Consider the following 144,179-nt stretch of genomic DNA (forward strand, 5'->3'; position numbering starts at 1 on the left):
TCTGCACTATCAGCAGTAGCAGCCTTCTCCCATGCTTCAAATTTATCACAGAAAGAGCTGTAATACAGTTTTATGTTTTATTTTTTGATCAATAAACAGTTTTTAAAAAAAATGTATCATAGAAAGAAGTCCAAATCTGAGTGATGTGGCACATTTTTAGGTTTCCCTTTGATGGTGCGATCCCTACAGCAGAACCATGGTATTTTGGACAGGAACACCCTTTCTTTTCAGAGACGGAAGTGTATTCCGAATACTTTTAGTTTTCTACTAGAAAAAGGTTAACATGATGCTGAAATTAGGTAAAAATGTCAGTGTAAACGTAAGGTTTTCAACTAACAAAACACTAAAATTCACCATTTATAGTTATCTCAGATAACTATTACTCATGCCCAAAACTAATTATAACTCGTACCCCTACCATGCACAATGTTGTCATCAATGATGTGATTTCAGATGTTGCAGTGATGTTAACAATGATATCATTGAACATGTCATGAGTAATGTAATATGTGAGGTAATTAGTAGTGCATGGTGAGGTTGTGCGTTATAGTTACTTCAGGGCACAAGGTATAGTTATTTGATATCACTACAACTAGTTAATTTCAGTATGTTTGTTTGGTTAAAACCATATCATTTAACTGACATTTTCAGCTAGCTATAACATTCTTTTAACCTTCATTTTTTTACTCATTTAAAAAATATATATAAATAAAGGAAAATGATGTTAAAATTCCTAACTATAACGTCACTTTAACCTTTGTTTTTTTCAGTGCATTTCAATGTTGTTTTAAAAGTAAAGTGCATCTTTGTGTGCTGCGTCAGGTTAGGCTTGCACAGCTATGTCATGTAACAATATAAACTGTGTACTTTGAAGACAAGACAGACCTACCACCTTTTCCAAAGAGTAAAACACTAAATAATAGAAAGGAGGTGGAGTATTGGCTTTATCAAGCGGTTAACACATCAATGTACATCGAGCAGACCTATTGGCTTTGTCAGAAAGTCACAAATAACTATAATTAGATGTTAATTTTATAATTCACACATTGCAATGTTTAATATTAGTGATTGTCACAACATGTTTTCAATAAGGCATTATTTAAAGAAAAACATTAACAATGTATTTTATTTTTTTCTAACATTTTACAAGCAACACAATGTAGCTATGGAAGCAACTTCAAGTAGTGCAAATAAAGATCATACAGCTCCAACTCAAAGTGCTTTAAAAATATTATAGGCTCTCCTGTGGTGCCTAAATGGGAATACTTTGAACTTTATTAATTATTATGGTCCAATTTTTGATGAACCTATATCTATGACCGAGATCAATTAGATACTTAGAGGGGCCACAGGACAAATTATTTTCAGAGGGGATTTGAATTATATTCAGGACTTGACTCAGTATACTACGAATAAAAATAAAAAACATCTGAAGCCAAAGACTAAAAAAGTAGATTATCAGTTGATTGATCCATGGCGTAGAGTCCATTGAGGAGAAAGGGAATATACTTGCTATTCCCGACAATTTCAGTCAGCTTCCCGTATTGACTTTTTTTAAATCTCTCACTCTTTGAAATATTATGGATCAGAAATGGGGGCTAATTCATTTTCAGACCACTCTTTGGTCAAATTAGATATAGAGATAGACAAGACTAGGAGGACGAGGTCCAGGTGGCAGGTGAATCAACGCCTTCTTTCAAATCAACGAAGGGTAGACGATTCAAGAAAATAGATTTTGGATATTTTTAAGATAAATAAGGGTACAGCAGAATTCTTTATAGTATGGGGGCCTTTAAGACCGCAGTTCAGGAGCAGCTGATTGCCTTTATGGCTGCACAATCGAAAACTTGGAAGACTCATATAGATGAACTCTAGTCAGGTGTGGATTCTGCCTTGCTCCAGAAAAATGACTCCTTAAGAGGAAGGGAGCCAGTGGGAGGGCAGCTTGAAAAACCTAAGCAGGTGTTAAAGGAATTGTTTCTATTAAAATAAATTAATAATTCCTGGACATTCCAGCAGCGAGTCTATGAAGAGAGCAAAATGGCAGGCATGCTGCTGTCCTGGTCTACTAAGGTTAAACAGGAAACGAAATACCAGACCCCAACTCAAGAACCCTGGTGACTGATAAGGAAAATATTCCTCAAGTTTTTCTGCAGCATTATGAGCAGCTGTATGCGAATAAATATATGGTAGGGCAAGAGGCAAATCAACAATACTTTGGGGATATCAATCTCCCGCAGCTATCGAATAGCCAGGCAGAGGAGATTCAAGTTGACATTTAGGCATCTGAAATTCAGCTAGCCCTTGCCTCAGTATTGGGAGGAAAAGCGTGCCATAACGATGGGTTACCAAGAGAATTTTATAAAGTCTTTGCCAAGGAATTAACACCTTTTTTGGAGGATATTTTTAATTAAGTAAAAATGGGTGGCCCGGTTCCTATAGCCTTTAAGGAGCCTATTATTGTTAGTTTTGTAAAGAAGGGGAAAAACCCCAGAGATGTTAATTTGTATAGACCAATTAGTTTACTAAATCCGAACTATAAAATTTTAATGAAAATCTGGGCACAGGGTTTTACACCTTTGGCACAAAAAGTGATCCACAAAGACCAGACAGGGTTCATTGCAGGGAGATTGATGTCCACAAATACAGGGTTTTTAGTATAGGCACTCGTCTTTTTTAACTGTAACCAAACTCCAGCTCTCATTATGATGGTCGATGCAGAAAAAGCGTTTGACTTAGTGAACTGGAATGCCCTTTTTTTTGGCCTGGGTGGGTATGGGATTCCCTCCCAGGTCATAAAAATGTTTTGTAATATCTCTCAAGGGGCACAGGAAAAAGTGTTTATTAACTCTAATCTAGCTGGGATAGTCAATGTAAATCTGGAGACTAGGCAAGGGTGCCCACTTTCCCCCCTGCTTTTTACCTTTTTCTTGAAGCTTTAGACACTAGGATTTGCAACAACATGGAGATAAAAGCAGCAATACCAGGAATGGCCATACTGAAGTTGTTTGCGGATGACATTGTCCTATATCTTAGTCTGATACCAAAGGGGATGATGGACAGAGCACTTGAGCAAATCAAACACTCACCCCCAGTCAATTGATCTGGGTTTAATCCATCATCATTCGTTAGCTCACTCCACCACCCCAGTTCAGACATGGCCATATGCAAATCAGTCTGACCCTGTGCCTCATGGGAACAGTCCAGCCCGAACTGCCAAGCCATGTCTTCCCTGGACCGGAAACAAGCATCCTGGGACCAGTTTCGGGTTCATAACCCTCATCAGCCAGGCTATCTTGAATCCAGTGGCAAAGTGAGCAAGGGACCCACGTCTGGGCATACCCTGCCAACTTAGGGCAAACAAAGCGATACCAAAGGGGATGATGGACGGAGCATTTGAGCAAATCAAACACTCACCCCCAGTCAACTGATCTGGGTTTAATCCATCATCATTCTTTAGCTCACTCCACCACCCCAGTTCAGACATGGCCATATGCAAATCAGTCTGACCCTGTGCCTCATGGGAACAGTCCGGCCCGAACTGCCAATCCATGTCTTCCCTGGACCGAAAACAAGCATCCTGGGACCGGTTTCGGGTTCATAACCCTCATTGGCCAGGCTAACTTGAATCCAGTGGCAAAGTGAGCAAGGGACCCACGTCTGGGTATACCCTGCCAACTTAGGGCGAACAAAGCGATACCAAAGTGGATGATGGATGGAGCACTTGAGCAAATCAAACACTCACCCCCAGTCAACTGATCTGGGTTTAATCCATCATCATTCTTTAGCTCACTCCACCACCCCAGTTCAGACATGGCCATATGGAAATATGTCTGACCCTGTGCCTCATGGGAACAGTCCAACCCGAACTGCCAAGCCATTTCTTCCCTGGACCGGAAACAAGCATCCTGGGACCGGTTTCGGGTTCATAACCCTCATCAGCCAGGCTATCTTGAATCCAGTGGCAAAGTGAGCAAGGGACCCACATCTGGGCATATCTTAGTCCGGCAAGACAGAATATTGATATAATATTAGCCGAATTTACACAATTTGAATTAATTGGAGGTTACAAAATTAATTGAAACAGGACTGAGATTTTAACAATGAATACTTCAAATGATTTTCTTCCCAACAATTTTAAACAAAAAGCCCTTATTCCCAATCCAATCGGATATTTAGGGATTTATGCCACTAGTCAATATTCTGAAACTTACACATTAAATTATGAAGCTACGCTGAAAAAAATTATAAAGCTGTTAGAAGAATGGTCATTACTACAGCTTACATTGATAGGCTGTGTAGCTCTTATAAAAATGTCCATTTTACCTTTACTTGTTTTGTTGTTCACAAATGTCCCTATAAAAATTAATAAGACCTATTTTAAAGACATAAATGATTTTTAGAAGGTTTGTTTGGAATAAGGAGGCTTTGAGAGTAAAACTCTCAGGGCTCCAACTTGACATGCCTCAGGCTCCTACATACTATGAAGCAGCTTTTTTAGACTAACAGCCCGTTTACTTGACCATAAGGGATCCGTCGATGATTTTTTTTTAGAGAAGATGGTGCAAGAAGCTGTTTCACAGATTCTGGTATTTTTGAAAACAGCTAAACTCCCCCAAAAAATTAGGTATAAGCCCTTGCAGGAGTACACTTATAAACTCCAGACTTTTTATTCAAAGCAGGCTTGCTCCACAGGACTTTTTTCTTAAAATTATCCTAATGTAAGTGTTTGGGCCTTCAAATTCAGAGCAGCCATTCAAGGTCCTGGCACAACTTGGGATTTAAAGAGCTAGGGCATTTTTTATTAGGGGGTAGAGGCATTACTTGGCAAGACGTCCAAGCGAGGTGTAGCGACCAGAGTAAGCCTCTTTTTTTTAATACATTCAGATTTTGCAACTACTAAAAAAGTCAAGTCTCTCACCTTGTTCTGGCCCAACTCCACTTGTGATTGCTCTATTTAGACCAAAGCTAGGAGGGCTGGGCAATTGGTATCACTGTATACGGTCTCAAGGGGAGTCAATCATGGTTAATATATGCTTAGAAAAAGTGACCCAGGAGACACAATTCATGCCCGCAAATCAGGATTGGCAAGTAATTGCACATCTAGACAGCAAGGCCCTAAGAGCGGCTAATTTTAAAAGAATGGCATCTTTGTCCCCCTGGATGGCATAATATACTCTCCAAGCTCTTCACAAGATACACCCGGAATTAGAGAATAAATGTTTTCGCTGTCAGAGGCTAGGCAAGGGAGGTTGGCTCCATATTTATTTCTCCTGCACAAAGCTAGGACATTTCTGGGAGAGGATCTTTTCAGCCTTAAGCTGTGGAGTTCAGAAAAGTTTGAATCCTGATGCTGAGAGGACACTTTTTGGTCTTGCAAGCCAGAGACATAACCTTGAAATGTCAAGAGGGGAGGAGACATATGTAGTAATTGCCTCCCTTGTGGCATGCTCTCTGGTACTTCAGAATCGGAGGTCTCAGAAAAGAACTACTTATTTGGGATGGTTGAATAAATTGTTTAGTACGAGGAAATTTGAGGAAACATATGCCAAGAGAGTAGGTACCAATAAAAGGTGTATGGAAATATATGGGGAGGCTAGAGATCTTTCCGGAGAATTATCCCCGAATCTTTACAAAAGAACTTTAGAACAGCACTTGCGCTTTTAGAGGGAAATCTTTCCATAAGAAACCAATGTTAATTGGATGTGAATAGTATATAATTGTTAAATAGTGTATCCGGCACTTTATAGTTCTATGTTATTTCAGAATTGCACCTTGTCAAATCTTCTTCAAGATTAATTTTCATCTCTATGTTCAGATGGTAAATTGGCATATTGTACTTTTTATTGGTAGGATCTACCGATGATAGCCAATGTTCATTTTATTGGAAGGACATATAGTGGTTAATTATGGCTGGTTGCACTTTATGTATGATGGTCTTTAAATTTTATGTACATAAGGATGAATCTTTATCACATCGTTTGCAGCAATTCTCTGTGTTTCTGCTCAAAAAAATAAAAATAAAAATGTTCTCCTGGGGTCATGTATTCAATGACCTAGGAGACTTACTGTGTGTTTAAGGCTGATGGGGGCTGCTGCACTCTAAGCAGATCTCCACAACACCAAGGGCCCGATTCACAGAACTAACTTAAGACAAAATCCTAAACTTACTACCATTTTGGTATTCACAGAAGGCACTTACTCATTTTGGTATTCAAGAAGGCACTTACTCATTTCGGTATTCACAGAAGTTAGGAGTCCTAACTTTAGGACTCCTACATGCCTTCTGTGAATACCGACAGCCTTAAAATTAGGATTTTTCTCAGTTTAGTAGTAGTATAGTTAGGACTCCTAACTTTAGGACTCCTAAATGCCTTCTGTGAATACCAAAAGTCTTCAAATTAGTATTTTTCTCAATTTAGTAGTAGTAAAGTTAGGACTCCTAACTTTAGGACTCCTAAATGCCTTCTGTGAATACCGAAAGCCTTAAAATTAGGATTTTTCTCAGTTTAGTAGTAGTAAAGTTAGGAGTCATAACTTTAGGACTCCTAAACTGAGAAAAATCCTAATTTTAAGACTTTCAGTATTCACAGAAGGCATTTAGGAGTCCTAAAGTTAGGAGTCCTAACTTTCGGTATTCACAGAAGGCATTTAGGAGTCCTAAAGTTAGGACTCCTAACTTCTGTGAATACCGAAATGAGTAAGTGCCTTCTGTGAATACCAAAATGAGTAAGTGCCTTCTGTGAATACCAAAATGGTAGTAAGTTTAGGATTTTGTCTTAAGTTAGTTCTGTGAATCGGGCCCTACGAATATGCTTTGTGGTGCCCATTCTAGTGCACCACCAGGATCCTGAAAACTAGGAGTAAAAATCATTGCTGGGCATTATGGGGTGCTTTATGCTGGTGAAGTGAATAATGATTGATTGATGCTCAGTTATGATTCTTTTTTTCACTTTTTAAATATTCTTTGTGGTGTCCCGGTGCCCACACTTTGTTACATTTGATTGTATATGGTGGGGACTGTGAGGGTAGCTCCAAGGCCCCCGCTGCCTCAGCAGGCCCCAGGGCCCCCACTGCCCCTGCTAGGTACCCACTTATCACCCATATTGGGTGCCAGGGGGAGACAGGATTTTTTTTATAGGGGAGTGCCCCCCGGGGCAAATCATTAGAGGCGAAATGGAAGCCCCAATGTCCTTGTAGCCCTTGCCAGCTTTACAGCCAGCACTCATCTTGGTGCTGGAGGGAGTCATCTCTTTCACTTTGCACCTTCCAGGTGGGAACAGCATTTTTCTCTGCTACAACCTGGGTGAGAGCAAAGTTGTTTTTCGCGCCCGGAGTATGTGGTCCCTGGGACACTGTGCTCATTAAGCTCTGGAAGATGGGGTCTCTGGGGCTGGTGACCGACTCGGGGAAGAGCACCAAGCCCCTTCCTTAAATTATTAAAGCTGCACCATGCCCAGTGGAGGGGGGCTGAATGCACCTTCCCTAATTATGTAGCTACAACTCATTCCCTAAGGTAACTAACTCGCAGCCCCACCATGCACAGTTTTCTCATCATTAATAATTTAATTGCAAATGTCGCAGTGATATTATCAATATTGTCTGTGATATTGTCATAGAAGATGTCATCAGTGATGTACTATGAGGGGTAATTAGCAGTGCATAGCAAGGGTGCAGTTACTTTAGGGCACAAGCTATGGTTACTTGAGATAACTGTAACTATAATTGGTGAATGTCCGTGTTTTTTTACTTTAAAATGATATGTTGTTACTGAACATTTCACCTAACTATAGCGTTACTTTAACCTCTGTTTTTCTCAGCAAATTTCTAGGGTTTTTTAAAACATTTTAAATATTTTGTTTCCATACATAAAGCCAACACCCCGCTGTGCATGGTCTTTGGCAACGGGATTGTGGTAAAAATGGCCACTTTAAAAAATATTTTGGTCCCCCACAGGGCCTAGGTTGGCTGATTAACCCTACCCTACCCCTTATATTATTTTTCTTTTAATCTTCAGGACAGGGGACTAAGTCGCCATGTTCTGTAATGGCTGCCTTCAGCCAGCCCTGTGCCCAACCCCCTGCAGGCAGCCAAACCCACGTTGCAGGTCCCCCTACCCAAAACTCATTATGCCCCTGGATCACCATTCGCCTGAGCAAAATTCAATAAAAAATGGGAGGACGGCCATGTGACCCCCCTTCCCGAGCCTCATTAGGCCCCAGGAACACCATCCCCGGGGCCAAATTCTGCAAAAATGGGGAGGGTGCATCTTTGGCCTGGGACCCCATCCACTGGGCTGTATCTTATTCACAAGGCGAGGGGGCCATGGGGCCCCCCTCCCCAAGCCTTCTTAGGTGCAGGGATCCTATCCCCTGGGATGTATGGTATTTAAAAGGGGTGGGGTGCCATGAAGTCCTTCCCTCCCTGAGCCTCATTAGGGCTCAGGGACCACATCCCCATGCCCATGGGGATAAATTCAATAAAAAAAGAGAAAGGGGAGGAACAGGGGCCCCCTTCCCGAGCTTCATTCCACCCAGGCGGCCCCATCCCCTGGCCAAATTCAACAAAAATGTGAAAGGGGCTTCTCTGGCCCTGGGACCCCATCCACCAGCACTGTATCTTATTTAAAAGGGGAGGGTGGCCACGTGGCCCTCCTCCCTGAACCTTCATAGGCTAATAGGGGACCCTATCTCAGGGGCACAGGTGGGCGCCCCGATGTCCACCCCGGGCACCCACAACCAATATGTTGGGTTCTGCATGGGCAGCCACAGGGTCCCAGTGGGCTCCGGCCAGCTTCCCTCATGGTGTGGGAGCTGGCATTGCTCCCACCCAGAAGGAGGAGCTATCTATGCTTGCTCCCTCTATGTGAGAGCAATGTGTGTTCTATTTCCCTTCCCACATGAGTGCTGGCAGGAAAAGAAGAACCCAAGTCTGCTCCCAGCCGGCGGGAGAATTTTTAAATCTCCCTCCTGGTGGGAGTAGACTTGCATGTTTGCTCCCATCTGGAGGGAGATTTAAAAATGCTTCTACTAAACCGGAGGCAAACATATGTTTCTCTGCCTGAGCTGCTGCGTACAGGGACAGAGAAAATGCTTTGTCCTGGAGGTCGCCTCCCCTGGACACAGTAACTCAGCTGACCCACGGAGGTGGGCCCCAGGACCTAATTAGACTTGGGTGGGGGGGCCACATGCTCCCTGCCTTTTTATGCTCAGAGAGGAGTGCCATGTGGGGAGTGTTTATTTTTATTTTTACCGCCTATTCGTAGATCCTCTGTGAACAAAATACAGCAATTTCTTTTATTTTTCAAAAGCATTTTTGGCTTCAGGCGGGGTTCCTATGTCCCTCTGGGACCCCACCACCAGACCTACGGGATTCGGGGATCCCTACCCTGCTCCCTATGTCTTGTTTCCATTTTTAATGACTCTGGACTGAGTTTCAAGTCCTAAGATGGCTGCCACTACTTTCTGATTGATATGGTGAGAGCCAATCAGATCTCAGCAGGCGATCAGTTAGCTCCTTAGATCCTCCACGGCATAAAATAATCAAAGTTTTTGAGCAATAATTGCTCAAATACTACTCACTGGGTTTACACCAAATCACAATAAGCTCTCTTTCTGGACCAAGATTGAGTTTTCTGCCAAATTTGATGTAAATCCATTCAGCGTTGACTGTAGTTGTGTCTAAAGTTCCTATGGAAAAACCACTTATAATGAAAAGATTTGCTAAAAGAGGATGGGGTGCATTGATCAAAAGTTTGACAGCTAATGAGTTTGAGGAGTTTTCCCGCCTTCTTGAGCTGGGGAGTGTCAGGCCAGCTCTCTGGGTCCTGTGGTACACAAGGTAAACTAGGAAATCCCTGGTGACAACTATGGTCTCTGAAACCACTGTCAGCTCTCTAAACTTTTAAGGCTTTGATTGTCGGGGTACAGCGTGGTTGGATAGTCAAGACTTACTTTTGGACAACAATGTGGGGCAGATCATCGAACTGCAGCCAGCACATTTAACGCCTACAATGATTCTAATGTCCTGGATAGTGAAATGTATTTAACAAAATAGATAATGCTTTATATATAATAAGAGAGGCACCTAGTAACTTATGCAAGCCACCTGCACTAAACATTGCTCTGCTAAGGTGTCATCTTTCGTATCAAGAGACAGTTAGGTGTGCGTTCTGCAGAGATTCATTCTTATGTGGGAAGTTTTCAGCAGTTCCAATATCTGGTTTCTAAATTAGCATAAGGCAGTCAGTACAGGCTTGCAGAGGTTGGAGAAAACAAACAGATTATTTTGTTTGCTGTAGACAGTCGGCTATGCGGTTCGGGCGCCAATTACTCTGGATGGAAGTTCCTTCACCTTCACTGCAATTGCAGCCCTGAGTGGCTGTGGTCGAAGTGTACATGCTAGAGAGGCACTGATTCTCGTCGGTGGCACAGAGTGTAGAATCAGCGGCTCACAAGATATTGACATTCTGGAGGATGGCTTAGGTGTGGAAGCCTGGACAGATGATCACGGGGGCCAGTTACACTGCTCAGCGCTAAATAAGAGGATTGGGGCCTCATGTAGGTAGCTAAATACCGGTCGGTAACGGCTGAAATTCGGTAAATATCCCGTTACCGACCGGTATTTAGCTATTTGAGATGTAGGAGGCATAATTTCAGGATTCGGTAAATTACCGAATCGGTAAAATACCGATTCGGTAAATACCGAATCCAGAAATCATATGTAGGGAGCACTCTAGAGAGTGAAAATTTGTATTAAGAATTCGTTATTTACCACCAAATACAGGTTGGTGATAAATAACCAATACCTTGCAAAAAGTAATATTTTGCAGATTTAAGAGTGCCATGTGGCAGACATACATGCCCTTAGGGCATGTATGTGCGCCACATGTGCACACATGCAAGATTCAGGGGTGCCTCCAGGCTCATAGGAATCAATGGGAAGGTATGCCTCATTACCGAATCGGTAAATACCGATTCATAATTACCGAATTTTTCCGATTCGGTAAAATTCACCGAATTATTACCTACATCACATTTGCCGATTCATAAATACCGAATCGGTAAAATTCGGTATTTATGAATCGGTAAATGTGATGCTACCTACATATGGCCCTTGGTGTGGTGCTGAACTACTGTGTACAGTCAAATAGTCAAGAGCCTTCACGCACAGATGCACAATACAAATGGAGGCAATGGTGTCTGGCAGCACTTTGTAATGTTGAACAGACATGAGTGACAACAAAGAGCAAAGGGAGAAAGACAATGTGCATGACACTATCACAAGTGATCGACCTAGCAGCTTGTTCACTCTTTCTGCACACACCGCAGATCACTTAAAGTTATTCTCTTGATCAAACTGGGCAGATGTAGAAAGTCTCCAGTCTTGGAATTCTCTGTTGGATGCCGGTCCTTTGCATCAGCACAATAGAGATCTGGACTTGTCTGGCAGTGGCCCGGATCTCCTGGTCTTACCAATTGCTGGCAAGGAGACAAGATGGTTAGACATGCACTCTTTCGTGTCTGCTGCTCATTTTCAACAGAGGCTGCATGTTCAGCTGGATGATATGGTGGTAGGGAGGCCCCTGGCACAGCATAATTTTGTGCGTTCTGAAATAAAGAGAGGTAGAGGGTGTCCAGATGCTCACTTTGGGCAGGAGCGGCTCCTGCAGATAGGAGCAGTGGGGCCGGGTTGGGGGGTGGATTCGACAAACCACCACGATGGAAAATTAATTAAATAATTCCTTTTCCCTCATTGTCGGCTGTCGAAAACCCCACACCGCTCTTACCTGCATGTGCCGCGGCTAACTTTGGGTAATCCTATTCTAAGTGCGGTTTGCTGCCCGCTCCCTTGAGCCAACAACCTCTCTTTAGGAAGGCTGTTTAGGTATTGTCATATTATGAAACCCCTCTTTCTCCTACCTTGCTTAGGCTTGTTGTCGAAATCAGTTGTTAAGGTTTTTCTACACTTAGCAGAGTTTTATTGGACACATGCTCTTTTTTTCTTATTCTACTGTCTTTGCTGAATTGTCATGTGGTTAAACAGGCAGTCTTGTTGGTGTGTGGATTCATCACACCAGAGGGGTGCCTGTTTCTGAATGTAGTAGACAGTTTTTGGTTCCTGTTTACTTAGAACTGCACTTCCCGTGCTCCAGGATGTATTTTGCTGAGCATGAGTGGGAATTATGCTGACGTCCTGGTCTGTACCTAGTAATGTGGTCTGCTGGTATTGTACATCCAGTCGCTAGATCTCAGATTGGGACTATCTTGATGTTGAATGCCTTTTCCCGTGCTCGCTGAGGTTTGCAACCAGGTACCATTAAAGAGCCTACTGGAAGTCAGAAATTGTTGGTTTATCATCTGTAGGTCAGTATGGTTTTTCGATTTTATATTACCATGATCCCTAACCAAGCAGGAATAATTTGGGATCTGCTTACAACTGCTGCTTAGAGGCGGGTGACATCTGCCAATCTTCATTGCCAAGCATTTCAGGTACTTGTCCACAACCTGAAATAAATCATTTATTTGCTTAGGGTCTGACTGTGTTTTGTAAGTAAGGCTCCTTTCAATTGTTTGCCCTATTTAGCATGCATAATTCACAGACTATTCTGATTATTCTCACTGCCCGTTTTCATGATCATACTGGAATCAAAAAATCTACTACAACAGTAACATGCGGCTGTAGGTGACAGTTTAATTACTCTTGGTTTTTTCATCAATGTTGAAAAGAGGCTTTTGAATGTTTTATTTCATCTTCTAATATTGTTGTATGGTATAGAAAGATAATATGTAGATGTCATGTTCCCCCACAGTAGCCATTGTGAATTTCTGGGTTTTATCAGCGAAAAATATTTTCAAACTTTCTCCTTATGTTCTTGAAGTTCTGGAGGACTATATTCTCATGAGTAGGTCCTCTGGACAAATTCCATTCTTCAAGCATCAGCCAGGTCCCTATGTAAGGGCTGACATAAAGTACTCCTTGCAGTTCTGATCTTCATGATCTGTAGTTAGCTGCTGCTGAGGTCAAAAAGCAGTGGACTGTTTGAGAAGTAGTGTCACCTGCCTCTGGTAAAATGGGCTTATCTGAATGCTGGGTACATCTCAAGTGTACTTGTTGGCACTGGAGCACACTTGAAGGAATTTAGAAGCAGGTCTCTGATGAGAGCCTTGGTGCACAAAAGTGGCGTTCGAAGAACGCCACACGAAGCTGTGAGCAGTGCCGGATCCTTAGCCCAATGGCCTAATTGATGAAGGGCATTTTATGAAAATTCTGAAACTCTTTGAAATATAAACTACAGTCAACTTTATTCGAGAGATAGAAGATCTTCTATAATAAGAGCTTCTACTATTATGAGCGCTGCAGGCCCTCTGCATCAAATTCCAGCAAATAAATAAAAAAGAAATATTATCGAACATACCGGCATTTTCTCTAGATCAATATCTATAAGATTTATCTATCCAAAGTAGTTCGTGAAAGATCCAGAAGAGACTTTCAATTCCTAGAACAATCATTCGTCCCAGTGTTTTTACGGGCAACAGTGTATAACTTGAAAAGAGTACTACAATGACTGGCTTCATGTATAGGTTATGAGAGTTTAATCTCGGTATTGATAAAGATGGTATAATCTGGACAACACCATCGAAACAGGTTGACGCCTTTATACACAATCCATGTTGGTGGCTAGTACCATAAATATTCAACAATTGCCAATATATCGGGTTCCAGTGCTAACGTTTTACATACACAAATGTGTCTTTCTTGATGACAAAGTGTATTGTCTTGTTTTACTCTCATCTTTTCATTGCTATTTGTTTGACTCGTTGATTTTGTATATGGTGGCAAGCTTTCTTGCTACATGCTGCTATACCATTAGTGCTTCAGGATATGTACATGAAGGTTATGTGATTTAATACCCTGTTATTCCTATTTTCAATTTTTACAAATGTTTTTAATAAAAAGACGTGTATAATTTCTACTACTGACGTATCTCTGGTTGCTGGTTTTGAGTTGACAACTAGACTCCCTTGTGTATGTTAGATTTTGCAATGAGTGGCTTGGTGGATGATTGAGAGTGGTGTTTAGCATTAGGCATACCAAAGGGTGATTTTTTAAAAATTTATTTGCACAAAGGTGGCTGCCATGTACAGGCTTCTGAAATTCTCAAAGGACGTTATGATGTCGTTGTAGCCTTTGTTTATCGCTTTGCTGAAAAGGTAGAAGTTGTTAGTCAATCTTTTGTCACTGATGACTATGGAAGTCACATTCAGAACTTAGACTCGGGGGTTATCCTGGAATCTAGCCAAGCATCAGTCGCATGAATGAAAATGCTTCGCCTGAATCCCTTGCAATGGTGGGGGTCAGTAATGGGGAAGACTCTGGCAACATGTTGTTTCTCTGATGTTTTTAAATCTTTTCCTTACTCTCAGGCCATAGTTTTAAATTGCCAAGTATTGATGCTGGGCTATATTGGAGGGCCTAGACTCTATGATTTTGGCTAGAATCCATGCACCTACATCCAGGCATTATGAGTGTTTACCCCAGGAAGGGGTAAAAACAAAACAGAAACAGGAATAATGGGTGAATATCCTTTCACTGAATTTTTATCTGAGGAGGTGGTAACTAGTGGGGGTGGTGGTAGGGTGCCCATGGTCAAGCCAGGCTGTTGACTAAAGTAGGTGCGCATTGACTGCTTTCCAGTGGTGTTAGAGAGGTTGGTTCAGGGGCCGGTGTCTGCCTGTGCCCACCGGCATGACAACTTGTAGTGTGGTGGAGGGGTATCGTGACCTGAGATCCTGCTATGCTACTGCAGTAAATCCAGATATAAGTAGGATTTATTGTAGGATTAATACTCCAGCAACAGCAGCAGTAGCATCCACCAACCAGTCAGAGCAACAGCTTATTTCAAGATGAAGCTGTCACTACATTCTACAACACATCATATAATTCCAATTCTATTTTAGTTAGCTAAGGAATCCCTAACATGTCAAACTAAGGACACATAAAGATATGACAACCCCAATACACAATACAACAGCTACACTCCTAATGAGGGCCTTAATGCTCGTTCTGCTGGGTAGAGGATGGCCTGGCCTTCCTTATCTATTGGGCTGCAGCATTGTGACCATCTGCAGCCTTTGTTCAAAGGCGTTCAAGTCAGTCACTGCTGTGCCGCTTCTGGGCTCTATGGCGAAACGTCTTTATCAGGCCATGCAAACTGGGCACCACTGACACTTTAGATGGCAAATATCATATTTTTCCTTTGCTGTATGGACAATAGCAGACCGCAGAAAGCACACACTGAATTAAACTCCATGTTCATGGTTGTAGTTTCACGACTAATACAGTTCAGTCACCCGACCTCCTGTCTAATACAGCCACAAGCACACGAAAGAATTACAACTTTAGAAATGCACAGCCGGGAACCTGCAAAGCCCAGCGAAGCACTCAAAGAGATTGCTTTTATGAAAAAGTCGTACGCCGTGCCCGCCTCCAAAAATAAATCTTCAGACTGGAAGCACAATATACCCTTTGATGTCTCTTCATTATAAATCGTGCAGACTTGGGTAGCATTAAGCCAGTGTCACTGTAATGCAAAAATCCCTGTAGGTCATAGTTTTGTGTTGAGGTTTGGGAAGTTCATCGTAGTTTTGTTTTCTAATGCAATAAGAAAGCGCTGTTAGGTGGGAAATTCATAGCCCGATATATTCTAGTAGGTGCTTTAAATCATAAAGTCACTCCAGAGATGCAATTGCAATTTTTTGTGTTTGATGAAGTGCTATTGTTTGGGGATTAAAATAAGAAATATATATTGCAACCTAGCCCGGTTTGAAATATATCTGTACAGGTTTGAGAAAAAGTCAACACCAAGTCCTGGGGCTATTTTTAGACTATTCTTAAAACTTTTTAACATTATTAATTCTTCATAACGTGGAAATGTAGATCTTGCACCCACGAAAATAGAGGATGAACAGGCCTTTATTAGAAGCACAGCCAGCTCGTCGCAGGGTACTACATTTCAAGTGAGCGACCTGATAAGAAATCAACTGCAGCGCGTCACATAGCTCCAGACACACTGGTTTTATTCTCTCAAATAAAATGCGCAAATGGGAATACACTTTAATTTAGGGAAACACAAAAATGTACAAGGAAAATATATACTTTTTTATTTGAAGCACTGCGGAGGTTGAGGCAGTTTTTGAAGTACACACGAGCCAGACACAGAATAAAAAACTCACTGTACTCGATTCACAAATATGTTGCAAGGGATAGGTGCTACTCACTCTTGCAGAACCCTAGCCTCACTTCTCAATTCTAGAAGCAAGCCAGAAGTACCACAAGAGTCCATCTTTGTGATTCAAGCTCATAAACATTCAGTAGCGGCTCGTGGAGGGAGTTCGGTGGGGCAGTGAGGCGGGGGAGGGGCAGTGTGTGCGCGCAAAGGAATTTGTTTTATTAATTTAAATGTGTACTCACCTCCGTTCATCCATATTCTGGTGTTTACATTTCTCCACCCTGCCCCTCCCCCGCCTCACTACCCCACCAAACTCCCTCCACGAGCCGCTACTGTTAACATTATAGGTCAGCAGCGTTTACCTTTCAACTTTTAAGGTATTGGTTGCGCACTACATGCACTAAGGCAAAGTATTATTATTTTTAAAAAATTTTCAGCATTAAGTGATATTAGAACATTGGAATGTTGAGAGCTCTATCAAAGACAATGGAGCAGCAGCGGCCTATGAAAGCTGGTATAGGTCACTGCTCTCAACATTACAATGTCCTAATCCACAGCCTCTGTGTAGTATCTTGCATTTCTGCTTAGCCAGTCTAGTTATCCTGTGGAATGTTATCATTCATGTGATGTCTTGGAATGTTGGGATACTGGACTCTAGGAGTCAGTTGAGAGCTGGGCTGAGCAAGTAACATACTGCTCCTGGTGGGGTCTCTGCATAAGCTTCCATCTTCTACTTGGAATAAACTTCTAAATATACTACCTCGTCTGATTCCTGATTCATACACCATCACTACAATTTTGGCGACGATTTGACTGAACTTCCGCCTGCTACTTCAAGGATTTCTAAGATTAATGAAACTTCAAGGTAATGGACTTCCTTTTCTTCTAACCACTAATTCAAAAGCATACTGGCACCCTGCGAGCCCCACCAGTGACCTTTCCACCGGTCGCCCACATCCCTTAAGTGCCAGTCCCTGCTGTAATTTACCTACATGCTTCTCCTAAAATCCATGGAGAATTATTCTGCCTTGCTGTAACCTCCTGCCTGCTTGCCTTCTACCTGCTGGTCACTGTTTGCCTGTCTTGGAGGAAGATTGCCTCTCCTGCCCCTTGGGACAGCCGTACCCTTCCTGCTACATTAGGAGAGTTTATCCATCAAATGCAGAGCAACGACTTCCCCTGCTCCTTTGTTTCTTGCTGCCTGCCTGCCTTGCCCCTCTGCTTCTTTAGGAGAGGTGTACTGCCCTGCGGTGTCTCCAGTATGCGTGACCACACCAGCATGTCTGTCGAGGTGTTTCTGACGAGTGCTAAGTTCCTTTAAGACACCCCTTTACGCTACCGTCCAGGACCATTGAGGGTGTTGGAACATTTTGCCTTGCAGTGCCTGGTTCAATGTGCAACATGGGTGAAATGTCCTTGGAGTTACTGCCACTAATGAAATTGTGGATGTTTTTCAAGTTTAAACTGTCAGGTACACCACCTGTGACTACTTAGCGCATTTCGTGAATGAGTCACGTATTTATTTATTCCTACACCTGTTTTTCCGCCGAAGTTGACAGTATCTTAATATGAAGCTTTGAATTAATCATTTTCCTTCAACCGCCGTTCACACCAGCGCGAGCCTTACCTTTTGAAAGTGGCCTCACGCGCGTTGTTCACTCCCCTCCCTCGAGACTCTATGACGTTTCCTTTCCTGGCAATGTTTGCTGCACTGTGATGCCGGTAACCATCCGGTACGGCGTCACTGTGCGTGCCGCCATCTTGTGGTTGGCAGCTGAATTAGATTACATTGGATTCTGCCATTTGATACTTCCTTCTTGATGGAGAATTACTGCCAACCACGTTTTTTTTCCAAGAGCAGCAGCAGCGTCAAACTTCCTCAAGAGCAACTTTTCACATGAAATCTCCTGTATTTAGCATGACATCGGGGACGTCGATCTATTTCTCACCTTAATGGGTTGCTGTACTCCAGTTTTCCTTGTTCTGCAGGACATCGGCAATTTCAACAGTATTTTGTTCCTCAAGGTACTGTTAGTGAGAGTACTTTCTTCATAAAAAAAGGCACGTAGTGTGTGAGTAGTTGATTTACACCTTTATTGTTTACAATTTGCAGTTTATAAAGTTTTCTTGAATCCCTGCTGCGAGTCCTCTTTGCTGATTCGCACAGCCTTTTATGTTCTATTTCCACTTATTTTCGCTAATGGACAACGGTGACTACCTTATTTATTTTATTATTTTGGGGACATTTACTGTGTGATACATGGTTAATTTAATTTTATTCAAGTTTCCACTCCACCTTAATTTTTATGTTCTGGCATGATTTTCTTCTACAGTCCCACTTATCGGTTGAGAATGCGCTCACCTGTAAGTATTATGTAGCTGTTGTAATTTTCTAATGGATACTTAATGATTCTATTGTTGTATTCCAAATGTTGTTCTACAAGCTTTAATTGTTTTTACTCATTTCTGCTTATTTCTTACAATTGTTTATTCGCAATTCCAGCTTTGTAACTTTCAATTTTTTTGCAAATTTGTGATAATTGACATTGGTTGCTATCTGCATTGTCATCTGCATTTTTCGTGCTTCACATTTCATTTTCTGCCTTCAGTTTATTTCTCATGATCTGTGCAATTTCTTGTGTGTAGACGTACATCACTTGAAATTGATTTTTCACATTCTTCTGATTAATGATGATTAATGATTCTCATTATTTTCTTTGCAGGTTAGACCCTTTAAACTATGTTAGAATTTTTTCGCAAATTCTTCTTGATGTTTGTCACCTGCATTTTCATTATTCTGTATTTATTCTATACTCATGATTTTTCTTGGTTTTGTGCACGAAACCTCTTCCTGTGATTCTTCTTCAAAAGTTCTGTATGATTTTTCTTCAACAGTTCTGTATGATTCTTCTTCAAATGTTATGCCAGTTTCTGTTTCACCTTGCGTAAGGGTTTCTTTCTAGAAATTTTACTGGCAATTGTGGTTTTTCCATTTTTTAGATGGTTCGTACTCCTGTTAGGTGTAGTTTTCTCACCTTTCTTCTTTCTTTCTTTCTTGGAGATTCTTGTTGTTTTCTCCTGTTAGGAGTACTTTTCTTGTTTTTTGTGTTTCTCTTCTTTGCCTTCCGTTTGTCGGTTCTCGCCTTCATACCAGTCTGGCCAATTGGTGTGTTTTGCTGTACCTTGAACGTATGGTTTAATTCTCTTTTGTCTTTGAAAGAGAAGATGTTGTGTCTTCTTTCCTTCATCCTTGTTTTACTTTTCTTACCTTTGCTATGTTTTTCGTGTTGTGCGTCACATCTTTTTCACATTTTGTAATTATTCACCTCATGTAATTAGTGTTCTCTTCCCTTCTTATTCTTGCTGTACTCATTTATTGCTCTTCCTATTCATTTAATTATATTTTATGTATTTAGTGTTGTCTTCTCATTTTATTCTTGGTGTTCCTGCTTTGTAGTTTTTCTTAATGCTTTGTAGTTTTTCTTAATGTTCCTTCCACATCGTCCACTCTATGTTTCTATTGTTATGGTTATACTTTGCATTTTTAATGTTTTTATAAAGGGGAAGATGTGTAGTATCTTGCATTTCTGCTTAGCCAGTCTAGTTATCCTGTGAAATGTTATCATTCATGTGATGTCTTGGAATGTTGGGATACTGGACTCTAGGAGTCAGTTGAGAGCTGGGCTGAGCAAGTAACATACTGCTCCTGGTGGGGTCTCTGCATAAGCTTCCATCTTCTACTTGGAATAAACTTCTAAATATACTACCTCGTCTGATTCCTGATTCATACACCATCACTACACTCTGCTTCTCACTTTCCAATGTCTCCAGTATACATGGATGAGGCAGAGCTTGTGCAGCAGGGCACTCAGTGTCACTGGAGCCTCGGAAGGAAGGAGGAGGGACCTCTGTTCTGCTCATGTCACCCTCAGCACTGTCAAATGATGACAACTTGGATGAGTTTAAGGAGTGCTGACCATTTTGACAGCTCATGCTGCGTGCGGACCCTAGTAATGGACAGGCACACACAGCAAGAGCTGTGAGAGGCTCTGATGTCTCGGAGGCATTGTAAAACCCCTGTGTCTCACTGGAGGCTACATTTTCAATTAGAATATTCTGCTGTCTTGGAGCAAAATGTACTAACAGCCTTATAACCCACTGTACATTGCCATACAAGCCATTAAAAGCCTGATACCTTTTTATATACCCTCGCCTTCGGCTCAGGCCTATGAGGACCAGCAACTGCTGAAACGAATTTCTCAATTTTGAAAACAAAAACATATTTAGTTGAAAAGTGTAAAAATCTATGCAAAATAATATACATTTAATAAATGCTAATTTGTAGTGGGTAGTCATATTTAGTCATTGTAAGCATATAAGTGAAACAACAGAATGTTTAGATTTAAGTTATCCTTACTGCTGATGCCACAATAACCAGCCGTTAGACCTGGCAGCTTGGAGGTGTTCTTCCCCCTAACTTTGTGCCTTTCTCATCCACTTTTGTGGCCTCATTTGTGATGGCACTAGGACTCTGCACACTTTACCACTTCTAACCAGTGCTAAACTGCTTTTGCTCCCTCTCCCCTAAACATGGTAATATTGGTTCATCCCCAATTGCCATATTTAATTTATTTATAAGTCGCTAGTAAAGTAATAATACATATACCCAGGGTCTGTAAGTAAAATGCTACTAGTGGACCTGCAGCACTGATTGTGCTATCCACTTAAGTAGCCCTTTAACCATGTCTCAAGCCTGCGATTGGAGAGCCTCTGTGTGCAGTTTACACTGCCATGTCAACCTGGCAAAATAAACCTTTTGCCAGGCGCAATCCTTCCCTTTTTATACATATAAATCACCCCTAAGGTATGCCCTCAACAACCCAGTAGGCATGGTGCAATATATGTAAAAGGCAGGACATGTACTTTTAACTTAACACATCCTGGTAGTGAAAGACCCTCAAATTCGTTTTTCACTACTGCAAGACTTCTCTCTCCCATTGGATAACATTGGGATTGCATTATTACATTTTATACGTGTAATTTCTAATTGGGAAGAGATAAGCCTTCAAGTCTGGTGTCCCTGGAATCCCAATTCAAAAATCCAAATTTATGGTGGTCGGATTTGAAATTTTTAGTCTGAAATGCCCCTGTGAGAAAGTTGACATTTCCTTGCTTTAGCCATTTGGTGCCTGCAGCCTGTCTCTGGCCACATGAGTGGGTGTAGCTTGGCTTTGTGTATTCTTCTTAGATAGCCACACACGATGGCCAGCTTTGATGTGACTGGATCGGCCATCACTGGCAGGATAGGAGGGAAGAGCTGGGCATAGCCTCACTTACACCTGAATAGGCTGCGTCTTGTTTCACATACAAAGGGCTGCATGCCCCCCTGTAGTGAGTCTGGAATCAGGGTAGGAAGGAAGGACATCTGTGAACTTCAAATGCATTTCTTTGAAGTCTATCACAGCTGCAGGATAGGGTGTTAATGCAAGTAAATAGACTCCAAATATTAGCAGAAGAGTCAAGTCCTATATTCTCCAGGGGATGTAAAGTGGATGAAGCACAGGGTAATGGGCTTTCTCCTTGGGCACAGACTCCATCCTTGGATTTCTTTAATTGCGCATGCCACCGGGGATGAGGCCAAACCCATTGGCTCCACCCCTCAGGTTCAGATATTACCACAAGCACTACCTAATTTACGGTTTAAAGCGTGACAGCAGAGAAGTCATGAAGCTAGCAATTTCTCTGATCTGGGGGTAGCCAGTTTCTCTTCCATTAACACGAATAATGGGTGTAGCCTCGTATCTTGGAACATATCAGGTTTACGAACCAAGATTAGCAATCCCCAATGGTTTGAATATATATTAAAATATGAAAATATTTGTCTACAGGAAACATGGCTGAAGGACTTAATTCACCAGAATGGCTATAGAACATTTAACACCCAAGCAATAGGGGGTTCTCATGGCAGAGCCAAAGGTGGACTTTGTATATATGTATCCAATAAGTTAAACTTTGTAAAAATTGAGTCTCACCTTGAGTCTCCCTATTATCAATTGCTAACTCTGTTTTTAACTGCTTCTCACTCTATGATATTAGTTAATTTATATAATAATATTCCACCTGATAGCGTCTCTAAGGTGGGTAAAATATTGTATAATGAATTAAGAATTATGTGTCATATAAATAGCTCTGAGAACATGCTTATTATGTGTGGGAATTTTAACTGTGCTCTGTGTCCCCATGAGGATGGCAGGATATGTGGTTTTAGTGTGGAGGAAGGCATAAGTAATACCCATTTCTGCCACTCAAGCACATGGGAACTTTTTAACGAACTTGTGTTTAACTTAGATCTAGGTTTTGCAAATTATTTATGCACTAAACCTGTTTTGATGCCGCGGACTTTTAATGGCAGAGGCCTTTGTTCCACAATAGATTATATTCTGTTATCAAACATGCTTGCTTCTAGACTGTTCACCTCTTCAGTCAATATGAACTCAGTGAGTGATCATTTTCCTTTATGTATCAAGGTTACACTTCCTATGAGTCGACAGGGAAGAGACGAACAGGCTGTAGATGAGGCTTTAGCCAATTTTTAAACTTGCCAAAGTCAATGGGTATACTCTTCGCTGGAACATGATCAATCCCCACGCAGTAAATAAACAATTAATATTAAGGTGTCGTTCGGATTTTGACACTTGTCTGAATGAATTAGCATCCCCTGAGAGTATTTTATCTTCATTCCAAGATGTAGTAGTCGCGCTACGGGAGGTAATGTACAAACAAGGAGGTAAAAAGTTAGTCCCCCAGCGGTGGTTTGATTTAAACTGCACTCGTGCACATTCCTGCCTTAACACGAGTTGCACAACATCCCAAGGAATATCACTAAAATCAGACAGGCCAGAAAGAACTACAAATTGGCCCTTTTAGAAAGGAAGAATGCCCTCAGAAAAGAAGCATGGGAGCTGCATACTACGGCCTCACAAACGAAAGACAGCGCCGCCTTCTGGAAAGCGGTTAAAACACCATTTCTGTCTTCGGGTGGGGGTCCAACTATTGAAGTAGCCATTACAGAGGGTCAATGGATTGAACATTTTTCCAGGATATATAATGGTCAATGCGCCATTAATGGTCTTGATAGTGATAAACCCGGAATTATTAATCAGTCACTAGAATTGACGAAGTAAGCAGGGCACTCTCCCTAAGTGCAGGCGGGAAATCCTCGGGTCCCGACGGGATTCCTGTGAACTTGTATAAGTCCAATGTCACCTTGTGGGTACCCATAATTACACAAATATTCAATGCAAGTTGTGAGGTTGTTTTCCCACTAACCTGGGTAGAATCCACTATTGTCCCCATCTTTAAAAAGGAGGACCGTCAGGACCCCACCTGCTACAGGTCCATTTCTTTATTAGATTCCATGGCCAAGGTTGTGGGACGTATCATTTTGGAATGCCTACAGCTTTGGGCAGAGGAAAAACAAATTTTATCTGACATCCAATACGGTTTCCGTGAAGGACTAGGGACTGTGGAGCAGAGTCTAAACCTAGCGATTTTCATGGGGAAGGATATCAGGGCCAAAAAGGGAAATTTGTATCTAGTTTTTGTTGATCTCACGGCTGCTTTTGATTGTGTGAGGCATTCAAAGCTTTGGGAGATTTTAGAATCACTGGGGGTCGATAAAAACATTATTCATTTTATCCGCCGCCTCTATAATGGAGCAAAATCACAAGTGCAATTTGACCTGCGAGGAGAGTGCACTGCCTCTTTCCCTATTAAGAGGGGGGTTAGGCAAGGTTATGTCCTAGCCCCCTTCCTTTTTAATCTTTATATTAATGGGTTAGGACAGGCGCTCCTCAAAGACACTCAAGCTTTCCCGCAAATAGGTAATTGTCCCATTCCAGCATTGCTTTATGCGGACCATGCTGTGATTATGTCTCGTACACAGATTGGCCTACAAAAGACCCTAAACTATTTTTTCAACTTTATGAAGGATCTGGGTCTCAGAATTAACATCTCAAAAACCTTTATAATGAGATGTGGTCATGGGATCCAGAAATGCAGGGATATTTTTGTGGAGGGAAATCCAATAACCCCGACTAACAGTTTCTCATATTTAGGTATATTGTTTAGCCATAATGACTCCTGGGCTCAAGCAGTTGCAGCTAAAAACCTAGCACTAATTAGAACAACGATTGCTCTTGTCAGCTTTGCAAGAAAATTGGGACGTAAACTACCGTTGGAACTTCTGAAAATCTACAAAGCAAAATGTGTTTCAACTGTTATTTACGGGGCTGGGATTTGGGGTTTTGCCGACACAAACTCAATTCAATTAGTTGAGAACTATTCTTTAAAATATATTCTGTCAGCATCCTCTAGTACCTCCACTTATGTCTGTCATGCAGACTTGGGTCTTCCATATATATCCGATCTCATAAAATTGGAGCCAATTCTCCTTTGGCACAGGATTTGGTCAAAGGAAGAGACCAAATTTAACAGGGACTTATCACAGGACAGTCTTAGGCTGGATGGTGCGCAAAAAATACCATGGGTTTAATTTATCCAAGAATTTACAAAAGACATGGGCAACCTGGAATACTTTACTAACCCCAGCACTATCACCCTGGTTTCCAGGAAAAATCTTAGAAAAGAGGCCATCTCTTTCCTGGATAGCCTAAGACTATCGGGGGAAATCACCTAGCCCAGCGTCTTGCAGCATCAGACGGTTCTTACAACTTTTAGCTTGCAGCCATATTAAATATTTGTACCTGGTGGCTTTGATAGGTTTTTATTAATAAGATTCAGATTGGGGACAATACACAGACTTGTCTCTTTCCCCAACATGAATGACTGGGCAAGTGCGCTGCAATTATGTCCATGTGATAATTCGGCAACTCAATCGTCATTACACTTAGTTTCATTCTGTAAATTTTACAAGGAGCTAAGAAAGATCTGGATAGTTCCGGATTTACAGAAAAGGGGACTGAGACAATGCCGCCCTACTTTTATTAAGCTCCAGCTCTTAGAAAATGAGCATATAGCATGGAGGACATCTATGTTTTTTTTAAAAATTCTCCATCACAGAAAGAGCATTGCTATCTAGGATTGAGGAGGTGGCCCATTTTAGATGTATTTTTCCTTAATTTTTACCAGTTTTAGGTTACACAAATATATATGAAATGTATTTTAAAACAAATTATTTTTATTTGGATATTGTATCTAAATTTTTGATGGAATTTTTTGTATTAATCATGTATTTTATCTGTGCTTTTTATGATTGTTATATCACAATCGAAATAAAGCTTTGTTTGACTATGACTTTGAAGTCTATCCCATTGCAAAGATACCATTAGGTATAAGTGCTGGACCTTCGAAACCAACACTTAAATACACATCTGGGCCTGTGGATACTCTGCCAGAAAGAAGGACTGCTGTGCTGTTAAAGGACTGACACTCTGCTGGACTCCTGTTTTGTTGTGCTGATTTGCTATCTGCTGCCCTCTTGCTTGGATGAGAAGGACTGGATATCCATCACTTGACCCCAGAACCCAGCATGACTCCAAGGGCTAGTTGACTGGCATCCTCACCTGAAGCCTCAGGGACATGACAGGCTTCCAACTCCTGCACCTATACTCTACCCTTTGTGAGTCTACCCTGCTAAGTGTTGCCACCCGGGTCCTGGACCCTTGGAAGTGCGCCTAAAGTATTTTTCAGCAGATCCAAACCATCTCCTTGGCTGAGTGGGGCATCCCTGAGCAGGAGGACGCATTGCCACTGCTGTGTGGATTGGACCCATTGAAAACGACTGTCATCGCCACCGCCTTCTGCATCTTGAAATTGGTGCATCGCCTTCAGAACTGCTGCTGCGTGATGCTTCTCCTGGTGCGTGCTCCTCACATCCCTTATTCATGGCAGCCTTGACGATGATGCTGAAACTCCGCATCACAGCTCATCAGAGTCTTCTCAATCTCCTCTGCTGCACTTCGCAACCTCGCCACCGTACTTCACTTCTCAAGCCTCGTTGACAGGATCCTTAATGTTGATGCAACAAGACCTCGTTCCACAGTCTCGCAGCATATCAGAACTGATACATCAACTCTGAAGCACAAATCACCTTTGACGTGGATGCACGCAATGCTCCGCAACCAGGATTTAAGGTACTCTGTTCAACAATCCTAACTGGGTCCTTGCAGCCAGTCCACGCTCCATTCTGGTTGGCCTGAAATTGTGACTTTGTCCCGGTTCGGCGCAACCATATATCCCGAAAAGCAGTGTGTGCTTTTTTACGGTTTTTGTCTTATAAACTTTAAAAATGGATTTCTCGGGTTCTGCTAATTGGATTTTTGTTGTTTTGGTCGTGTTATGATAATTAAAATTTGTTCTATTTTTCTAACTTGGTGTGGAATCATTTTCTGTGGTTTTCACAGTTTTTCTGGTTGAAGTGTTTTACAAATACTTTACACACTGCCTCTAAGTTAAACCTGGCTGCTCTGTTCCAAGCTACAAGATGGTGAGCACAGATTAATTTAGGGTTTGCCTGGCCCTTACTCTGATTAGGATTTTGGCAGCTTCCTGACCACAGTAACCCACTTTCTAACTTTGGTGATTAGTGATAACATTGGTGATCAGCAGTGGGATTAGGACTTGTGTTTGTGCAGTGCCACACAATGATTTGATGTACACTACCATTCCATACCTAAGACCAATTCGTATTATACATTTTCCCTGATTGGCATTTTTAGTTTTTCAAATCATGTCTCTGCCTGTGGATCTGAAGCCACACCTGCAAGCATGGAATCTGAGCTGACTAACTGGGAACTCTAACTGTAGCTCAGCTCAAGGACATGTGCAAGGAGTTAAGACTTCATGCCATGAGCACCATCCGAAAGGGGATGGCCCTCAGCAGCCAGATGCACTTCTTCTCAAAATTGCAAAAAGCAACCTCGAGACCAGTCAGGAGGTTAGGAAGCTCTGGTATGAGTATGGAGTTTCAAACTATTCAGAAAGTATGGGCCATGGAGACTGTGGAGCCCAGAGCTCTCCAAGATCTCTGAATAGGTCCATATGTGGTGAAAGAGCAAAGGGCCTACCTGGTAGATCTCTAGACCCCTAGGAACACCTTAAGGGTGCTCCAAGTGAATCACCTCAATACTCACTTTGCTCTGGTGAGCATGCTCCTGGTGACTGATGAGTCAGCGGAAGAGGAAAGAGAGCCTCTCCCTGGCCTCCTATCTTCCCAGGAACATGCTGGGTCAGTGACTGGTGTTAACCTCTCTTCTACCCTGACCACAGAGCAGCAGAGCGACTGTTACCAATTACTGGGATAGTTTGTGTCACTGTTCTCCCTCATCCCTGCACTCACACACATGTGCGTCTATGATGTGGACACTGGAGACAGCTTACCTGTGAAGAACAATATTTACAGGCTGTCAGATGAGGTGAGGGCCAGTATCAAGGAGGTCTCTAAGATGCTGGCATTAGGGATGATTGAGTCCTGCAACAGTCCCTGGTCCAGCCTTGTGATGCTGGTACCGAACAATGTCCCGTTGACGCCACTCAAGAACGTAGGTTCTGTGTGGCCTCCTGGGGTCTGAATTCCATCACAGGTCTGATGCTCACCCCAACCCCTGAGCTAATAAGCTAATCAACAGTCTGGACACTGCCAAGTTCCTCAGTGCTTTTGATTTCACATCGAGGTACTGGCAGATCTCTCTGACTGACGGGGCCAAAGACAGGCCAGCATTCTCAACCCCGGAGGGCCACTTCCATTTGGTGATGCCCTTTGGCTTGAAGAATGCCACTGCCACCTTCCAGAGGTTGGTTAACAAGATCATAGCTGGAAAGGAAGCCTTCTGTGCCACCTACCAGGACGATATCGCTGTCTACAGTCCCAGCTGGGAGGAACACCAGTGCCAGTTCCAGGAGGTGCTTCAGGCCCTGCAGCAGGCAGACCTGACTATAAAGGCAAGTAAGTTCCTGCCAGATAGGGCACAGATCCATGGTGTATCTGGGCCACCTGGTGGGCGGGGGCAAGATACAGCCTCTCCAGGCCAAGATTGAGAGCATCACGGCCTAGCATCTAGCTAAATCTCAGACTGATGTGAAAGCCTTCCTTGTCCTTTCATAATACTACATAAGTGGTGTTAATGGAAATGGCACCATTGTTGCCCCCTTTACAGAGCTGACGTCAAAGATGCAGCCCAGATTGGTTATCTGGACAGAATCCTGTTAGAAAGCCTTTGACACCCTCAAGGAGGACATGTGTACAGCACCCGTATTCAAGGCTACTGACTTCATAGTGCAGATGGACGCTTTAAAGCATGGCAAAGGGGCGGTCTATGTACAGTTGATTGAGGAGGGCCTAGAACAGCCAGTAGCATTCATTAGCAGGAGGGTATTCCCACAGGAAGAGAGGTGGAGTGTGATTGAAAGAGAAGCTCTTGCTGTGGTCTGGGCACTGAAGAAGGTGAGGCCATACCTGTTTGGAATCACTTCCTGGTTCAGACAGGCCACAGGCCCCTCAGAAGGCTCATACAGATAACGGGTGAAAATCTCAAATGGTGAGGTAGTCCATTGCCCTACAGAGAATGGTCGTTATGGTGTAGCACCGTTCGGGGTCAGTGATAGCCAATACAGATGGTCTCTCCAGGTTCTTATGCTTTATTGAAGAGAACTTGGTTGGGTAGCTCTCTACACTTTCAGCTGCGAGGCACATATTAGATGTGACAGCCTTGGGGTGGTCTTCCCCCAAACATTTTGGCTCCCCCCTCCACTTTCTGACCTTCTTTGTGCTGATATTAGGGCTTTGTGCACTTTACCACTGCTAACCAGTGCAAAAGTGCTTGTGCTCTCTCCGGTAAACATGGTAATATTGGTTCATTCTCCATTGGCTTTTTTAATTTACTTATAAGTCCCTAGTCAAGTGATAATACATGTACCTAAAGCCTATTGATTAAATGCTACTAGTGGGCCTGCTGCACTGATTGTGCAACCACCTTAAGTAGCCCTTTAACCATGTCTCAGGCCAGCCATTACAGAGCTTGTGTGTGCAGTTTACACTGCCATGTTGACTTGACAAAGTAAACATTATATAAGTCTCCCCTAGGGTAGGCCCTGGACATCCCAGAGGGCAGGGTGCAATGTGTTTAAAAGGCAGGACATTTAGTTTTAAGTTTAAATGCCCTGGTAGAAAAATTCACTCAAATGTTTTTTATTTTACTACTGCAAGGCCAATCTCTCCCATAGGATAACATTTGAATTACCTTATTACATTTTATAAGTGTAATTTTCAATTGGGAAGAGATGAACATTTCAAGGCTTGTGCCTGTGGAATCACAATTTAAAATCCAAATGTATGGTGAAGTTGTGATTTTAAATTGCACTTCTGAAAATGCCACTTATTGAAAGTTGGCATTTTCGTGCCTTAGCCATTTGACGCTTGTAGCCTGCCTCTGATCACATGACTGGGTGTAGTTCCTGTTGTGTTTTCTTCCTAGATAGTCTCAAACAATGGGAGCTTGGGTATGTGTTACGGGCTATCTCTGGCAGAATGGGAGGGAGGAGCTGACACAGACACACTTACATCTGAATAGGTAGTGTCTTGTCCACACACAAAGGGCTGCTTAGCCCCCTGTAGTGAGTCTGGAGCTAAAGACACATTTATGAAGTTTCCCCCACTTCAAAGGCACCACTGGGTATAAGTACTGGGCCTCTGATGGCACCATTTCAGAGCACTTCTAGACCTGTGGATACTCTTCCACGTAGAAGGACTGCTGTGCTGCTGAAGGACTGCTACTCTGCTGGACTGCACTCGGCTGTACTCCTGCTTTGCTGTGCTGATCTGATGTCTTCATGCCTGGGTGAGAAGGACTTGACCTGCCTCACTTGACCCCAGAACCCAGAGTGACTCCAGAGGCTAGTTGACTGGCCTTCTGATCTGAAGCCTCATGGACATAACAGGTTTCCAAGTCCTGCACCTAGATTATACCATTTGTGAGTCTACCCTGCCAGGTGATGCCACCCTAGTCGTGGACCCTTAGAAGTGGGCCTATGGTGCTTGTCAGCAGAACCGATGCATCATCTCTGCTGAGCAGCATATCCCCAAGCAGAATTGATGCATCTCTTTGGCACATCCCCAAGCAGAACCAACACATTGAAGTTGCTGCGGGGATTGGACCTGTCACAAAAGACTTGCATCACTGCCGCCTCCCAAATCTCCCCGGGAAGAGGTGTGGCGCCGCAGCCAGGGTGACTGACTCTGGAATCTGGGGATCGCGGTTCGATCCGCGGCACCGGTGGCAGATTAGCCAAGCACCATGTAACTCTTGGCAATAGCTTCCTTAATCTTCCCGACAGCCCCCAGCGCCTAGATACCCTTACGGGTGATTGTTCGCGCTTTACAAATGTGGATTATTACATATTGGGATTAACGCATTGCCTTTGGAACCACCGCCAGAGCAACGCTTCTCCCGTAGCAAGCTCCCTGCATCCCTCATTGATGGCAGCCTCGACAACAATGCGAAAACTCAGCATCACAGCTTCACCACTCATCAGGGATTTCTGTATTTTACCTATTTTCATCTGCCAAATTCCCTAGGTACAGTGGTGCACTTCCGCCTGTTAAAGTCGACCGCTTTTAACTGCAATTTTTGTTGGCGCTCGAGTCGTACTCATTAAGAGGAGACTACACTTTATTATTTAAGGCCGATGCAGGCGCGGACGTGCAGTGGATGCCTGCAGCAGGCATGCCAAAGGCAAGCCCATCTGCACCTGTCCACGCAACGACCACACACAGTGCCAGTCATGCTACTTGTTTTGAATCAGGCTCTCATGACAAGGGCTGTTTACACTATATGCGGTATCAACTGCTCGAAAGGGGTGAGCTAATGCTATGTGATAAAACCATTAACTCTTCTCGCAAAATCAATTCTGTGTGTTCTGGTGGCACTAAGACTACAAATTCAAGCTAATTAGGGGGTGGCCTTCTCAATGTTAGATCATTGGTGAAGCACACCACTGAGAAACAATTGTTAATTCAAAATAAGGATTGGGATGTTTTGCTTATGACAGAAATTTGGATGACTGCTGATTCGAAGCTCGACCTAGGTTTAGGTTGCCCATTGGGTTACAAGATTATTCATTAACCACGTGTGCAGAAAAAGGGGGGCGGAGTTGTTTTGATCTACAAGGAAATATGGGATTTTGGCCCATTGAGCCTAGACAAGGTTGCGGGACTGAGCTCTTTGGTTTCTCCTTAAAAATAGTAAGGAGGTTGTTTTTTAGGGCATACTGTGTTACCGTCCTTCTGGATCATCTAGCCCCTATTTACAACCTTTAATCGATATATTTGGTTACATGGCTTTCCCCCACTCAAACTTCTTTTTTATTTTAGGGAATTTTAATTTATGGTCTACAGGTGAGCGTGGATCAGCACTAAAAGATGTCCTATGCTCATGTGATAACTTGGGTTTGCAACAAATAGTGGCAAACCAGACCTACCAGGATGGTCATATATAGGACCTTATTTTCTCCATCCGCGATCTTGCTACAGTTGAGAATATTCAACCTATTTGATGGACAGATCAGTTATTAGTGGAATTTATGCTACAGCCTAAAAATCTAGTTTTACACAAAGCATTTCAATTTGGTAGGCGTAATAGTAGACTATGGAAAAAATCCTCGGACTGCTTAGGGATAAGCCTCTGTTTAATCTCTCCTCCACTTTGAAGGAGGCTAAATCAGCGGAGTTAAATTACCAGAATTTTTAAGATAGCATTAGAACTACCTTAAACCAGGTCATGCCTACTAAGAGTTGTACAGAGACTATCTGCTCCTTGGTACAGTATTGAAATGAAAGACAGAAAATTGAGCTGTAAAAGATCAAAGAGAAAGTGGCGCATGTTTTATGGAGAAGAGGAAAAGTCAGCTTTAAAATCCGCCCTACGGAAATATAAGATGGCATTCGCGTGAGTGAAAGCAGAATACTACTAAAGCGCTATCATGGCAGCACCCAAACGCAAAAGAGAAGTGTTCAAAATCTCTGCGACAAACTCTTAGGGGCCGATTCTGATCCGGGTCGGAAGGGCACCAAACGTGATCTGGCCGGAAAAACTACGAGCCGTACGCGTGTTTTAAGCCCGACTCATACAGCTGTACGAGCGAGCAAGTACGATGTGAAATTCACCGACCGAGTCGTTTCCGGGTCCGAACCGCTCCATACGTCTCGGTCGTAAGCTAACCGTGGCGTGCAATGGATGCGATTTACGACCGAGCCAGTACGATGCACGCGTCAGACAGCCAGTACGAGCCGGAATGTCCGGCTTGCAAAACGTCCGGGTGGTTGCCTTTGGGACCCCTTGTCACCCGCAGCTCTACGACTCGGACAAAGGGGGAGACCCAAGGGTCCTCCCAACACAGGCATGTATGGTGCATATGGCACTGACGCATACCCACTGTAGGGGGCGCCCTTGTGCGAGACGTACCCATTCAGTCAATGGGAGCCCAAGTACGCATCGTACGACCGGCTCCCATTGACTTCTATGGGAGTCCGACCGGACCGAACCGAGTCCGGCAGCATACGGCCGCATCGTACTCGCTCGGTCGTACTGCAGGACTCCGGCTCGGTCGGAAAACACTCTGGATCCGGCTCGGGCGGAGTGCTTTCCGACCCAGATCGGAATCGGCACCATAGTATTTATCTAGGAGACAATTGTTAAAATTATTGATGGGATGGTCCATCTTGGACTGATCAGGTTCCTAAGAGTTGTAGTCCTCCTAAATCTGATGTTCCCTTCTGATGAACCATTTTCAAAGCAGAAGAGTGAGTTAGAATGCTTTGAATATTTAACAGAAGAACACTTTAGGGACTTGGCACTGGCCACTTCCTCTGGATCCCCTCAGGACATTTTTCCTCATAGTGTCTAGAAAGAACTGGCAGATGAAGTTCTCCCTTACCTGTGGCGAGTCTGTGGCCAACCTTTGCTTAGGGGGGAGGTTCCGGCAATCTGGAAAAGTTATGTGATTACACCATACCTAAAGAAGGCATGTTTGGACCCCTCAATCTCAAACAATCTCATGGCCATCTCTCTATTCTCCTATCCTATAAAAATCCTGGAACGTTACGTAAATAAAAGCATATCCCAGTATCTTGAAGTTAACCAGATTTCGGCAAGGTCATGGTACTGAAACAGCTCTGCTTACTGTTATGGACGAACTTGAAATGCGCATAGATAATGATCATTCAGTGGTATTGATTCTACTGGACCTTTCTGCTTCATTCAATACTGTTAATCATAATATCCTTCTGACCAATCTATCCTCAATCGGTATCAAGAGCTCAGTGAAGAAGTGGTTGCAGTCATATTTGTCGGACAGACAACGGGCAGTGACTCTCTCTCTCTCTCCTTTCTGCTCCGAGTTTAGGACTGTTAAACATTGTTTTCCGCAAGGGTCATCAATAAGTTCTATACTTTTTAATATCTACTTGAGCTCTTTGGTGTCACTTATTAAATCTGACAACAGCTTGGTAAACTATGCTGATGATACTCAATTGATCTTGTCACTAGAATTCCAATTTCCATAACTGTATGCACGATATCACTAACTGGTTTAAAATTAATTCTTTAAAGTTCAACGGAGATAAAACAGAGCTTCTGTGCTGTCCTGTGACTAAGATTCCAGCCTCACTTCCATCTGACTTTTGGCCAGTGCCCTCGGATAACACCCCCTTATTTACAGAGGGCATCAAACATTTGGGAATCATTTTCACAGGAGGCTTAGCTTGGAGCCCCATGTCAATTAGACAGCAGGGATCTGCTTTGCTCTAATTAAAGTACTGCGTAGGATTCTCCCTCTACTTCCCAACTCTTCTAGAACACTGGTAGTCCGCAGTGTTATTTTAAGTTGTTTAGATTACTGCAATGCCCTGTTGCTAGGGGCTCAAAACTACCTGCTCAGAAGGCTTTACAGGGTTCAAACTGTGGTGGCCAGACTGGCCCTTAACTGGCCAAGAAGGACAGCAATCTCATTGGCAATGACAAACTTACACTGGCTACCACCAAAACAAAGAATATTGTTTAAGTCACTATGCATTGTTCTAAATCCCTGTATGGTTTCCGTCTGGCCCCTCTGCTGAAGAGACTAAAATGGTATGGTCCTGGTAGGAGTCTATGCTACACATCTGCTAACCTGGCCTGTGTGACCAGTCACCGAAAAGTTAGACAAGGACGTCGGGCCTTTATGACTGAGACAGCCCTACTTTGGAATCTACTCCTCTGATACCGTGATACTCTCCACCGAATTACTACATCAGTAAGGTGGTAGTTGATTCCAGCTTGTTTAAGAATGAGGGTGAGGGGTTCCATGAAGAAGTTAAAGAGAGAGGGAGAGAGAATATATCCCTGGGGGGCTCCTAGGGAGACCGGAGTGGGGTTTGATAGGCAGTTGGGAATTTTGATTTGCTGTGTTCGACGTTGGAGGTACGAGACTAACCATTTATGTGTCATCCCATTGAGGCCGAATCGATCTCTGAGAGCATTAAGTAAGGCAGAGTGGTTAACTGTATCTAACGCAGTGGAGAGATCAAGAAGCATAAGTAGGCAGGTCTCGTCATTGTCAAGGGAGTGGTGGATGTCATCGACAATGTTCAGCATGGCAGTTTCGGTGCTGCAAACCTTTCCTGAAGCCAGATTGTAGGAGGTCCAGTAGGTCAAAGTTTTCAATGTGTTTATCTAATTGGAGCAGGGCACATTTTTCTAGGGTTTTGGAGAGAAGGGGGAGGTTAGAGATGGGGAGGAGATTGTTAAGGTCTTTGGGGTCGGCAATAGGGTTTTTGAGAATGGGAGTGATTTGTCCAAGTTGAAGGCAGGTAGGGACACAACCTGTGGCAAGGGAGGTGTTGATGATAGAGGTCCAGGATGGGGTAATGATGTGTTTTAGGTATTGGACAAAGTTGGAAGGGAGGGGGTCTTTAGTGTGGAAGGACGGTTTTAGTTTAGCAATGATGTTAAAAACTTCACGCTCAGTTTCAGGGTGGAAATTATGCCAGGAGGCATTGTTTTTTAGTTGTGAGTTAGGGAGATTGGTTTCAAGAGGAGTGGTTTCGGGTAAGTGCGGGGAATGGTTAAGGGGAGGTATTGTAGAGGGTGTGTGTGAGAAGTAGTATGGGTGAGGTAAGATAGTCAAGTCAAGTCAAAGTATGCTTTATTCGAATATCATTCATAAAAGCAAAAAATACATTTACAAAGACAATTTCATACGTGGTTAAAAGAAGTATTAAATTGTGATCAAAAGATCAGATACAAAGCATACACGTAAAATTTTTATCTTAAACGTGAAATTTTTATCTTAAACGTGACCCTGCAACGTGTTGATCTTTTAGCGGTAAGTTGTGAATTTTTTTTAAAACTCAACTAAATGATGGAATAGGGATATTTTAAAAACCATTTTAAAAAAGCAGAGAAAATGACATAAAACATAGGAGAGAATAATCAAAAGACTAGCAGTCTCTCCCAGATCATGAGAATAGTCAAACGACTAGCAGTCTCTGTCTTATTGACCACGCCCAGCCTAGATATTTTGCAGTGGCTACAGAAATCCATGGCAAAGTATTAGTTCGTATAATACGCAGGGCCACGGTACCACTGGTTGTTCCTAAATTTTTACACATCGGGGTCAACCAGTTACGCCTAGGGACTGCGTAAAACTTGCAGACAAATAAAAAATGACCAATGGTTTCTTTGCCTGAGTCACATACAGGACATTCATCGCCAGAACCCCCTTCCCACTTAGATGTCAAAAATTTAAGGGGAAGTGCACCTACTCTTAGTTGAAAAAGAAGCTTTCTTTCTAAGGGCCTTGTTATAATATCCCAGTATGGTTCCAGACAGGGATACATCTTTGCCTCTATAAAATCTGAAGTCATAGAACCAGCACTCATGCTATTCCAATTCCGTCGAGCAACCAGCTCCCAATAAATGTTCTTTAAAATACTTTTAGAAGGGAAGCTGGCTCTCGCAGGATCGTCCCAGAGTGAGCGCAAACCAAGCTCATACAGGGATGTCCTAAGTGCCTTTAACCATTCTATTTTGTGATGAGCATCAGACCTTATGATGTCTAAAAAACCATCTACGTAGTGGGAAAGAACAGGAGTCGTCCATAACCTGCGCCAGTACAAAATGGGGCGCAGTTGTACCATGTCTGAGAATGCTTTTCTGCCCAAGTCGTATTTAAGGGGCACCAATGGAGTACTTTTAGGGAGTCCTGTTATTGCCCTAAGAAATTTGTTTTCGGAAGATTGAAGTGCAACAACCTTCTCAAAGCCCCAGAGCTCAGCACCATATAAAGCGGAGCCTAGAGCTTTTGCTTCGTAAACCTGTAGAGCAGGTTTTACAGGTTTGGTCAATGATTTTCTGTGCTCTGAGCAAATGGTACCTGCCAATTGCCTATGTCTGAGTGTAGCAATATCAACATGATGTCGCCAATTCTTCTCGCTAGATATGTGCATACCCAGGTATGTAAAAGTATTCACTACTTCTAGCGGGCGATCATTTAAAATAATTTTTGATTTAAAGCTACGGTGAGGGTTAAATATCATAAGCTTTGTTTTGGCAGTGTTGACTTCTAATCCATACTCCCCACAGAATTGGTCAAAAATGGATAAGGCACGCTGCAGACCACTCGGGGTTTTAGATAGGATGAGCGTGTCATCAGCAAACATTAAAATAGGAGTTTTTATCCCAGCTAAAAAAGGAGCGTCCACTTGTGCAGAGGTCATGCGAGCAACCACATCATTGATGTTTAAGGTGAAAAGGACAGGAGCCATCGAACATCCCTGCCGGACTCCCCTTTCAACAGGGAAGTCCGTGGTTACCGAACCGAGTCCTCCCCACTGAATTCTGGCATAGTTAGATTCATGTAGCCTCATTATCAAAGACAATAGATCGCTAGGAAGACCCTGCTTGTTTAGGACCGTCCAAAGATTAGAGCGAGGGACAAGGTCGAAAGCGGCCCGTAGATCGACAAAGGCCGCGTACAAGCTGCCTTTGCCCAGCACCACCGTCTTCCATTGTAGCAGGGTAAAACGGAATACCTGGTCGACCGTGCTTGTGGACCGTCGAAAGCCAGCCTGGAATGGTGAGAGGGCATTTGTCTCATCCGCCCATTCCAGGAGCCTATTGACGATCACACGTCCCACAACCTTTTGGACGGTATCAATAAGGCTTATTGGCCTGTAATTGCCTGGAAGGGATCGATCACCTTTCTTCAAAATAGGAATGATAACTGCACCCTGCCAGGATTTTGGTACCGCAGCACCCAAGGCTATAGCATTAATAAGAAGGTGGATATACTGGCACAAGCGGTCCTTATCATTTACAAATAAATCAGCTGGCACACCATCAAGACCAGGAGCACGTCCACAGGCAACCGAGTTCAGGGCCAGCATAATTTCAGCAGTGCCGAAAAGATTCACTTTAGGAAGGTCAACCCTAAGCTCCTGGGCCATGCTGTCATTTTTCAGAGCAGCATACTGATTTTTGAAGCATTTTATCCATGCTTCTTCGGGCACATTATTGTTTGGGGACCCAGGAAAACCAGCTTTACCCCATCTAACAATATGCCAAAATAACCGGGAATCCCTGCTGTCACTGGCTGCCTTTAACTCGATCCAGTGATGCTCATCCCAAGCTTTTTTAGCCTTGGATATGCTAGTTTTATAGTTCTTTCTAGCGGCTTGAATTAGAGTGGATTGACCCCCTTTAATAGCTTCACCTAGGGTTAATCTTGATTTCCTGCATTGTTCGTTATACCATTTGGCAGGCTTAGGAGCTCTATTACCTTTATTTTTAGCAGGTTTCAGGAAGTACTCCTTGATCTTATAAAAAAGAGAATTATGTAATCCTTCAACCTCACCTGAGCCAATTCCAAGTGAATTTAGGTGCTTTATATCTGATATTGCAGTGTCCACCCGTGAATTGATCTCGGCAATGACCTGGTGGTTGGTTGCTACGTTTTCCCATCTTAGCCTCCGCATATCGTTTGTAGGGACGACCCGTGGGGGAACAGTCGCAAAAGGACAAGGGGGTAAAATAGTATAGAGCCACCATTTATGAGTGGTGCACAAAGGATTATGATCGCTCTCAATCCTCTTTACAACCTCCTTGTCACAGATCAAGGGCCATAGTTTTAAACTACATATCACATAATCAATTCTAGTGGTATGTCGACCATTGTCGAATGTACTTGACCCATTCCTGTCGCCGCTAGTCCTACCATTTAGGGCTCTTAAGCCCTTTTCATAGCATAAAGAATTTAGGGCTATAACATCTGGAGTCCACCGCAGAACCGGTGGAAGCTCTAGTTTGGGAACACCCCATTGTCGATCCTCCTCGTCACCAAATAAGTTATCATTATTGAGTAGGGGTTCAAAAGTTCTGTTAAAATCACCCGCAATGACAATGTTATTATTTAAAGAATAGGTGTCGAGTAGACTACTTAGAGCAACTAAAGTATCAGACCTTCTTCCCTTGTTACTCCGGGCATAAACATTATAAATGTCCAATCTTCCCAATTTATCTGATTCCAGTCTAATTAGTTGGATGTCATGGTTATTAATGTCAATAACTTTAATAACCAGCTTTAGGCACTGGCGAACCCATATTGTTAATCCTCCCATGGGTCTGCCCCTAAGGCCCTTAGAAGCCGGCACAGAGTAATTAAGATATCCCTGAACAAAACAAGGTTCACATGACCAGGTCTCCTGGAATATGCAAAGGTCATAATTGTTAACAAAACCAATCCAATCTGCTGATTCCAATTTGGAAATCAGCCCAGCAATATTCCAGGACAGTAAGCTCCCCTTAGTTCCCTGGGCATTACTGGGGCATATAGTAGTCAATGGAGGATCGTAGACTTGCTTGGGACAGATGTCTATAATTGCTTCCTTTTGGAGGTTTGTTATCTTATTTCTAAAAAGAAATGGGTCAAGCATTGGCTGAACAGGGCTCGCTATCATGACCAGATTGTTATTAAGTCAATCTACATCTTCAAGGTTGGCTAACACCTCAAAGCGATTTCTCGTCGAAATCGGAACATTTATTTGGTTACATAGTGAGGTCCCAAGATTAAAAGTAGAAACTGGCCTAGGTCTAGGAAAGAAGTAAGTTAGTTCCCAGGTAGTGATAACGGACCTCCTGTGATCTATATGCCAGTTTAAGATGTAATTAACAGCCCTGGGGTCCCTGAAGTTAACCAAGATAATGTCTCCATTTATGTTTTTTGGTGTATTACCCAACCATGATAAACGCCTAACATGTAGGATTTCCCCATTAATGTACGAGGGGAGGGGACGGTTTTGTCCCAACCAGTGGATAACCTTGTTTTTTAATTGGGAATATCCCTCTATAGCCTCGCTCTTCAAAATGGGAACACCCGCAAGCACCACTACAAGCGGGACAGCCTCTGGTGGGAGATTAACAGAAGGAGAATCGTGCATCTTAGCCATAGGAGCCAAACAACGAGTCTCACTGTCGAGATTTACAACCCCAGGTAATAGAGTATTTCCTCCTTGGCATGACATGTCCTTTTTTAGCTGGATTGGCTTAGCAATACTGGTTCTTCCTGCATGGTTGTTCATTGTGTTATTTATACTACTCTCACCCTGTCTAACTATCTGGTGTGAAGGTAGAGTGGAAGATGATACCGCATGAACGGACACAGTAGAAGACGGCATTGTTAACTTTACAGAACTCTTACATGAGTCTCCTTTGCTAACAACTATAGATTCTACTTTCGCCAGCCTTTTTTCAATGTTTTTTAGACTATCAACAATGGGTATCAAATGGGTTTTGAACAATTTGTCTATGTTGCCCATTAGTTCTGCTATTGTGATATCGTTTACAGAACAAGATATCGAGGTACCAGGGAGGGGTATATCAATGGCATCGTGGATGGGACTATTAACAGTATGAGCCAGATTCGAATTATGGCTGAGTTTGTATTTGCCTTTATTTTTACAAGTTACTGTATCTAGCTTCCTCCTTTTCTTTGGTAATGGACCTATTCGTTTAGGTGCCCCTGAGGAAATAATGTTTTGAGATGACGGTGCCACTATTTGTAAATCATTCAATACAGCTGATGGAGAAGTTGCCTCTGTAGGACATAATGTGGTAGTAAAGGACAAATCTTCCAATGGATCATACATGGAAGGATTACCAGGGGGTATTAACATATCAGTGTTGTCCGAACAAGATAAAGTCTCATGATGGGAAAGGGCGCTTTTATGAGGTGAACTAACATTATGGAGCAAATTTGGAGTTAGAGACATATTTTTTATATGCTCTACAGAGCTACGACGTCTCGCCCTTAGTTCGGCAAGGGTAGTTTCTCTGTCTGCCCCGGAATTAACTTTCCAAACATAACCATCTAATGTACCCTTATTGCTGGTCATGATAATGTAGCTGATAGACCGCAACCCTTGTGAAGCAAATCTAACAATACCTGGACGCAAAAATTAAATAACAGTGCAATACACAAAGCGAACTTAAAAACTAAAACCACGAGTAATAAATACCGCAGAGTCACAACAATACCGCATAGAGTCAAGGGGGTGAGCCCGGCCCGGCCTCCTTCGGCTCCTGAGGGCTACAGAGGGCCCGCCCTTTGCCCGGGCTTAGCCCGGCGCAGTCCCGCGATGCGGTGTCAGCGTTCAATTTTAACGCGTTCGGCGGCTTCCGGGTCCGCCGCTAGGGCCGCTGGGTATTGAAGTTCGTCTCCGCGCAGGGCTCCACACAGGCTGGAGCAGTGACACCACGACAGGGAGCACAGCGCACCAGCACACCCAGGGGACTGAAGAGAACACAGGCAGCAGTAAGCACGACAGTATAGGCTCTAGAGAGAGTTCGCCCGCTCTGCCAGTGTCAGCGTTCAATTTTAAGCGCCTCCAGGCGTGAAACCGCGTTCGGCGGCTTCCGGGTCCGCCGCTAGGGCCGCTGGGTATTGAAGTTCCTCTCCGCGCAGGGCTCCACACAGGCTGGAGCGGTGACACCAGGACAGGGAGCACAGCGCACCAGCACACCCAGGGGACTGAAGAGAACACAGGCAGCGGTAAGCACGACAGTATAGGCTCTAGAGAGAGTTCGCCCGCTCTGCCAGTGTCAGCGTTCAATTTTAAGCGCCTCCAGGCACGAAACTGCGTTTGGCGGCTTCCGGGTCCGCCGCTAGGGCCGCTGGGTATTGAAGTTCGTCTCCGCGCAGGGCTCCACACAGGCTGGAGCGGTGACACCAGGACAGGGAGCACAGCGCACCAGCACACCCAGGGGACTGAAGAGAACACAGGCAGTGGTAAGCACGACAGTATAGGCTCTAGAGAGAGTTCGCCCGCTCTGCCAGTGTCAGCGTTCAATTTTAAGCGCCTCCAGGCACGAAACTGCGTTTGGCGGCTTCCGGGTCCGCCGCTAGGGCCGCTGGGTATTGAAGTTCGTCTCCGCGCAGGGCTCCACACAGGCTGGAGCGGTGACACCACGACAGGGAGCACAGTGCACCAGCACACCCAGGGGACTGAAGAGAACACAGGCAGCGGTAAGCACGACAGTATAGGCTCTAGAGAGGTAAGATAGTATGCAAGTTCGAAGTGGAATCAGGGGGTGTGGAGAATGTGGAGTGTGTTTTTGAGGTGATGTCAGGTTGGGGGGTTGGGATCAGAGTTGAAAGGAAGGATTGCTCTATCTTTGCGATTTTATCCGAGAAGAAGTGAGCAATTTCTGCACATGTAGTAGTCGTGGCCAGTGGAATTGGAGGTGAGGAGGAAGTTTGGTTACGAACAATGTTGAACAGTTCTCTGGGTCTGTTTTTGGCCCGATCGATTTGAGTTCGGAAAAAGGATGCCTTTTTGGTAAAAATGTGTTTTTTGTATGTCACTCTAGCTAGTCTGAGGAATGCCAGATGTGAGGGAGAGGGATGCTTTCTCCATCTTCTTTCCATCAGTCTAAGTGTGCGTCTTTCTTTGTTGAGTTCTGAGTTAAATGATTTGGAAGGGATATTTCTCTGATTTTTTAGTTTCAGCGGGGCCAATAGGTCTAAGGTATCGGTAACTGCTTTATTAAAGTGTTCAGTAAGCTCATTTGCATTATGTGAGGGAAGCATGAGAAGTTGAGCATGAAGTTTAGACTCGAGAGCAGCAGGGGGGATAAGATTTAGATTTCTGGTCCATTTCTTATGTTTCATGATTTTAGTGGGGGGGTGGTGCCGTGTTAGCTATGGTGAACAGTATGAGGTGGTGGTCAGACCAGTTGATGGGGACGATATTGGACAAGAAGGCCATATCCTTATTGGTAATAATAACATCCAGGGTGGTTCCTTTGGTGTGGGTGGAGGACTGACATAGTTGTTTGAGGTCGTTAATCTCAAGACGATTGGTGAGGAGGGTGATTGTGGGATAATCGGTATCGTTCCAATGGAGGTTGAGATCTCCAAGGAAGAGATTTTTAGAGTTGGATATTGAGGATTGGGTTAGTAGGTTGGATAACTCATCGGCGATGGGATGAGGATCTCCAGGAGGGTGGTAGATATTATGTAGGCGAATTGGGTGGGAACCTTGTACTTTTAGTTCAGCTTCAAGGTATTCGAAGGAGGAGTGGTCAGAATTGCTAACAAGGGAGAGCTGAATTTCGTCTTTGAAGATTATGGCTAAACCACCACCTATTCTGTTGGGTCTGTCTTTTCTGAGGATAGAATATGCTAGGGGGAAGAGAAGGTCAAGTATGCTCGTAGAATGGTCATTTAGCCAGGTTTCCGTGAGGAAAGCGATGTCAATGGATTCGCTAAGGATAGTTTCAGAAATTTCAGTGGCATGTCGGACAGCGACTATAATAAATTGCTGTGATTGTATTCATAGTGATTGGGGTTAGTAGAATTTAATTGCTCAAAAGGGAAACTATAACAATCAGGGGAATTTCCCACTGGTTGAGATTTCATGTCTGTGAGGGAGTCAGTAGGGCTTATTTTCAATTATTTCTTGTATGAATGAACTACATTAGATTCTTTAGGGGAGCAGACAAGAGTGATTTGTTTACTGAGGTTGCTTAAAGTTGTAGAATTTAGTGTAGGACAAGATTGTAAAGAAGGGTGGACCTCTGTAATGAGTGAGAATTATTCTAAATATTGTTGTACTGGGATAAATCAGTTGGTGTGAAGTGCCATGCTGGGACTGGTTAGAGTATCAACATTTGCTGTGCTGTGTTAGGCCCATGAAGAAGGATTGTGTTGTGATTGGAAACAAATATTGAGTTGTTCAGAACTGTGAATTGAACAGAACATTGAAAATAATCGAATAGATAAATGTTCATTAGTTAATGAATTTCTGTAATCATGAAATGCTTTAAAGCCCATACAGATTTAATGAGCAGTGATGTGCGAGTCTCTGTCCATGGGGGCGAGCAGGCTCCAACAGAAGGTACTCCAGGTCCTTATATGGCGACAAACTTAGGGATTCATACAGGTTTGTGGTTTAGTCAGTGGCATAAAATCACTGAAAAAGAAGGAGCATTAAGGTTTCCACAATATGTTACTTTTTAGATTATTGAAAATGTAAGGGGATAGCTCTATGAAATGATGGCACCTCCTAGAGCCACACAATATGAAGCAATAAATGCTTGGGAGTCAGCAGCTCCTACCAAAGAGAAAGAAAGTTATAATATTGGGTAAAGAAAGCAGCACATAATTACGCTGATGCTAAATGGGATGAAGAACAGCAGAGATGGAGGAAGTGTGTAGTTGAGGGAGCTAGAAAGTACCCTGCAATAATGACATAAAAGTCTAAAAAAAATAAAAAGCTGGAAAAACAAAACGATTCCACAAGGGAAACTGATAGTGATTCAGGGATGACATTTTAGATGCTTTTTTGTCCTAAATCCACTGCCATACGTGGCTCCAGCATCAGGTTCAGAATGTGTTACAACCTTTAGTGGTACAGTGGCTACAGTCCCTGTTGATGTGAATATGATTCAGATTGGGGACCTCCTCCAACACTCTCGATTACAGCTGCACCTGCTGAAGCTACCCCCACATGAATTGCTACATGTGTTAAAGCTTCTAATATGACTGTTCCTGCACTAGTGTCCCAGGTTGTATCAGCTCAGACATTAGCAATTTGTGTTACAACTGCACCAATCATTATTGTAGAGAATCCTGTTGTTCCAGGAGTTGTAGGAGCAGTAGCTCCAACAGGGTTTATCCCGACGTCGCAAAACTCACAGATTGTTGCCTCGACCCCACAACAGAAAATCTAATCATTGAGAGAAGGAAGGAAAATTGTTTGTACAACACCTATTGCACAGAGAGGCAGGACCATTTGATGATGGGATGATGGGAATTTCCCCTTAGTTTTAGGAAATTCCTGAAAGAACGGGAAATATGGACAGACCCTCTACTAGCCAAGAAAGGGTGAAACCCCTAGATGCACCAAAATTGAAAGTAGAATTGAAAGAGATTAGTAGGGGATGTTTAGATATTTGACATTTTAATCAATATCAGGGAACTGAGTTGATATATCTGAGTAAAGAGATCACAAGACGTGCAGCTGCAACACCTGATAAATTGACAGAGTTGGCAGATAAATATAAGGTAGACCTTAATAAGGGGCTTATTTATGAGCCCCCTGCACCGCCGGAGTGTCACTTTTTGTGGTGCAGATTACAAAACCATATCTATGGGGCGAAGCAAAGCCACTATGCGTACCTTTGACTGCCCTCATAGATATGAATTAAGGCAAGGCAGCGCATATTGCTGTGTGGTCTCTGCATTTGGGAGGCATTCCATGGGTGTTGCGTTGGGTGTTTCCACATAACACCCATGGATTTTTACGCTGCCCCAAATTAACAAGACAAATAAATCTGGGAAGCGACAAACTCTTACGGCTCCCAAGGTTAGGCGTTAACGAGGAGAAAAATCTTTAATCTCCTCATATCTACCTCTTTGTATGCAGCACACATAGAAAGAGGAAAACACCTTTTAGGATTGTTTTTGTGCGGGAAGGTGCCCCTTCCTGCACAAAAACAATCCTGCTGACAACACAGGCACCCACCATGGTTGCTACATTGGCAATAGGCTGCTGAAACAGCACCAGCACAGGGGGAAAGGACAATAATGCACCCCGTTGCATAAATACAATGCATTCCTGCCCTTTCTATTTGGCGTAAGGTAGCGCAGCAAAGTGACTTGAGGCACTGCCCTACATGAAATCCCCATAAATGAGGGCCTCAGAGTATACCTTTACAGAAAAGCTTTAGAGCACACTTGGATGATGAAGCAATTGTGACCATACGATCCTCAGATTAGAAAGAAAGTTGGCAAAGAAACAGGGAAAGAAAAAGAAACAATCAAATGCTACAGAAGCACCTCCATATGAAGGCTCTGACCATCCCTATGAGGGAGATATCAGATAAAAGGTATGTCCATGTGCCTTGGAAAAGAGGTGATTTTGCAACATTCATAAACAACTTTCCAAAATTGAGAGAGAATCCTGACTAGTGGTATACAAGATTTAATATGAATCAGGTACCAAGAACACATTCAAATCAGTTCCAATATCAGGACCCATTTGAACAGTTTGCCATGTATGGGAATGACAGCCTTGATTCCCTCAATTCACAATAATGGTGCCTGAGGGGGGATAAAGATTGCGTACTTGGCACAGTCTTAGAGGTAGACCAGAGTGGTTCATTTGTAGAAGGAGAGGTAAATGACCACCAAGTGTTGTTTCTCATTTACACAGGAACTACCCATTCCACTAATAGAGCAGCGGACGTCCAACACCTACCCCTCTAGGGGAAAAAGATCCAAGTTGTAGGTATCACAAATAAACAAATAGCTAACCCTGTTTCAAAGAAAGTTCCTGTAAAAATTGGATAGTTTGAGGAAGATCACCAATTTGTTGGATGTCACTCAAGTCCTGTAAATCTGTTAGGAAGGGATCTTGTGTGCAAATTAAATTACACAATTTACTGCACACCAGATGGTGTTGAATTCCAAATGCATGAAGACAATTTTGAATTCAAAATGGATTGTAACGTGTAAGAATGGTGGAGGACTTTCTTCCTGATTTATGAGATACTGTAGAAGTTTAGGATTTTTCAGAAAAATAATTTGTACTGATTAAAGGTGTAGAACCAGTCCAAATAACCATAAAGTATAATGCAGAGTTTCAGAGAACACAACCATAAAATCTCATGCTTAAAACATTGTCTGGAATCACTCCATTGATTGAAACAATGCTAAAATAAGGAATTGTTAGAAAAATAGTTGAAAGTCCTTGCAAGTCACCAATTATGGGTTTACAGAAGCCTAACATCAAGTATAGAATTATACAGGATCTTCATCAAATTAACAATATCATAGTTTTATATAGTCCCCGGTACTGAATACAACTACAATACTATGTCAGATTACATGTGATGCTCAATGGTTTACTGTTGTGGACCTATGTCAGGCCTTTTTCTCTATTCCACTGCATAAGGACAGTCAGTTCCTGTGCTCCTTTATGTTCAGAGATAGAGTTTTGGCATGGTGCCGAGTTCCACAAACGTATACAGAGAGCTTTCCATCTTTAATCAGATTGTGAAAAAGAATCTTGAGACATTACAAATGCTATGTAATTCAGTTCTCATGCAGTACACTGATGATCTACTTGTGGCATCAAGAACCTAAGAAGCTTGTAAGCAGGACACAATGCTTTTTCAAATCATCTCGCTTAGAATGTACACAGTCTGTCCCTAAGCAAATTCTAATACTGTCAGAAATAGCTCTTATTGTTAGGAGATCACATTGAAAAATGAATGAGGAAGGTGTCATAATGGAGAATCACAACAATTTTAAAAATGAATCTACCCAGAACACAGAGAAAAGTCAGATTATTCCTGTGATTGGTGGGCTACTGTAGGCAGTGAATACCCAACTTTTTCCTAGTGGCCACACCTTCACTGAGGGTGACATTCAAGCATGTGCCCCATCCACTTCCACTGGACAACGACTGCTTAAAATAATTCCTAGAGGTGAGAGAAAGTCTCTATCATGCCCCGGCACTGGGAATGCCTGATTACAGTAAAATGTTCACATTGTTTTGCAGTGAGAGGGAGGGCTGTGCTCTTTCAGTGCTCACTCAATAACATGGAGACTCTTGAAGGCCTGTGGCATAATTTTCAGCCACTCTTGACCCTGTTGCCGCAGAACTGCCACATGACTGCCTTAAAGCGGTTGCATAGGTTGGTGTTAGTATTGAGAGAAGTAAGAGTTTAGTGATGGGTCATCCTCTTACAGTGACGGTCCCTCACTCTCTAGAAATTTTACTCACTCGACCATAACCCAATATTTGACAAGCAGCAAAATTACAAAATAAGAACAATTGATTCATGTAGCTGAAAATGTGGTGTTAAATCAATGTCAAACTCTCAATCCAGTGACATTGTTACCATTCCTTGAAAAAGAAATTGATGAATAAGAAGTTAAGCATGATTGTCTCAATGTTACGGATCCAAGACCTGGCATTAAGGCTGGTCCCCTTGATGAGCCTAACTATGTCATTTTATTTAATGGCTCATGTCTAAGAGATAATGATAGAGACTTTGAGAGCAGCTTATACTGTCTGTATAACTCAGGACATGGTGGAAACCTCCTGGCTTCGAGGTGTTACCTCTGCACAAGTGGCAGAATGTATCACTCTTACAGAAGTCTGCTATCTTCCTGCCTAGTCAATATGGCTTTAGTGTGGTCCATGAATTTGGACAGTTGTGGACACAGAGGGGATTCATGACTTCATCTGTATCCCCGATTTTGAATGGAAAATATGTGATGAGATTGTGGGAAGCATTACAGTTGCCACAAGAATTTGCAGTAGTTAAATGTGCAGCTCACAGAAGCAGAAATTAAATGAAAACAGATATGCAGATGAAGTTGCTTGGTATTTTGTGATTGTGGCATGTCCATTTAACAGAGAATAAACACATGAATCTGATGTGGACACCACCTTTTCAATGCTGCTGTCAGTAGCTGGAACATGGGAATAAATCAAAAGGTTGCATGGAGAAGCTTTAGAGGCAGAACACCAAGGATGGGTCAGAGCAAGATGTGCAACAAATGCTAATAATTGGGTTTCAGCAGATGGAAGACCTGTGTTGACAGATAGCCTGTTATTTTCCATAACAAGAGATGAAGTGTCCTAACGGGCTAGGGCGGTCGATTTCAAATCTGGGGAACCGGGTTGGTGTCTCAGCAATGACACTCAACATCCTGTGATTCTGGGGAAATCACGTAATCTCCCGTGCCTAAAAAAAAAAAGAAGGTGTGTCCTTGTGTAAGGTAACTGGTGCTCCTGTAAAGCGCTCTGATACCAAGTTTCTGCTATATAAAACTCTGAAATAAAATGGCCTCTCACACAATGGAAGGGATATGATGGTGAGATTATTTAGGCAGAATCGGTTTAATCCCCTTTTTCGAGTTTTGGCTGAAGAGCTATGCTATAGGTCTGTGACATGTCAGCAGATAGTAGTAAGGAGAACCCCTCTAACACTGAGCCATATAGGAAGATCAGGAGGACCCTTTAACAAGAAGCAGTTGGATTTGATTGAAATCTGCTCTTTGTAACAGGCTGGGAGATATCCTGGTTATAGTGTACATTTTCTGCCAATGAGTTAAAGCATTCCCTACCTTCATGTTTAATTAGACTATAGAAAATACATTTACCCTAGCATTATAGGAAAGGAGAGCTCATATATTTCATAAGGCAAATAAAGAAAAAGACGTATCAAAGAATGTTTGGTGAAAGGAGGAAGAATAATAGAAAAAGATAGTAATATACCCAAAGTTAAAATTAGATAGATGACAGAAAGGTAAATTGTGTTTACAAAAGAAGAAATCAGTTTAGGAAAAGACAAATTGGATAAGTAGCAGTGAACACACATTCAAAGATTTTAGAGGGCCTGTACAAATATTAACGGGAGAAGAAGCAGTTATTCCTACAGCACATTTTGTTTGTGGGCAAGATGCATATTTCCAATTGCCTGCTGATTCGGAGAGTATTTGCTATTTAGCTCTATTGTTCCCTAACAATTTTCATGTAAATAGACTAAATGTACTAACAATGATTCTCTCTCACAGACATAAACGCAGCATCACCGATGGAATACAATTAGTGGGAGTAATTTTTGGGGCAATCATTCCTCCAGTGGAAGTGGTTCTGAATAACGAGAAAATCAGAAAGCTGGCTACTAGTAGATCTGGCATTTTATTAGCAGTTCATACGGAATTGAAAGCTTTTAAATCAATTGTTTTGCAAGATCGATTAACTTTAGATATGTTGCTGGCAGAGAAATGTAAAGTTCGTAAGCTGGTCAAGGCACAACATTGTTTTTTATACATAACTGATGAGAGTAAAGTGGCAGAAGAATTTGCAAAGACATTTTTTTCACCTTAAACCTGAATTAAAAGCTTTAGAAACTACTAGTGTGTTAGGAACCTTAGGCAAATAAGCTTCTACTGTAAGTAACTGACTTGGAACTATATGGAGTGGAGTTTTAAGGTTTATAGTATTACTAAGCTATATTGATCATTGGCATCTGCTTAATATGCTTATATAGAGAGGAGGAGGAAATAGAAATGGAAGAAAGGAAAAATAAAGCAGACAAGAAGTTAAAGGAAGTTGAAACTTTGAAAAGTAAAATTGATGACACGGCAAAGAGGGAGGATGCTCCTTAGAGATTAATTTGTGATTAAATTGTAATGGCTATTCTACCGATCAGACGGGGGACGTTTCTGGTACACATTTTCTCATTTTGTTGAAAATCGCAAAAGTCTATGCAAAATAATGTACATTGAATAAATGAAAATATGTTGTGGATAGTCATACTTAGTCATTATAAGCATATTAGTGAAACAACATAATGTTTTGATTTAAGTTAGTCTTACTGCTGATGCCATATTAGCAGTGATCTATACATTAGCATTGAAAGGCCTGTTTTCATTTTGAACTTTTGTTTGTGCGAGATGTTTTTCTTTCCCACTGCAGACACTGTAATTTTCTAAATGATTTTATTAGCTAGTGAATAGGCATTTGTTATGCTTTAGACAATTGATAGTGAGTTTTTGCTGGGAGGAGAGGAGAAGGCATAAAGCACGACTCATGAGGAGAATTGTCTGAACTGCTAGTTGTGAATGAAACATCTTTTCAACGACTTTTCCATGTGGTATATTGTGAAGATGTGAGAAACTAGGGGGCAGATTTACTAAGATTTTATGCAATGTCTGTGTCACAAAGGTGATGCAAATTGGCTCAAAATATTTTTGTCTGATTTTCTTTTCAGCACTAAACTTGTTTAGCACTAGAAATAACATGAAAGTAACATGAAGCAGCGCATAGTGCTGTTTTGTATTACTTGGCGCCAAAGGGGTGTACCATGGGTATTCCCATGCAACCACCCAATGTTTCTGATGCTAAACCCACTTTACTAAAGTAGACAGGGTTTAGCATTAGAAAATAGCGCCCCCTTCAACCAGGTGCTATGGAGGAGAAATGCTTTTTTTCTCCATTATTGTCCAACTTTGCATGTGTGCTGCACTGTACAGCACGCATATATAGTGGGAAAATGTTTAAAATTAGTCGAAGCATAGTTTTATGTACTGGAAGGCTATACTTCCAGTATAAAACCTATGCTTCACTTAGTGAGACACCCTTGTACTATGGTGCAAAGGTGTCTCCGTGGTGCACAACAGCTAATTATCAGCACCGGCACTAGGGAGGGGGAGGAGAGTGCCATATTTCAATATATTTGGTGCTCTGCTGCTCTCTCCTAGCATTGCGTGAGGAATTGGTAAATCTGGCACTAGGTGTTTACTTCCTTCCAGGGTTTGCTGAAATCCTATTGGACACTGAAAACAGGGAATGTAGCAGATGTTTACAATTTGTGCTAAATTTAGTTTATATTGGTGTGTGTTCCTAGAGTAGGAGGGACACTCTCTCTGGCCCTTTGGCTTTTAGAAACCAAGAGCTCTTTACTGAGATCCATAGATGTATATTTCTTCAGGAGAGATTTCCTTTTCACCATCTTTTCTTTAAAAAAATATGTGTGCTGATGTATAGTTAAGAATACTTTCCAGCTTGAATATTCCTTTGGTTAAAACAATAGCTTAGTGCGTCTGCATCTTATTTTCTCCTCAGAACATGTTATTGGGTTTCTGAGCGGACACCATTACTTTGGCCTAAATTGCCGTTTTAATTCTCAATTTAGATTAAGGAAATTCCTTTCTGGAACACGTTTGCTGTATTATTTTTATTTTATTTGTAATTTTTATTAATTTGGTATTTTGCCTTGTTTTGAAATATCGACTAATGCATTATTTGAATTTGTGATAATGATGACTCAAGACTAATATTATTAGAATAAAATTTTTTAATTTACTAGAATTGTTAATAAAACCCTTTAACTCACAAAAAGTCTCTTTATTGACTAATACAAAAGTCAAATGAGTTTGTTGTCAATGAAGGACTGATGTAAATTATTGCTCTTTTTAAACTCTCTACGTTGACAAACCAGTTGTTAAAGGACCTCACCCTTTTTAAAAGCCCTTGCCTAAGGCTCAGGCCAAATATTCAGGAAGAGGGTCTCAGATAACCATTTAGTCTTTGGCAGTGGGCTGAGTGAAGGATAATGTGCCCCCTGCTGTACTTTAAAATGATATTGCAATTCACCAAGGAGTTTTGTGACCATGTAAAGGAACAAAGCGACTGGCTAAATTCCTTTATAAGGTAATGGAGCTCCCATATGGCTTGCAATATCCTTTTAACGTACATCAGATAGTATTTTATTCATTTTAATACATGGTCAAACCATCACATATTACTTACCTTTCTCCATGACTGCTGGCTTTCGAAAGAGGCACTATGATGTCTGAACATAATTCAATTCAAGGGATATATACTCAGACGAATTTTGCCATGAAAGACTATCAAACATAATAAAAACATCCAGTTTAAATATGCAACTATTCTAAAAACAATATAAAATCGATACAACACATTATCAACCAACCTGCTTCAAATAGTAGCAGGTTTTGTCACAAGGTAAAACTACTAATAAAAATAAAGCCCTGATACATCCTGTAAACATTGCATTAGGAGCGATTTGTTTGCGACAATACAAAAGACCAAACCATACCCAGGGATCTAGCCTTTTATAGATTTCCTACATCTTACTGCAGCTCTAAGGAAACTTACTGACCCTGAGACATGTACACTGGCTGTTTAGTAGCTGAAGGTGAGATAGCACTTCTCTACAGTTCCGGTGCCCTATTGAATTTAGTGATGGTTTGAGAAAGTACAGAAACAGAGGATTAAATCATTTGCAGAAAAACATAAAATGTAACAAGGCTTGATATCCAAACTGTCACATGGACAAGGCGGGGAAAAAACCCTCAACGTGCTGAAATCTTCCCAAAAGCACAAAACCGGCCAGAACGTTCCTGCAATGAAGTGAGTGGAAAAGGACAGACCTCTCTCAGTGTGTACGATTTAGGGTCAGGCAGAGTGCAGGTTCAGCAGGTGCTAAACACCTATAGTAACCCCTCACAGACTTACTTAAGTCAATATGAATCATCTTTGTCTTGCTGAGCTCTGAAAAATGGCACTTAACCTGTAGCATATCATCCCTTTTAATACTCGAAGGGGTCGTGAACAGGGCAGACAATCTCATCGTGCAAACGGTTTTTGAAATGTAATCTAGCCATGGAATTGTATGTCCCTTGTCCAAACTAAGACTATCAATAATAATATCCCCAAAGCAAAAAGAACAGATGATGGACGAATGAGGAACAGTGCAAACATTCACCTCCAGCCATCGATCTGGGTTTTTTCCATCATTTTTCTGCTCACTACGCTACCCCAGTTTGGACCCAGCCATATGCAAATCAGTCTTGACCCTGTTCCTCATGGGAACAGTCCAACCTGAAATGCCAGGCCCTCCCCGGACCGAAAGCGAGCATCCTGGGACCAGTTTCGGGGTATCAGCTCTCATCAGCTAGGCTAGCTTGAATCCAGTGGACCAGAGAACACGGGAACCATGTCTAGGCACACCGTTGGTGAGCAAAAAAATTAAAGATTTAACCCAGATCTCTGTAACTGGGGTTGAATGTTTACATTGTTCAGCATTAACCCTTTTGCCGCGGCGGGAATTCCGCCGCGGCGCTGGGGGGTGCGGGGGGGCAGCGCGGTGGCGCTGTGCTCATGACGGAGCCGCTCCGTCATGAGCCACGGTTGAGCTGTGCTCATGACGGAACGGTTCCGTCATGACTCCGCCCATTTGCGTTGTCTCCCCGCACAGGCGGGGAAACAGCGCCGCGTAGGCGGAGCGGCCGCCAACGGCCGTGACATGACGGAACCGTTCCGTCATGAGCACACGGCAACCGTGGCTCATGACGGAGCGGCTCCGTCATGAGCGGGGAAGGGGTTAAGTCCATCATTTGTTTTTTTATAGTAATAATTTCCCTGCAAAGACAGGCATCAGTTTTAGTACAATCACTTACCCACACCAGCAAAGGAGCCAAATTTACTTTATCTAATATATACTGTAGGTTTAGCATCAAATGCATGATGAAATTTGATTTGGGGGCAGATAGAGTAGCCTCAGGCAAATGCGATTTTCCTTGGTTTGGAGAGAGGAAGTATTAAGATCTCCCTAGACCCCTGCACCATATAGGACTGCGGGAACACACTGATTGTTATAAGTATGTAAGAGAGGGGAAATGGTCCCTTTCCCCACACCCTTGGTAAAATAAAAATGTTGACAGCCAGCGATACTGAAGCTGTTGAGCTGCAGTTGCCAACAGCCAATGAAAATTATCCCTAAATAGCTGAATTTGCTCACACTACTGAGCGAGTGGCCTTTTATTAAAAGCTTGGAAGTGTTTTTTTTTACCTGGCCCACAAGCCATGATGTGCAACTTTCCTAAGCTTGTCACCAGATCTAAACTGCTCCTAATTGAGACAAAGAGGTCCACTAGTGCCTGAAGAGCAATCTGGGTTTCTGCCAGTAAGACCACCATGGCGGTGCACAATAGCATGGGCACCTGTTGGTGAGAAATCTTAGAGGAATCTACAGGGGCTGAGATCATTAGGAAGTGGCACAGGTCATTTATGTAGATATTAAAAAGTAGCAACACCACAATTCACCCTTGTCACACCCCTCGTGCAAGGGAGAATACACTTGACATCTCACTGTTCAGGCCAAAACAGACTTTTGCAGTTAGGGTTTTGTGTAGAACCTGCAAGAAGCTCATTCAAGCCTCCTCCACCCCAAGATCCAATAACTTCAACTAGAGCTTGGTCTTGTTGACACAGTCAAAAGCTGCAGAGAGGTGTATTAAGGACAGTTATAGTGGGCAGCACTTAACAATGGTATACTTGGTTACCATCAAATTTAAGCGCAGCTCCACCAATAGTTGTACAACATTACAGAAGATATAGCGTAAAAAGCTATATGAAAAGGTGGTAATGATCACAAGGCTACAAGTAACAGGCTTCAGCACCCTGATGAAGGTTGCACTATTCTCTTCCACAATTTCATAACTTTGGAGATGGGGGTCAGCGCAATTCTGTTTCCTTATATTATGTTTCATAAATGAGAGGAAGGACACAAAAAAGTCCTAAAGCTGTACGACTCTCATATTATTATATGGAATAATTTTCAGGACATTATAATTCATTTTGTGTCTAATGGCCTGATATGTTTACTTTTTGTAGTGTGTGTCTGGGTGTGATTGTTGTTTTCCCCGAACATGTTATGTTGTAATGTTATTTGTCTCTTGTTCTGTTTACATGTATTTTGAACTTGTGTGGAGCTCACGGAACCCATGTATATAGTTTTGATGATATTTTTTTTGTGCAAAATATTTATATGGAGGAATAATAAACTATAAATTCAGCTGGTCTGCTCTATGGCTCTTAAATATTGTTAACCATTTGGTACCATATTGATTCAACTGGAGAAGTTTGTGTTGTTTTTTACTGTTAACCTTTTCCCTGGTTCTCTTCTCCATGTATATATACTGTTTTCTCAGGGAGGCTCTCTGTTTTAATAAATACGAAAAGTACACAGTACCGTACATTATAAATATTTTGTAAGTCACTTATGAAACACATGTGCGAGTGACCGCAGGGTTATGAAACTCTGAGGCAAATGCGATTTTCCTTGGTTTGGAGAGAGGAAGTATTAAGATCTCCCTAGACCCCTGCACCATATAGGACTGCGGGAACACACTGATTGTTATAAGTATGTAAGAGAGGGGAAATGGTCCCTTTCCCCACACCCTTGGTAAAATAAAAATGTTGACAGCCAGCGATACTGAAGCTGTTGAGCTGCAGTTGCCAACAGCCAATGAAAATTATCCCTAAATAGCTGAATTTGCTCACACTACTGAGCGAGTGGCCTTTTATTAAAAGCTTGGAAGTGTTTTTTTTTACCTGGCCCACAAGCCATGATGTGCAACTTCCCTAAGCTTGTCACCAGATCTAAACTGCTCCTAATTGAGACAAAGAGGTCCACTAGTGCCTGAAGAGCAATCTGGGTTTCTGCCAGTAAGACCACCATGGCGGTGCACAATAGCATGGGCACCTGTTGGTGAGAAATCTTAGAGGAATCTACAGGGGCTGAGATCATTAGGAAGTGGCACAGGTCATTTATGTAGATATTAAAAAGTAGCAACACCACAATTCACCCTTGTCACACCCCTCGTGCAAGGGAGAATACACTTGACATCTCACTGTTCAGGCCAAAACAGACTTTTGCAGTTAGGGTTTTGTGTAGAACCTGCAAGAAGCTCATTCAAGCCTCCTCCACCCCAAGATCCAATAACTTCAACTAGAGCTTGGTCTTGTTGACACAGTCAAAAGCTGCAGAGAGGTGTATTAAGGACAGTTATAGTGGGCAGCACTTAACAATGGTATACTTGGTTACCATCAAATTTAAGCGCAGCTCCACCAATAGTTGTACAACATTACAGAAGATATAGCGTAAAAAGCTATATGAAAAGGTGGTAATGATCACAAGGCTACAAGTAACAGGCTTCAGCACCCTGATGAAGGTTGCACTATTCTCTTCCACAATTTCATAACTTTGGAGATGGGGGTCAGCGCAATTCTGTTTCCTTATATTATGTTTCATAAATGAGAGGAAGGACGCAAAAAAGTCCTAAAGCTGTACGACTCTCATATTATTATATGGAATAATTTTCAGGACATTATAATTCATTTTGTGTCTAATGGCCTGATATGTTTACTTTTTGTAGTGTGTGTCTGGGTGTGATTGTTGTTTTCCCCGAACATGTTATGTTGTAATGTTATTTGTCTCTTGTTCTGTTTACATGTATTTTGAACTTGTGTGGAGCTCACGGAACCCATGTATATAGTTTTGATGATATTTTTTTTGTGCAAAATATTTATATGGAGGAATAATAAACTATAAATTCAGCTGGTCTGCTCTATGGCTCTTAAATATTGTTAACCATTTGGTACCATATTGATTCAACTGGAGAAGTTTGTGTTGTTTTTTACTGTTAACCTTTTCCCTGGTTCTCTTCTCCATGTATATATACTGTTTTCTCAGGGAGGCTCTCTGTTTTAATAAATACGAAAAGTACACAGTACCGTACATTATAAATATTTTGTAAGTCACTTATGAAACACATGTGCGAGTGACCGCAGGGTTATGAAACTCTGAGGCAAATGCGATTTTCCTTGGTTTGGAGAGAGGAAGTATTAAGATCTCCCTAGACCCCTGCACCATATAGGACTGCGGGAACACACTGATTGTTATAAGTATGTAAGAGAGGGGAAATGGTCCCTTTCCCCACACCCTTGGTAAAATAAAAATGTTGACAGCCAGCGATACTGAAGCTGTTGAGCTGCAGTTGCCAACAGCCAATGAAAATTATCCCTAAATAGCTGAATTTGCTCACACTACTGAGCGAGTGGCCTTTTATTAAAAGCTTGGAAGTGTTTTTTTTTACCTGGCCCACAAGCCATGATGTGCAACTTCCCTAAGCTTGTCACCAGATCTAAACTGCTCCTAATTGAGACAAAGATGTCCACTAGTGCCTGAAGAGCAATCTGGGTTTCTGCCAGTAAGACCACCATGGCGGTGCACAATAGCATGGGCACCTGTTGGTGAGAAATCTTAGAGGAATCTACAGGGGCTGAGATCATTAGGAAGTGGCACAGGTCATTTATGTAGATATTAAAAAGTAGCAACACCACAATTCACCCTTGTCACACCCCTCGTGCAAGGGAGAATACACTTGACATCTCACTGTTCAGGCCAAAACAGACTTTTGCAGTTAGGGTTTTGTGTAGAACCTGCAAGAAGCTCATTCAAGCCTCCTCCACCCCAAGATCCAATAACTTCAACTAGAGCTTGGTCTTGTTGACACAGTCAAAAGCTGCAGAGAGGTGTATTAAGGACAGTTATAGTGGGCAGCACATAACAATGGTATACTTGGTTACCATCAAATTTAAGCGCAGCTCCACCAATAGTTGTACAACATTACAGAAGATATAGCGTAAAAAGCTATATGAAAAGGTGGTAATGATCACAAGGCTACAAGTAACAGGCTTCAGCACCCTGATGAAGGTTGCACTATTCTCTTCCACAATTTCATAACTTTGGAGATGGGGGTCAGCGCAATTCTGTTTCCTTATATTATGTTTCATAAATGAGAGGAAGGACGCAAAAAAGTCCTAAAGCTGTACGACTCTCATATTATTATATGGAATAATTTTCAGGACATTATAATTCATTTTGTGTCTAATGGCCTGATATGTTTACTTTTTGTAGTGTGTGTCTGGGTGTGATTGTTGTTTTCCCCGAACATGTTATGTTGTAATGTTATTTGTCTCTTGTTCTGTTTACATGTATTTTGAACTTGTGTGGAGCTCACGGAACCCATGTATATAGTTTTGATGATATTTTTTTTGTGCAAAATATTTATATGGAGGAATAATAAACTATAAATTCAGCTGGTCTGCTCTATGGCTCTTAAATATTGTTAACCATTTGGTACCATATTGATTCAACTGGAGAAGTTTGTGTTGTTTTTTACTGTTAACCTTTTCCCTGGTTCTCTTCTCCATGTATATATACTGTTTTCTCAGGGAGGCTCTCTGTTTTAATAAATACGAAAAGTACACAGTACCGTACATTATAAATATTTTGTAAGTCACTTATGAAACACATGTGCGAGTGACCGCAGGGTTATGAAACTCTGAGGTAACTTTCAGTATCCTTTTAGCATAGGGCAATGGGCATTTTATTTCTTGTAATACATGGTCACACAAATGCCCTTCTCACAAACTGCTTAATTCCTTTGTGTCTTGCTCTTTTATATTCAAGAGAGCATATGGTTGCAAACATGGAGAATAAAAACAGAACATGTAGTGTGAAAATAAACATTCTGAAAATAAATTAGTAATTAAGCATTCTGAAATTAGCTTAGTAATTTGTTGTAAAAGCATATTAAAATCAGTTTCATGTAGGTCAGATTAAAAAATGTTGTAGCTAAAAATATGTAGAAACATGCAGGAATGAGTCTAACTTTCCTGTAATGACCTATACCCTGTAGAAAATAAACCTGTTGCCCTATATATCTTCTTTTTGCTGATCACTATTTATTTTAGAAAAGCAAATCAGAATAATGAAAAGGCAGTTCTCCTTTTCACTGATTAGATTTCAGCTGTGGTTCTACTCTCTTTTACCTTAGCTGCTGGCTTTCACAGAAGGCATTATGATTTAACAGTTGTATGATAAAATATTGAGCATACAAATATCAAAATACATAAAAATTGATTCTTTAATATAGTCTTCCTATACTTATAATAGGAATTAGAAAAGATTTTTGTCAGCACTACTGTGGAAGGGAATAATGTCCAAAACAAGGAAGAATACAAATATATATATATATGTATATATGTATATTATCTACTGGCGGTCGCCAGTAGATAGTTATAGTTAGGACCGTGTTTCCATAGGAAATCCGCAACATTCTATTTGGAATAACTTTGGCGCCGATTGACGAATCCTCGCAAACTTTTCAAAATAGGTGGGGCGCTCTGCTCCGCTCGTACCCTGAAAGTCTCGGGGGGATTCGTCAAGCGGGGGCTGAGAAAAAAGGGGGGTCCCAAAACGCATTTTCCCCATGCATTTTTCCATAGGGACCTTTAGTCCAAGGTACAGCCCAAACGGCTGAACAGAAATACTTGAAATTTGGCAGAGAGGTAGTCCTCAGGTCAGGGAAGTGCCTTTTGCATATCTGGTGTCAATCCGTTCAGTAGTTCCTGAGAAAATCAAAAGTAAAATCATATATATATCTGGGCGGAGCCTAACCACACATCTCATCGTGAGATCTGATTGGCTGACAGCACTTCATCCAAGAAGTGTTGGCAGCCATCTTGGGACCAATATACATGATAGCACCTCATTAAAAAGCCTTGCAGTTAATAGAAGATTTTAAGACTTTAGTTATATTATAAATCATTTGTTGATGGTACCATACTCATTTTAGGAATTGTGGTGTGTTCTAAGGTGATTTTATCATGTGAAAAAGCCTTCTGCTGTGATATCATGAATCATGTTTGAGATGCTTTTCCCACAGAGGTTTGGAAGGTGATCAATAAGCTAAACTGAGAGAATATTTTCTGTAAATTCACATTATCTTTCTCAGTCATGGGAGAATGAAGTCTGACATTCTCAGTAAAACATGTACATCCAACAAGGGCAGAGACTGTCAGTTGATTCCTTTGTGTTCTACTGCAGCTTCCCAGAGTGTTCTAAAGAACAACTAGAGCGCTAACAGTCCTACTTATGACAAAAGTATGGCACACCTGAAGCCATCTTGGTTGGAATAAAGTGGTAACTCTTAAAACATTTAATTTAAAAAGGAACAAAATGAGGGGGTTCATTTTGCCATAGAAAGTATGATTAGTGCTGCGGAAAGAAAAATTAGGGCACATTTTGAGTGACTTCTCAAATCCTCTTCTATTTCATAAAAAAATTCTGACATGCAGACTGAAACATGCACTTTCAATACCAGCAGCAGACTTCCCTGGTGAGCAGTAGCTTTACTACAGTGATCTAATAGGCAACTAGAGTGCTAACATTCTGAATTTATGGCAAATGTGTGACACATCTGAATGCCTTCTTGATGGAATCAAAGTAAAAAACTGAAAGTTTTTCCTAATGAGGAGACTGTAGTAAATGAGGAAATTAGGAAACATCATAACAAATAAGTCTCCCAAAATGGCCACCAGAGACAAAAGAGCCCAAATGTAGCCCAAATATCACCGAGATGTAGCCCAAGTATGTCCCAATGACAGAATGTCCCAGAGTGTTCTAACGAACAACTAGAGCACTAACAGTCTTACTTATGACAAAAGTATGGCACACCTGAAGCCATCTTGATTGGAATAAAGTGGTAACAGTTAAAACATTCAATTTACAAAGGAACAAACTGAGGGGGTTCATTTTGCCACAGCAATTATGATTAGTGGTGCAGAAAGAAAAATTAGGGCACATTTTGACTTCTCAAATCCTCTTCTATTTCATAAAAAAATTCTGACATGCAGATTGAAACATGCACTTTGAATACCAGCAGCAGACTTCCCTGGTGAGCAGTAGCTTTACTACAGTGATCTAATGAGCAACTAGAGTGCTAACATTCAGAATTTATGGCACATGTGTGACACATCTGAATGCCTTCTTGATGGAACCAAACTAAAAAACTGAAAGTATTTCCTACTGAGAAATTTGTAAACTTCATAACAAATAAATCTCCCAAGATGGCCACCAGAGACAAAAGAGCCCAAATGTAGCCCAAATATCACCCAGATGTAGCCCAATTATAGCCCAATGACAGAATGTCCCAGAGTGTTCTAACGAACAACTAGAGCGCTAACAGTCTTACTTATGACAAAAGTATGGCACACCTGAAGCCATCTTGATTGGAATAAAGTGGTAACACTTAAAACATTTAATTTACAATGGAACAAAATGAGGGGGTTTATTTTCCCATAGAAATTATGAATAGTTCTACAGAAAGAAAAATTAGGGCACATTTTGACTTCTCAAATTCTCTTCTATTTCATAAAAATATTCTGACATGCAGACTGAAACATACACTTTTAATACCAGCAGCAGACTTCCGTGGTGAGCAGTAGCTTTACTACAGTGATCTAATGAGCAACTGGAGTGCTAACATTCAGAGTTTATGGCAAATGTGTGACATATCTGAATACCTTCTTGATGGAATCAAAGTAAAAAACTGAAAGCATTTCCTACTGAGGAGACTGCAGTAAATGAGGAAATTAGGAAACTTCATAACAAATAAATCTCCCAAGATGGCCACCAGAGACAAAAGAGCCCAAATGCAGCACAAATATCACCCAGATGTAGCCCACATGTAGCCCAATGACAGAAGTGTGCAAAACACTTATTTTTTGTGTATTTGCAGTTTTATATAGTGCAGGCTTGTTAGGTATTGGAGTGTTTTACATGAGCATTGGTTACATCACACAAGATCAAATTCATTCTGGTTGTAGACATGGGGAGATTAAGTGATTTGACCAGAATCACAGAATGTTGAGCTGAAGCAGAAACTCCAACATGGTCCCCAGTTGCAAAGTCTGCAGCTCTGGAAGTAACACCACATCCTCTCCCCTAGGTGCAACATTTAATCAAGTGGTCAACTGGATAAAAAAACATAAAGATTACAAATAATTTAAAAGTTCTTTGTCGCTATTTGAAAACTCAGAAAATATGTCCTCATTTTAGTTTTTTAGAGCACTAACCATAATTTGGATGCAAATAAGACCCTCTCATATATGTAATTTCTAAAGGAAATACTCTAGGTATTACAGTTTTGATTACATCAAGATGACGTCAGGCGTTCCACACTTTTGTAATAAATATAGAATGTTAGCAATCTAGTTGTTCATTGGGATACTGTTGAGAGGCAGAGGCCAGGGGCACGGACTCTGAAAATTGAAGGCAGGTAGGAGAGTGCAGAGGCAACAATTTGACCACACTGGGCAGGCAGGAAGGGCAGTGGCAGCACAACAGACTATGGAGGGCAGTGGAAAGGGGGGCAGGGGCAACAAACCAACAATACAGGACTGGCAAGAGAGGCTGTGGCAATATAATAGACCATTGTGGGCAGAAGGAAGAGGCAGTGGTAGTACAACCATACATGCCAACAGACCCGTTTCAGCCAGGAAACGTCCAATGTTTTTAAGCTCAAATGGTCTTTACTTGATCTGTCTCCTGTCTACAATCTCCTCTTTTTTAATGTAACTCAAAGGGGAAAATCAATACCCCAGTTTTTTTTCAAAATCTCCCTCTTACCAAGTTCAAAATGTTTGCAAGTATGGTACATTGGATCATGGTAGGCAGGAGGAATTGGGGTAGGGACATGGACTCGGATAACAGAGGACAGGAGGGACATGGAGAGGTGCACCAAACTGACCCTACAGGGCAGGCATCAGGGAGTGCAGCACAACAATCCATGGAAAGCAATAGGGAGGGGACAGGACCATGCACATGGACAACAGAGAACAGAGGGGAAAGAGGCAATGGTAGCTAGCTGACCATAATGGACAGACAGGAGAGAAAGCTGCAGCATAACAGACCATAAAGGGCAGGAGGGACGGATCAGGGGCATTACAATGGATCAGGCAAGCCAGGAGGGAGGGAATAGGGGTCTGCACATGGAAAAAGAGGGATGGGGCAAGGGGTCAGGGCAGGAGCAGCAAGATGACCATGGAGGTCAGGCAGTATGGGCACTAGAAACAAGACACACCATGGAGAGCAGCAATGAGACTATGATGTCATACACACAGACCATGGAGGGAAGGTGGGAGGGGGCAGGGGCAGCTAGCTGACCACACAGGGAAGGTGGGAGGGGCCATGGCAGCAAAGAAGACCATGCATGGCAAGCAGGAGGGTTAGTGGCAGCACAATGGCTATGATGGGCAAGAAGGAGGGTGCAGGGGCATGCACAAAGGACCATGGAGGATAGAAGGGAGGGTCAGGACCTGGGCACAGACAAGAGAGTTCAGGGAAAGGGGCCTCACAACAGACCGCACGAGGCAGGCAGGAGGAGCAGTTGCAGCACAACAGACCAGGGAGGGCAGAAGGGTGTGGCAGTAAAATGGACCATGGAGGACAGGAGGAAGGGGATAGGGGCATGGCATGTGGACAGGCAGGGTGGAGGTGGCAGGGACAGGTTACAGTCATCTGACAATGCTAGGCAGGTGGGAGGGAAGTGGCAGCTCAACAGAACACTCAGAGTAGATAGGAGTGGCAGGTCCATGGAACATGGTGGGCAAAAAGGATGGAGCAGGGGCATGCACAAAGACATCGGATGGCAGGGGGAAGGAGAATAGGGGCAGCAAGCTAAGCACAGAGGCTAAGCAGGTTGTCAATGATGGGCAATATAATTGGGCAATGGAGGGCAGGAGGAGTGGATTGGTACATCATGCTAAATGGAGGGCAGTGGCAGCACATCAGACCATGCATGGCAGGAGGGAGGAGGCTAGTCCATGGATTCAGACAGCAGAGGATAGGGAGGAGGTGGATGGGGCAGCAAGTTAACTGTTCAGAGAAGGTGAGTAATTGGAACTTTATTGTTTTTAAAATGTGTGTCTGTGCGAACTACTTAAAATATGAACAAGTATGCAGCATAATCTCACTTTTATTCAGGAAGAAGAGGACGTTTGTGACTGTGACTCTGGGCTCACTTGGCAGAAACACCCCCTGACCCTCCACCCCATCGCAAAATGTAATGTCCGTGAAAAGGGTAGGTGGACGCAGTGTTATATAGAACATAGTCCTGAGAGCATGATTGAAAATGAAAACTAGATATAGTATATGGTATAAACTATGCACCAAAAAGTGTGATATAAGATGAACCGGGGCGTGAAATATAATATGCAATACATTGTGCGCAATGACAGATTCATTGGAGAGCGCGAGATAGCACAGGCACTAGCTCGTGCTATGCGATATGCGCCTTGGAGTGTAATATGCACAGGGCAGTGTTGTGTAACCTAACTAGTCTCTAAAGTTGTAATATAAAATATGTGCTGGAGAGTGTAACGTTGCATATGCACTGTGACAAAGATATGGATCCCAGATTGTAATATGTATGGCATAGCGCTGTGCGTTATAACATAGGCATCGAGGAAGGCACGTTAGATGGGGCAATATAACCCGTGCGAAGGCAAGTGTGGCACGACATATTCACAGGGTGGTGTTACAGTGCACATGCTGGTGGAATACAACACAGAGGTGTGAGGCACTCGGCGGGCACTGGTGGGTGTAACACAGCATTGGGCTCAGCCAGGAGCACACTGTGACTCTCAAGTGAGGTTTGTCTCCTTTCCAGAGAGTAAAATAAAAAGTATTACACATCCGGCGGTGGATGTGTGTTTTATTAACCGTGAGGGGGGTTTCTTGCATAGTTTGGTCGAATTTTTGTGGAATCCCCTTTGAATGGCTTGGTGTGCGTGTATAATAAATGTGCCCGTCAATAGCTACCCATGTTTGTATAAATAAACAACAAGGGTGTCTACTTGGAGAGTACCCACTGGCGGGGGCACCAGGATTAGGCACGGTAGGGCGTCAGACACGTCAGAGCTTCACTAGCGGTGTAAATACATTCCATGTGGATTCATTCTATGCATAGTTGCCTTTTAATGATTATCACGCAAATCGTCATGGTGATAGGTACATACGGTTTGTCCAGCATGTCCTAAGTGTTTCTATAAATATATATTTTTTTAAAATAATAAAAAACAAAGGCCGGCCCTGGGGGATGGGGTCCCCGGGGCCAGAAGTGGCCTGAGGAGGGAGGCAACGCAGCCCCCTCCTAAAGAAAAAAAAAAAAAAGGCCTTGATCCGGGGGTTGGGGTCCTTGGGGCCGATTAAGGCCTTGGGAGAGCCAAATTCTTTTTTTTAAAACAAAAAAATTAGGGTGCAGGCCCTGGGGGATGGGGTCCACAGGGCCAGTAAATTAGAAAAAGAAGGGGGGCCACACAGCCCTCCTTCTTAAAAAAATAAATAAAAGACCGGCATCGCGCCGGAGGCCACGCCCCCTCCTAGCAGCACTCTGCAAATGCACCCCCTGGCCAGTTGTACGTTGGGGAATTAATTCCCCTTCAATACTGAGGGTCCCTGAGGGCCAACTAGCACAACAGGTATCTCCAGTATGCGCCAGGGAGCTGCGTTGCAGACAGGTGTTTTGAGGCCACGCCCTTTTTACACCTCCATGCAACGCAGCTCTGTGGCGCTTACTGGAGGTACTTAGTGGGCTAGTTTGACCCTAGGGACCCTTAGGATTCAAGGGGACTTAATCTCTCAACTTAGAACGGCCACAGGGCGCGTTTACACAGTGGTGAAGGGAGGGGACGGGGCCTGAGGTGACATGTGCAAACAAGCCCTGCGGCACATTTTAAGTTGGGGAAATAATTCCCTTTCAATCCTGAGGGACCCTGGGGGCCAACTAGCCCACCAGGGGCTTCCAGTAAGCGCCACTGCTCTGCGTTGCAGAGAGTTGGTGCAGGCCGTGCCCCTTTTTACACCTCTCTGCAATGCAGCTCTTTGGCGCTTACTGGAGGTACCTAGTGGGCTAGTTGGACCCTAGGCACCCTCAGGATTCAAGGGGGCTTAATCTCACAACTTAAAACGGCCACAGGGCGTGTTTACACAGTGGGGAAGTGAGGGGACGGGGCCTGAGGTGAAGTGTGCAAACACGCCCTGTGGCGCGTTTTAAGAGGTAGTTTTAATCACCTGCCCTATTATATACTAGGGGCTTACAGAGGAGGTCATGCTGATCACAGGGGGAACCCAACGCATAGTGTTACCTAGTGTATGTAGGTGTTTTCACTGTATTCTGAGTGTCTTTTAACATAGCACTGGCTCTAGGACTGGTTAGTCAGACTCAGTTAACACCAGTATCCGTCTGAAAAAGTTGAGGGTACAGGATGATTTTGAAACAAGGCTTCTTTCTGTTCTTCTGTTAGTTCTTTCTGCACGTTATCCTTCTTCCTGCACTTTTCTTCGTCTTTGAGGACTTCTGTTGCATCTTTCTGCATTTCTTTTTTTTCTTTCTGTGCGTTTTTTCTTCTTTCTTCACATGTCCTATCTCTGTAGCCATAGTTAGAAATTAGCATTTAAAAAACCTTTGAAATTCACTGAAAAAACCATAGGTTTCAGGTACGTTATAGTTAGGAATTAGCATTTAAAAAACCTTAGAAATTCACTGAAAAAAACATAGGTTTCAGGGGCGTTATAGTTAGCTGGACTTTTCACTCGTACAAAACCATTGAAATTCCCCCGTTATAGTTAGTTCAGCTAACTATAACTCGCGCGCCCGCAATGCACTGCTGATGACGTCACATATTACATCACTCATGACATGGTCAGTGACATCACTCATGACATCACTGATGACATCTCAAATGACATCACTGATGACATCATCCAGTGAATGTGTGTTTTTCTGAAAATTACATATGTTTTATATATGTATATCTTTAGGTCGATGGAAGAATAAATGGGTATATAAGTGTCTAAATGGATGATTTGTTTTTGAAAAATAGATTGTATAACTGACTGATTAAGTGTATCTTAGTGAATACATGGCTTAGTGAGTAATGTTTAAATATGTAAATATCTGTATCAGTCTCTCACTTTGTGTATAAGTGGCTGCATGGGTTGGTGAGTAGCTACATGAGTGTCTATATAGGTTATTAGTTGTTTTTTTGAGTATCAGTATGAGTGTCTGAGTGTCTGTATGGTTCGGTGGGGGTATTACGTAATGCATAAGTGCATGAATGAGTGACTCACTGTTTGTATGTGTTGAAGACAGCATGTGTGCAGGACTGTATGGGTGGATGAGTGTGTGCATGGGTGTGTTAGTGAGTGAATGACTGTCTCAATAGTGTTTTTATGAGTAACTACATGTTTTAAATTAGTATATGTGACTATTGGTGTATATAAGTGAGTATATGTGAGAGTGAGAGATTGAAAGAGTTCCTGTATGAATAATTATGTGTTTCTATAAGTGATTGTTTAAAAGACTAAGTATGTGTAAGTTTCTGTAGAAGTAAGTGTGGTGGTGTGTGTATAACTGTATATGCAAGTAAATGGATGTTTGATTCTTTATTAGCATGAGTGACTATGTGTGTGAGTAACTATGGATGTGTGGCGTTGTGTAACAGGATGTATAGGTGTATGAGTACATATGATGAGTGAGTACATGTATGAGTGACTGTATAGGACTGTTGGTGAATGAGTGGATGTGTATGTGGATCTTAGAATTACTGAATAGGTTGTTGTAACTGATATTGGTATGTCCATTGTTTTGAAAATTTTAGTTTCTATTTTTGAATGTGTGTATCGAAGTTTATATTAGGGGGAGAGGAGGTCTGCCACTCTATCACAAAGATGATGTCATCAGTGATGTCATTTGAGATGTCATCAGTGATGTCATGAGTGATGTCACTGACCATGTCATGAGTGATGTAATATGTGATGTCATCAGCAGTGCATTGCGGGCGCGCGAGTTATAGTTAGCTGAACTAACTATAACGGGGGAATTTCAATGGTTTTGTACGAGTGAAAAGTCCAGCTAACTATAACGCCCCTGAAACCTATGGTTTTTTCAGTGAATTTCTAAGGTTTTTTAAATGCTAATTCCTAACTATAACGTACCTGAAACCTATGTTTTTTTCAGTGAATATATATATATATATTCCCTACTGGCAGTCACCAGTAGGTAGTTATAGTTAGGACCTATTTTCCATAGGTAATCCGCAACATTCTATTCCCAATGAGTCTGGCGCCGGTTGACGAATCCTCGTGAAATTTTCCAAACTTTTGGCCAGCTCCGCTCCACTCCTACCCTGAAAGTTTCGTGGTTATTCGTCAAGCGGGGGCCGAGAAAAAATGGGGTCCCAAAACACGTTTAGCCCATGCAATTTCCCATAGGATCTGTTGTCGCAGCTACAGCCCGAACCGCTGAACGGAATGACACCAAATTTGGCAAAGAGGTAGTCCTCAGTTCAGACTCGTGCCTTTTGCATAAATGGTGTGAATCCGTTCAGTAGTTCCTGAGAAATTTAGAGTTAAAAGTACATAAATATCTATGGCCGGGGAGGATCCGCGGACCCTACACGCACCGTAAGCGCACCCTCCCCGAACCGAGCGCGCACCCCCCCGATTGCGCGCTGAATGCTAATTGGCTGTCGAGTGTCTGTCTACATTCGAAACCAGGAACTGTTGGCGGCCATTTTCTGCCTCGGTAGAAGCGAGGCTGAAGAAGCAAGGGGAATAAGTGTGTAAAACATATAAAGGGGGCAGAGTGGAAATACTCTGACCCTCTAGAGGTGCTTAGGGGGCCCCAGAAGGACCCTCTCGGGCCCCCTCTTTAAAAAAAAAAAAAAAACGGCGAAATGCACGCACGGTGCGCGCATCCTATCGCATTGGGTGCGCGGATCCACGGAATTCTTTTTTTTTTTAAAAGACAAGAAATCATTGGTTGTATGACTACTTTGTACACTGAAAGGTAGGGTGTATATTTCTGTTTTTTAAAGGTATGATTCTTATTGGTTAACAAAAACAGATTGTAAGGAACATTTTATATGATAAGCTGATATGTTGAAAACTGAAGCACACTTCCTCTCTTGTTTAGCAACATTGTGTGCTGAACTTCTGACCTGTGTGCTCAGTGCAGTGTTCCATGACCTGTGTCTATGGTAACAGGCAGAAGGCAGATTGGGGGAAGGGTTGAAATGTATTTCAGTTGGAAAGGGTTGAAATGTTTAACCAATAGAAATGTGTGTTTGCTTTTGAGTTTATGTGTGAAGGATTGGGATTTGATGTTTACATGTATATGTGTGGAAAATGAAAGGGAAGCTTTTTCCAATCTTTGTTTTTGCTGAGAGGTGCACAGTGCAGAGATTCTGTAAAAGAAAATATGATGAGTGACTGATATACTTCTTGATCTACAAAACAACTTGAAAGATGAGTTATTTAATTGTGAGGGGATGTATGTAGACTATTTTGATTTTAATCAGATTAATGTATTTCTCCAGCTAAAGTGTAGGGAGTACTTTTTTTTCTCTACAATCTTATTGACAGTGTGTGTGCATGTAGAAACCATTCTGTGATAAGCATTTGTGTTTTTCATGTATTTGCAGACAGATAACTGTGCTGTTTTTATATTTTGGTAGAATTAGAAACCAGTCATTGTTTATGAATTTGTGAAATGAGTTATGTTATGTTTCTATACTAAAATGTAGAACTTCTTCTAGATGAATAAATGTGTTTTGGTATAGTGCAAGGGATAGTGGTGCTTGTCTAGAATCACTCTGTGAGTTAGTGTGTATTTGGGATCACTGTGAGAGAAGCATTTGGTAACATCTTGTATTTTCTGACAGATAACTTTTTTAAAACCTGTCATGTTGTCAAGTTTTAGTAGAATTAGAAACCAGTTTTTGCTTATGCTTTTATTAAATGAGTCAGGCTTTGACAGAAAAGTGAAGTCCTGAAATATGTAGATTGTGTGCAGTACCCTTATCAGTTCCACAGTAGTGAATGATTTTTGGTAAAGTCCTAGGTATAGTGGTTGTTGTCTAGAATCACACTGTGAGTCTGTGTGCATTTGAGAACCACTGTGAGAGAAGCATTTGGTAACATTGTGTATTTTTTAGCAGATGACTCTTTTAAAACCTGTCATGTTGTCAAGTTTTAGTAGCATTAGAAGCCAGTCTTTGGTTATGCATTGATAAAATGATTCTTGCTTTGACACTAAAGTGCAGTACTGAAATATGTAGATTGTGTGCAGTTCCCTTACCACTTGCACTGTAGTGAATGAGTTTTGGTAAACTCCTAGGGATAGTGGTGCTTGTCTAGAATCACACTGTGAGTTAGTGAGTATTTGGGATCACTGTGAGAGAAGCATTTGGTAACATCATGTATTTGCTGACAGATAACTGTTTTAAAAACTGTCATGTTGTCAAGTTTTAGTAGGATTAGAAGCCAGTCTTTGCTTATGCATTGATTAAATGAGTCATGCTTTGACACTAATGTGCTGTACTTAAATATGTAGATTGTGTGCAGTACCATTAACTCTTCTAGACTAGTGAATGAGTTTTGGTAAACTGCTAGGGATAGTGTTGCTTGTCTAAAATCACACTGTGAGTCTGTGTACATTTGGGTAAGGATTGTGAGAGAAGCATTTAGTAACATAGTGTATTTGATGACAGATAACTGTTTTAAAATCGGTCATGTTGTCAAGTTTTAGTAGCTTTAGAAGCTATTCTTTGCTTATGCATTGTTAACATGAGTCAGGGTTTGACACTAAAGTGCAGTACCATGTACTATTCTATTCACTGTGCCAGAACTGAAAAATTAAAAGTTTTACCCAGGCACTAACCTAGTAGTAGTCTGATGATTTAGTCAGTTTCCAAGTCCTCATGTTGTGAACCATACATTGTCACATCGATTGTTTCAAATGTCTATGCAGTATGCATGCAGTCTTCTAACATACTATACACTTGTCTTTCACATTTTCAATTCGCTAGTCAGTATCCATACACTTCCAGGAAACACCCTGTAACTCCCTTTGCAGTCCTCTAGTGACCCATTCAGCATCATGTACTAATCCATTCACTGTGCGAAAACTCAGACACTTATAAATTCACCAAAATACTATCTTTGCAGTACTCTAATCATTCAGTCAGTGCCTAAGTATTCATGCACTGAGCTAGGCCTTAGCACATGGACTGCTTCAAACCCCTATCCACTATGTATGCAGTCTTCTAACCACCTAGACACTTGTCTTTCACACTTTCAATTCCCTAGTCAGTATCCATACAGTCCAGCAAACATCCTGTCACTGCCTTTGCACTCCTCTAGTGACCCATTCAGTACCAAGTACTAATCCATTCCCTTTGCGAAAAGCCTACCACTTATAAATTCACCTAGGCACTCTCCTTGCTGTACTCTAATCATTCAGTCAGTACCCAAGTAGTCATGCAGTGAGCCAGGCCTTAGCACATGGACTGCTTTAAATGCCTATGCAGTATGGATTCAGTCCTCTAATCATCTACACAGTTGTGTTTCACACCTTCAATTCCCTAGTTAGTATGCATACACTTCTAGCAAACACCCTGTCACTCACCCAGTGTGTCTCCTTATAGTACCGTAATCATTTAGTCAGTTAGCATGTAGTGTTTTAGTGAGGTAGGCTTTAGGGCATGAACTGCTTCAAAGTAGTATGCACTATGCATGTAGTGTTTTAACCATCGTCACACTTGTGGTTCAGGGCTATAGTTTCTTAGTCAGTATTTATATAAAATGTGTTTGTACAGTAATGGAATAGTATAAATTTGAAAGTTATTAATATACATTTATTTGTGATTCTTTTTTACAGATACAGAACAGGAGAGCTTCTCATCTGTTTGCACTCTTCTCGTGTAAGATTGTTTGGATGAAGGGTCCTTAGGTGTTTCATCATACTTGCTGTGCCGCACAAGTTTTTTTTGTTAGGATCCCCTCGTAACAGAACTCTTTTGAAAATCTTGCGCGTGACGAAGGTGGCATTGGTCTTTGTTTGCCCCTCGAGAAAAGTAGAACATTTCCACATCACTGAAGGAAAACGTTGTGAGCGTGGTGCATCCTCCAAAAATTCATCTTTAGATTCGGTGAATATTTGAAAGCAACATCACTTACAGTTTTTGTAAGTTAAAGTTAAAAAAAATTGTCAGCTGTGTGCATTTTATATATCTGTGATTTGTATCTTGTTTTTTTTTTTTGAGAATAGCATGTTGTTTTTTTTTTAACAATCTTTATGATTGTGTTTTTTTTGCCCGCTGTTAAGTGATGAGTACGATTGAAATCACTATTTTTAGTGAAATTCAATATATTCTGAGAACAGCAAAAAAAGCAAAAACATTACTTTGTGGAAATTATGCTGTGTTGTAAAAAATGTATTATTACATGTTATAATTTTTTTTCCTTTTCTTTCACAGATCCAAATTTTAAAATAAGCAATTTTTAAGAATTTAGATTGGAATGAAAATGTAAAAAAAATGTGTACCATTTTTTATTCCTCTTACTGTGAAGGTAAGTTTAACTAAGTCTCAATATGCTGAATGAGGAGGTCTGCAAGAAGCTACAAAGTGGAAACATGTTTCTAAAAACACTCTGTTTATACATATGTAGTTTTGAAATCTGACCATAATCAGATATCATGTGACCTGCAAAAAAAGAGATTTGAGGGGTTCATAATATTTCCTATTTTAGCTATTGAAGGACCGCAATTATTTCAATCATTCTTCTTTGAACATCTTTGCAGACAAAACTCTGTGCCTACCTTTTATCATTCGCAAGGAATTTTAAAAACGGAAATATGTCACTTTTTGTAACATAGTTATTGTGTAAGATACTCTTTCATATTTACAAAGAGAGGAAAAGGCACTCTGTGCACTTTTTATACTCCATGTAAATACAACCTCATCATGCAGACCACTTTGTTTTGAAAGGGTGTTCTATAAGTGTTGTTGTGCATGATTGCACTGAATACTCGTAGAACAAGACACTGTCTAGATTTATCAGAAATCATAAATCTCGATATGTGTGTGAAGGGTGCACCATTCTAAAATTGGTATATGAAAGCACAACGATGAGAATTGTTTTCATTTCTCCACATTTTTATGTCTTCAATGCATGCTGAAATGTTCAGCATACATTCGAGGAGAAAAATGCATTTTCTCATTGTTTTTGTGCAAAAACAAACAGCACATGACACAGATATCCTTGCACTATGGTGGAAGGGTGCCTGTGTCACCACATGGCTGCAGTTTAAGCAGCCGTGCAGACAGAAACATAGATTTGCAACATATTTATGTACATATGTTGCATTCTCGTGCTTCGGAAGTACTACAGCACACTGCAGTTAAAGAGGTTACTGTGTGATGCTGTAGCACTTCCTCATAGTTCTGCACTTATACTTTCACCATACGCTACTAATGCATTCATTCAGTCAATTACGTACTACACATACATTCATCTAAACTTTCACACACTAACAAAGAAATTTAGCTCTTTTTTTAAACCAGGAAAGTTAGTTCTTACAAGAACTTTTTTTTTCTTCTTTCTTCTTTTATAATTTTTTTTGAGTTTTCTGAACAATTTTTAAATTGTTTTGGTTTTTCTGCAAAAAATACCCAAATAACAAAACAGGAGAAACCCAACAATGAACTTTAGGGAACAATAAAAAAAAACTAGCAAATGTGACTTAGTGCAGAGCACTTTTAAAAATTGAAATTGATGTCCAAGGTTTGGGCTGATGGATGCACTCTTGATGTGCTCGGCTGCGATGAGGTGGATGGTGCAGGAGCAGGAGTGTTTCTCATCCGTCGGCAATCTTCTTGTGCAAGATTGTTTGGATGAAGGGTCCTCATGTGCTTCATCATACTTGCCGTGCTGCAAGAGTATTTCTTGTTAGGATCCCCTCGCGACAGGACTCTTTTGCAAATCTTGCACGTGACCAAGGTGGCATTGGTCTTATTCTGCCCCTCGGGAAAAGTACAAAATTTCCACACCACTGAAGAAAAATACTCGTAGAACAAGACACTGTCTAGATTTATCAGAAATCATAAATCTCGATATGTGTGTGAAGGGTGCACCATTCTAAAATTGGTATATGAAAGCACAAAGATGAGAATTGTTTTCATTTCTCCACATTTTTATGTCTTCAATGCATGCTGAAATGTTCAGCATACATTCGAGGAGAAAAATGCATTTTCTCATTGTTTTTGTGCAAAAACAAACAGCACATGACACAGATATCCTTGCACTATGGTGGAAGGGTGCCTGTGTCACCACATGGCTGCAGTTTAAGCAGCCGTGCAGACAGAAACATAGATTTGCAACATATTTATGTACATATGTTGCATTCTTGTGCTTCGGAAGTACTACAGCACACTGCAGTTAAAGAGGTTACTGTGTGATGCTGTAGCACTTCCTCATAGTTCTGCACTTATACATTCACCATACGCTACTAATGCATTCATTCAGTCAATTACGTACTACACATACATTCATCTAAACTTTCACACACTAACAAAGAAATTTAGCTCTTTTTTTAAACCAGGAAAGTTAGTTCTTACAAGAACTTTTTTTTTTCTTCTTTCTTCTTTTATAATTTTTTTTGAGTTTTCTGAACAATTTTTAAATTGTTTTGGTTTTTCTGCAAAAAATACCCAAATAACAAAACAGGAGAAACCCAACAATGAACTTCAGGGAACAATCAAAAAAAACTAGCAAATATGACTTAGTGCAGAGCACTTTTAAAAATTGAAATTGATGTCCAAGGTTTGGGCTGATGGATGCACTCTTGATGTGCTCGGCTGCGATGAGGTGGATGGTGCAGGAGCAGGAGTGTTTCTCATCCGTCGGCAATCTTCTTGTGCAAGATTGTTTGGATGAAGGGTCCTCATGTGCTTCATCATACTTGCCGTGCTGCAAGAGTATTTCTTGTTAGGATCCCCTCGTGACAGGACTCTTTTGCAAATCTTGCACGTGACCAAGGTGGCATTGGTCTTATTCTGCCCCTCGGGAAAAGTACAAAATTTCCACACCACTGAAGAAAAACGTTCTTTGGGTGTTGCCTCCGCCAAAAATTCATCCTCAGAAGTATGAGGTGATGCAGGTGATGCCTGCTGCCCTGAAGCCATTTTTGGTTGAAAAAAGTTAGAGCTAAGTGTAAACATAGTCTAAAAAATCTTCTTCTTTCCAAAGAGATGGTGCGCTAAAGAAGGTCAAAGAAGAATGATTGAAATGGGTGGGGTCTTTCAATAGTTAGAAGAGGAAGTGTAATGAACCAATCAAATCTCTTTTTTTGCAGGTCACATGGGATCCGCGCACCCTGCGCTTACGCAGCACGCACCCAGCACCCATCCGTGAAATTGAATGAAAAAAAATTATAGGATTAGATGTACAAATATATTAGTTTTAAGACTAGTTTAGAGTTTGTCTTCAATTAATATTCACATGAAATACATATATATATGTTTTTTTAAATGTTAAATATTTTGGGGGATCCGCGCACCTACCGCATCATAGACGCAGATGACACATCGCGGAAGCGCGTAAACGTCACGTTACATACATCGGACGTGTCGCGTATACGCTGGGAGTCGCGTACCGGTCGCATTGTGATCGCGCACTAAACACGTACCCAACACATACCATGCACGGGTGCTATCGAGTAGGGATCGGGAACGGTGCGCATAGGGTGCGCGGATCCAAAAACATTGAAAAAAATATATAAAATAAAGTTTTGCACATATAGTTAAAAAAATATTTTGAAAAATATAAAAAATTATGTTTGAAAAACCCATTAAGTTCAAATAATATTTTTTTATTTTTATAAGAATTAATTGAAACAATAAGTTTAAAAATTGGTGATAAAAAAATATTTAAAAACAAAATGTAATTAATGAAATTGACACACTGAATTTGAAAAGTATACAAATCCAATCAAAATCATTAAACATGATATCTCCATAGATAAGTTATAGATAGGAATTAGCATTTAAAAAACCTTTGAAATTCACTGAAAAAGCCATAGGTTTCATGCACGTTATAGTTAGGAATTGGCATTAAAAAAACTTTTGCAATTCACTGAAAAAACCATAGGTTTCAGGGGTGTTATAGTTAGCTGGACATTTCCCTCGTAAAAAACCCTAGAAATTCCCCTGTTATAGTTAGTTCAGCTAACTATAACTCGCGCCCCCGCAATGCACTGCTGATGACGTCACATATTACATCACTCATGACATGGTCAGTGACATCACTGATGACATCACTCATGACATCTCAAATGACATCACTGATGACATAACTGATGACGTCATCCATGTGATAAATTACTGCATCTTCTCACACCCTAATTTAACCATTGATACACCAACTCAAAATTTCAGACGTCCATTCTCAAAACTATAGATACTCCAATACCAATAACTACATACCCACTTATTAACTCTTAGGTCTACATACACCTCCACTCATTCACCTGTACAGTCACTCATACTTACAGTCACTCCGTACAAGACTATCATATGCATTTATACACCTACATAGACACTCACACACCACCAATCATCCATAGAGGTACTCTCACACCTAGTCAGTCATGCAAATAATTAATTACACTCCCATTTACTCACCTATGCAGTTATACACACTCAAGTTCACTTACTCATAAAAATAGTACCACATTCTTACGCTCTTATACAATCATTGATACAAGCACACACTCATCCATACAGCCACTCTCACAATCACACACTCTCACATATACCCACTTATATACTCTTACACGCATATATACTGCCTTTCACATATGTAGTTAGTCACAAATGTACCACTGAGATATACATTCAATCCCAAACACACCCATACATACACTCACTCAACCATACAGTTCATCACAGATGCACTCTTAAAACCATGCACCCATAGAATCACCCACTCACACATCTCAGGCACCCATTCAGATGCTCAGACAACCAATCAATAACCCATATATACACTCATATAGCTATTCACAAAACCATGCAGCCCCTTATACACCAACACACAGACACATACAGACATTCACACAGTTTAGTCACTAGTCTGTAGTAAGGTACATTTAATGACTCACTTATAGAGTCAGTTACACACCTACAAAATCATCCATTCACACACTTGTACACCCACTCATTCTTCAACAGGCCTTTCCCTATATATAGTAAACATATTAAAACTTTACAGAAACACATACCCACTGGATGACGTCATCAGTGATGTCATCAGTGATGTCATTTGAGATGTCATCAGTGATGTCATGAGTGATGTCACTGACCATGTCATGAGTGATGTAATATGTGACGTCATCAGCAGTGCATTGCGGGGACGCGAGTTATAGTTAGCTGAACTAACTATAACAGGGGAATTTCTAGGGCTTTGTACGAGGGAAATGTCCAGCTAACTATAACACCCCTGAAACCTATGGTTTTTTCAGTGAATTTCTAAGGTTTTTTAATTGCCAATTCTTAACTATAACGCCCCTGAAACCTTTGGTTTCAAAGGTATATAGATGTGGTTTGTTGGGTTTAGTAGTGGTTGTGTAGGCATTGAGAAATGAAAAAAAAGAGAAAATAGAGACTTAAAACACCATCACTCTGACTCCTGTTGATCAAGCTTGTATGTTGGATGTAATATATATTTTACCACACTGAGGAAGGCTAACGCTGAAGCGCGTATGTGGGAAATAAAAGCCCTTTGAAACACCTCACAAGTGCACCAACCGTTTCTGTAGTTGTGTAACAAAGCAGGTTCTACCCCTTGCTTACCTGGTTGCACCCGCCGTGTGTTCGGCGGCTCTGGTGGAATTCGAAGTTCGATATATATATATATATATATATATATATATATATATATATATATATATATATATATATATATATATATATATGTTTCCAAAAGTTCGCTGTGAAATCCCCGCTCTCCTCCCTCGCGACGCCGGTGCCAGCAACGGTCACAACTCCGCCTCAATATTAGACACAGGACAACATCCGGGTGTAACTCCGAAATAAATCCAGAGGTACGCCAAGGACAACACAATATACCTTTATTGTGTCACACAAACAGAACTACGCGTTTCGGCGAAGCCTTTGTCAAGTTACTGACCTGTGCCCAAATTCCCCTAGAAATACAGGTCACGGTTCATAGACATAGAAGAAAACAAAATTTACGAACGCTCTGTTCGAAATGAAATAATTGTCAAATACATTCATAAATCGTGACGTTTCGTCTATATACAATTGGAATTACCACTTCATAATAATACTGTGCAAATTTAGTACCGATTAATACAATAAACCTAAATTTAAATTATAATTGTTTCAAGGCAAGTGCCTGAGCCATTCATTATTGCACATATATTTTAAGGAGACACAGAGCCATTTCGTGATCCATTTGATTATAGGAATAATTCGAGATGAACCTAAATGTAAGGCACCAAGGAATTCATGTCAAATACAGAACTATAGATAAATAAATAATTGTTGTAACTGTTTTTGGCACCTTTTGTCTTCAAATTAAGATCATTTTGCAAGGATAGCACCGACTTCTTGCGAAGAATCCATGATTTCACATGGGAAAGTAATTACCACATGATATCATTAGATGTCTGTTCCCTATACACCTGTATAGAACAACAAAAAGGTGTGGAGGCGTGCATGCATTTCCTGAAAGAAAGACACATGTCACTATGGGAACATACTCTGATGCTGAAAAAGATGATGCTGTATTGCCTAGAGGAAAACATATTTGTTTTTGATAAAACATTGTATCGCCAAAAGTCCGGCACGGCGATGGGAACTTCCTTTGCACCTAGCCTAGCCAACTTGTTCCTAGGATGGTGGGAGGAATGTGTGGTGTGGGTGGAGGAGAACGAAAGATTTGTACAACACATCCCAATCTGGATCAGGTATATTGATGACCTGTTCCTGATTTGGGATGGACCCCTGGATTTAGCACAGGAATTCATCAATATTCTGGGACAAAATGATCTCAACCTCACCTTCACACATTCTATCAGCAACTCCCACTGCGAATTCCTGGATATCTCCATTGACATAGTAAATAATCAAATAGTGACTACCCTCTTTCGAAAGGAGACCGCGGGGAATACGTTGCTACACGCAACTAGTAATCACCCTACACCCTTATTGAATAGTATCCCCTATGGGGAATTCCTACGAGCTCGTAGGAATTGTAACACCAAAGAAGGTTTCCTAAATGAAAAGCGGGTTATGGAGAGGAGATTTGAACAAAGAGGCTATGCATCCAAGGTGATTGCCACTGCCAGTCAAAAAGTGGAAAACATGCCTAGAGCCGAGGTACTTTTTTCATCAAACAAAAAAGAAGGGAAAAACAAAGGGATACCCAGATTAATTACAACATATAACCGTAGATCCAATACCCTAAGGTACCTGATGAACAAACATTGGGGTTTGCTGGAATCGGACCCCATAATAGGCTCGGAAATAGGCGTAACACCAGCGATAACATACAGAAAATCCAAATCGTTGAGAGACCAACTGGTACATAGTTATCAAAACGTATCTAACAGCACAAACTGGTTAGGAACAGCCAAGGGTTTTAAAAAATGTGGTTCCTGCAAGGCGTGTAAACACAGTAATAATCGGGATAGCTACACTGTGGGGAAGAACATAGTATTGAAAAAGCCTATCAAGAAATTCATCACCTGCACCAGTGACTATACAATCTATGTCCTGGAATGCCCTTGCGGGTTAAACTACGTGGGCAGTACCAAACTGCAGCTAAAAACCCGTATATTACAGCATATGAGGGCTGTAACCAATATGGATCTGAACTATCCCGTAGCGAGGCACTATCAGGAAAAACATCAAAGCAATGCTGACTTGATCAAATTCTTTGGTATTGATAGAGTCCTACCCCTTCCTAGAGGAGGGGATCGGGAAAAACTCTTAAGGATTACCGAGTCAAAGTACATTATTGAACTTAATGCAAAAATTCCTAACGGGATGAATTATGGGGAGGAATTAGCAACCCATATAGGTTAATTGACTCAGTATAGTGCTATTCGGTTCCTCTCTGTACTACCACACTGAGTGTTCTTTTTTAACATCACTATCATTTTAATTTGACATTATAGAGTAAACAGATTTAGGATGGCACGAGAATAGTGTCCTGATCGATGAATACTGGCAGTCTCTCTTGACTATTAGCTAGGCTTAGCATAGCAGTAGAGACCATCTGTACCTATCTCTATTTTATTTTATTTCTATTATTATTTTAATTTTCTCACTTAGTTTCTTTTATTAGTTATTGGGTTAACTAGGGTCGTCCCTCACACTTCACCAACAGCAACTGACATATCTGCCCACTTGTACTTTCCCCCGATATAACTTGGGAAATTATATGAGCTTGTTTGGCACCTAAATTTTATGTACGCGTCCTTACGTCCTATTAATTGGAGTTTGGGCCTATACTTGAACTTGTTAATAGCCCGATGCACCATGATTGCTTTGATTGTATGCATATTGTATGGGTACATTACCCTCAGGATTTTTTGGCTGCTACTGAATATAGACATTTGTCTATTGTGGGTACATTACCATCACCGATAATAACAATTATTTATTTATCTATAGTTCTGTATTTGACATGAATTCCTTGGTGCCTTACATTTAGGTTCATCTCGAATTATTCCTATAATCAAATGGATCACGAAATGGCTCTGTGTCTCCTTAAAAAATATGTGCAATAATGAATGGCTCAGGCACTTGCCTTGAAACAATTATAATTTAAATTTAGGTTTATTGTGTTAATCGGTACTAAATTTGCACAGTATTATTATGAAGTGGTAATTCCAATTGTATATAGACGAAACGTCACGATTTATGAATGTATTTGACAATTATTTCATTTCGAACAGAGCGTTCGTAAATTTTGTTTTCTTCTATGTCTATGAACCGTGACCTGTATTTCTAGGGGAATTTGGGCACAGGTCAGTAACTTGACAAAGGAAACGCGTAGTTCTGTTTGTGTGACACAATAAAGGTATATTGTGTTGTCCTTGGCGTGCCGCTGGATTTATTTCGGAGTTACACCCGGATGTTGTCCTGTGTTTAATATATATATATATATATATATATATATATATAAATATATTACCTACTGGCAGTCGCCAATAGGTAGTTATACTTAGGACCTATTTTCCATAGGAAATCTGCAACATTCTATTTGGAATAACGTTGGTGCCGATTGATGAATCTTCGTGAAATTTTCCAAACTTTTGGCCAGCTCCGGTCCACTCCTATTCTGAAAATTTCACGGTGATTACTCAAGCGGGGGCCGAGAAAAAAGGGGGGTCCCAAAACGCATTTTCCCCATGCATTTTCCCATAGGACCTGTTGACGCAGCTACAGCCCGAACTGCGGAACGGAATTACACCAAATTTGGCAAAGAGGTAGTCCTCAGTTCAGACTCGTGCCTTTTGCTTAAATGGTGTAAATCCGTTCAGTAGTTCCTGAGAAAATTAGAGTTAAAAAGATAGATATATCTGGGCGGAGCCTAACCACACATCTCATCGTGAGATCTGATTGGCTGTCAGTACTTAATCCAAGAAGTGTTGGCAGCCATCTTGGGACCAATATACATGATAGTACCTCATTAAAAAGCATTGCACTTAATAGAAGGTTTTAAGACTTTATTTACATTATAAATCATTTGTTGATGGTACCATACTCATTTTAGGAATTGTGGTGTGTTCTAAGGTGATTTTACCATGTGAAAAAGCCTTCTGCTGTGATATCATGAATTATGTTTGAAAGAAAACTATTTTCTCATGCTTTTCTTACAGAGGTTTGGAAGGTGATCTATAAGCTAAACTGAGAGCATATTTTCTGTAAATTCACATTATCTTTCTCAGTCATGTGAGAATGAAGTCTGACATTCTCAGTAAAACATGTACATCCAACAAGGGCAGAGACTGTCAGTTGATTCCTTTGTGTTCTACTGCAGCTTCCCAGAGTGTTCTAAATAACAACTAGAGTGCTAACATTCTGAATTTATGGCAAATGTGTGACACATCTGAATGCCTTCTTGATGGAATCAAAGTAAAAAACTGAAAGTATTTCCTACTGAGGAGACTGTAGTAAATGAGGTAATTAGGAAACATCATAACAAATAAGCCTCCCAAAATGGCCACCAGAGACAAAAGAGGCCAAATGTGGCACAAATATCACCCAGATGTAGTCCTAGTATAGCGCAATGACAGAATGTCCCAGAGTGTTCTAACAAACAACTAGAGCGCTAACAGTCTTACTTATGACAAAAGTATGGCACACCTGAAGCCATCTTGATTGGAATAAAGTGGTAACACTTAAAACATTTAATTTACAAAGGAACAAAATGAGGGGGTTCATTTTGCCATAGAAATTATGATTAGTGCTGCAGAAAGAAAAATTGGGGCACATTTTGACTTCTTAAATCCTCTTCTATTTCATAAAAAAATCTGACATGCAGACTGAAACATTCACTTTGAATACCAGCAGCAGACTTCCCTGGTGAGCAGTAGCTTTACTACAGTGATCTAATGAGCAACTAGAGTGCTAACATTCAGAATTTATGGCAAATGTGTGACACATCTGAATGCCTTCTTGATGGAACCAAAGTAAAAAACTGAAAGTATTTCCTACTGAAGAGACTGCAGTAAATGAGGAAATTAGGAAACTTCATAACAAATAAATCTCCCAAGATGGCCACCAGAGACAAAAGAGCCCAAATGTAGCCCAAATATCACCCAGATGTAGCCCAAGTATAGCCCAATTACAGAATGTCCCAGAGTGTTCTAACAAACAACTAGAGCGCTAACAGTCTTACTTATGACAAAAGTGTGGCACACCTGAAGCCATCTTGATTGGAATAAAGTGGTAACACTTAAAACATTTAATTTACAAAGGAACAAAATGAGGGGGTTCATTTTGCCATAGAAATTATGATTAGTGCTGCAGAAAGAAAAATTAGGGCACATTTTGACTTCTCAAATCCTCTTCTATTTCATAAAAATATTCTGACATGCAGACTGAAATATGCACTTTGAATACCAGCAGCAGACTTCCCTGGTGAGCAGAAGCTTTACTACAGTAATCTAATGAGCAACTAGAGTGCTAACATTCAGAATTTATGGCAAATGTGTGACACATCTGAATGCCTTCTTGATGGAACCAAAGTAAAAAACTGAAAGTATTTCCTACTGAGGAGACTGCAGTAAATGAGGAAATTAGGAAACTTCATAACAAATAAATCTCCCAAGATGGCCACCAGAGACAAAAGAGCCCAAATGTAGCCCAAATATCACCCAAATGTAGCCCAAGTATAGCCCAATGACAGAATGTCCCAGAGTGTTCTTAAGAACAACTAGATCGCTTACTGTCTTACTTATGACAAAAGTATGGCACACCTGAAGCCATCTTGATTGGAATAAACTGGTAACACTTAAAACATTTAATTTAAAAAGCAACACAATGAAAGGGTTCATTTTGCCATACAAAGTATGATTAGTGCTGAAGAAAGAAAAATTAGGGCACATTTTGACAGACTTCTCAAAACCTCTTCTATTTCATTAAAAAATTCTGATATGCAGACTGAAACATGCACTTTTAATACCAGCAGCAGACTTCCATGGTGAGCAGTAGCTTTACTACAGTGATCTAATGAGCAACTAGAGTGCTAACATTCAGAATTTATGACAAATGTGTTACATATCTGAATACCTTCTTGATGGAATTAAAGTAAAAAACTGAAAGCATTTCCTACTGAGGAGACTGCAGTAAAGGAGGAAATTAGGAAACTTCATAACAAATAAATCTCCCAAGATGGCCACCAGAGACAAAAGAGCTCAAATGCAGCACAAATATCACCCAGATGTAGCCCACATGTAGCCCAATGACAGAAGTGTGCAAAACACTTATTTTTTGCGTATTTGCAGTTTTATATAGTGCAGACTTGTCAGGTATTGGAGTGCTTTACATGAGCATTGGTTACATCACACAAGATCAAATTCATTTTGGTTGTAGACATGGGGAGATTAAGTGATTTGACCAGAATCACAGAATGTTGAGCTGAAGCAGAAACTCCAACCTGGTTCCCCAGTTGCAAAGTCTGCAGCTCTGGAAGTAACACCACATCCTCTCCCCTAAGTGCAACATTTAATCAAGTGGTCAACTGGATAAAAAAACATAAAGATTACAAATAATTTAAAAGTTCTTTGTCGCTATTTGAAAACTCAGAAAATATGTCCTTATTTTAGTTTTTTAGAGCACTAACCATCATTTTGATGCACATAAGACCCTCTCATATATGTAATTTCTAAAGGAAATGCTCTAGGTATTACAGTTTTGATTTCATCAAGATGACGTCAGGCGTTCCACACTTTTGTAATAAATATAAAATGTTAGCAATCTAGTTGTTCATTGGGATACTGTTGAGAGGCAGAGGCCAGGGGCACAGACTCTGAAAATTGAAGGCAGGTAGGAGAGTGCAGAGGAAACAATTTGACCACACTGGGCAGGCAGGAAGGGCAGTGGCAGCACAACAGACTATGGAAGGCAGTGGAAAGGGGGGCAGGGGCAACAAACCAACAATACAGGACAGGCAAGAGAGGCTGTGGCAATATAATAGACCATTGTGGGCTGAAGGAAGAGGCAGTGGTAGTACAACCATACATGCCAACAGACCCGTTTCAGCCAGGAAACGTCCAATGTTTTTAAGCTCAAATGGGCTTTATTTGATCTGTCTCCTGTCTACAATCTCCTCTTTTTCAATGTAACTCAAAGGGGAAAATCAATACCCCAGTGTTTTTTCAAAATCTCCCTCTTACCAAGTTCAAAATGTTCGCAAGTATGGTACATTGGATCATGGTAGGTAGGAGGAATTGGGGTAGGGACATGGACTCGGATAACAGAGGACAGGAGAGACATGGAGAGGTGCACCAAACTGACCCTACAGGGCAGGCATCAGGGTTTGCAGCAGCACAATACACCACACAGGGCATGCGGGACGGGAGTGCAGCACAACAATCCATAGAAAGCAATAGGGAGGGGACAGGACCATGCACATGGACAACATACAACAGAGGGGAAAGAGGCAATGGTAGCTAGCTGACCATAATGGACAGACAGGAGAGAAAGCTACAGCATAACAGACCATAAAGGGCAGGAGGGACGGATCAGGGGCATTACAATGGAACAGACAAGCCAGGAGGGAGGGAATAGGGGTCTGCACATGGAAACAGAGGGCTGGGGGCAAGGGGGCAGGAGCAGCAAGATGACCATGGAGTTCAGGCAGGATGGGCACTAGAAACAAGACACACCATGGAGAGCAACAGTGAGACTATGATGGCATACACACAGACCATGGAGGGAAGGTGGGAGGGGGTCAGGGGCAGCTAGCTGACCACATAGGGAAGGTGGGAGGGGCCATGGCAGCACAGAAGACCATGCGTGGCAAGCGGGAGGGTTAGTGGCAGCACAATGGCTATGATGGGCGAGAAGGAGGGTGCAGGGGCATGCACAAAGGACCATGGAGGATAGAAGGAAGGGTCAGGACCTGGGCACAGACAAGAGAGTTCAGGGGAAGGGGCCTCACAACAGACCGTGTGGGGCAGGCAGGAGGAGCAGTTGCAGCACAACAGACCAGGGAGGGCAGAAGGGTGTGGCAGTAACATGGACCATGGAGGACAGGAGGAAGGCGATAGGGGCATGGCATGTGGACAGGCAGGGTAGAGGTGGCAGGGACAGGTTACAGTCATCTGACAATGCTAGGCAGGTGGGAGGGGAGTGGCAGCTCAACAGAACACTCAGAGTAGATAGGAGTGGCAGGTCCATGGAACATGGTGGGCAAAAAAGATGAAGCAGGGGCATGCACAAAGACATCGGAGGGCAGGGGGAAGGAGAATAGGGGCAGCAAGCTAAGCACTGAGGCTAAGCAGGAGGTCAATAATGGGCCATAGAATTGGGCAATGGAGGGCAGGAGGAGTGGACTGGTACATCATGCTAAATGGAGGGCAGTGGCAGCACATCAGACCATGCATGGCAGGAGGGAGGAGGCTTATCCATGGATTCAGACAACAGAGGATAGCGAGGAGGTGGATGGGGCAGCAAGATAACTGTTCAGAGAAGGTGGGTATTAGGAACTTTATTGTTTTTATGTGTGTCTGTGCGAACTACTTAAAATATGAACAAGTATGCAGCATAATCTCACTTTTATTCAGGAAGAAGAGGACGTTTGTGACTGTGTCTCGGGCTCACTTGGCAGAAACACCCCATGACCCTCCACCCCATCACAAAATGTAATGCCCGTGAAAAGTGTAGGTGGACGCAGTGTTATATAGAACATAGTCCTGAGAGCACGATTGAAAGTGAAAACTAGATATAGTATATGGTATAAACTATGCACCAAAAAGTGTGATATAAGATGAACCGGGGCGTGAAATATAATATGCAATACATTGTGTGCAATGACAGATTCATTGGAGAGCACGAGATAGCACAGGCACTAGCGCGTGCTATGCGATATGCGCCTTGGAGTGTAATATGCACAGGGCTGTGTTGTGTAACCTAACTAGTCTCTAAAGTTGTAATATAAAATATGTGCTGGGGAGTGTAACGTTGCATATGCACTGTGACAAAGATATGGATCCCAGATTGTAATATGTATGGCATAGCGCTGTGCGTTATAACATAGGCATCGAGGAAGGCACGTTAGATGGGGCAATATAACCCGTGCGAAGGCAAGTGTGGCATGACATATTCATGGGTGGTGTTACAGTGCACATGGGCTAGAGAGTGTCATAGCATACGCACTCGCTGGTGGAATACAACACAGAGGTGTGTGGCACTCGGCGGGCACGCTGTGACTCTCAAGTGAGGTTCGTCTCCTTTCCAGAGAGTAAAATAAAAAGTATTACACATCCGGCGGTGGATGTTTGTTTTATTAACCGTGATGGGGGGTTTCTTGCATAGTTTGGTCGAATTTTTGTTGAATCCCCTTTGAATGGCTTGGTGTGTGTGTGTATTAAATGTGCCCGTCAATAGCTACCCAGGTTTCTATAAATAAATGACAAGGGTGTCTACTTGGAGAGTACCCACCGGCGGCTGCGCCGGGATTAGGCACGGTAGGGCGTCAGACACGTCAGAGCTTCACTAGCGGTGTAAATACATTCCACATGGATTCATTGTATGCATAGTCGCCTTTTAATGAATATCACGCAAATCGTCATGGTGATAGGTACATACGGTTTGTCCAGCATGTCCTAGGTGTTTCTATAAATATATATTTTTTTTAAATAATAAAAAACAAAGGCCGGCCCCGGGGGATGGGTTCCCCGGGGCCATAAGTGGCCTGAGAAGGGGGGCAACGCAGCCCCCCTCCTAAAGAATAGAAAAAAAAGACAATAACCCGGGGGTTGGGGTCCCCGGGGCCATTTAAGGCCTTGGGAGAGGGGGCCTCACGGCCCCCTTCCAAATTAATTGTTTTCAACAAAAAAAATGAGGGTGCAGGCCCTGGGGGATGGGGTCCCCAGGGCCAATAAATTAGAAAAAGAAGGGGGGCCACACAGCCCTCCTTCTTAAAAAAATAAAATAAATAAAAGACCGGCATTGCGCCGGAGGCCACGCCCCCTCCTTGCAGCACTCTGCAAACGCGCCCCCTGGCCAGTTGTAAGTTGGGGAATTATTTCCCCTTCAATACTGAGGGTCCCTGAGGGCCAACGAGCCCAACAGGTATCCCGAGTATGCGCCAGGGAGCTGCATTGCAGACAGGTGTTCTGAGGCCACGCCCCTTTTTACACCTCTATGCAACACAGCTCTGTGGCGCTTACTGGAGGTACCTAGTGGGCTAGTTGGACCCTAGGGACCCTCAGGATTCAAGGGGACTTAATCTCCCAACTTAAAACGGCCACAGGGCGAGTTTACACAGTGGGGAAGGGAGGGGACAGGGCCTGGGATGATGTGTGCAAACACGCCCTGTGGCGCGATTTAAGAGGTAGTTTTAATCCCCTGCCCTATTATATACTAGGGGCTTACAGAGGAGGTCATGCTAATCACAGGGGGACCCCAACGCATAGTGTTCCCTAGTGTATGTAGTTGTTTTCACTGTATTCTGAGTGTCTTTTAACATAGCACTAGCTCTAGGACTGGTTAGTCAGACTCAGTTACCACCAGTATCCGTCTGAAAAAGTTGAGGGTACAGAATGATTTTGCAACAAGGCTTCTTTCTGCTCTTCTGTTTGTTCTTTCTGCACGTTATCCTTCTTCCTGCACCTTTCTTCGTTTTTGAGGACTTCTGTTGCTTCTTTCTGCATTTCGTTTTTTTCTTTCTGTGTGTTTTTTCTTCTTTCTTCACATGTCCTATCTCTGTAGGCATAGTTAGAAATTAGCATTTAAAAAACCTTTGAAATTTACTGACAAAACCATAGGTTTCAGGCACGTTATAGTTAGGAATTAGCATTTAAAAAACCTTAGAAATTCACTGAAAAAACCATAGGTTTCAGGGGCTTTATAGTTAGCTGGACTTTTCACTCGTACAAAACCATTGAAATTCCCCTGTTATAGTTAGTTCAGCTAACTATAACTCGCTCGCCCGCAATGCACTGCTGATGACGTCACATATTACATCACTCATGACATGGTCAGTGACATCACTCATGACATCACTGATGACATCTCAAATGACATCACTGATGACATCATCCAGTGAATGTGTGTTTTTCTGAAAATTAAATATGTTTTATATATATATCTCAAGGTCGATGGAAGAATAAATGGGTATATAAGTGTCTAAATGGATGATTTGTTTTTGAAAAATGTATTGTATAACTATTGTATGACAGATAACTGTTGTAAAACCTGTCTTGTTGTCAAGTTTTAGTAACAGTAGAAGGCAATTTTTGCTTATGCTTTGATTAAATGAGTCAGGCTTTGACACAAAAGTGCAGTCCTGAAATATGTAGATTGTGTACAGTTCCCTTACACTTGCACTGTAGTGAATGAGTTTTGGTAAACTCCTAGGGATAGTGGTGCTTGTCTAGAATCACACTGTGAGTTAGTGTGTATTTGGGAACCTCTCTGAGAGAAGCATTTGGTAACATCGTGTATTTTCTGACAGATAACTTTTTAAAAACCTGTCATGTTGTCAAGTTTTAGTAGCATTAGAAGCCAGTCTTTACTTATGCGTTGATTAAATGAGTTAGGCTTTGACACAAAAGTGCAGTCCTGAAATATGTAGATTGTGTGCAGTTCCCTTACCACTTCCACAGTAGTGAATGATTTTTGGTAAACTCCTAGGTATAGTGGTTGTTGTCTAGAATCACACTGTGAGTCTGTGTGCATTTGGAAACCACTGTGAGAGAAGCATTTGGTAACATCATGTATTTGCTGACAGATAACTCTTTTAAAACCTGTCATGTTGTCAAGTTTTAGTAGTATTAGAAGCCAGTCTTTGGTTATGCATTGATAAAATGATTCATGCTTTGACACTAAAGTGCAGTACTGAAATATGTAGATTGTGTGCAGTCCCCTTACCCCTTCCACAGTAGTGAATGAGTTTTGGTAAGCTGCTAGGAATAGTGTTGCTTGTCTAGAATCACACTGTGAGTCTGTGTGCATTTGGGAACCACTTTGAGAGAAGTATTTGGCAATGTTGTGTATTTGTTGACAGATAATTGTTTTAAAACCTGTCATGTTGTCAAGTTTTAGTAGAATTAGAAGCCAGTTTTTGCTTATGCTTTTATTAAATGAGTCAGGCTTTGACACAAAAGTGCAGTCCTGAAATATGTAGATTGCGTGCAGTTCCCTTATCAGTTCCACAGTAGTGAATGATTTTTGGCAAACTCCTAGGTATAGTGGTTGTTGTCTAGAATCACACTGTGAGTCTGTGTGCATTTGGGAACGACTGTGAGAGAAGCATTTGGTAACATTGTGTATTTTTTAGCAGATAACTCTTTTAAAACTTGTCATGTTGTCAAGTTTTAGTAGCATTAGAAGCCAGTCTTTGCTTATGCGTTGATTAAATGAGTCATGCTTTGACACTAATGTGCTGTACTTAAATATGTAGATTGTGTGCAGTACCATTACCTCTTCTAGACTAGTGAATGAGTTTTGGTAAACTGCTAGGGATAGTGTTCCTTGTCTAAAATCACACTGTGAGTCTGTGTACATTTGGGTAAGGATTGTGAGAGAAGTATTTGGTAACATAGTGTATTTGATGACAGATAACTGTTTTAAAATCGGTCATGTTGTCAAGTTTTAGTAGCTTTAGAAGCTATTCTTTGCTTATGCATTGATAAAATGAGTCAGGGTTTAGTACTAAAGTGCAGTACCATGTACTATTCTCTTCACTGTGCCAGAACTGAAAATTTAAATGTTTTACCCAGGCACTAACCTAGCAGTAGTCTGATGATTTAGTCAGTTTCCAAGTACTCATGTTGTGAACCATACATTACCACATAGGTTGCTTCAAATGTCTATGCAGTATGCATGCAGTCTTCTAACATACTATACACTTGTCTTTCACATTTTCAATTCGCAAGTCAGTATCCATACACTTCCAGGAAACACCCTGTAACTCCCTTTGCAGTCCTCTAGTGACCCATTCAGCACCATGCACTAATCCATTCACTGTGCCAAAACCCAAACACTTATAAATTCACCAAGATACTATCTTTGCAGTACTCTAATCATTCAGTCAGTGCCTAAGTATTCATGCACTGAGCAAGGCCTTAGCACATGGACTGCTTCAAACCCCTATCCACAATGTATGCAGTCTTCTAACCACCTAGACACTTGTCTTTCACACTTGTAATTCCCTAGTCAGTATCCATACAGTCCAGCAAACATCCTGTCACTCCCTTTGCACTCCTCTAGTGACCCATTCAGTACCAAGTACTAATCTATTCCATGTGCTAAAAGCCTACCACTAATAAATTCACCTAGGCACTCTCCTTGCTGTACTCTAATCATTCAGTCAGTACCCAAGTACTCATGCAGTGAGCCAGGCCTTAGCACATGGACTGCTTTAAATGCCTATCCAGTATGGATGCAGTCCTCTAATCACCTACACAGTTGTCTTTCACACCTTCAATTCCCTAGTTAGTATTCATACACTTCTAGCAAACACCCTGTCACTCACCCAGTGTGTCTCCTTATAGTACTGTAATCATTTAGTCAGTTAGCATGTAGTCTTTTAGTGAGGTAGGCTTTAGGGCATGAACTGCTTCAAAGTAGTATGCACTATGCATGTAGTGTTTTAACGATCGTCACACTTGTGGTTCAGAGCTATAGTTTCTTAGTCAGTTTTTATATAAAATGTGTTTGTACAGTAATGGATTAGTATAAATTTGAGTTATTAATATACATTTATTTGTGATTCTTTTTTACAGATACAGAACAGGAGTTTTTCTCATCCGTTTGCACTCTTCTCGTGCAAGATTGTTTGGATGAAGGGTGCTTAGGTGTTTCATCATACTTGCCGTGCCGCACGAGTATTTTTTGTTAGAATCCCCTCGTAACAGAACTCTTTTGCAAATCTTGCGCATGACGAAGTTGGCATTGGTCTTTGTTTGTCCCTCGAGAAAAGTAGAAAATTTCCACACCACTGAAGGAAAACGTTGTGGGCGTGGTGCATCCTCCAAAAATTCATCCTTAGATTCGGTGAATATTTTAAAGCGACAACATTTACAGTTTTTGTAAGTTAAACTTATAAAATTTTGTTAGCTGTATGCATTTTATATATCTGTGATTTGTATCTTGTTTTTTTGTTTGAGAATAGCATGTTGGGGTTTTTTTAACAATCTTTGAGATTGGTTTTTTTTTGCCCGCTGTTGATGAGTACAATTGAAATCACTATTTTTAGTGAAATTTAATATATTCTGAGAACAGCAAAAAAGGCAATAAAATTACTTTGTGGAAATTATGCTGTGTTGTAAAATATGTATTATTACATGTTATAATTTTTTTTTATTTTCCTTTTCTTTCACAGATCCAAAATTTAAAAATAAGCAATTTTTATGAATTTAGATTGGAATGAAAATGTGAAAAAAATGTGTACCATTTTTTATTCCTATTACTGTGAAGGTAAGTTTAACAAAGTCTCAATATGCAGAATGAGGAGCTCTGCAAGAAGCTACAAAGTTTTAACATGTTTCTAAAAACACTCTGTTTATACCTATGTAGTTTTGAAATCTGATCATAATCAGATATATCATGTGACCTGCAAGAAAAGAGATTTGAGGGGTTCATAATATTTCCCATTTTAGCTATTGAAGGACCGCAATTATTTCAATAATTTTTCTTTGAACATCTTTGCAGACAAAACTCTGTGCTTATCTTTTATCATTCGCAAGGAATTTTAAAAACGGAAATATGTCACATAGTTATTGTGTAAGATACTCTTTCATGTAAATACAACCTCATCATGTAGACCACTTTGTGTTGAAAGGGTGTTCTATAAGTGTTGTTGTGCATGATTGCACTTAATACTCATAGAACAAGACACATGTCTAGATTTATCAGAAATTATAAATCTTGATATGTGTGTGAATGGTGCACCATTCTAAAATTGGTGTAGGAAAGCACAACAAGGAGAATTGTATTAATTTCTCCACATTTTTATATCTTCAATGCATGCTGAAATGTTCAGCATACATTGAAGGAAAAAAATGCATTTTCTTACTGTTTTTGTGCAGGAAGGTGTCTTCCTGTAGAAAAACAAACAGCACATGACACAGATATCCTTGCACTATGGTGCAAGGGTGCCTGTGTCACCACATGGCTGCAGTTTAAGCAGCCGTGCAGACAGAAGCATAGATTTGCAACATATTTATGTACATATGTTGCATCCCTGTGCTTTGGAAGTACTACAGCACACTGCAGTTAAAGAGGTTACTGTCTGATGCTGCAGCACTTCCTCATAGTTCTGCATTTATACATTCACCATACGCTACTAATGCATTCATTCAGTCAATTACGTACTACACATACATTCATCTAAACTTTCACACACTAACAAAGAAATTTAGCTCTTTTTTTAAACCAGGAAAGTTAGTTCTTACAAGAACTTTTTTTTTCTTCTTTCTTCTTTTATAATTTTTTGGGGGTTTTCTGAACAATTTTTAATTTTTTTTTGTTTTTTCTGCAAAAAAAAAAACAAAATACAAAACAGGAGAAACCAAACAATGAACTTCAGGTAACAATAAAAAAAAATTAAAAAAAATAGCAAATGTGACTTTCTTGCCGGCGGCAGATCAGACTGATCGACTGCTCACCATAGCACAAAGTCACATTGCACTTAGTGCAGAGCACTTTTAAAAATTGAAATTGAGGATGGATGTCGAAGGTTTGGGCTGATGGATGCACTCTTGATGTGCTCGGCTGCGATGAGGTGGAAGGCGCAGGAGCAGGAGTGTTTCTCATCGTTCAGCACTCTTCTCGTGCAAGATTGTTCGGATGAAGGGTCCTCATGTGCTTCATCATACTTGCCGTGTCACACGAGTATTTCTTGTTAAGATCCCTTCGCGAAAGGACTCTTTTGCAAATCTTGCACATCACCAAGGTGGCATTGGTCTTATTCTGCCCCTCGGGAAAAGTAAAAAATGTCCACACCACTGAAGAAAAACGTTCTTTGGGTGGTGCCTCCTCCAAAAATTCATCCTCAGAAATATGAGGAGATGCAGGTGATGCCTGCTGCCCTGAAGCCATTTTTGGTTGAAAAATGTTAGAGCTAAGTGTAAACTTAGTCTAAAAAATCTTCTTCTCTCCAAAGAGATGGTTCTCTAAAGAAGGTCAAAGAAGAATGATTGAAATGGGTGGGGTCTTTCAATAGTTAGAAGAGGAAGTGTAATGAACCAATCAAATCTCTTTTTTTGCAGGTCACATGGGATCCGCGCACCCTGCGCTTATGCAGCATGCACCCAGCGCGCATCCGCGAAATTGAATACAAAAAAATTATAGGATTAGATGTAAAAATATATTACTTTTAAGACTAGTTTAGAGTTTGTCTTCAATTAATATTCACATGAAATACATATATATGTTTTTTTACATGTTAAATACTTCGCGGGATCCGCGCACCTACCGCGTCATAGACGCAGATGATGCATTGTGGAAGCGCGTAACCGTCGCGTTACGTACATCGAACGTGTCGCGTATAGGCTGGGAGTCGCGTACAGGTCGCATTGGAATCGCGCACTAACAACGTACCCGACGCATACCATGCGCGGATGTTAACGCGTAGGAATCGAGAACGGTGCGCATAGGGTGAGCGGATCCAAAAACATTGAAAAAATATATAAAATAAAGTTTTGAATATATAGTTAAAAAAATATTTTTAAAAATATAAAAAAATATGTTGGAAAAACCCAATAAGTTCAAATAATATTTTTTAATTTTTAAAAGTATTAATTGAAAAAATAAGTTTAAAATATGGTGATAAAAAAGTGTTTTAAAAAAAACGTAATTAATGAAATTGACACACTGAATTTGAAAAATATTCAAATCCAATCAAAATCGTTAAACATGATATCTTCAGAGATAAGTTATAGATAGGAATTAGCATTTAAAAAACCTTTGAAATTCACTGAAAAAAACATAGGTTTCATGCATGTTATAGTTAGGAATTGGCATTTAAAAAACCTTTGAAATTCACTGAAAAAAACAAAGGTTTCAGGGGCGTTATAGTTAGGAATTGGCATTCAAAAAACCTTAGAAATTCACTGAAAAAACCATAGGTTTCAGGGGTGTTATAGTTAGCTGGACATTTCCCTCGCACAAAACTCTAGAAATTCCCCTGTTATAGTTAGTTCAGCTAACTATAACTCGCGCCCCTGCAATGCACTGCTGATGACGTCACATAGTACATCACTCTCGACATGGTCAGTGACATCACTGATGACATCACTGATGACATCATCCATGTGATAAATTACTGCATCTTCTCACACCCTAATTTAACCGTTGATACACCAACTCAAAATTTTAGACGTCCATTCCCAAAACCATAGATACTCCAATACCAATAACTACATACCCACTCATTAACTCTTAGGTCTACATACACCTCCACTCACTCACCTGTACAGTCACTCATACTTACAGTCACTCTGTACAAGACTATCATATGCATTTATACACCTACTTAGACACTCACACACCATCAATCATCCATAGAGGTACTCTCACACCTAGTCAGTCATGCAAACAATTAATCACACTCCCATTTACTCACCTATGCAGTTATACATACTCAAGTTCACTTACTCATAAAAATAGTACCACATTCTTACGCTCTTATACAATCATTGATACAAGCACACACTCATCCATACAGCCACTCTCACAATCACACACTCTCACATATACCCACTTATATACTCTTACACGCATGTATACTGCCTTTCACATATGTAGTTAGTCACACATGTACCACTGAGATATGCATTCAATCCCTAACACACCCATACATACACTCACTCAACCATACAGTTCATCACAGATGCGCTCTTAAAACCATGCACCCATAGAATCACCCACTCACACATCTATGCATAGAGTCACACACACACACCCTACCCACACAAACACTTAGGCACCCATACAGATACTCAGACAACCAATCAATAACCCATATAGACACTCATATAGCTATTCACAAAACCATGCAGCCACTTATACACCTACACACAGACACATACAGACATTAACACAGTTTAGTCACTAGTCTGCAGTAAGATACATTTAATGACTCACTTATAAGAGTCAGTTACACACCTAGAAAATCATCCATTCACACACTTGTACACCCACTCATTCTTCCACAGGCATTTCACTATAAATATATAAAACATATTTAAACTTTACAGAAACACACAGTCACTGGATGACGTCATCAGTGATGTCATCAGTGATGTCATTTGAGATGTCATCAGTGATGTCATCAGTGATGTCACTGACCATGTCATGAGTGATGTAATATGTGACGTCATCAGCAGTGCAATGCGGGGGTGCGAGTTATAGTTAGCTGAACTAACTATAACAGGGGAATTTCTAGGGTTTTGTACGAGGGAAATGTCCAGCTAACTATAACACCCCTGAAACCTATGGTTTTTTTCAGTGAATTTCTAAGATTTTTTAAATGCCAATTCCTAACTATAACGCCCCTGAAACCTTTGGTTTTTTTCAGTGAATATATATATATATATATATTTTTTTTGTACCAAATTTGGTGTAATTCCATTCAGCAGTTTGAGCTGTAGCTTTGTCTGAATTAACATGGGGAAAACACGTTTTGGGACCCCCCTTTCTCTCAGCCCCCGCTTGACGAATCACCCCAAAACTTTCAAGTCAGAAGCTAACTGGAGCGGAGCCACTAGTTTTGAATATTTCGCAAAGATTCATCTACCGGCGCCAAAGTTATTAGGAAACAAAAAAAACCTTTTTCTTATGGAAACTAGGTCCTAACTATAACTACCTACTGGTGACTGCCAGGGATATGTAAATCTTGATAGTTGCATTATGCACGTTTATCTTCATGAACTTGTTTTTGCCAATCACAAATGCGCCTTTACACTAACTGTATAAGTTTTGCTTTTAGCGCGAAAATCCACATAAACAAGTATTTTCTTTATGTTGTCTAAAGGGAATGGCTATAAATACTTACGTCTGCATTACGCCAATTCGATTGACAAAGGCTTTTTGAAAGCCGAAACGCGTCTCTTTTTAGCTGCTAGGTCGAGTGAGACTTATGGCAATAAAGAAAGCCCTATTCTGACATCATCGTGTGTGTGCCTTCTTCAAACTTGGAACAGGATGGTGTGTGCTTATATATATATATATATATATATATATATATATATATATATATATATATATACATATATATATATATATATATATATTCACTGAAAAAACCATAGGTTTCATGCACGTTATAGTTAGGAATTGGCATTTAAAAAACCTTTGAAATTCACTGAAAAAACCAAAGGTTTCAGGGGCGTTATAGTTAGGAATTGGCATTTAAAAAACCTTAGAAATTCACTGAAAAAACCATAGGTTTCAGGGGCGTTATAAATAGCTGGAAATTTCCCTCGTACAAAACCCTAGAAATTTCCCTGTTATAGTTAGTTCAGCTAACTATAACTCGCGCCCCCGCAATGCACTGCTGATGTCGTCACATATTACATCACTCATGACATGGTCAGTGACATCACTGATGACATCTCAAATGACATCACTGATGACATCACTGATGACGTCATCCATTGATAATGTGTTTCTGAACAGTTTTAATATGTTTAATATATATAGGGAAAGTCCGGTGGAAGAATGAGTGGGTGTACAAGTGTGTGAATGGATGGATAGGTGCGTAACTGACTCTATAAGTGAGTCATTAAATGTATCTTACTGCAGACTAGTGACTAAACTGTGTGAATGTCTGTATCTGTCTATCTGTTGGTGTATAAACGGCTGCATGGTTTTGTGAATAGCAATATGAGTGTCTCTATGGGTTATTGATTGGTTGTCTGAGTATCTGTATGGGTGCCTGAGTGTATGTGTGGGTGGGGTGTGTGTGACTCTGTGCATAGATGTGTGAGTGGGTGATTCTATGGGTGCATGGTTTTAAGAGTGCAACTGTGATGGACTGTATGGTTGGGTGAGTGTATGTAAGGGTGTGTTAGTGATTGAATGTATATCTCAGTTGTACATGTGACAGTAACTACATATGTGAAACACAGTGTATATGTGTATAAGAGTAAATAACTATCTATATGTGAGAGTGTGTGATTGAGGGACTGGCTGTATGGATGAGTGTGTGCTTATACTAGTAATTGAATAGGAGTGTCAACATTTTTTAGTATTGTTATGAGTAAGTGAACTTGAGTGTGTTTAACTGTATAAGTGAGTCAATTGGACTGTGTTTAATTATTTGCACAACTGACTAGGTGTGTCAGTACCTCAATGGATGATTGGCAGTGTGTGAGTGTCTATATATCTGTATAAATGCATATGATAGTCTTGTACGGAGTGACTGTAAGTATGAGTGACTGTACAGGTGAGTGAGTGGAGGTGCATGTAGACCTAAGAGTCAATGAGTGGGTATGTAGTTATTGGTATTGGAGTATCTATGGTCTTCAAAATGGCCGTCTGAAATTTTGAGTTGGTGTATCAAAAGTTATATTAGGGTGTTAGAAGGTGTACTTATTTATCACATAGATGACGTCATCAGTGATGTCATCAGTGATGTCATTTGAGATGTCATCAGTGATGTCATCAGTGATGTCACTGGCCATGTCATGAGTGATGTAATATGTGACATCATCAGCAGTGCATTGCAGGGGCGCGAGTTATAGTTAGCTGAACTAACTATAACAGGGGAATTTCTAGGGTTTTGTACGAGGTAAATGTCCAGCAAACTATAACGCCCCTGAAACCTATAGTTTTTTCAGTGAATTTCTAAGGTTTTTTAAATGCCAATTCCTAACTATAACGCCCCTGAAACCTTTGGTTTTTTCAGTGAATTTCAAAGGTTTTTTAAATGCTAATTCCTATCTATAACTTATCTCTGAAGATATCATGAAAAAAGTAGGGTGCACATTAGTTTTGTGGAAAAGCATCTTTGTGATTGGTTAAGAAAAAGCAGTTTAAACGTGGAGTACATATCAAAGGATAAAATTTGCTCAGATCAACCACACCTGCTACTTGCATTTGGAAGGCACTGTTCGAACTTAAAACAATCGTCAACTTTTAACCTGCACGTGTCGTTAAATATTCAAGAAAATGTGACAAAAAAATATCGTTAAGTTTTAAAAAACTGATGAACTTTTAACCTGCACGTATTGTAGAATGTTCTAGAAAGTGTGTTGATAGAATACGTTGCACTTCTGACTTCTATGTGTTGTTGAATATTAAAAAAACGGTTCATATGGAAAATTAAAAAGAAACCAATAGAGAAGTTTTGAAACCTAAAAGAATCAAGGAACTATTCTAATTTATTCTTTACATGTATTTATGTGTGCAGCAACAAAATTATAGACACAACAGCACTAGGAAGAGGAAGAAGCAGGGAGTGGGGGGAGGGGGGGAGATGGGCAGAATGGCACATGCACAATTAAGTACAACACACATATAGACTAACAATGGCCAAAATGAAACACACCAACAAGCAGCACAAGTCACACAACCCGCCAACATCACACCACTGAACGAGCATAGAAGTGAAAACCACGCTGCATTCATACAGGATGTGTACAAAGGCCAGTCGTTGGTGTTGTGGGATGTCTGCGACCGTGGTCATCATGGATGAGATGCCCAGCATGTGGCACATGGTCGAGTTTACTGGGTGTTATGTTGCCAAACGGCTGCACCTCCCTCTCACGAGCCCCCACACTTGTACGGTGTGCTGTTGTATCTCGTGCACTCGTACGGCACACCATTGTAATGCCTATTTGCGCATGTCCTGCTACTTTCCAACTACAACATCACAGTGCCGTTTGGAGGTGGTGCATGCCAGTTTACAACATCAACCGCTGCGGCTCTTGTAGCAGGCCACACCAGAACACAAAGACACACTAACCGCACTTCCTGTACACGGACATGTCCGAGACACCCCGTTCCTCTTGCCGGATAGGCACACCCCTGCACTGACCTGTGAACCCCAGACCAGCACACGCCAGTTGTGCATGCAGGAGGATGCGTGCATAGCTACACATCCAGGCTCACTGCCAATGCTGAGGTGACAGCACACTGTGATGTTGCAGGGCTCGTGCATATCATGCTAAGACAATGACCATAGGGAAACACTTACTAAGATGTGGGTTTGGGGGGCATTGGCGGTCCTGGAGTTGTTGAGATGAGTCTTCTGGCCCTCATGGGTATCCCTGTATCATGCTCATTGACTCTATGGTACCTGTGGGTGTTCTGGTGTGGCTCTTGGCTGTGTTCCCTTTCATGGTGCAGGTAGTTGTCCTGCTTAACACCAGCAGAAAACAGGTGTAAAATCCCTGGTGCTAACGTGTCTTATCACCGGAATTTTTTTCGCATTGCAATTGGTGTGAAAGTTGTGATGTGATTTTTTTCGTGTGCAGAACAATATACGAACTGAGCAGTGTATCTCATCAAGATCCAGCACCTGACGCACTATTCCCAATCAATATAAATACAATGAGATTTCTTAAAAGATTTTGTGTGTACACTGTAAGTGCAGCCAATACCTCAGTGCAATTCAATACAGGATTTTAGTATTTAGAATAAATTGGAAAGGTGCACCGCGTGTCTTTTTGCACGGGAACAGCTACTCTCCATTTCATTATCAGCACTTTAACGGAAGTAAAGTTGAGATAAATCTAACACACTATTCAGAAGTTGGTGCAAACTGCAGATATCACCAGTATTCCAGCGATAAGTGCCCCAAAATTTAACACCATGGTGGACTCCATCAAATAACAGTAATAAGAACAAGAAAGAGTCACACAGCAGTTAAGAGAACAACCAAAAACGTTATTAATTTTTTTTCAAACTTTATTTTTTATAATAATAAATATATAAACGAAAAACTATTTTCAAACTTTATTTTTTTATTAACTTATATATGAACAATAAACTAATAAACAAAATGTAACAACAATAATAAAAAACAACAAGGCGGAACACTACTGTGGGGACAATGGATGTCGACGAATCACGGATATCTAAAATGCATACCGCTAACAAAATGTTATAAGTTTAACTTACAAAAACTGTAAATGTAGCCGCTTTAAAATATTTACCGAATCTGAAGAAAATGTTTTGCAGAAGACACCACACCAACAACGTTTTTCTTCAGTGGTAAGGACATTTTTTACTTTTTCCAAGGAGCAAACAAAGACCAATGCCACCTTCGTCACTTGCAAGATTTGCCAAAGAGTTCTGTTACGAGGAGATCCTAACAAAAAATACTCGTGCGGCACAGCAAGTATGATGAAACACCTAAGGACCCTTCATCCAAACAATCTTGCACGAGAAGAGTGCAAACAGATGAGAAACACTCCTGTTCTGTATCTGTAAAAAAGAATCACAAATAAATGTATATTAATAACTTTCAAATGTATACTATTCCATTACTGTACAAACACATTTTATATAAAAATTGACTATGAAACTATAGCCCTGAACCACAAGTGTGATGATCATTAAAACACTACATGCATAGTGCATACTACTCTGAAGCAGTCCATGCCCTAAAGCCTACCTCACTAAAAGACTACATGCTAACTGACTAAATGATTACAGTACTATAAGGAGACCCACTGGGTGACTCACAGGGTGTTTGCTAGAAGAGTATGAATACTAACTAGGGAATAGAAGGTGTGAAACACAACTGTGTAGGTGATTAGAGGGCTGCATCCATACTGCATAGGCATTTAAAGCAGTCCATGTGCTAAGGCCTGGCTCACTGCATGACTACTTGGGTACTGACTGAATGATTATCGTACAGCAAGGAGAGTGCCTAGGTGAATTTATAAGTGCTAGGCTTTTCGCACAGGGAATAGATTAGTACTTGGTACTGAATGGGTCACTAGAGGAGTGCAAAGGCAGTGACAAGTGCTGGACTGTATGGATACTGACTAGGAAATTGAAAGTGTGAAAGACAAGTGTCTAGGTGGTTAGAAGACTGCATGCATAGTGCATAGGGGTTTGAAGCAGTCCATGTGCTAAGGCCTGGCTCAGTGTATGAATACTTAGGCACTGACTGAATGATTAGAGTACTGCAAAGATAGTATCTTGGTGAATTTATAAGTGTTTGGGTTTTAGCACAGTGAATGGATTAGTACATGGTGCTGAATGGGTCACTAGAGGACTGCAAAGAGAGTGACAGGGTATTTCCTGGAAGTGTATGGATACTGACTAGGGAATTGAAGGTGTGAAAGACAATTGTGTAGGTGGTTATAGGACTGCATACATAGAGGATAAGGGTTTGAAGCAGTCCATATACTAAGGCCTGGGTCACTGGATGAGTACTTGGGTACTGACTGAATGATTAGAGTACTGCAAGGAGAGTGCCTGGGTGAATTTATTAGGGTTTGGCACTGTGAATGGATTAGTACATGATGCTGAATGGGTCACTAGAGGAGTGCAACGGCAGTGACAGGGTGTTTGCTGGAAGTGAACGGATACTGACTGGGGAATTGAAGGTGTGAAAGACAAGTGTGTAGGTGGTTAGAGGACTGCATGCATAGTGGATATGGGTTTGACGTTGGAAAGAGAGTGTCTAGGTGAATTTATAAGTGTTTGAGTTTTGGCACAGTCAATGGATTAGTACATGCTGTTGAATGGGTCTCTAGAGGACTGCAAAGGAAGTGACAGGATGTTTCCTGGAAGTGTATGGATACGGACTAGGGAATTGAAGGTGTAAAAGACAAGTGTATAGTATGTCAGAACACTTTTATTTGAAGCAATCTATTTGGTACTTAGAAACTGACTAAATAATCAGACTACTTCTAGGACAGTGCTTAGGTAAAACTTTTACATTTTCAGTTCTGCCCCAGTGAACAGAATAGTACATGGTACTGTAATAGTAGTAGTATAAGCTTTATTCGATATAAAAAATATCATAAAAGCAGTACATTTCCAGATGAGCACATTATTTACAAAGATAAAAATATATTAAAAAGTCATTAAATCAACATCTAACACAGCTTATAGAACGCATTTACCAATACAAATTTTAGTTCATAGTTTGATTGTTATTTTAAAAAGGCCTTAAAAAATCTGTATAAGAAAGGGAGCCCATCCTTAAACCTTAACTAGGTGGGAGCTAGTCACAATCAGGGTCTACACTGATTAGACAAGGAGGCTTTCTAGCCAGTATCTTACATCTGATTAACCAGGCGGATCCCAAGAACCTGGCCACCCCACATATCAGAGTAAGGGAAGAGGTATCAGTGCAGAGAATACGGAGAGCATTACGATGGCACATTGGGCCCAATAGTTTGCAGACCGGTGTTGGCCACCTCTTTCTAGGGAGCCTATACGCCGGGCAAGCAAACAAGAGATGTGCCATCGACTCATTGTGATAGGCACAACCCGGGCAGGGTACTGCACCTTAGTGTCAAACCCTGACTCTTTTTATCAATGCATAAGCAAAGACTAGCTTCTAATGCTACTAAAACTTGACAACATGAGAGGTTTTAAATTAGTTATCTGTCAGCAAATACACGATGTTACCAAATGCTTCTCTCACAGTGGTTCTCAAATGCACACAGACTCACAGTGTAATTCTAGACAACAACCCCTATACCTAGGAGTTTACCATAAATCATTCACTACTGTGGAAGTGGTAAGCGAACTGCACACAATCTTCATATTTCAGGACTGCACTTTTGTGTCAAAGCCTGACTCATTTAATCAAAGCATAAGCAAAGACTGGCTTCTAATGCTACTAAAACTTGACAACATGACCAGTTTTAAAACAGTTATCTGTCAGCAAATACACAATGTTACCAAATGCTTCTCTCACAATCCTTACCCAAATGCACACAGACTCACAGTGTGGTTTTAGACAAGCAACACTATCCTAGGAGTTTACCAAAACTCATTCACTAGTCTGGAAGAGTTATTGGTACTGCACACAATCTACATATTTAAGTACAGCACATCAGTGTCAAAGCATGACTCATTTAATCAACATATAAGCAAAGACTGGATTCTAATGCTTCTAAAACTCCACAACATGACAGATTTTAAAACAGTTATCTGTCAGCAAATACATGATGTTACCAAATGATTCTCTCACACTGATCCCAAATACACACTAACTCACAGTGTGATTCTAGACAAGCACCACTATCCATATGAGCTTACCAAAACTCATTCACTACAGTGCAAGTGGTAAGGGAACTGCACACAATCCACATATTTCACGACTGCAATTTACTGTCAATGCCTCACTCATTTAATGAAAGCATAAGCCATAACTGTCTTCTAATGCTACTAAAACTTGACAACCAGACTGGTTTTAAAACAGATATCTGTCAGCAAATACACAATATTACCAAATGCTTCTCTCACAGTGGTTCCCAAATGCACACAGACTCACTGTGTGATTCTAGACAAACATCACTATCCCTTGCACTATATCAAAACACATTTCTTCATCTAGAAGTAGTACTACATTTTAGTATAGAAACATAACATAACTCATTTCACAAATTCATAAACAATGACTGGTTTTTAATTCTACCAAAATATAAAAACTGCACAGTTATCTGTCTACAAACACATGAAAAACACAAATGCCTATCACAGAACGGTTACTACATGCACACACATTGTAGAGAAAAAAAGTACTCCCCACACTTTAGCAGGAACAATACATTAGTCTGATTAAAATCAAAATAGTCTACATACATCCCCTCACAATTAAATAACTCATCTTTCAAGTTCTTTTGTAGATTAAGGAGTATTTCAATCACTCACCATATTTTCTTTTACAGAATCTCTACACTGTGCACCTCTCAGCAAAAGCAAAGTTTCCCTTTCATTTTCCACACATATACATGTAAACATCAATCCACAATCCTTCACACATAAACTCAAAAGCAAACACACATTGCTATTGGTTAAACATTTCAACCATTTCCAACTCAAATACTTTTCAACCCTTCACCCAATCTGCCTTCTGCCTGTTACCATAGAAACAGGTCATGGAACACTGCACTGAGCTCACAGGTCACAAGTTCAGCACACAATGTTCCTACACAAGACAGGAAGTGTGCTTGACTTTTCAACATATCAGCTTATCATATATAATGTTCCTTACAATCTGTTTTTGTTAACCAATAACAATCATACCTTTAAAAAACAAAAATATACACCCTACCTTTCAGTGTAGAAAGTTGTTATACAACCAATGATTTCTTGTCGTTTTTCAAAAAACGTTGCCGTGGATCCGCGCACCCACCGCGAGAGAATCCGTGCATCCAACGCGATAGGATGCGCGCACCGTGCGCGCATTTCGCCACTTTTTTTTTTTAAAAAGGGGGGCCACAGGGGGTCCTTCTGGGACCCCCTAAGCAGATCTAGAGGGCCAGGGTATTTCCACTCTGCCCCCTTTATATCTTTTACACACTTATTCCCCTTCCATCTTCAGCCTCGCTTCTACCGAAGCAGAAATGGCCGCCAACAGTTCCTGGTTTCGAATGTAGAGAGACGCTCGACAGCCAATTAGCATTCAGCGCGCGATCGGGAGGGTGCGTGCTCCGTTCGGGGAGGGTGCGCTTACGGTGCGGGTATGGTCCGCGGATCCTCCGCGGCCATAGATATCACTAACTTTTTTACCCCAATTTTCTCAGGAACTACTGAACAGATTCACACCAAATATGCAAAAGTCACGATTCCGAACTGAAGACTCCCTCTTTGCCAAATTTGGTGTCATTCCGTTCAGCGGTTCGGGCTGTAGCTGCGACAACAGATCCTATGGGAAATTGCATGGGGAAAACGCATTTTGGGACCCCCCTTTTTTCTCGGCCCCCGCTTCACGGATCACCAAAAAACTCTCAGGGTAGGAGCGGAGCGGAGCTGGCCAAAAGTTTGGAGAATTTCGCGAAGATTTGTCAATCGGCGCCAAAGATATTCCCAATAGAATTTTGCGGATTTCCTATGGAAAATAGGTCCTAACTATAACTATCTACTGGCGACCGCCAGTAGATTATATATATGCGGATCCGTGCTGTGATTTCTTACAGCGTGAAACGGAGCAGAAGGTGATCGTTAGCACTGGGGGCAGTGCTTGTGTGTGCACCGGACTGTTTTAGCCACGACTGCAACCTGCCAGCAGCCCACTGGGGAAAACATGTATGGACTTCCAGACCCAAAATGCTTAGCGAAATACTCACCTGAGCCTGTTTGAAATTTGAAATAAAGGGAAGATTCTGGAATAACGTATGCTGGTGGTTCTTTGCAGGTGTCCTCTGATGAAGAGCGCATGCTCGAAACGCGTCAGGACTGTTGGACGCAAGGAGCACAACTTGGCTTCCCCTGATCTCTACTTGCCTTTTGGGAGTGCTGCTCAACTAGGGGCAACCTTTTTCTTCACATATTTGCGGCCCGCCTGGTCGCGAGCTTGCACCGCCGCTGAGAATGCGGATCCGTGCTGTGATTTCTTACAGCGTGAAACGGAGCAGAAGGTGATCGTTAGCACTGGGGGCAGTGCTTGTGTGTGCACCGGACTGTTTTAGCCACGACTGCAACCTGCCAGCAGCCCACTGGGGTTAACATGTATGGACTTCCAGACCCAAAATGCTTAGCGAAATACTCACCTGAGCCTGTTTGAAATTTGAAATAAAGGGAAGATTCTGGAATAACGTATGCTGGTGGTTCTTTGCAGGTGACCTCTGATGAAGAGCGCATGCTCGAAACGCGTCAGGACTGTTGGACGCAAGGAGCACAACTTGGCTTCCCCTGATCTCTACTTGCCTTTTGGGAGTGCTGCTCAACTAGGGGCAACCTTTTTCTTCACATATTTGCGGCCCGCCTGGTCGCGAGCTTGCACCGCCGCTGAGAATGCGGATCCGTGCTGTGATTTCTTACAGCGTGAAACGGAGCAGAAGGTGATCGTTAGCACTGGGGGCAGTGCTTGTGTGTGCACCGGACTGTTTTAGCCACGACTGCAACCTGCCAGCAGCCCACTGGGGTTAACATGTATGGACTTCCAGACCCAAAATGCTTAGCGAAATACTCACCTGAGCCTGTTTGAAATTTGAAATAAAGGGAAGATTCTGGAATAACGTATGCTGGTGGTTCTTTGCAGGTGACCTCTGATGAAGAGCGCATGCTCGAAACGCGTCAGGACTGTTGGACGCAAGGAGCACAACTTGGCTTCCCCTGATCTCTACTTGCCTTTTGGGAGTGCTGCTCAACTAGGGGCAACCTTTTTCTTCACATATTTGCGGCCCGCCTGGTCGCGAGCTTGCACCGCCGCTGAGAATGCGGATCCGTGCTGTGATTTCTTACAGCGTGAAACGGAGCAGAAGGTGATCGTTAGCACTGGGGGCAGTGCTTGTGTGTGCACCGGACTGTTTTAGCCACGACTGCAACCTGCCAGCAGCCCACTGGGGTTAACATGTATGGACTTCCAGACCCAAAATGCTTAGCGAAATACTCACCTGAGCCTGTTTGAAATTTGAAATAAAGGGAAGATTCTGGAATAACGTATGCTGGTGGTTCTTTGCAGGTGACCTCTGATGAAGAGCGCATGCTCGAAACGCGTCAGGACTGTTGGACGCAAGGAGCACAACTTGGCTTCCCCTGATCTCTACTTGCCTTTTGGGAGTGCTGCTCAACTAGGGGCAACCTTTTTCTTCACATATTTGCGGCCCGCCTGGTCGCGAGCTTGCACCGCCGCTGAGAATGCGGATCCGTGCTGTGATTTCTTACAGCGTGAAACGGAGCAGAAGGTGATCGTTAGCACTGGGGGCAGTGCTTGTGTGTGCACCGGACTGTTTTAGCCACGACTGCAACCTGCCAGCAGCCCACTGGGGTTAACATGTATGGACTTCCAGACCCAAAATGCTTAGCGAAATACTCACCTGAGCCTGTTTGAAATTTGAAATAAAGGGAAGATTCTGGAATAACGTATGCTGGTGGTTCTTTGCAGGTGACCTCTGATGAAGAGCGCATGCTCGAAACGCGTCAGGACTGTTGGACGCAAGGAGCACAACTTGGCTTCCCCTGATCTCTACTTGCCTTTTGGGAGTGCTGCTCAACTAGGGGCAACCTTTTTCTTCACATATTTGCGGCCCGCCTGGTCGCGAGCTTGCACCGCCGCTGAGAATGCGGATCCGTGCTGTGATTTCTTACAGCGTGAAACGGAGCAGAAGGTGATCGTTAGCACTGGGGGCAGTGCTTGTGTGTGCACCGGACTGTTTTAGCCACGACTGCAACCTGCCAGCAGCCCACTGAGGTTAACATGTATGGACTTCCAGACCCAAAATGCTTAGCGAAATACTCACCTGAGCCTGTTTGAAATTTGAAATAAAGGGAAGATTCTGGAATAACGTATGCTGGTGGTTCTTTGCAGGTGACCTCTGATGAAGAGCGCATGCTCGAAACGCGTCAGGACTGTTGGACGCAAGGAGCACAACTTGGCTTCCCCTGATCTCTACTTGCCTTTTGGGAGTGCTGCTCAACTAGGGGCAACCTTTTTCTTCACATATTTGCGGCCCGCCTGGTCGCGAGCTTGCACCGCCGCTGAGAATGCGGATCCGTGCTGTGATTTCTTACAGCGTGAAACGGAGCAGAAGGTGATCGTTAGCACTGGGGGCAGTGCTTGTGTGTGCACCGGACTGTTTTAGCCACGACTGCAACCTGCCAGCAGCCCACTGGGGTTAACATGTATGGACTTCCAGACCCAAAATGCTTAGCGAAATACTCACCTGAGCCTGTTTGAAATTTGAAATAAAGGGAAGATTCTGGAATAACGTATGCTGGTGGTTCTTTGCAGGTGCCCTCTGATGAAGAGCGCATGCTCGAAACGCGTCAGGACTGTTGGACGCAAGGAGCACAACTTGGCTTCCCCTGATCTCTACTTGCCTTTTGGGAGTGCTGCTCAACTAGGGGCAACCTTTTTCTTCACATATGTATATATATATATATATATATACACATATATATATATTCACTGAAAAAACCATAGGTTTCACACACGTTATAGTTAGGAATTATCATTTAAAAAACCTTGCAAATTCACTTAAAAAACCATAGGTTTCACACATGTTATAGTTAGCTGTACATTTCACTCGTAAAAAACCAATGAAATTCCACGTTATAGTTAGATCAGGTAACTTTAACTTGCGCGCCCACAATAAACTGCTGATGATGTCACATAGTACATCACTCATGACATGGTCAGTGACATCACTCATGACATCAATGATGACATCTGAAATTACACATTGTGGATTGCGGTCGCGCAAGTTATAGTTACCTGATCTAACTATAACGTGGAATTTCATTGGTTTTTTACGAGTGAAATGTACAGCTAACTATAACATGTGTGAAACCTATGGTTGTTTAAGTGAATTTGCAAGGTTTTGTAAATGATAATTCCTAACTATAACGTGTGTGAAACCTATGGTTTTTTCAGTGAATTTGTACGGTTTTTTAAATGCTAAGTTATGTATTTATTTTTTATTGTACGTTGCGCAGTCCATGCCGTGCGCGCCTCGCCTTTTTTTACGCAGTAACATTTGTTTTTTTCTCCCTTGTGGGTCCTTTAATTTATTTAATAAATGTGATTACTTCTTTATTTTTTTTTTTTTATTTTTTTTGCCGAGCGGGTACGGTAAGCTTACCGTACGCGTACCCCGCGATTTTTAAAAAAAATTATTACATTTATTTTTCGTACTTTTGGGTCCTTCTTGGACCCTCTGACAAACACTAGGGGGTCTGCAACTCTCTTCGTTGCCCCCGTTTCACGTTCCCCACCTTTGTTTCTCAGTGCGAGAGACACAAAATGGCGGCCGACACTTCCTGATTTCGACCGATTCGAATGTTTACAGTCATGTAACCACCAATCAGAATTGAGCTCGCGCACGGCACCGTACGCGTACGGTAAGCTTACGGTAAGCGCACGGAGCGTGCTTACAGATGTATATATTGATTTAAATGCTATTTTCTCAGGACCTACTGAACAGATTTACACCAGACCTACAAAAGGCACATCCTTGACCTGAGGACTACCTCTCTGCCAAATTTCAAGTAATTCTGTTCAGCCGTTCGGGCTGTAGCTGTGTCTAAAGGTCCTATGGAAAAATGCATGGGGAAAACGCGTTTTGGGACCCCCCTTTTTTCTCAGCCCCCGCTTGACGAATCCCCCCGAGACTTTCAGGGTAGGAGCGGAGCGTAGCGCCCCATTAGTTTTGAAAATTTCGCGAGGATTCGTCGACCGGCGCCAAAGTTATTCCAAATAGAATGTTGCCGATTTCCTATGGAAACACGGTCCTAACTATAACTATCTACTGGCGACCGCCAGTAGATAATATATATATATATGTATATATATATATATAAATTACTTAAAAAACAAATCCCAATCGGGAAGGAGGCGGCACACCGATTTCAGCCAAGGAAATTTATTAAAGCAAAAGCAATGCGTTTCAGCCACACAGGCCTTTTTTGAGTTAATACACACTTGCCGTTGAAATCATTAAGAGCGCTTGCATGCATGGAAATGGACGAAATACTGCATCACCATCATGTCATCAAATGGTTTACACAGATAAAAATAAAACAAAAGCTACATTTTAGCTTGTGCCGCATTATACATATCACTGGCCTAATTTCTTATTGCAACAATTTTTTGTCAATAAAGTTCAACTGAAACATTTTGACTGTAATGTTAGCTGCCTCTCCAAGAGGAAGGGGTGCAAACAAAAAGAAAGGCAAAGATTAAATAGAAGAGGTGGTTGAAGGAAATTCTGGTACAACAAGACATTTAATTACACAAATATGGATAAATCCATTATCAATCTGTCTGCTCGCTCTCTCAAACCGGAAGAAGATTCCCTGTTGAAACTAGGCCTGTCATTTTGCCCTACTATGGATTGGAACTATGTGGAGACCAGGGTTGATCTGTTTCTATTTGTAAGAAAGCTAAAACTTATGAAACTGCATCAACTACAGAGAAGAGAAGATAATACAAACAGTACCAGTAACTTACCACCACCACAAAATGCACCAACCATGCTCTCTATTGCGGATGCAAATTCCATTATTAGTATCCATGAACTGGAACACAGTATTGGAGTGATGGACAATATCAGTAATACCGTAACTAACATAGGTTTTTCTGTCAATTCAACATGTAGAAGCGGCGTGAAAGTCAAATCACGATACAACCCAAATATGCCTCACGACAACATAGAGGCATTTCATTCAGTGATGATACAAGAATTGATACACCTAAGAGGCACCAAAAACTACAATCTAAGAGATAACCTCACAAAGAGTCAACGAAATGCACTCAATGAACTTATGATGGATCCATCCGTGATCATAAAACCCTCAGACAAAGGAGGTAATGTCGTCCTGATAGACGCCGTGGATTATAAAATGGAGGAAATGAGACAGCTTAATGACTCCTCTTGCTATGAAATCATCTCATGGGACAGCTATTATAATACAGTGACAAGATATCGTGAAATGCTAAATAATTAGTGGAACGCTGATCTTTTGGACGATGATGAACTAAGATTCCTTTAAAATGACAACCCCCGTGTTCCATCCCTATATCTTTTACCCAAGGTGCATAAACACGCAACCGAACCACCAGGGAGACCCATTGTCTCCTCCAATAGTGGACTGTGGGAGAATACTTCCATCTTCTTGGATTATTTCCTGGCACCATATGTGAAAGATCTCACATCATATTGCCAAGACAGTAGTGATTTTTTGAAAAGTATACATGATATTGAATGGGAGAAGAATTACTTTATGATAACTTTGGACGTTTGTTCATTGTACACATGCATAGATCAGCAACAGGTAGTAGAGGCTTACATGTATTACCTTGGGAGGAGGCCTATTGATTTATATGATCATACTGTTATGCTGAAGATAATGATGAAATACTGTCTGAATGAGAATATCTTTTTGTTTGACAAAGTGTTATACAGTGAGAACACCGGCACCGCCATGGGCACCTGCTTCGCCCCCAGCCTGGTGAATTTTTTTCTGGGCTGGTGGGAGGAGCAGGTGGTGTGGACAGATGCTAATGCTATCTTCACTAATTGTATACCCCTATGGTTAAGGTATATAGACAACCTTTTTATCATTTGAGATGGCGAAAAAGAACATGCCCTAAAGTTCATTGAGTCATTGGCTAGCAACAGCTTGAATCTAAGCTTCACACATAAAATGAGCCAGTCATCTTGTCAATTCTTAGATGTAAATGTTGAGGTACAGAATAATAAGCTAGCAACTAGCTTATTTAGAAAGGAGATGGCTGGCAACACTACGGTACATGCACACAGTCATCATCCCGCCTCTCTTCTTAATAGTATCCCATATGGGGCGCTCCAGTGGGCTCACAGGAATTGTAGCTCTTAACAGGGCTACAAAAAGGAAACTGAAGTCATGTTCAAAAGGTTCAGAGCAAGGGGATACTCCAATAATATTTTATCACAAGCCACAAACTAAAAAATGTAAAGCATGAAGAAGTTCTTTTCAAAAAGGGAGAATCTTCCAATATTGATAGGTCTTCCGGTTCACCAAAAATTATTACCACGTATAACGATTGATCAGGCAAATTAAGATCGTTATTGAGAAAACATTGGGGGCTAGTACAGGCGGATCCCACCATTGGTAAGAGTATAGGCAATTGCCCCACTGTGACCTGCAGAAAACCCACCTCTCTCAAAGATAGGTTAGTTAAGAGCTACTATCAAACTGATCCCAACACCACTTGGTTGGAGTCAAGTAAATGTTTTCACAAATGCATGGCTTGCAAGGCCTGAGTTAATAGTGCTAGTTGCAAAACCTAAAAAATCCATGATGGTAAAGAGAAAATTATCTCTAAATTCATCACCTGCACCACCGACTATATGGTTTACTTATTAGAGTATATATATAGACCCGTTTTTATTAAAGCGGGATTGGAGGTGTATGTGCAGCGGAGGTCGGCTCCGCTTTTCTGGCACGTCCCTCAGTCTGGAGCTCCGCGTATTGCCAGCAAATCTGTGGTTTTCGTGCATGGACTGAACAACGCGACGCCCCCCGACCTGGACTTTGTTAAAAGTATTGGGGAGAGGGAGCAGATTGACTGCTAAGTGGGCTGCCCAGCAACGATGTAATCCACCAGGACGATTCCTTCAATTTAAAAGCAGCTGGCTCACCAAAAGCATTATCGTATGCGAGAGCGGGTCACTGTACCTGGCTCTTGAATATGGACTGTCCTGTATCCCTAAGCGGGATGTTTTGCACAACACACGAGGAACTTGGGTTAGGAAAGAGGCTAGTACTTACTATGAGGAACTTTCCCTGTCCTCTTTCTGTTGTTTTAGTCTACAGACAATGGGAATCCTCGGAATGACTTTTTAACAAAGCCCCGTGAAAACCTACAAATTTGAACTTTCAGCTGACGCCCAGCATTGAGAAAGGCATCCACCGAAACGCGTCTGCCAGGGGCTGATGGTGTGGACATCGCGTTGATTTTGATGTGAAACCTGGTGACATTAGATTGTGTTGGGCAGCCCAAGCATGTGTCAGACCCGTCTTTATTAAAGCGGGATTGGAGGTATATATATATATATATTCACTGAAAAAATCATAGGTTTCACACATGTTATAGTTAGCGGAAATTTTACTGATAAAAAACCAATGAAATTGCCCCGTTATAGTTAGTGCTGGCAACTATAACTCACGCGACCGCAATCCTCTGCTGATGCTAATACTGTATTTAGACACTTATTTGCCCATGTCTTCTTCCATACATTTTTAGCTATACATATATTACAAATATTTTTTTTTCATAAAGACACATATGTCATCAGCAGAAGATTGCGGTCGCGTGAGTTATAGTTGCCAGCACTAACTATAACGGGGCAATTTCATTGGTTTTTTATCAGTAAAATTTCCGCTAACTATAACATGTGTGAAACCTATGTTTTTTTCAGTGAATTTGCAAGGTTTTTTAAATGCTAATTCCTAACTAAAACGTGTGTGAAACCTATGGTTTTTTCAGTGAATTTGTACGGTTTTTTAAATGCTAAGTTACTTTACGCCATTCGTGGCGTGCGCGCCCACTTAACGCAGTTCGTTCCGTGCGCGCACGGTGCGCTTCGCGCACCGTGCGCGCACAGTGAGCACGCGGTGCGCTTCGCGCACCGCGCACCCACTTTACGCAGTTAGTGCCGTGCCCACGTTACGCTAGATGGGCCATGTACGCACGATGCGCTTCGCGCACCGTGCGCACATGGAGGACATATTATGCGCTTCCTTGTGATAGGTAATCTGTTGAAATTTTTTTGGGAAATGCTGTGCTCAAAAATGCCATGCACAAATGGTGGCCTTCGGCCACCATTTGCACACGGGGTGGAGAAAGTGTGGATATTTTTTTTTTTTTTAATTTTTACCGTACGCGTACGGTAAGCGTACGGTAAGCGTAATCGGCGAAATTGCCGAAAAAAAAATAAAACCGTTTTTGCTCTTGGGGGATGTTTGGGGACTCCCTCAACATGACTATGTGGGAGGGAGTTGTCAAAACAGCCCCGTAACATGTTTTTGGGCATCATGTTTGATAAATAACACTCAGTGCGAGAGACAAAATGGCGGACGCCGCTTCCTGGTTTCGGCCGATTCGAATGTTTACTAAGATCTAAGAGCCAATCAGAATCGCGCTCACACACGCCACCGTACGCGTACGGTAAGCGTACGGTAAGCGTACCGTAAGCGGGCTCAGATATATATATTGATTTAAAGGCTATTTTCTCAGAATCTACTGAACAGATTTACACCAAACCTACAAAAGGCACTTCCTTGACCTAGGGACTACCTCTCTGCCAAATTTCTAGTAATTCTGTTCAGCCGTTCGGGCTGTAGCTCTGTCTAAAGGTCCTATGGAAAAATGCATGGGAAAAACGCGTTTTGGGACCCCCTTTTATCTCAGCCCCCGCTTGACGAATCCCCCCGAGACTTTCAGGGTAGGAGCGGAGCGTAGCGCCCCACCTATTTTGAGAAATTCGCGAGGATTCGTCGACCAGCGCCAAAGTTATTCAAAATAGAATGTTGCGGATTTCCTATGGAAAAGGGGTCCTAACTATAACTACCTACTGGCGACCGCCAGTAGGTAATATATATATATATATATATATATATATATATATATATATCAAAATGTTCCTTCGAATAACGATGCACACTCAGGAGTCCATTGCATCCACAGGTATTTATTTCAAACAATCGCTACGGGTTTCGACACACAGAGTGTCTTGATCACACGATCTCAATGGAAAATCATGACGTGTATATATTAACAAACATAAAGAAAGCACTTCCTGTTAGGTATACATTTTCGCCACGTTAATCGGCATCCATCTTAAACTAGTTTGTATATAATGAAATGCATCACTGTTTCTTTGGTTTGCGAGTCTCTAGAAAACGAAAATAGATTCTAGCAATTGTATAACATGTATTGCACACTCATACATGATGTGATTGTTTAAGAAAAAGAAGACTGTTGATATTCGACATTTGAATAAAAACACAGAAAACTATCATACAACATGGCTATTGGGTTGCTACGATCGCACATTTGTTTGTGCATTGTGTTCGTAGACTGCAAGTGCAGAAAAAACAGCTGAAAGAAAATTCTTAAGATTAATACTGGCAGTTACTAACAGTTGTATGAACTCGTGTTTGTCTTTCTGTCGATTGTCAATAAAGTTAATAGACAAACGAATGAAAATTTTTTATTTCTGTATAGTGCGACAAGGGCCAAACTAATGCAAGACTCCATTTATCTTTTAAATACAAACCAGTTTTTGTGCTTGCAGGCTATTGTAGCAGAATAGATGGAATGCATCTTAAGGCACACTCTCATAAATGCGATCTAGTGTCCAGCGTTAGTAGAGTCTTAAACGTAGCTTGAAAAGGCAAGTGCCCAACAAAAGCTTACTTATTTTAAAAGAAATAGGTGAGATGGATCATTAAGAGTTGAATGTCACAGTGGCTATGATCCAGGCCTCTAGACGTGGTTCAGGTTAAATGAATTCCAGGTAAGTGCATGTGAGCGTATAAAATAGTATCAGAAAAAAGTGCTGTACATAATCGGACGTGTTTTAACTTCTCTTTGACGGTGAGTGCCCAGATGATTCTGACGAAGGAGAAGGGTAGGGTGCCCGTGAAAATTGTGCCCGCAAGTGCCAGTGAAGGGTCCCTTCCTTTCCTCCTGAATTTCAACAAGAAAAAAACATAGGTTAAAAACACATTATATACAATATAGATATGAAATATTCGTTGTATTAATCACAAGAATTGTTACTGTACGTACAAATTCAAAATTAACACAGTTGGTAACCTAGAGATGGGGGTGAGGGGGTGACAGGGAATTTCTAATCTTCCTGTAAATGACTTGCTAGTTCTTCATCAAGATTGTGCCCCCCCGGGAATCTGGTTTCTAATTCTATGATCCATTTCGATTCTTTCTTCCTAAGGGCTGCCTCTCTGTTTCCGCCCCTCTTACTTGTGTTCACCTGTTCAATAGCAAAAAATCTCAGAAGGGAGTTATTCGATTGATGTTTGGTTTCAAAATGGCAGACAAATCGGAGGGGAGTCCGATCAATACTAAACTCAGAAGATACGAAAAATTGAAAAAACAAGAAACCTCTAAGTGGTGGGAGGCAATCTCCCTACAAGACTACATGGAAAAAGACATGGTACCACGAGGATTGCGCATCTATATTACTCCTTCACACGAATCACCCAACCCCAAGATGCTTGATGATTGGGCAGCAAACTCAGCGGCTAGTTCAAAGAATATGCTGGGCATACTGGTGAAGTATGCATGGGAAGACCGGGAAGCCATCATGAAGGAACTTCAACAGCTAGATGAAGAATTTAACAACAGCACTGAACAAGAGAACATCAAAAAATTCAAAGACGAGTTGAAAGACAAACTGAAGAAATATGAGGATGATATAAAGTTCCGTAAACAAAGGAAACTTCACAGAGACTGTGGCGACTACGAGAGCGGCCGTATTTTGACATACAGCCCCAAATACGACCATCTATATAGTCAGGATGGAGTTCGTGCAGACAAAATCATCACTGAGGAAGTTCCAAAAAATGTACAAGATCATGACCGGATCAGCGATACAGACACTGATGTGTCAGCAACAACTACAAGCAGTATTTCCGATGTAGAAATCACCTCCAAACCAGCGACTTTTTTAGACGAGTTTCGGGTGTTGAGAACACGTCGACAAAAGGAACAATCACAATCAACACCCCAACCATATCAAACAGAAAGAGGACGGAATCGGGGGAGAGGAAGAACAAGAGGCAGGGGCGCTCAAAGAAGAAACGCCTCAAACAACAACAGAGGAAACGGAAGGAGAGAGCCAGTGGGAACCAAACGTGGGGGCTACAGAGGAGCAAAATGAACATGGATTTATCAATGGTAAATCGTACTATCATTAATTTATCATCAAGAACACTAACTCAAAATGAGAAAACAACACTGTGTTTAGGACTTACGTTCTGTCCCACTGAACTATTTAATTACACTAACACCAGAGTAGACATTTTTAAATTTATTCGTAAATTAAAATTAAAAAAATGGCACTCTATCTTTACCAACGAGCAACCAACTACCATGCCAGACGTATGTGATGAAGCTAGCAATCTTCCCATGTTGACTGTAGGTGATGCAAATATGTTACAATCTGTGTACAATTTGGGTGACATTGAAACGAATAATGAAGATGGGGTATATTCACAATATACCAACACAAATAGAGCAGCATGTACCCCTTTTAAACCCAAATCTGTATTTTGCCCTGCTCTACCCCATGACTCATTAGACACTTTTCATGAAGTTGTAAACAGAGAACTGAAAAAACAAAAACACAGAGCAGTCAAATATAAGAACGTCAAATTTAACTTAACTAGACAACAAAGAGATTTTATCACCACACTGGCCAAAGACACTAACGTGATCATCAGACCATCAGACAAAGGGGGCAACATCGTCCTTTGAACTTACATCCATTGTGATCAAAAAATACTCATTGACCCATTCTACATTCTCGATTCTGTTTAAAAAGTCTTTAGTGTCTTTAGTGTAGGAAGGGAGAAGTGTGACATAATCTCTTAAAAAGAAATCTATATATTTAGATATATTTTCATTCACACTTCCTATCGCAGAGACAATTGGTCTGCCTGGTGGTTTATTAGCATCTTTGTGGACTTTGGGTAGTAAGTATATTATGGGTAGTTTAGGGTAGTCATTTTTGAGAAAACAGTACTCCGGCCAAGTCAGTAGACCATTTTCTTGCCATAGAGCCAGTTTCTCCCATGTGTCAGTGATAGTTTGGTTATATTCTGTGGTATTGCTGACAACATAAAAATTGCTATCATTGAGTTGTTTGTAGGCCTCCTCAATGTACATCTGCCTACCCCAAAGGACGATGTTGCCCCCTTTGTCTGATGGTCTGATGATCACGTTAGTGTCTTTGGCCAGTGTGGTGATAAAATCTCTTTGTTGTCTAGTTAAGTTAAATTTGACGTTCTTATATTTGACTGCTCTGTGTTTTTGTTTTTTCAGTTCTCTGTTTACAACTTCATGAAAAGTGTCTAATGAGTCATGGGGTAGAGCAGGGCAAAATACAGATTTGGGTTTAAAAGGGGTACATGCTGCTCTATTTGTGTTGGTATATTGTGAATATACCCCATCTTCATTATTCGTTTCAATGTCACCCAAATTGTACACAGATTGTAACATATTTGCATCACCTACAGTCAACATGGGAAGATTGCTAGCTTCATCACATACGTCTGGCATGGTAGTTGGTTGCTCGTTGGTAAAGATAGAGTGCCATTTTTTTAATTTTAATTTACGAATAAATTTAAAAATGTCTACTCTGGTGTTAGTGTAATTAAATAGTTCAGTGGGACAGAACGTAAGTCCTAAACACAGTGTTGTTTTCTCATTTTGAGTTAGTGTTCTTGATGATAAATTAATGATAGTACGATTTACCATTGATAAATCCATGTTCATTTTGCTCCTCTGTAGCCCCCACGTTTGGTTCCCACTGGCTCTCTCCTTCCGTTTCCTCTGTTGTTGTTTGAGGCATTTCTTCTTTGAGCGCCCCTGCCTCTTGTTCTTCCTCTCCCCCGATTCCGTCCTCTTTCTGTTTGATATGGTTGGGGTGTTGATTGTGATTGTTCCTTTTGTCGACGTGTTCTCAACACCCGAAACTCGTCTAAAAAAGTCGCTGGTTTGGAGGTGATTTCTACATCGGAAATACTGCTTGTAGTTGTTGCTGACACATCAGTGTCTGTATCGCTGATCCGGTCATGATCTTGTACATTTTTTGGAACTTCCTCAGTGATGATTTTGTCTGCACGAACTCCATCCTGACTATATAGATGGTCGTATTTGGGGCTGTATGTCAAAATACGGCCGCTCTCGTAGTCGCCACAGTCTCTGTGAAGTTTCCTTTGTTTACGGAACTTTATATCATCCTCATATTTCTTCAGTTTGTCTTTCAACTCGTCTTTGAATTTTTTGATGTTCTCTTGTTCAGTGCTGTTGTTAAATTCTTCATCTAGCTGTTGAAGTTCCTTCATGATGGCTTCCCGGTCTTCCCATGCATACTTCACCAGTATGCCCAGCATATTCTTTGAACTAGCCGCTGAGTTTGCTGCCCAATCATCAAGCATCTTGGGGTTGGGTGATTCGTGTGAAGGAGTAATATAGATGCGCAATCCTCGTGGTACCATGTCTTTTTCCATGTAGTCTTGTAGGGAGATTGCCTCCCACCACTTAGAGGTTTCTTGTTTTTTCAATTTTTCGTATCTTCTGAGTTTAGTATTGATCGGACTCCCGTCCGATTTGTCTGCCATTTTGAAACCAAACATCAATCGAATAACTCCCTTCTGAGATTTTTTGCTATTGAACAGGTGAACACAAGTAAGAGGGGCGGAAACAGAGAGGCAGCCCTTAGGAAGAAAGAATCGAAATGGATCATAGAATTAGAAACCAGATTCCCGGGGGGGCACAATCTTGATGAAGAACTAGCAAGTCATTTACAGGAAGATTAGAAATTCCCTGTCACCCCCTCACCCCCATCTCTAGGTTACTAACTGTGTTAATTTTGAATTTGTACGTACAGTAACAATTCTTGTGATTAATACAACGAATATTTCATATCTATATTGTATATAATGTGTTTTTAACCTATGTTTTTTTCTTGTTGAAATTCAGGAGGAAAGGAAGGGACCCTTCACTGGCACTTGCGGGCACAATTTTCACGGGCACCCTACCCTTCTCCTTCGTCAGAATCATCTGGGCACTCACCGTCAAAGAGAAGTTAAAACACGTCCGATTATGTACAGCACTTTTTTCTGATACTATTTTATACGCTCACATGCACTTACCTGGAATTCATTTAACCTGAACCACGTCTAGAGGCCTGGATCATAGCCACTGTGACATTCAACTCTTAATGATCCATCTCACCTATTTCTTTTAAAATAAGTAAGCTTTTGTTGGGCACTTGCCTTTTCAAGCTACGTTTAAGACTCTACTAACGCTGGACACTAGATCGCATTTATGAGAGTGTGCCTTAAGATGCATTCCATCTATTCTGCTACAATAGCCTGCAAGCACAAAAACTGGTTTGTATTTAAAAGATAAATGGAGTCTTGCATTAGTTTGGCCCTTGTCGCACTATACAGAAATAAAAAATTTTCATTCGTTTGTCTATTAACTTTATTGACAATCGACAGAAAGACAAACACGAGTTCATACAACTGTTAGTAACTGCCAGTATTAATCTTAAGAATTTTCTTTCAGCTGTTTTTTCTGCACTTGCAGTCTACGAACACAATGCACAAACAAATGTGCGATCGTAGCAACCCAATAGCCATGTTGTATGATAGTTTTCTGTGTTTTTATTCAAATGTCGAATATCAACAGTCTTCTTTTTCTTAAACAATCACATCATGTATGAGTGTGCAATACATGTTATACAATTGCTAGAATCTATTTTCGTTTTCTAGAGACTCGCAAACCAAAGAAACAGTGATGCATTTCATTATATACAAACTAGTTTAAGATGGATGCCGATTAACGTGGCGAAAATGTATACCTAACAGGAAGTGCTTTCTTTATGTTTGTTAATATATACACGTCATGATTTTCCATTGAGATCGTGTGATCAAGACACTCTGTGTGTCGAAACGCGTAGCGATTGTTTGAAATAAATACCTGTGGATGCAATGGACTCCTGAGTGTGCATCGTTATTCGAAGGAACATTTTGATACTTATTTACCGGCTTGGGTTTCTGCCGGTTGACGCATCACCTGGCGAAGGGACTGATCTCGGAAGGACCCGTATTTCTCTTGGTTTATATATATATATATATATATATATATATATATATTACCTACTGGCGGTCGCCAGTAGGTAGTTATAGTTAGGACCACGTTTCCATAGGAAAACCTCAACATTCTATTTTGAATAACTTTGGCGCCGGTCGACGAATCCTCGCGAATTTCTCAAAATAGGTGGGGCGCTACGCTCCGCTCCTACCCTGAAAGTCTCGGGGGGATCCGTCAAGCGGGGGCTGAGATAAAAGGGGGGTCCCAAAACGCGTTTTTCCCATGCATTTTTCCATAGGACCTTTAGAACGAGCTACAGCCCGAACGGCTGAACAGAATTACTCAAAATTTGGCAGAGAGGTAGTCCCTAGGTCAAGGAAGTGCCTTTTGTAGGTTTGGTGTAAATCTGTTCAGTAGATTCTGAGAAAATAGCCTTTAAATCAATATATATATCTGAGCCCGCTTACGGTACGCTTACCGTACGCTTACGGTAAGCGTACGGTGGCGTGCGCGAGCGCGATTCTGATTGGCTCTTAGATCTTAGTAAACATTCGAATCGGCCGAAACCAGGAAGCGGCGGCCGCCATTTTGTGTATTTCACTCTGAAAAAAAAGAGGGAAAACAAGGAAAGGGGGCAATGAGGAGAGTTACAGACCCCCTTACATTTGTGAGGGGGTCAAAGAAGGACTGTAAAGTACAAAGAAAACATTTATTGATTTTAAAAAAAATCACGGGGTACGCGTACGGTAAGCTTACGGTAAGCGTACGGTAGAAAAAAAAAAAAAAAAAATGAAAATCAGATTTATGTGTTTAGATATTAGGGGGCTCTAAAAAGAGCCGTTGTGTTTATGGAATTATTTTTTAGTGGTACCTACAAGTAAGTACCGATGCAGAGTCTAAGGTTTAAGAGGAAGACTCTGTTCCCTTCATCATTGAAGTGCACACCATCTCCTCTATAAATGTCTTGCATGTCATAACGCAAGTTGTTGTGGTAAATGGCACCCATACCATAGTCACGGAGGAAAGCAGAAACAGATTTGTTGACGTGCTTTCTTGCTTTGTCATCGCACCGCGTGCCCACCGTGCGTGCACGGCACTAACTGCGTAAAGTGGGCGCGCGGTGCGCGAAGCGCACCGTGCGCGCACGGAACGAACTGCGTTAAGTGGGTGCGCACGCCACGAATGGCGTAAAGTAACTTAGCATTTAAAAAACCGTACAAATTCACTGAAAAAACCATAGGTTTCACACACGTTATAGTTAGGAATTAGCATTTAAAAAACCTTGCAAATTCACTGAAAAAACCATAGGTTTCACACATGTTATAGTTAGCGGAAATTTTACTGATAAAAAACCAATGAAATTCCCCCGTTATAGTTAGTGCAGGCAACTATAACTCACGCGACCGCAATCTTCTGCTGATGACATATGTGTCTTTATGAAAAAAAAATATTTGTAATATATGTATAGCTAAAAATGTATGGAAGAAGACATGGGCAAATAAGTGTCTAAATACAGTATTAGCATCAGCAGAGGATTGCGGTCGCGTGAGTTATAGTTGCCTGCAATAACTATAACGGGGGAATTTCATTGGTTTTTTATCAGTAAAATTTCCGCTAACTATAACATGTGTGAAACCTATGGTTTTTTCAGTGAATATATATATATATATATATATATTACCTACTGGCGGTCGCCAGTAGGTAGTTATAGTTAGGACCCCTTTTCCATAGGAAATCCGCAACATTCTATTTTGAATAACTTTGGCGCCGGTCGACGAATCCTCGCGAATTTCTCAAAATAGGTGGGGCGCTACGCTCCGCTCCTACCCTGAAAGTCTCGGGGGGATTCGTCAAGCGGGGGCTGAGATAAAAGGGGGGTCCCAAAACGCGTTTTTCCCATGCATTTTTCCATAGGACCTTTAGACAGGGCTACAGCCCGAACGGCTGAACAGAATTACTAGAAATTTGGCAGAGAGGTAGTCCTCAGGTCAAGGAAGTGCCTTTTGTAGGTTTGGTGTAAATCTGTTCAGTAGATTCTGATAAAATAGCCTTTAAATCAATATATATATCTGAGCCAGCTTACGGTACGCTTACCGTAAGCTTACCGTACGCGTACGGTGGCGTGCGCGAGCGCGATTCTGATTGGCTGTTACATCTAAGTAAACATTCGAATCGGTCGAAACCAGGAAGCGGCGGCCGCCATTTTCTCTCTCGCACTCTGAGGGGGGGGCTGTAAATAAAGGCAAAAAACATATAAAGGGGCTGTTTAGACAGCGCCCATGCACATAGCCATGTTAGTTGAGTCCTCAAAGGCCAAAAACGGTAAATTTTTATTTTTTGAAAATTTCGCCGATTACGCTTACCGTACGCGTACGGTGCGCTTACGCTAAAAATTTTAATAAAAAAAAAAAAACTCTCTGTGCATGGCATATTATTGTCATCACTTACAAATTAAATTTAACAGATTACCTATCACAAGGAAGCGCATAATATGTCCTCCATGTGCGCACGGTGCGTAACGTGGGCACGCGGTGCACGTAGCGCACTGCGTGCCCACCTTGCGTGTACGGCACTAACTGCGTAAAGTGGGCGCGCGGTGCGCGAAGCGCACCGCGTGCTCACCGTGCGCGCACGGTGCGCGAAGCGCACCGTTCGCGCACGGAACGAACTGCGTTAAGTGGGCGTGCACGCCACGAATGGCGTAAAGTAACTTAGCATTTAAAAAACCGTACAAATTCACTGAAAAAACCATAGGTTTCACACACGTTATAGTTAGGAATTAGCATTTAAAAAACCTTGCAAATTCACTGAAAAAACCATAGGTTTCAGACATGTTATAGTTAGCGGAAATTTTACTGATAAAAAACCAATGAAATTCCCCCGTTATAGTTAGTGCAGGCAACTATAACTCACGCGACCGCAATCTTCTGCTGATGACATATGTGTCTTTATGAAAAAAATATATTTCTAATATATGTATAGCTAAAAATTTATGGAAGAAGACATGGGCAAATAAGTGTCTAAATACAGTATTAGCATCAGCAGAGGATTGCGGTCGCGTGAGTTATAGTTGCCTGCACTAACTATAACGGGGGAATTTCATTGGTTTTTTATCAGTAAAATTTCCGCTAACTATAACATGTCTGAAACCTATGGTTTTTTCAGTGAATATATATATATACATATATATATATATATATATTTTTTTTATTCGCCAAAGATGCCCCAGCATTGAAAGGTGCACACGACAGCACCCCTTGCCATTCAGCTCTTTTAGCCTCGCTGCAGCCTGCCTTTCATACATCCTAGAGTGTCCTCATGCTGACGCGTTTCGAGGCTAAACGCCTCTTCTTCATGGGCTGGAAGGGAACATCTCATTATCCTTCGTAGGATGAATGGAGGGCCGTGGTGAGAAATATGTTCTCCCTTGAAGCACAGCGCCCCTTCTGCAAACAGATGCCTGCTTCGAACTCATCCACCTACTACAGGTTATCAATATGCTTTTATTGTTGGGAACAGGACATTCTACCCACGAAGGATAATGAGATGCACTTCCAGGGACAACATACCCCATAATGCTTTGCTAATAGAGTCTGCACTAAGCCAAGCCCACTGAGGGCGTTTCTATTAAATGGAATAAAAAGCGCATTTTGGAAGTGGATTGTTTGAATGCTGTTCCCTTCAAGCCCATGAAGAAGAGGCGTTTAGCCTCGAAACGCGTCGGCATGAGGACACTCTAGGATGTATGAAAGGCAGGCTGCAGCGAGGCTAAAAGAGCTGAATGGCAAGGGGTGCTGTCGTCTGCACCTTTTAATGCTGGGGCATCTTTGGCGAATAAAATTTTAACACGGCGGCCCGCCGTGGAAAGGAGCACCATTTCTTGATGAATGGAAGGCCGTGGTGAGAAATATGTTCTCCCTTGAAGCACATCGCCCCTTCTGCAAACAGATGCCTGCTTCGAACTCATCCACCTACTACAGGTTATCAATATGCTTTTATTGTTGGGAACGGGACATTCTACCTACGAAGGATAATGAGATGCACTTCCAGGGACAACATACCCCATAATGCTTTGCCAATAGAGTCTGCACTAAGCCAAGCCCACTGAGGGCGTTTCTATTAAATGAAATAAAAAGCGCATTTTGGAAGTGGATTGTTTGAATGCTGTTCCCTTCAAGCCCATGAAGAAGAGGCGTTTAGCCTCAAAACGCGTCGGCATGAGGACACTCTAGGATGTATGAAAGGCAGGCTGCAGCGAGGCTAAAAGAGCTGAATGGCAAGGGGTGCTGTCGTGTGCACCTTTCAATGCTGGGGCATCTTTGGCGAATAAAATTTTAACACGGCGGCCCGCCGTGGAAAGGAGCACCATTTCTTGATGAATGGAAGGCCGTGGTGAGAAATATGTTCTCCCTTGAAGCACAGCGCCCCTTCTGCAAATAGATGCCTGCTTCGAACTCATCCACCTACTACAGGTTATCAATATGCTTTTATTGTTGGGAACGGGACATTCTACCTACGAAGGATAATGAGATGCACTTCCAGGGACAACATACCCCATAATGCTTTGCCAATAGAGTCTGCACTAAGCCAAGCCCACTGAGGGCGTTTCTATTAAATGAAATAAAAAGCGCATTTTGGAAGTGGATTGTTTGAATGCTGTTCCCTTCAAGCCCATGAAGAAGAGGCGTTTAGCCTCGAAACGCGTCGGCATGAGGACACTCTAGGATGTATGAAAGGCAGGCTGCAGCGAGGCTAAAAGAGCTGAATGGCAAGGGGTGCTGTTGTGTGCACCTTTCAATGCTGGGGCATCTTTGGCGAATAAAATTTTAACACGGCGGCCCGCCGTGGAAAGGAGCACCATTTCTTGATGAATAGAAGGCCGTGGTGAGAAATATGTTCTCCCTTGAAGCACAGCGCCCCTTCTGCAAACAGATGCCTGCTTCGAACTCATCCACCTACTACAGGTTATCAATATGCTTTTTTTGTTGGGAACGGGACATTCTACCTACAAAGGATAATGAGATGCACTTCCAGGGACATCATACCCCATAATGCTTTGCCAATAGAGTCTGCACTAAGCCAAGCCCACTGAGGGCGTTTCTATTAAATGAAATAAAAAGCGCATTTTGGAAGTGGATTGTTTGAATGCTGTTCCCTTCAAGCCCATGAAGAAGAGGCGTTTAGCCTCGAAACGCGTCGGCATGAGGACACTCTAGGATGTATGAAAGGCAGGCTGCAGCGAGGCTAAAAGAGCTGAATGGCAAGGGGTGCTGTCGTGTGCACCTTTCAATGCTGGGGCATCTTTGGCGAATAAAATATATATATATATATATATATATATATATATATATATATATATATATATATATATATATATATATGTATATGTGTATATATATTTAAATATATCCTCCACGTGATCTGCTGTTACGGGCGCAGCAGTGGCGCTCTTCGTAGTTTTGTGGTGTGCCCTCAATCAAGGCAGGACCATACCTCCACAATCTTATGCCAAAAAATACTGTTGCCAGTATACAATGAGTTGCGCTCACAGGACAGGATTCCAATTCATTTGATAAAAGCAGTGGAAAAATGGCTTTGACAAAGCTTGACGCGTTTCGGTCCCCCTGAGACCTTGCTCACAGGATGTTTTCTAACAGTCCATCTGCTATTTATATACATTATTTTTCCTTTTTCAACTTCCTTTTATTTATTTTCTGTCGCATGGAAATTGTAGGTTTTGAGCTGCTAATGCATAGTGCACTTTGTTCAATGTCAGAGTAAATGAATGTGCTTATGTTTGTAAAATGCGGCAAGATCAGGTTTTGTGTAATAAGGTTTTGCGCAAATCTTCACATATTTCAGTTCCTGTAGATCTCTGATATGCCTTTATTGTGATTTTATAGTCTCTTGTGATTTTTTTATTTCAAAATGACTATGTAGAAGTCTATCTTTTAAATGTTATGTTGGGGTGGTTTCCCATTCTATGAGCAACCGTTGGATCCAATTGCAATAGAACCCACTGTTTTCTTAATACCTGGACTACTTGTTTTGCTTCTGCTGTATAGGTTGTAATTAGGAGTATGTGGCCTCTGTCATTTTCTTTCTTTTTTCCTTTCAACATTTGTGATCTGTTTTGTCTTGGCTAACCTGTGCATATAACATGTTTTGAATATTTCCTGGTTTGTAATCGTTTACCAGAGTACCGAGTTAGTGCAATTCTTTTGCAGTAAAGTGTTGTTTGAATCATGTTGTCATCAAAGTATATCTCTGTATCAAGAAATATCACTTTGGATTCACTGATCTCATATGTGATTTTGAGATTGTTGTTTAAGATAGTGAAATACTGCTCAAATTCCTCCACACTGCCATCCCAAATTATAAACAGGTCATCTATGAAACTGAGCCACATAACAGTTTTCTTGACATATGTATTGGTTTGTGGTTTTATAGTGCCCATGCTATTTGTTATTTAAACCATTGTATGGTTATATTCACATAACGTGGTCTAAAGGAAAATCCCATTGATGCCCCTCTTGTTTGCTTATATACCTCCTTATTGAATAAGAAGATATTCTTGGTGAAGCACATGCTGATCATTTCCAATACCACCCACAGTATTGAGTGTGGACGGACCACCACAGAACTGCTGCAACCACTGGGGATCAAGTATCTTGCAGTGGTCTCGCAGTGGTCAGGAGCATGCATGCCACACCATGCAGGAATGTGCTGTCGGCACTCTGAGCACGGCGGTCTGCCTGCCAGTCTCTTCAATGAGCCTGACACACCGCTGCCTTAGACTGCCGCAGCACCTCACGCCGGACCAGGATTTAACTCCTAATCTGGTGGGCGGTAGCACCATGCTTTGGAGGTCCTATAGTCCTTTACAAGGCAAAAATCTGGTCATGACCTTTTATTGGGCAAGATTGTATATGGATCCTTTGCCCACGGGGGCTGTATTATAACCTAAGAAATGAGTGACATATTTTGGTGTACTTCCATTATATGAATTATACATCATGATTTTGGTGCAACACAACTAAGTAAATTATGATTTAAAATGCTTTTTATAAACAGTAATATGATTTTGTGACAATGATCCAATAAGAGAATCTACCTGACCGATATTCACAGATGGCCGCTAATGGAAATATGCATTGAAGTACTCCATGTTGTCCTACTTCTATGGTGGTGGGCAGGTCACATGTATTTATTTGTGGAATGTGGTAAACGCTAATGACCCATGACCAAGAAGGTAAGGCTTTGAAACGTGCCAGGCGTTTTTCTTTTTGCTGCAAAACAGAAAATAAACAGGCTAATTGGAATTGTGTCCTGGCTGCCTTTTGTTTACATGCGGCTGCAACTTTGCCATGTGAGGAAGGATTCTATTAATGAATATATAAATATATATACATTATATATATATATATATATATATATATATATATATATATATATATATATATATATATATATATATATATATATCCATCAGAACCTTGATCACAGCAATGAGGTGCCACACACAGCGCGTTTGTGCTTCTCCTTTTATTTGGCAGCTTGTGGAGAAATCCGCTTTGTCACATGAGCATATGTTCAGTAATGCCCTTCAGTTAAAAGAATTCCTTGCCATACGCGTTTCTGGTAACAACTACCCTTGATCACTGGCTTCGGGCTTTAGGAGTTCAACAGATTTACTTTAGCGCACCTGTATGCTCTTAAGTGCTCCGCCCCAGTGGCAAAGCCTTCTGGTCGATGTAGTACATCTGTGAGTATTGCCCTAAGTGGGTGTGCCATTGTACCCCCTGATACTGTCCAAAGTAAAATACCTCATTGGGTTGCTCACATGTCCAAAAGCGGAGCCTCCACCTTCTTCCGCTCACCAAACAGGACACGCTGTTTTTGCAGTGCTTTCCTTTCCTCAGCGCTGCCAATCTGCCTCGTATGCAGCAGGGTACCCCGCGGTCTGAGCCGACCGCTATAAATCCATCAGAACCTTGCTCACAGCAATGAGGTGCCACACACAGCGCGTTTGTGCTTCTCCTTTTATTTGGCAGCTTGTGGAGAAATCCGCTTTGTCACATGAGCATATGTTCAGTAATGCCCTTCAGTTAAAAGAATTCCTTGCCATACGCGTTTCTGGTAACAACTACCCTTGATCACTGGCTTCGGGCTTCAGGAGTTCAACAGATTTACTTTAGCGCACCTGCTGCATACGAGGCGGATTGGCAGCGCTGAGGAAAGCAAAGCACTGCAAAAACAGCGTGTCCTGTTTGGAAAGCGGAAGAAGGTGGAGGCTCCACTTTTGGACATGTGAGCAACCCAATGGGGTATTTTACTTTGGACAGTATCAGGGGGTACAACGGCACACCCACTTATGGCAATACTCACAGATGTACTACATCGACCAGAATGCTTTGCCACTGGGGCGGAGCACTTAAGAGCGTACAGGTGCGCTAAAGTACATCTGTTGAACTCCTGAAGCCCGAAGCCAGTGATTAAGGATAGTTGTTACCAGAAACGCGTATGGCAAGGAATTCTTTTAACTGAAGGGCATTACTGAACATATGCTCATGTGACAAAGCGGATTTCTCCACAAACTGCCAAATAAAAGGAGAAGCACAAACGCGCTGTGTGTGGCACCTCATTGCTGTGAGCAAGGTTCTGATGGATATATATATATATATATATATATTCACTGAAAAAACCATAGGTTTCACACACGTTATAGTTAGGAATTATCATTTACAAAACCTTGCAAATTCACTTAAAAAACCATAGGTTTCACACATGTTATAGTTAGCTGTACATTTCACTCGTAAAAAACCAATGAAATTCCACGTTATAGTTAGATCAGGTAACTATAACTTGCGCGCCCACAATAAACTGCTGATGACGTCACATATTACATCACTCATGACATGGTCAGTGACATCACTCATGACATCAATGATGACATCTGAAATTACATATTGTGGATTGCGGTCGCGCAAGTTATAGTTACCTGATCTAACTATAACATGGAATTTCATTGGTTTTTTACGAGTGAAATGTACAGCTAACTATAACATGTGTGAAACCTATGGTTTTTTAAGTGAATTTGCAAGGTTTTGTAAATGATAATTCCTAACTATAACATGTGTGAAACCTATGGTTTTTTCAGTGAATTTGTACGGTTTTTTAAATGCTAAGTGATGTATTTATTTTTTATTTTTTTTTCTGGTTTTTCACTGTGCGCACACCCTGCGCGCACGGTGCGCTTCGTGCACCGTGCGCGCGCTGTGGGCGCTCGGTGCGCTTCGCCCACCGAACGCGCACGTTGCGCAGTCCATGCCGTGCGCGCCTCGCCTTTTTTTACACAGTAACATTTGTTTTTTTCTCCCTTGTGGGTCCTTTAATTTATTTAATAAATGTGATTGTTACTTCTTTATTTATTTATTTATTTATTTTCTCGTGCGCGTACGGTAAGCTTACCGTACGCGCACCCCGCAATTTTTTTTAAAAATTATTAAATGTATTTTTCGTACTTTTGGGTCCTTCTTGGACCCCCTGACAAACACTAGGGGGTCTGCAACTCTCTTCGTTGCCCCCTTTTCACGTTCCCCACCTTTGTTTCTCAGTGTGAGAGACAGAAAATGGCGGCTGACACTTCCTTATTTCGACCGATTCGAATGTTTACAGTCATGTAACCACCAATCAGAATTGAGCTCGTGCACGGCACCGTACGCGTACGGTAAGCTTACGGTAAGCGCACGGAGCGCGCTTACAGATATATATATTGATTTAAATGCTATTTTCTCAGGACCTACTGAACAGATTTACACCAGACCTACAAAAGGCACATCCTTGACCTGAGGACTACCTCTCTGCCAAATTTCAAGTAATTCTGTTCAGCCGTTCGGGCTGTAGCTCGGACTAAAGGTCCTATGGGAAAATGCATGGGGAAAAAGCGTTTTGGGGCCCCCCTTTTTTCTCAGCCCCCGCTTGACGAATCCCACCGAGACTTTCAGGGTAGGAGCGGAGCGTAGCGCCCCATTAGTTTTGAAAATTTTGCGAGGATTCGTCGACCGGCGCCAAAGTTATTCCAAATAGAATGTTGCAGATTTCCTATGGAAACACGGTCCTAACTATAACTATCTATTGGCGACCGCCAGTAGATAATATATATATATATATATATATACACACACACACACATATACATATATATATAAACATTAAAACAATATAAAATAAACAAATGTGTATAAATATTTTCTTTAAAATACCAAAATAAATGTAAATATATGAATACAAATTATATATACCCATCCAAAATATGTAAGTTGCTTTTAATATTAATGGTAACAAATAGAAAATAATTATATTTTAATTTATAACTGTAATTAAAACAATAAAAGCAAATTTACAATTATAAACAATTACAAAAATATCAACAACTAAAACAATGTTAAAATATATATTAATATATTAAATAATTAAACATATATAATTATCAACAAATTACATTTCAAAATTCCTAAAAGATAAGAAATAGAAAAAACTCATTATTGAGAAAATCTAAAGATAGAAAACAAAATACCAACAAGTGTACCAACTGAGACCTAATAATAATCCTAATAACACTTCCCAAGGTGGTACGAATGCCTCCAAGGACAATCCATCACCACCAAACAAATTACCCGAGGGGGAAAAAGTTGAAGCTGCAGTGATAAGCAACATGGATTACCTAAATCAATCATCTGGCTATGATGGTCTTTCACTTATCATTCAAGCACTGGAAGGGGATATAGAGACAACAGCAGAATCAATTGCAAAGAGGTGGACCTCGGAAAATGATATTTCGGGCACCGTGGAGCTTACCAGGGCCAATACACCGCCTGAGGCAGCTTCTCAGAAAAATATTAAAGGCTGTTGGCAGCATCCTCTTCTAAAAGACACCCTGTGGACTCCTACCCAAAAACTCTCTGGGAACCAACCTAATCATCAGGGCAATCAGCCGCATGAGACGCTTTGACTACTGAGGAGTGGGAGGAAATTATGGCATCCTACGTGGTTGGCTCACTGGCCACTACCTCATTAACAAAGACCTCTTCTCCAGAAATCCCCTCAAGAAATGTTAATACAGAGGACATCTGGTCCCCTTTACTAAAACACTTAATTCCTCTGTAGAAGCCTTTAATTATCAATCAATAAAAAATAGGTACCCAAATAACAGTCTTAAATACTATGACAGTGTTCATATGCAGCATTGATAAGAAAATAGCTGACTTTAGCAGTTTTATAAAGCGAGCAAAGCTCACTGCAGAAACACTTTGTCCAATATGCACTTGCTCGCCAATACTGGACAAGCTAGAACCACTGCCATCTCTTTTAAGTGAGCTGTTTAAGGAACTCAAGTTTACATTAAAACAGAAAAGCCAACTAATAAAAATACTTCGGGGCACCTACCATCCAACTGCACACTGGTGGAAACACTGTAAATTGACCAAGGAACCCCTGCCATGGAAGCAGCGATTATGGTCCCCGCTGCCAGGAGCACCATAACCTCTACGCCACAGGGCACCCTGAGCCGAGGAAGTCCACTTCAGTGCACTAAGCCCATGCTCCTGGATCCACCCTTGTCAGTAGCAATAATACAGCAGTCAATGGAAGTGATGAATGTGAAAGCCTGAAAGGTAACAGGGCTCCTGATGTCCCCCCCAAAATTAATAAATCTCAAAGGAAAGCTGTAACATATACTCAATCTTCAAGAATGTACGCAGCCACTTGACAAAAAGCCTTGAACTAGAGGAAGATTGGGACCTGGGCCTGATACCTGAAGGAGACAAACAGCAAAATGCCGACAACTTCAAAGGAGGTGGCAATGGGATATAACACTCAGTCAAAATGAAAGGCCACGGCCATGTCATCTGCCATGTTTGATAAACCCTGATGACCTGGTTTTGAGTAGCCACACAAATTTCATCCTTCAAAGACTTCTGAGTGCCATGCAAGTCTATTTAATGCAAAACACAATGAAAATGAACCTGAAAAAACCTAAAACCATGGTTATAGGGAAGCCTGCCACCAACTCCTTCTCATGGCATTTAGAAACAGTAAAACTAGACTCAACTACTGAATACAAATATCTCAGATTGCTTTTCGAAAGACATGGGTCAATCAAGCAGCACAAAGTATGCCTGCTTTTGAAATCAAAATCTTTATTGATGGCATTTCACCGACTCATAACGAAGATTGCTGGACCATTACCTACGGTACTCCTTAAAGTCATCCACACAAACCTGGTACCTATTTTAGCATTCAGCTGTGAGACATTAAGGGGAAGAGACAGCCTTCTCCTAGACAAGATCCCAACCAAGATCTTTAGGTCCCTATTCCATCTAATTTGACACACGTCACTTCCCCAGCTGAGACTGGAATGCGGCCTAACAAAACAAACCTTGGTTAGGCAAGGGGTATTCATCAAATGTTTTTTTAAACTAAAAAACACAAACAAGCAGACTCTAAACTACCATCTCTGCCAGGAAATATGCACACAAGAACCCACTCCTCAGCTGGAGTCTAGCACTCATCCTCATTGGTAGCTCTTGGTTTAAATTCTCTTTGAGACACTCATACCAGAAATTATAGTAAATTAACAACCGGGCAAGTCTCAATATTGTCCGGCAAAGAAGCTTTCTCCAAGTGAAGCCACATCTGGATGACAATAGACAGCTACTCGGTGCTGAAACCCTCACATCAAAGGGTGATTACTAAAATATCAACTGGGGTGCCTTCCCTCTCTTCTACACCAGCCGTCAGGGCAAAGCGCTGCGGGAACAGAGCACTGCTGGATATGTGGGCAGGGTCTCGAAATGATTCGCCATATAATATGTCTGTGTAAATACACTCTGGAGGACCTCAAAGTTAAACTAAAACCAATGTTTCACAGAAGGGCCTTACGCCATTGTAGATAGCCAATAATAGAATGTTTCATTCCGACAGACACACAGTTGAAATGTAGGCTGGTAAAACACCTAATGAGGGTCAAACGTGAACTTAGAAAAACCTCTATTGATACCAAGCCTACGGAAACAACGAGATACATTAAGGATGAGGCCCCTAACCCTGTTTACATAGACAAATAGAGAACTGATATGGCCTTCTCATAGCTTTTTGCACAGCCTAGATATAGCAGGCACATATCCCACCCCCATCCACCTTTTCTAGGCTAACTCCTCCCGAGGCAATTGCCAGCATGATAGAGGCAGGATTCCATGGACACGAGTGCAAGGTCCAATCACTGCCCTTTCCGCCTGGCCCTGAACGAAGGCATCTGGATATCAAACTGGCTCTGGCCAAGACTGCTGTTGCTGAGCCGTGCCATTTTAACAACTTTCCACTTTATTAAACTGGCTCAGTTAACAGCTATGCTTACATACCAATGAGCACATGTAGTACTTTACTTTTATCCAATGTCTCTTTTAATGCCATTGCATAAGAATCTGTTATGCAATGTTAAAGCCTTTTCTAAAACATTTCTCCTCTATTTTTATCATCAGTGTAATGGTTTTAAATAACTATGTGCTTTGTGAATTAACTTGAACTTGGGTGTACATTTATCGGTGTTGCCCCCATGATGCCCAAAAGTGGTTTACGGATGAATTGAAAATTCTCAAACTGGACCTTAAGGGCTCTGAACGCCATTGGAGGCGCAACTACTGTCCTCTCCTGCGAGCTAAATATAAGTCTCTTCTAGCTAACTATAAGAGGACCATCCTCTTAGCTAAAACTACTTACTTTTCGGAGAAAATCACCTCATCAGCCAATAAACCCAAGGAGATTTTCTCCATAGTTCGCAACTTAGTTGCTTCTGATAGGGCCAACCCCAATCTTATCCCTACCCAAGCTTTTTGTTTATCCCTGAATTATTTTTTTTTAGAGAAGATTGCGAAGATTAAATTTAACATCCCTCCAGTATTTTCGCCACCCCTTTCCCCTGCTCTTCCCCCAACCCTTTCTTCCCTTGACCAGTTCCCCCCCATCTCTCTGGATTCCTTTCTTGAGTTACTCCAGAAAGTGAAGTCAGGCTCCCCGGCTGACTGTGCTCCAGCTCACATTCTGAGAGAGCTCTTCACTCACTGCCCTGATCCCCCCCTTTCCCTTCTTAATGCCTCTATCTCTTCTGGCCTAGTTCCGAAATTCTTCAAATCGGCCATAGTCTTCCCCATTTTAAAAAAGCCCGGCTTAGACCCCTCCCTCCCGTCCAATTTCAGACCTATTTCCCTTCTTCCATACCTTGGAAAGATCTCAGAGAGCTATATTACCACATGTCTCTCCACTTTCATTGAGGACAACCATCTCTTGGCCTCACACCAAGCGGGATTCCGCCCAGCCCACTCTACTGAGTCAGTGGTCCTGTCCGTTCTAAACGAGCTAAAGAGCAAGGCTGATTCAAATCTACCCCAAGCCTTGGTGCTGCTTGACTTGTCCGCTGCGTTTGACACGGTCGACCACTCTATCCTTCTCGACCGTGTCCGCGCAGCGGGCGTTCGGGGCACTGCCCTCTCTTGGCTCGCCTCTTTTCTTAAAGAACGGACTCAGGCGGTTCATCTTTCTGGTCTCACTGCCCCCACCCGCTTGGGGCCCCCAGGGCTCCTCTCTGTCCCCCCTTCTCTTTAATCTTTATATCCATCCCCTTATTCTGTCTCTTCTTGATATGGGGGTCTCCGTGTATAATTATGCGGATGACCTCCAGTTAGTATTTGATCTCTCCTCTCCTTCTGATTCCCTACCCAAATTCCACTCTACCCTAGCTTTCATCTCCGAGTGGATGAACTACAACCAACTTAAGCTCAATCTGGATAAGACGGAGCTGGTCCTGACTGGCCCTACCACCTCCCCCTGGTCTGCCGCTTTTTGGCCCTCTACTTTTGGCCCCCCGCCCACACCAGCGGTTTCTGCTAAGACCTTGGGCATTAAAGTCAGTCGGGACCTCTCCGTGCATGCCCAGATTAGTTCAGTTGTCTCCTCCTGTTTCCTTTCCCTCCGGATCATTCGGAAAGTGTCCCGTTTCTTTTCTTCTGATGCCCTTAAACTTATTATTTTGGCAATGATTCTTTCTCGTCTTGATTACGGGAATAGCCTCTACGTAGGCATTCCGGCCTACGAACTACGCCGTCTCCAGGCTATTCAGAATCAGGCCGCCCGTCTCATTCTTCACCTTCCCAAGTCCCTCCACATCACTCCTGTTTTGAAATCCCTTCATTGGCTCCCCATTCGTCAGAGATCTTTTTTCAAGATGGGCTGCCTGGCCTTTATGGCTCGTGCTCGTACTGCCCCGGCTTTCATTAATTCCCTCATTAGTCCTTACACTCCCAATCGCGCCCTCCGTTCCTTCAATCAAGCCCTTCTCAATGTTCTGCGCTTTCGCAGATCCAAAATTGGAGGCACTAGTTTCTCTGTACTAGCCCCTCGCTTCTGGAACAGTCTTCCACTGTCCATCAGATCCGTTTCTGTCTATCCACAATTCCGCAAGGCTCTTAAGACCTTCCTGTTCTCCCAAGCGTACTCCTGCTGATTCCCTCTTGGCAGAACTACACTCATCTCATTCTTCTACTCTAGCGCCAGGAAGCCGCTTGGTCACAGTGCGCTCTATAAAGTACTTTTAACTTCAACTTTTAACTTCAACTTCAAATGTGGAAATAAACTATTTTATGATAATTTTTTTCACAAAACCCTTCTAAAAAAGCATAAATACAGATGTAATTATCAAACCCTAAATACAGATAAAGACTGATTGAAATGTCAATAGAATGTATACCATAAAACTGGGGGCCCTAATTATAAATTAACAATATAGTTTTAAAAATAATTATAATTTTTAAACTTCAAAATGTGCGTTCAAAATTAAAAATTACACTATCAATACTGTAACTTAAACTAATATTTTAATGAACATAATAAATAATCTACATTTATACAACTTTTTAAGTAAATGATATTAAATAAAACATTATTGCTTAAAATGATATTACATCCAAAAAGAACTGATATTCCTCGAAAAGATGTTCTATGACATAATACATTTTTTTTAAGGATATTAATACATAATATTTAAAACGCCAATATTTTGTGCAATCATTAACGCAGCAACTCACTGTGATTAGTTATTTCAGCTGAACAGCTACATTATTTTAATAATATAGGTAACTATAAATGTCCCAACTCATCGGTAATAAGGAAATTTGATGTAGATATTTGGAAAAAGATGATAGGTTTCTGTTTCTTGCTTTATTAATGGAGCAGACAAATGAGACTCTATGCTATAATACTATTTCCATGAAAAGCCAGTCAGCACTCCTCACAAAGTACAAAATACTATTCACTAAACTATGTGTGGAGACCTCTGCCTGCCCTGTCTTTTTCAGTGGAGAGATCTCCTCCAGTATGGCACCGATCTTCACACGCGTGGGTATATGTTTTTTAGGAACTATGAGAGTAATCAGGGACATAGTTGTAAAATAAGGAATACATAGCACTAAATGGGAGGAGTTTAGGGAAATTTAAGGAGGAGCTTAGTGAAGTGTTTGAGGCAGTGCATGTTAATACAAACACCCACATTCAAAAGAACAAAACCATTCCTATTCACAAACTACACCTTTCAAAGTTACTACAGTAATATTAGTCACAAATCTGGGCCTTAATATGACACCTTAAATAAAATAAGGGTAAAAATATAAAAATTCTACCTATAACTTTTATATGATATGATAAGATATGCTATTATATTATATTGTAATATATTATATTATATCATATTTTTCTGTAATATATGTTGTTTTATACAGTTACATAGTTGTTGTGATCAGTATTTGGAGCTTTTGACTTTGCCCTGCATTCATAGTCATCAAACTGGCATCTAAACTCTTTCACATAAGACTTTAAAGAATGGATGTATGACAGCAATTGTTAGGTTCTCATCTTCATTTTGTGCAGTCTTGCTGGCTTCATTAAAACGCGTCAGTATGCCATTCCAAAGAATGGTCAAGAAAATGGTTACTAATTTACTCATTTTTGAAGAAGGCTCGGAGCATCACATATGGTATCTTGTGGCTATCTGCCACCTTTTTTCAGTGCATTAAGAGCAGCTTGAGTTCTTTCATAACCATCATATAATGCATTTACTGCATCACCATGAGCTGATAATCAAGCATCGGACAAGCGTTTTACAACCTTGGGACCTGGGCCATCAAATGAAACTAACACATTCCAATGATGCATAGAGGAATAAAAAAGGTGCACCAATGTTGCACAGAATCAAAAAACTAAATAGCTCCATACTACACTTAGCAACCTTTACACCTATTAAATTTAAGGAATGTCCAGCACATAGAACATAAAGAGAAAATTAATGGATTCCTTTTATCCTTATCTGTAAGCCTAAATATCGCCCAGAAATATTTGAGGCATTGGTGCAGTGTTTACCCAAACTGTGAATCATGGCCCCTGATGTGTCATGAGTCGATTTTTGGTGAGTCTCAAGTCCAAGATGCCTTTAAATTCTGTATTTATCCTGTCACATTTGCTGCGATTGAAAGGCAGAGGTCAAATGTCCGACAATGTCTCCTGAAAAATTGTTGCCAATTTTGCTTAGCTTGGGGATCCGTGTTTACAAACTCATCCCACCATTGGAGTCAGAGAATGTAGGTTTCTAAGCATGGGACATTAGAATGCATCAACAAAATCGAAAAAGATGCATTTCAGATTGTACTTTCTTCAGCATTTCAGATGCAGAGCTTATATGTCAAACTGTCTACAGCCAAGATCTGTACTCCGATGTGTCTAGCCTCATTGCTTCTCATTTTCCTTGATCGTTATGTCTGAGAGCAACTTGAATTCAGTATATGAAGTGCCTTACACAACAACCTCTTTGGTATACTATTTAGTAGACTGTAATGATGCTCCAATTATAACAATAATGGAAATACTTGCAAGGCACATCACACTCTGTCTCTTGATTTACTCATGGCATTGTAGTATGTAGATAAAGTATACTTCAAACTATTGATATTACTTTTGAACAATCAAGAGGTGAATGCATGATACGTGGCAGCAGCTTATCGTAAAAGTAAGTTGGAGAGTCACCGGAAGGAGTGAAAGGAAGTCATGTTTGTTTTTTATTTATTTTTTATTATTAATTCGGGAATCATGTCACTTTATTTAGAATACGACGGCACGCAGTACTTTTGATAGACCGGCACTGACTTGTGGATGATTGCTGTTGGAGTAAGTGTTTTTCAGTTTTTGGGCATAGAAAACACGCTTGGTATAGGTTCGGCACTGATGGATTATTTTCTTACTTTGCAGAGAATTTCATGACAACATTATTTTTGGGTCATGTGATGACCGGGTAGGTCTTAATTTGTTTAAGATGTCCTGCTTAAAGCAGCATGTTTTCAGCGCACGGGTGCTCAGGTGTGAAGCGGGTGCGCTTTGAACAATGTTGCATGTTAATTAAGACACTCCATGCTTTGTGGGGAGAGTGGTGCACTCATTGGAAACATGTTTATCTTGGAGGCAATAACACACATGAAACACACTCTAATGGCGTATACAAGTGCTCTTGAGTAACAGCATGAACTAATAGAATCAACCGGGTGGTGATGGAATAACTTGGGAAGTTCTTGAACTTTTTGTTAATATGATATGGTTAAATATATGTCTTATTTGTCATTTGTACAGTTTCCCTGATGAAGGGATTCCTGGAATTCATTGGGAACACGGCATTGGAAACTTCATGTTGAATTAACAGATATTGTAATGTCATGAGCAAATTATAATATGTACACTGTGAATAATTTTTGATGTACTTGGAAATAAATTTCAATTGAAAAAACTGTATGAAAAATCATTCAAAATCATTTGACGTAATCATTGCACCGTATGGGCATGAGTAGTGCACCTTGACGCATGTGACAGAGATTGTACACATCAATTTATTGTAGTATGTAGACCATTATGTATCTCACAGTTAAGTTGCGAGCCTCCTGGTTCTCATGGCACAGTGAACTAATGCATCCACTGCTGGGATCTGTGCTTAAATTTGTGGCTGCAGGTTTGAATCCTGGTGGATCCACTCAGTTTTTCCTCCTTCCAACGTAGATGAAATGAGTTTTGTTGGTTATCAATAAGCATCTCTTATTTCAGCACCAAAATACTGTTCTAGGTGAATGTGTACTTTACACATGTTAAATCATGGTATTAAACACTGAAAATACTCAAAGCGCTGAGATGGCATGTGCTGACTGTTTCATGGTATGTAAATCAAATTCCAAATCCGGTATTTGTAAAGTGCAAACTACTCACCCCTAAGGGTCTCAAGGCACTGGGGTCCACTGGGGAGGTTAAGTGAGCTATTGCCCAGAGTCACATGGTGCTGAGCTAGGCTGCTGCCGGCGCTGGGCTCGAACTATTAGCGCTACACTCCGGAGTCAGCTGCCCTGGCCACTGCACCACACCTCTCCCCACAGGAAGATGTGTAGTAATTTCTGCAACAAGACTGAATGTGGACATAACAAATATGGCACCTTCATTCACCAAGAGTGTAAAATCGAGCTGCTTACGCTCTTTTGCCATATGTTATTTCAAGCTCTCCACCCAGCTCATGCTGCAGCAATGATGTATATACACAGCTACCTTAGGACAGCCAATCACTGCACATGCACACTTCATGCAAACCTCATCTCTTGTGCCAGCTTTAACCAGTTTCGCACAAATGCAGCATGACAGTGGGACCATTTCACATAATTTCACCCATTCCTGATTTCACCCTGAGGAGGTGGAAGCCTGGGGATGGACTGTGACATGGAAAGACAATTAGGACATGATCGGAGTCGCTGAGGTTCCAGTATTAATGTATTAAGCATTACAGAATTTAGACAGAATGCCAGCTGGTGGCCTTACACTTCTTTATTCTTCCACCATATTCCTCTTTAAATGATCTTCAATAAACTGACTTCCCTTCAAAGACTTACAGAGAATTTGTGTATCCTGCACACTTCCATTATCTTTGGATCTCTCTGATTTCATCTCAATCTCAAATGTCTGAGATGTAATCAGGGACATCCTTGAATTTAATGATAATGTGTAGGGTGCATAGGTCCACTGGAGGAGATTCAATATGAGTTCATGGGAGGTTTAAAGACAGATAAGGGGACAATTTAAGGTATGTTAGGTGCCGGTTAGGTGAACCTTCTTCTAGCTGGCATGCCTATTAAATTGATGCCAGGGGCCCCATTCCCTACTAGCCTAACCCTGCTGCTCACTCCAGTTTGTGGAAGGGCAGTGTTTTATAAGGATGGCATGCCCCAGGAATGGTTAAAATGCCTTTATTTAAGATCCCGGTAAGAGAGTATCTCAGCACAGCTCCTTAGGATTATGTCTGCTCTAACCATCCTTGTCCAGTCTCTCTGTTCTCATCCGAACTCAGCGCTCTCTTATATATATGCTTTCCACCTTCTATACATTGCATCATCCACATAATCCACAAATCACTCAGCTGCGACTACCGCATATCTTATCCTTTAATATAAAATACAACAGACGACAACTTACTAACAGCCCGAACACACAACATAAACAACAAATTCCTAGCCAAAAACATAGCCCTTGCCTCTAATTGGCATTCCACCTTTCCTTCTCATGCAAGATTGAACAATTCCCTCATTATATCACACCCCAGCATCCAGCACATTCTCCTACTCAACTCCAACTACATGTGATGTACAACCACTTACATCTAAATCCTTAACATCAATTAAGGGTGGGCGGCAAATTCTGTTCTGCTCACGAAATTTGCAAAATGTAGGCATTTTCGCGTTCCGCGGAGAATGCGTAAATGTCGATATTTCTGCGATCCGCAGCGTAGCGTGGATTTTTTTCATGTTCGCGCTTTAAAAATGTGTTCTTGCGCGTGCGGTCGACTTACCGGGATCCCTGCGTTCGCCGACGTGTTTTCCGATCAGTTCACGTGCGCCACGAGATGTTGGTAGCCGGTCGCGCACCGCGCCATCAGAAACCGCGAGAGTCTGCAATCGTGAACATGTCATTCCCCACCGCAAGAGAGAGCGTGCAATCTTGAACACGTCATTTGGATGCGCCATCCGACATCCGGCAGAAGTGTGGTGAAGCTCGCGATCCTGAACACGCAAAATTTTCAATCTGGAGAAGAATAATACCTCGAGCAGCATAAAACCTTCTGTAAATGATGAGTTGGATGAAAGAAACTCCTCGGATTGACATTTGGCTGTCCTTTTTTGTGCAAGGAGTCCTTTTTTAAGTCTCCAACTTCCTGCTCCTGTCCAGCAGGCTCCTCCCAGTGCTTTGTCCATCTCCTTTTCATTCTGCCTTTGGATTTTGAGCTGGAAGGATCACTGGACTTTTGAATTTGATATTTTACAAGTAAGTTGGTGTTGTTTGTTTGTTTGGGACATTGCAGTTGCTGCAACTACATTTTTGGTACTTATCATTATTTTATTTTTTAATTGTTGTGGGTAGCCAGTAGGCCCAGAGCTAGTCATGGGTGGGTGCATGATGAAGCAACTGTTCATTTGGTGTGTGCTGAATTTATTTATTTCAAACATCATGTAATTTTTCTGAACCAGACACCCGTATACACGTGGAGGGATACACTTATTCCCAAATCTTTACACCAAAATGATGGGCTACATGACGCCTTGTTGATGCTATCTGTTCATAAAGATACAACACTGACTTCAGATACGCTACATACCCTTTGCTGATTAAAATAATTTATCAAAACTGTAAACACAGTAAACAACATCAATTAAAGAACCTGCTTGAGCCCTGAAGAAGTCCCAAAGAGGGATGAAACGCGTTGGCGAGCAATTTTGTTGTGTCTTCTAAGAGTAAAAAAAATTTGGAATAAAAAGGACCGCTTTTTCTACAATCAAAAATACCATTGTTTGGTCTTTTCTTTGGGAAGCTATTTGTCTTATATTTTGTTCTGCCTTTGAAATATGATGCAAGATTGCTGTTACAAGATAGATTGCTTAAGTTTCTCGGGTGCAGGGTAAATTTTGTGCCTTTGTTAGTGGTGGTTTGTCAACCACCTAATTAGGGTATATGTGGGTCACATCCCAGACCAAATGCACCAAGGTGATTTAAAGGATTTAGAGGCTGTTATACTTAAGAAACATCTGGTGCTGGATCTTAATGCTCTGACCCTCTTTCTTGTTTGCATATCATTTAGGGCATGGATGGCATTGGATTAAATTGCAAAATGTGTTTTTTTGCGGGTATTTCTGTTTTTGGGTGTGTGTTAAATAAATGCCTCTGTTGTGTGTGGTGTGTTGTTGTGTACCTTGCAGACCTTGCTTAGCCCTGTGGATTTTTGTTTTTGCATTTTATTGCATTAAAAGGCAAAACAGTGTGGTTTAGCATGCATCCTTTGCCTGGCTATTATAGGCCTTTTGTCAGTATATTGTTTTCCAGGCCTCCTGCTTGTTGCTTGTGATTTGTGAGTGTCCATGTAGCTGGTGGCCATTTCTGGTGGGAGTTATTGGTGTGCTACTTTTGCCATATAGGCCTGCATGTTATTCCTTTCTGGCCTAGGCTTCTTGTTGTTGTGGGCCTGGCCATGAGGCTGGTGGCCATTTTGAAGACATGCAGTGTGCTTTTTGCAATAGGCCTGCATTGTCTGTCTTCAATTTCTTGTAGTTGTGTGGGCCTGGCCATGTGGCTGGTGGCCATTTTGAAGCCCGGTAGTGTGTTTTTGCCATAAGCCTGCAAGCGTGTGGCCTAGTCTGCCAACACGCCTTTCATCCAGTAGGCTCAGAGGTAGTCACAGGTGCATAAAACAACTGTTTCTGTGTGTTCTGTTGAATTTAAACATCATTTAGGGCATGTATGGCATTGGATTGAATTGCAAAATGTGTATTTTTGGGGTTATATCTGTTTTTGGGTGTGTATTAAATAAATGCCTTTGTTGTGTGTGGTGTATTGTGTACTTTGCAGACCTTGTTTAGCCCTGTGGATTTTTCGTTTTTGCATTGTATTACATTAAAAGGCAAAGCAGTGTGGTTTAGCATGCATCCTTTGCCTGGCTATTATAGGCCTTTTGTCACTGCATT

Source organism: Triturus cristatus, chromosome 5_2, assembly GCF_964204655.1.
Source record: "Triturus cristatus chromosome 5_2, aTriCri1.1, whole genome shotgun sequence".
Taxonomy (NCBI): Eukaryota; Metazoa; Chordata; class Amphibia; order Caudata; family Salamandridae; genus Triturus; species Triturus cristatus.